Source organism: Dipodomys merriami, unplaced genomic scaffold (genome assembly GCF_024711535.1).
Source record: "Dipodomys merriami isolate MVZ:Mamm:240054 unplaced genomic scaffold, mDipMer1.0.p SCAF_11, whole genome shotgun sequence".
Taxonomy (NCBI): domain Eukaryota; kingdom Metazoa; phylum Chordata; class Mammalia; order Rodentia; family Heteromyidae; genus Dipodomys; species Dipodomys merriami.
The window spans coordinates 8,620,149-8,764,327 of NW_027202382.1; the positions used below are offsets into that span (position 1 = coordinate 8,620,149).

Genomic DNA, 144,179 nt, shown 5'->3' on the forward strand with positions numbered 1-144,179 from the left:
CTCCAATACTGGTATAAATAACAATAATAAGAACACAACCATCTCTAAATTTTTCCCTCTATAACATAATAAAGTTGGATTTGGTGTTCTGTGTGCAGAGCCATATATTTCAAATCTGCACATTATTAAGAGTGAAAGAGAATGCTCTTGGAATTAGTCCCTGACACCAGACATGAACCTGGGCTGTCCTTAGCAAACCAGGGCTTGATCCTTATAGATCCCAGACCCCATCATCTCTGTCCCCTTTCAGTTGACTAGTGCTGTTGCTATATCACATCACCCCAGAGAATATGTTCTACTTGACACAAAGAAGCAGCAGCAGTCAATCTAAGGAGTAACTTAATTTCCTCTCATTTCATAATTCCTTGGCTGCATATTAGAAGCCCATAAAATTCAACAGCCCATAAAAATAGACAGCTTGATTTTTATAAAACCCTTTTTTACCATAACTGCTCAATAGTAACACCCTTTACTTTCATCCCACCAAAGTATAAAGGGAGTTTTAAAAAATGTAATGCATGGATTTGTTTGAAAATTTTTTGAGAAAATGTGAAAACACCTTGAGGTAATATAGCAAATGGAAATTATTTACCCATGACTATGATTTGCAACTTGAGATCTTTGTTGTAATTCGTCCTGAATTTTCCTCTATGTATTTTTGGTTAACACAAAAAGGAGAGTATTATAAAGTTCAGGTAATGAATTGCTGCTTCACTCATTTAAAAAAAAAAGAATTACATGAGTGGGATTTTTAAAATACTAATGGCAATTTCAAAAATTATTCAAAAATTATTTAAGATATGTCCAACCTTGATTTATTTTTACCACATGTGAATAATAAACCAATAGCTCTGTGTGTGTGTCCAAAATACTTTATGTACATGCATGAATATGAAGGTGAGAATGATCAAAGGAGTGATTGATTAAGATACATGGTGTGCATAAATGGACATGTTAAAATGCATAGCTATTGATATCAGAAAATAAAATCAATTAAAATAATCAGTAAAGATTACTGAAACTGATTCTGAGCTACCTCCCTTGAGTTTTTGGTACAGGAGGTGTGATATAGAACCTGAGAATATACATTTCTAATGCATTGCTAGGTAATGATAATGATAGCAATGGTCAGATCCACACTTCCAAAACCCCTGTTTAGAGCATCCATCCATACACACAAAATTAGAATGTGTCACAAGAAAGAGTAATAGCATGGTGAGGAAGAGAGACTGGGCTCTTTATGCCAAAAGCAGTAGAGATTGGCACAGAAAGCAGCACACTGACTGTGGAATATTACTGAATTTTTACCTGCCTGATCTACCATACAAATCAATTTATTTGGAAGAAATATCCTTGCCTGCCATTACATGTATGCAATTGGGTACCAGCATATGCACACATGCATATGCTGTACCAGCTATGAGAGGATTCCTGTCCTTAGGCTATAAGGTCAACACATTCCTCATTCAGAATGAACTACTCATTGCAAAGCAAGTTTGTGCTCGAGATAGTAAATGCAAACAAAGTACTGTAGAAAGACAATGAGCAATGCTAGGTGCTACCATAAAATTTTTGAACCCTGCTTCCAGGATACGGTCCACAATTACTTTAAGAAGATATAGAATGGTATTCAATATATGTCATGTTTCTCTGTTCTTCAGACCATGGAGACATGGGTTACAAACGCTGAAGCTTTCTTAGTAAGAATGTTCTGATGATTTTTTTTTTACTTCTATCTAGTTTTTCCCTTCTTGGGTAGAGAGAAAAGGTAAGGGAAGCTATATATTTTTAATATTAGACACTGGCAAATGTGTAGTCTTGATTCTCTTCACAGAACAGACACACCATTGAGAGGAAATCTTAAGTAGCAATGAGTCATCATGCCTGGGAAAGCATTCCTTTGTATTGACAGTAGGGTAGAACATTTTCACCAGCATATGCACACATGCACAGATGTAACTTACATACATATACACATAGATGCCGAATGATGTACTTTTTGTCCTTCTGAGAACCTCCTTAAAAGTTGAGAATGACCTAACCAAGGATCTTGCTTCTGTTTCCTCTGTCAGAATGTGCCTTCATCTATTTCATGCTTCTGAGGACATATAAGTAGAAAAGCACATCTGCCAACATAGTCTGTACCCATCTGACAAGTATTCTGGTTCACTCAGGAACCCTTTCTAGAAGGCTCCATTTGTGTGCGAATCCTCCAAACCTATTTTAAGACCAATGTTATTAATAGTCCTCATTAGGCCATTGTAATGGACACTGTTTTCTTTCATAGCATGAAATCTTCAAAATGGTTTAGATGAAAGAAAAAAAATGAAGTAGCATGGAAATGGCTTGAATCTTTTATTATTTTTTTTAAGGGAGGATATTAAAATGTTCACCCTGAAGCTTTATCAAATGTTTAGGGCCTTCTTTGTACCTCTGTTCAGTAGTTATAAATTTGAGTGCTCCATGCTGCTACCACCATAGGTATTTTTTCAGTAACTTTACATGAAGAAGAGGGATTTTTTTTTAGTTTCGTTGTCATGGTAACCCGATATTCAGGTTGAAAAGCTTTATTGAATGTTTTCGGTATTTCTCCATCACAGCCTTCATTTAATAGATTTTGATGTTCAAATGTTTAAATATACTACTTCATCTCTGATAGCGTTGTTTGGCACTACAAAAAATGCACAACATATAGTGTTTAAATGTTTCAGTACCTCAAGGAAATAAAATTGTTAAATACGGTTTTGTTTTGTTTTGTTTTGTTTTTGCTTTTCCTCTACCCCTCTAGGTACACAGATTTTTCTCTTGTGAAAAGCAAAGTAAGATATACAGATACATTCTCAGATATAAGGAAAATAGATGACCTCTTATTTGTATCTCAACACAGAAACACAATGTGGTTCTGAAATAATTTTTCTCATGTTATTTTCTTTATTCCAAAGGATGGAGATACTACCAAGGGCAAAGGCCCTGGGGATCTGAGGGGATGGATGAGAATCCTGTGAGAAAAGTACAGGGCATGCAAATGGAACTCCTGTTGGCCCTTCCCTCCTTTCCTTGCCCAACCTTTCTGAATACAATTTTCTAAGGGATGCATTTGTCCCATCAAGGGCAATTAAGATTTTCAAGGTCAAAAGAACTCAGTTGTAAAATAAGATGTGCTTCTATTCAACAAAATATCTTTGAAGGAATGAAGAACAGTACCTAAGTATTTTGACCAAGAACCCCAAGGGTAGATTAACCACCACACGTATGGGAAACTGATACATCCCAACATATCCCCAGTAGGTTTCTGTTGCTCCAAATGTGAATGGTATCAGCCAAAAAAAATGTTTTCTGAGTGGACTGGCAAAGTCACAAGTTAATTATCACATCTTCCCTTCCTCCAACACATTTAAAGAGATAGGTCTTTCAAAACGAGATTAGAGCTCATGCAAGAAAAACAATGCAGACCGTATGGCAACAGAGCCTCTGTGTACTGGGAAAATCTGCTCCTTCAGGAAGCTGACAGCAGTAAGTAAAACAGGCAGGTCTCTGAGAAAGTCTCCTCTGGGAAAGAGGAGAGAGGTGTGGTCCAATTTCCCCTGAAATTCTACCCTGAGGGCTGGTCTGTGGAAGCAAATTTATCAGGTGCAGATGTGGATGTGAGTAAGGGTGAGAGAGAAAGTCAAGGCTCTTCAGGTGAATACTGCTGTTCTTCCTATTCACATATTTTAACTTGTAATTTAAGCCTTTTTATTTTCCAGTATAGTAACTACAGTAATAGCAGCCTGGGGAATAATTTTCAATCACACATAATGCTGAAATTTTAAAGAAAAAGAAAACATCTATTTTATGGTTATACCTTTTGGATTATGATCCACACAGACCTTCATATTTCTCTTCTAGCCTAAAACAGCTCAAAATCATTACTTGCTTCATTGAAATATTTAGAGTTTGGGACTACCTCCTATTCTGTATTGAACTCTGGTGAGTTCAGCTGTGATACGCAAAGGGTGCATGTTGTCTCTCATATGAGGAAGTTAGATCTCAATTATAAACATATGTGGAAACATATACAGGCTCATATACATAGAAACACAAATGAATTGACTGGAGTACAGTATACTCAGTGATGGATTCCAGTGGTGTAATTCCTCAGAATGACAAATGCACAGCTTAACAAAATGAATGCCAGGAAGCTGTATCATGCTTTGTAAGGAATGGTGTATTAAGGGGAGGGGGTAAGACAGACAAATAGAGAGGGGAAGGGAGGTGAATACAGTCATTATATTCATTGTACATATGTGTAAATGGAACCAGGTAATGCAATGGGATACTTAGTATTGGGAGAGATGCAGGAGAACAATGGAAGGGGTAACAGGTGATTGGCGAGAGTTGACCTCCTTTGTACAATTAATATCCCAGTATGTGCAAGTTTATTATGTCCTCAATCAGTATTATTCAACACCTACCATGTCTAACTCTATAATAGATTAACTCTGCCCACCAAGATTATTTTGTTACCACAACTTGAGTGTCAATGACTCATATCAGGAAAAAAAAGAAATAGCTAGTGTTTTATTTGTGTTAGAATTTGTAAGCCACAGGGAATGATACTTCCAGATCTCACTTTCCACTTCCCCTCAGCATCTCCCTCACAGCTGGATGTCTTACTTCGAGGACTCTGGAAAGTCTGAGGAAGGAGGAAAAGATGCTGTCCGGATGATCCTGGACATCTGCCGCTTCTGCACATTCACTTTGCTCAGAAAGGACTCTTCCCCACAGGGTCCACTCCATCCATAACTGACCTCTCAGGTGCTGAATGCCTCATGACAAAGTCAAACATCTTTCTTATCAACACTATCCCATTTGCATATAGGGCCAGTTGTCCCGAAGTTCATGAGTTTTATCTAAATATTGATGATAAATTCTCTCTTGTAGCATCTTTTGTGCATATTTAAAAAGAAGTACCACTTTGGGTACGTAGTCACTGCTCAGAGAATAGTATCTCCTATGACAATCTTCCTGATCATCTAAAAGTGGACAGTTAGCTGAATGAGTACCTAATAAAACTAGTTATGTGATAATCCTAGGAAGGTATCATGTTGTTATAACTGAAAATAATTTACAGAAGAAATCCATTAGAAATCTAATCTCAAGTGTGAATATGAACATAAAATCTTCCCAAACTAGAGGAGAAGCTCTGGTATAGTCGAGATTTCTCTCTCTCTCTTTCTGTGTGTGTGTGTGTGTGTGTGTGTGTGTGTGTGTGTGTGTGTGTGTGTGCGTGTGTGTGTGTAGGTGTGTGTATGCAGGGCTTTAACTTAGGTGAGGGCCTCTCATTCTTAATTGTTTTTTTTTAATTAAGGCTGGTATTCTACCATTTGAGTCACCGCTCAAGTTAGAGATTAATTTAACTTTGAAGTCTTATGTGTAAGTCAGTTGTAGACTTTTTTAAACACAGAGTGATTTGGGGGCAATCCAATACAACAGTGATACTAACAAGACAATATGTTGGAAATTAACTGTACCACCTTGGCTGGGGGGGAAGAGGAGGAGAGGGAGAAAAATGAGGGATGGGTTAACAAGTTCAACAAGAAATGTATTCAACACCTTACATATGTAACTGTAACCCCTCTGTCATCACCTTAACAAAAAAATAAATAATTAAAAAAAGAATAACCATATATCTGAGGGGAAAATGAGCAAGTCCCTTATGAAGGCAAATCCTAAAACAATACTAATTATTCTATTAGAACAATAGCTATTGTCATGCAAAACTACATGAATTCTATTCTCTTAACAAATTTTAATAGGCATGATAGAGCATGGTTAACTATAGTCACAATATTGAAGTGCAGATCTCTAGAAATTTGCTCATTGCATGTCACTGAAACATTATAATCTGAACAGCAAATCCCTACCCTACTCCAGCCCCTGACAATCACTATTCTACCATAAGTTTCTACAAAGGTGACTATTAACCTTCTTCCCAATATGGTAAAATTATCAAGTATGTATCCTTCTGTGATTAATTTCACTCTGTCTTGTAGGTTTGTTCATGTTGTTATACACGATAAAATTTTCCTTTTTCTGGCTGAGTAATGTTCCGTTATATATGTACACACATTTTCTCTACCTGTTCATCCATCAATGAATATTTAGATTGCCTCCATACTTTTTTTCAATTTATTGTAATGGTGATGAACAGGGGGTTACAGGTACAAAAGTAAGTAATGAGTAAATTTCTTTTTATACGCTCTTACCACCTCCCTCATTTTCTCCTGTGCTACAGCAGATAGGACCGTGCTATTATCTCTTCAAAATTATGACTTCAGAACCAGGTACCATTGCCTCACTATTGCAAGCCTGGTCACTCAGGAGACTGAGAGTTGAGGACCATAGCTCAAAGCCAGCCCAGATTTAGAAGAGACCATGAGATTCCTGTCTCCAATTATTCACCAAAAACCTAGAAGTGAAGCTGTGAATCAAGTGAATAGAGTACTAGCCTTGAGAAAAATATCTAAGAACAGTACCCAGGCCCCTGGTTTAACACACAGACACACACAGACACAGACACACACAGACACACAGAGACACACACACACACACACACACACACACACACACACACACACACATCTTGAATTCTTTTTTTTTTTTTTGCCTAGTTCTGGCCTGGGTGCTGTCTCTGAGACTCTTGGCACTCAAGACTAGTGCTCTATTTCTTGAGCCACAGAACCACCTCCAACTTTTTCTGAGTAGTTTATTGGAGATAAGAAGTTCACAGACTTTTCTGCCTAGGCTGGCTTCAAACCGCAATCCTCAGATCTCAGCCTCCTGAGTAGCTAGGATTACAAGCATGAACCACCAGCACCTATCTTCTTTATTTTTTTTAATATATAGGATTTCTGGGGTATATTTTTCATGAGGAATCCATTGAATTTTACTACAAAATCTCTTTTATAGATTTGTAAGTCAAGACTCATAGCTAGAATAAATGTTCTGAGACAAGAATGTGTTCTCAAAAGTAATCGATAAGTTTTACTTCTTGAGTCCTTCCTGTGGGTCCATGATATGTATATTACCCACATAACTTTTAATTCTCACAGCCCTGGAACAATGAGAATCTATGAAGAAAAATGGCATCGAAGTTATTTAAAACTACAGGGTAAAAGGAGAATTGTAGAAAGAATAACAAGGAGAAATAAAACCAAAATGCAACCACAGGACTTTCTAGATTTTTTCTTTAATGAGAGATCATTAAAATTAAGCCATCTTGCAATTAATTGAAGTTGTGTCTTACCAATTTACATTACAAATTGACTCTTCCTTTTCATTACTGACTTCTTGGAACCTAATAATCATGATATATCCTGAGAATTATTTCAGTATCGTTCATGAAATTATCCAACACCCCTGACTCTTAAACTTCATCTACCACAGTAAAACTCACTTACAAGCCACAGGATCCTTCTCCTGTCTCTACCACAGATGTCCATCCATCATCAATCTTTACTGAGGACAGAGAAAAATATTTAGCATTCTAGGATGTTTCACAGCTACTTCCATAGGATTCATTCAAATGCCAATTTTAGCTAGAAACCATGAACTCAAATACTAACTCTTCCAAACCAGAAGGAGAAAAACATATTCAACTTTTGCAGGTAGAGTCCCAAAAGTAGCTTTCACAAAAATAACCTAATTTCTGAACTTACAATTGACTAGTGAGCATCCCACTTTAGATACAATTATGAAAAAAACCTGGCATTAGACTAGCTCTGACAGCCTGGGACAAAATGTGGGCTTCAGAGAATAGGTATTTACACAGCCCATGCCAGTCACCCAGTACTAGCCATTTCAACCACCTGCTCCAGTCAGGCCCAGGATCCAAAGTACAGCAAAACCCTTAAATATGTATTTTAATGTTTTCGTTTCTTTCATGCATGTATTTCTAATGCATTTATAAGATTATTTCTTTGTTGCTTTGTATGTCCCTCCCCCACAGTGTAACCCCCGTTTTCACTATATTTGATGTCAGTATAACATGTGGAGTAGATGGGGACAAACAAGTCGTTTAAGGATTCAGGTGGACCTGTTGCAACAATGAGAAGTACAAAATGTCATGTCAAAACCAGCTTTACAATGCCGGTGTGGGGGGGGGGAGGGGGGTATAATTGGGTGGGGGGAGGGGGGTAAAATTGGGTGGGGGGAGGGGGGAGGCGGGGAAGGGAAGTGAAGGGTAAACAAAGGAGGAGGCTGCAATGCTTGGTAAGAAATGTATCCATTATCCTGCCCATGTAATTGTAGCCCCTTTGTACAGTATGTTCTCAAATAAAATAAAATACAATTTAAAAAAAAAAAAAAAAAAAAAAAAAAAAAAAAAAAAGAAAGATACTGAGGACAGTCCGATGAAAGTCAATAGCCAGGGGAACCCAGAGTGACAGCACAAAATGTCACCTTCCTGCCGAGGGCTATTTTAATACTGAAAAAGACAGAGTGAACCACTTTAAAATGGGATCACAAATTGGTTCAAATGTAAAAGAGAGAGCTAATTTATTCTTTTTTAATCAAGCATTTCATATATTTCCCCAAGAAATTTAGCAATCAACTCTAGATGTTGTTATCATAGATGACAAAAGTCTCTGAATTCGGAATCTAATTGCTCAGTATTACACTCTGGCTATTATTTGATCTAATAATAATCACTGGATGTGAGGAAAGAAAGATCACCACCCAGGAATACAGTCAGCAAAGTTGCTAAGTAGTTTCATGGCTGCCCCCTTTTTTTGTCAACATTTACTGATAGGAAAAAAGGCATTATATTTAAACCCAGGAGCTGTAAATTCACATTTTGATTCAACTTATTAGATCTTGGAAATATGAAACAAGACTTCATCTCTCAATTCTTTTACTATAAAGTATGACAACAATAACATTGATTACACAAAATATTTGATGTCAGGCATATATAAGCTACAAAATACAAATAGAACAGAAAATTGTGATCAAAACCTATATTATTTACACTATGTAATAAATTGTACTAAAAGGTAGTACCTAATTAAAATAAGCAGTTATTAACTAATACATTCTAGAGACCAGAAATCTTGGTGTGTGTGGGGGGGAGGGGGCTAGGGGACCTGGATCAACATGTGTCACAGTGGCTAGTCAAGCTATTGGCTAGAGTCACAAGTATCTCCAGGTATGGTGGCATGTGTCTATGATCCCAGCTATGTAGGAGATCTTAGGTAGGATAACCATGACCTGAAGTTAACCCCTTGCAAAAGCATGAAAGGTTAAGGCATGGCTCAAGTGGTAGAGAACCTGACTAGCAAGTGTGAAACCCTCAGTTCAATGTAGTATGACCAAAAAGTAATCCCAATATATTTAAGGATAGTATTGTACCTTTTTATAACACAATATACAGTAATAAACTAAAACCAGGGTAACTCCTTTTATAGTACTGGTATTAGTGGTACTGAGGTTTCAACTGTACTGCCACTTGAGCCTCACTCCCAGCCATTTCCTCTTGCCTCTCTTTTGCTCTTTTTTGTTGTTGTTCAACCTGGCCCGCCTCTGTGTTTCTCCTACTTGCATTTTCCACCTCGCTGAGATTAGTGTGTATACTGGGCCACTGGCTTAACAGTTAAGTAAATGATCTGAAGCTATAAAACTCTTATAAGAGGGAAAGGTCCTTGGCAATGTTCTTGACAATAATTTTTGCATATGACACCAAAAGCCTAGGCCAGGAAACCAAAATTATGCAAATAGGACTATGTGAAACGAAAACATGTCTATACAACAAAGCAAATCCTAACCATTATGAGAAAGCAAATTACAGAATAGGAGAAAAACACAAACTAAACTCAGTGTTTCAAGATGAATTCATTATGGAGACCTAAATAATAACATATGAATATAGTCAACAATGATTTATTGCATACCAGAATATCACTGAATAAGTATAGTATTATTTACATCAGAACCAAACCAAATATGGGAGGTGATATTTATGTAAGTTAGTTGGATTAGGGTAATCATTTCACAATGTACAGTTACATCAAATCATATTGCATGTATTAACTATATAAAACATATTTTTAATCAGATCTCATTAAAACTGGATAAATAAATAAGTGCCCAAGCAAACTGATTACTGTAATAACTTCAAGTCCATTTAGAATTTATCTACAGAATATATATATATATATATATATATATATCCATAAACACAATAGTATTCTGGTATGCTACATAGAGTTTTTAAAGCCTTCATTTAACTTAGAAGCTTTGTTAATTGTTTGCTTTATAATTTTCCCAGGAAGTATGATTTCAGAACTAGTTAACAAGTAATGTATGTTTCTCATTTTTGTACATTTTGTATAGAAAATTTGATATTTTGGAGAATTTATGAACATAGATTGTGCTTTTGTCTTGTGACATGACTTCTTGAACTTCTCAGAAGTTCAACACTAATGCAGTTCACACTTTAGAAATAACTTCTTTTACATCTTCTTATTTAATCTTAGTTAAGTCATAACTTTGCTTCTAGGCTCTATGTACTTCATGTCTCCAAGTATCCAATTCTGAGTCCATGAGTTTCATATTTTAACTTTCACCTAGGAAACTAAATGGGAAAATATTTAGTACACAAGGTAGAAATACCATTGCCTTTACTTTTATCAATTGTTCTCCCTCTGATTTAGATCCATGAGCCTTCACTCCACTAGTTCTGTTTAATGATTCTCCATGAAGAAGTTCCAACAATGCAGAGCCTTACTTAGGATCAGTAGTGAACCTGGCTAAATGGATCAGCGTTTCACAACCAACCATTAGATGTTCATTCATTCCTGCCAAGTGTTTCAACTCACAGAAACCAGGTAAGTTTTCTGTACTCTCTACTTACATCTTGCCTTTTACTTCTCAGCCTTTGGATAAGAATTTCATTTTTATCTTGTCCCTCTGCATTTTTGTTGGTGGTGGCGGTGGTGGTCATGGGGACTGGGTGCTGTCCCTCAGCTGTCCAGCTCAAGGTTAACGTTCTAGCGCTTGAGCCACAGAGCCACTTCAGGTTTTCTGGTGGTTTACTGGAGATAAGAGTCTCATGGACTTTCCTGCCGGGCTGACTTTGAACCTGCTCCCTTTCAAAAGTTTCAGCATTGAGAAGGTACTTACTTAATAGAAGGGTGATTAGACAAGTTTCGTAGTCAGGATAATTCTGACATATTGAATTATGAACTGGAGCCTCAAGTATCTGGCAGAGTGATTTTCCTTTTTAAAATTCATGACATCATACTCCATTGCTTCAAGTTTGGATCAACATGAGAAATCTCTTTCTTTGGAGGAATTAATTGGACTATTGGCACTATGGGGAAAAGAAACCTTCCAAACCTTCTTATTATGAGGAAATTAGTATCTTGGACATGATATTTAATTCCATCAAAGAAACAACATCCTTTGGTAAATGAAATAAACTCTCCTTCCAAAATTATTAAAACTAGCTCCAAATTCTGCTTCTATTGTTGAGTCAAATGCTAGTATGGAATGGATTTTCATTGATATAGATGACCCTGTGAACAAATGAGCCTCATAGATTAATTACTGACTTTGTACATAGGAAAATTCAAGTTTTTAAACTATGTGTGAGGTGAAATTCAGTTTTTAGTAGATAAAAAGTGATGAAAGAAACTGGCAGACTTGTTAAAATATAATAAGATGCAGAATGCTAGGTTGTCAGTCAAAAATGCCTTTTGGTTATCAACAGTTAAAACATTTACTTGCCTATCACAAAAGGGATTTTGATTGTTCTTGTTCTGTTGAGTTGATCTAGACACGTCTATTTAAAGGGTGAAGGTTAGCAATATATCCTCCGTAAGTTCAGATCAGCTATGTTGTCCATCATTTCATTAGCCTGGCCAAAACTGTGCTACAATGTGGGGAGGGGTGGTTTGAGATCTGAACTCCCTATGTATTAAACCTATAATAAACCATTATGTTCTTTGTTATAAAGAAAAGCTGTACTTTCTTAAATCTTTCAGAGGAGGTATGGGTTTTTTTTCAAATACAAAGCAAATACTTTATTTCAAAATGTTGTGTAAGAATGTACTTAAAGAATTCCAGCTGATGAAATTTAAAATGCTAAACAAAACCAGTCTAAGAATAAATATGCTTTGGCTTTTTTCCCATAGCATTTTTTATTGGATTGAAAATTGGACATATTTTCCTTCACTTTAGAATATTGCCTCTTGATGTTTTGTTCCATTAAGAGAATCAACAGGTTGTGACTGTCATGGGAACACCATAGTAACACTATGCCTTCTGAGCTCACACAAGTCATTTCCAGTCAATGATAAGAGTCCTTGGATCTGTAATACAGTGTTTGCTATGAATAACCATTATTACAAAGGTTAACATTGCTTTTTGTTTTTGCAAGTCAATCTTACTGAAGTATAAACTATACATAGAGAAAAGTGCACCCTTGAAGTCAAGCTCTCAATGAACTTTAATAAACATAATCAAAACACACAACATCTCTCTTGCCTGAAAAAGTTGTCTTATGCACTTAAAATCAGTTCCTCACACTCACCATCACAAATACTAATGATCTCCTCCTTGAAATACGGATCACACAAAGCAGGCTTTATAATCTATGATTTCTTTTACTGAGCATAGTGTCCGTGTGACTCACCCATGCTCTCCAGTGTGTTGGTAATTCATTTTTTGTTGCTGTTGGTCCTGGGACTTGAACTCAGGGCCTGAGAGCCGCCCCTGAGCTCTTTTGCTCAAGGCTAACACTCTACCACTTTGAACTACAGTACTAGTTTCAGTTTTCTGGTGGTTAATTGGAGAAAAGTCTCATGGACTTTGAACCATGGTCCCCAGATCTCAGCCTCCTGAATAGCTAGGACTACAGGCATGAGCTACTAGCACTTGGCCTAATTAATTTCTTTTTATCATCAGATAACATTACATTGTTTGGGTATATCACAATGTACTATTGACTTGCTAATTAACATTTAGGGTATTTTTAGTTTGGAATTATTGTGAACAAAGGTGTGATGAATGTTCACCTGTTCGGCTATATGGATAAATATTCTAGTTTTTCTTAGATAAATATTTTATTAAATTCTTACTGGTGATTTCATGCTATGGGAACTGGTGTTGTTTTTCCAATTTTTCATTGTTAATATACAGAAATGAGTTGTTCTTATATATTTCCATTTCTTGTGATCTTGGTAAACTCATTTATTCTAGTACCTTTTTGGTTGATTCTTATGACTTCATACATAAACAATTATATTATTGGCAAAAGGCAGATTGGTTTTTACTCTCTTTCCAATCTGTTTGATTTTTTTTCTTTTAGTGTTGCATTGGCTGCAACTCCTTTTTAAGGTTTAATAGAAATTATAAGGAGGGTTATTCTTGCTTTATTTTTTATGATCCAGAAGAAATATTCAGTGTTCTTCAAAGCTCCTTCCCAGTTTCTGAGAATTTTCTGGTTGATAGGCAAGAATAAATAAACCTGTGTTGACTTTTTTTTTCCTATGCAATGTTTCCAAATACCTTTAAAGGACACTAAATTGTGCTTTTAAACTCTGAGAGGAAAAAAAATAGCTCTCAAAATAACTAGGGTGGTAGTTTTAAAGGATAGAATTTTGTCAAGTTGAAATGTTCAAGCTCAGTGTGATTACATAAATACCAATACCAGAAAGAAGAATGAATTTAAGAAGGGCTTAAACCAAGTTTGACTGAAACATTAGAAATACAACAAAAAATGACACAGACATGCTTGGAAAGAACTTTATAAAGAAGACATAAACCTTAAGTCTAAGCGTACTTGTTGGCATTTTTGAAAGTGTAGTCATGTAGCAGACCTGTTTAAGCTGACAAAACAAAGCTTAGTCTTTTGTACACAGTCAGAAAAAAAGACAATTGCTTCCTCTGATTAATTGGCATCACTTGCTTCAATACTGATTAAGCTTCCCATACATTGAGAAACAAAGGAAACCAAAGGCGTTCTGGAAACAAATATGCAAAACCGAAATGCAAATGAAGTGAGGCAGAAAATTTAGAGGACTTTTGTAACTAAGAGAACTACAGTGTAGTATTATTTTTAAATGGACTTCGTCCGTAGCCAGCACACTATCTCTTAAAATTGAAAGAAAAATCAATTCAACTATATTGTTTTGCTCCTACATAAGATTTTATATTTCATGCCAGGGACATTATCCCATCTGACCTTCATGACCAATATTGAGACAAAGAGTGTGATTAGCATTTGGCAGATGAAGAAACTGAAATCAATGAAGGAAATAAAATTATGAAATCATTTGTACTTATGCTATAACAACCATAAAAACATGGCCACCGTTTATTGACAATCTGTTGGATAGGAGGAATTATGTTGAGTACTTCAGTATAATACCTAATTCAATTGTAATTAGAATTTTGCAGGACACATATCATATTACTTATGAGGAATATTGAGGATGAAACAGGTTTAATAATTTGTCCTAACTCACCTAGCTTATACGTTAAAGACTAGAAGTTCAAGGTCATGTTTGTCTGATCATAAAACCTATGCATTAAAATGAAAAGAAAATCTGACTTGGCTTTATTAGTATTTAGTTAATTAATAATTCCCTCAATCCATTATCTTAAAATTGAATATGTATGCATTTTCAAATACTTATTTACATACATTATACACACATAGCCACATAATTCAAGTAGTATATACTTGATTTATATATGTTTTTCCTTTTAAGGGCTACTCCCTAAATGGAGTAATAAGTTAATGGATGGATTGAGTATTTTTCACTTTTATCATCAAAGGCCATTTGTCATTTGTTACATAAACTTATGTAAATAAGTTTATATTTGCTAACGTATGCTTAAATTTTTACAAGCTCTGACTTTCACATCAGGGAGGTAGGATAAACAAGTTATATTATTTTCTAAAAAGTCGAGTAAGTAATAAATTCTTGATGCAGCAAAAGCATTTTAAGAAGAAATCGAACTCCATTTTTACCACTGCTGTACCACTCATAGTTAAGTACTAATATGAATAGGTAACATATTCTAACACTGAAGGATTCTATAACATGAAAAATATTGGGCAATGCATTTGAACAAAGCATAACCTTTGTCCTTGAGTGGCCTAATGAATGTGATATGCATAAATGAACAACTTCAAGTCAACACAGGATGAATACAGGGTTAAGAGACTTCAGGGTGTGCTCCTTCTGGCCTACAAGTGTCACCCTACCCTCAGGGATACTCCAATCCCTGGTGTGATTGTATTTGCAAATGAGGCTTCTGAGAGGCAAACAGAAGGAGAGGGTGGAGCTTTCAAGATAAGATCTGTGCCCTGGGAAAGTCCTGGGAAGTTCACTTCGACTTTCTTTCTGTAATAGGAAGATGGCCACTCAGAAAGCCTGCTCTCACTACAGCTCTGTCATGCTGGAACTCTGATGTCAGGCTTCCAGGCTTCTGAGCCTTTAAATTTCTGTTATAAATAAAATTCTGGTGTTTAAACGTTTTATTTTACACGGTTACTATTTTAAGAGCCCCAACCTACTGAGTAAAACAGTATGTTTCAGGAACTTGGAAGAAAACCACAAAACAGTGAGCAGAAAAACAAGCAGGTGCTGCAGATAGGATAGTGGAATCAAGCATGGAAAGGGCAAGCAGAGGTGACAAAAGAAAGGAAAGTGAAACATGGCACTACACAGAAACCTTCCAGAGCCATTCTCTGCCACACCTCCTTCACATACTCATAAAGAGAGAGAAGGCACATTGAGTTTGGAGAACAAGTTTTATTACCACCAGACTCTTTTTCAATCTATGTTCATTCAAGGTAAATTGAACGTACTCCATTTCTATGTTATTTACTGTATCTAAAACCCTCATACCCTCAAGCTATAGATTCTAATTAGAAGATACAGGTTATTATTCAATATTTTCCTTAATTATATTAAGGGCAGAACGTTCTTTTCAGGCAAAATAAATATCACACAAGAATCTTGAAAATAGGGATATTCTTTTGCAAGTTCCTAAGAATTTCCTGTGGAGAGCTTCATAATAATAAAAACCTAACAAACCTAACTCTCAGATGGGCCAAATACTCAATTTTAGCTGAATTTTAAAACCAAAAATAAACCAAACATATGTGCATAAAGATACTGCTTATCATTGTTTAGTAAATTGGCAGAAATATGTATTAAACTGCCACCGGCCCTCTGAACCATCTAGTCCCCCATTGAGAGAAGTTCTGCTATAAGATGAATTGTCTGATTGTCTTTTTTTAATGTCATGAAAATCTCTTCCATTTAAAATAAACACTCTTACTCTTCAAAAAGATCCTAATATAACACATTGCCTCATTGTAAATACACTTCCTCTTTGCATTTACAAGTTAGTACTTGCCAGCCCATAAGTCTTGGTTTAAGATTCACCCATGATAGGGTAAAGTATAGACTCAAGCCCAGGATTACTTGTGTGTTGATCTCAGCTCCACCGTTTCTCATGCCCTGTGTGATCTTAAGCTAATTATTATTCTCTCTGAGCCAGCTTCCCTTCGCTACTAGCAAGTGGGAGAGTTCAAGGTATCTACATACAGGATTACTATGAAGCTTGATTGAAGAATGATTGATCCAGGAAGAGAACTAGAATAAATACTAAGCTGATGATGGTGATGATGATGGTCACACAGAAAAGAATAGCAAGTAAAATCAACACAATGATTAATACTAGAAAAGCTAATAGCACTTACTTGGCAGCACTGGTTTAAGCCAACAGAGAAGTCCATCCTAGGCATGAAAAAGGAAGAATTCTTCAGATCATTCCAGTATTCGGGAGAAATGAATTGCCTACAAGCAAAAATAAAAGAAGACTAATAAAGAAAAGAGCTGCAAATTTTTCCCTTTGACAGAAAGCCTTTGCTTCTGTTAAAATTTTAATGTCCATGAAATGTTAAAAATAACTTGGTAATAAAAAGTGCTTATAATTATTTATGTATAAATATACCTGTATAGCCAAATTTTCTGTAAGAAAAAAGAATTAACTTTAAAATTATGAAAATAACTATGTTTAACTACAATATATATAAATATCACCATAAAATATCAATATTCTGACAAGAAATTTTGAGCTAGGTCCTACCTTTGCAGATAAAAATCTATCTCTTGAGATAAGGTGGTATACAATGGACTTTTAAAACATAGTACAGAACAACAACCTATTATCAGAGCATGAGAATTATTTTTAACAGGCACTAGTATTCGTGGAAAATTCCTTAGATGCTAATGTACTTAATTATTTTGAAATTTGATTATGATAGCAAAGGTACAATCATACTATCATAATACCACAAATATGAATTATTTTACTCCTTCCTTTTTTGCCAGTCTTGGGACTTGAACTCTGGGCCTGAGCACTGTTCCTGAGCTCCTTGTGCTTCTTGAACCACAGGCTAGCTTGGAACCATGATCCTCAGATCTCAGCCTCCTGAATAGCTAGGATTACAGGCGTGAGCCACCAACACACAGCTTACTCCTTCCATTTTTATCCAACTTGTAACTATGATAGATAGATAGATAGATAGATAGATAGATAGATAGATAGATAGATAGATAGATAGATAGATAGATAGATAGATAGATAGATAGATAGATAGATATCTACTATACATGTGTGTATGTGTGCGTGTATACATATAAATATCAGGTCGTAAACTGCCTCAGGGGAAAAAAATGATAAAATAGTCTCAGCCCTTAAGAATTTAATGGTCAGGCTTGGAAGGTCTCAGTGGTAGAGTGCTTGCCTTGCATGTATGAGGCCCTGCGTTTGATTCCTCAGCACCACATAAACTGAAAAATCCAAAGTGGTGCTATGTCTCAAATGGTACAGCATTAGCCTTGAGCTGAAGAGCTACAGGACAGCACCCGACCCAGAGTTCAAGTCCCATGACCAACAAAAAATAAAAAAGAATTTAATGGTCAAATGGTAGCTAATATTTGCAGGTAAATAGTATTGGTAATATTAGTATTGGCTAATGACTTTAGGGTCCTAACATTGTGGTTTCATTCCATCCCCTTTTCATTTTCATTCTTGCTGCATCTATCCTGAACAACTTCATCTATCTAGAGAGGGATGTAGATGGCAAAGTCAATAAGTCAACAGATGTGAAAGCATACATGGTTATATATGCATTATAATTTACAGGTACAGTCATGGGCATTAATGCTTTGACTCTACCTGAAGGTGGGTAGGTACTATTATTGCCACCATCCCAGATTTACTTTTCAGATAGCAAGTTTAAAGGTTAAGAGACTTGCTTCAAAGGCAGATTATCTGTAAAAACTAAAACCCAGATATTTAAGAGATGCTATAATATTCATGAGAGTGTATGTGTCATACAAGATATAATACTAAGTAATTATTAAATGATATCTCACTTTAAAAATGTTAATGAGGTTCTTCTTGTTATTCTCTTTTTTTCTCATATGAATAATAGAACAAAGTGGTTAAGACCACACAGCTAACTGCTTAATGCAGTTTCCAGGCTGAGTGACTTCAGAGTCACAACTCCCTACCGTCTGTTGGGTGATTCTTTCATGACGTTTTCTTTATCTTATACTCCTTCTGATTGTTTCTCACTGGGATATGACATGGCAAATCATAAATCATTCCTAAAAGCTGAGCAAAACAAAGGCCAATCAACCAAATATTCATATTTCATGCTTTTTTATGAAATCTTCAATGGTTCCCACTAACTGACTAAACATACCAACCCAATATACTCTGTTTGGTGAGTCAGACTTTTCCTAAGGAGAAAAGAAAGAGCTTTAGTAAATATATGTTTACTGATCCTGTTGTCCCCCTTCCTTTAAGTATACGGGTTTGTTTTGCTTTGTCTTATTTTGATTGGCTCAGCCCTAACTATCTACAGAAATTGCAAGAATACCCCCATCCTGTCCATCCTTTTGCTCGTCAGTCTTTGCTCAAACCATGTTTAAACTTAACATAATTTGGCTTCCCAGTGGTTTTATTCTCCAACATTATTCTTATAGTGTGAGTAAATCCTCAAGTTTATATATGACTTAAGATTTGGGTACATACTAGGTGTTGAAAACTTCCTTTGTTAATGAAATAACAGCATATTCAGATATTTTTGTTTCAGTGACAAACCTAAAGGAGCTTTCATTTCAAATGATCACTTTTTGGAAATAAATTTGTCTTAAAATAAATAAGCTTCACTTAAACATATTTCACATGTCTTCAAATGTGAAAGAACTTACAAAGTCAGAGCCAGGAATAAAAGTAAGAACTCCCAAACATCTTATAAAACTCGATGTAAGTAGGGCAAATGGAATGACACAATGTGATTTCTTGGCACTATTTTGAAAGAAATGACTAAAATCAAATGTTGAGACTGATTTTGTTGATCAAGTCAGGCAAAGGTAAATTAATATGATCATTCCAATCTCAACTGCATGGTATGTCCTACATGTGACTCAGATGCCATTTCCAATTGAGTTATTTTTCCACTTTTTGCTACTCATCTTTGAATGGCAGTAAGCAAGAAGAAAAGAAGTAAAACTTTATTGGGTTGAAAGAAAGCACAAAGAAAGCTCTGATTTGTGTTTTGTGTATGGATCTGATCACCTTTTGTATGAGATTGACACTTTTAGTAGCAAATGCACCCAGAAATGCATATTTATTTTGTACCACATACACATTTTTAATGTAAATAATCATTAATAATGTTGCAATTTCAAATTAGGCCTCTGATTCTTATTTGTTTTCTTCCTATGTTCTTCCTGTTTAATTACTTGTTCTAGAGACCTTTTTTTCTTTTTGTGTAGGTCTCCTTTGTGGTTCCCTAGAGGTCCAATAATTAGAGCCTAGAGTACTTCTACACTAAACAGGAAACTAAGAAAACTAGCCTGGTTTCAAGTTTTGTCAAAATTTGAAACTTGGAACTCGGTCTATAAAAGTTTCTTTTTTTGAGGTAGACAAACCTTTCAGCAAGTTTTGTGAAAATCTGGGATGAATTCAAAGTCAGCCTGAGCCAATTAATTTTTTGGCAGGGAACACTGTAACATATGACAGTTATGTCTATGTGAGATGACTTTATATAAAAATCGGTGACTTTGGATGGACTTGGCCCCGGATATCTTGTCTCTTTTCTTACCTAAAGGTACAAAATGAGATTCAAGGCTAGTAGGATCCTACCCTTTTAGGTTCTTTGCGGGAAGATTTGTCTGCCACTATTTTACTTTCCAGACAATACTTCTTTACTAAGTATTGAATATTTTTCTCAGTTTGGGTTAACATTGGAATCTTCCATTTTTAGGGGAGCATATCAATTAATGAATTAAACCAAAATAAAAAGAATAACTCTATAACTACAATGTGCTATGAGGGCAGGCATTTCTGTTCTCTTACCAGCATTTAACACAGTACCTGATACATAGTGAATGTTTATTAAATATTTTTTTGATAAATAAATAGGCAACCACATCTCCAAGGAGTACCACAGCAGAAAACAGAGATTTTTTTCCTACTAAGTTGTTTGTACTTCTTCCTTCAAACATTCGATTTATCAGAGAATCATATAACCAAGCAAAGAAGCCTGTGCCACACCTGTGCCTGTTTTTTTATACACAGTGTTGCTAGTGGCACATGATTGCAGAAAGAGTTCTTAGAGTGATTATAGAATTCCTACTTTGGAAAACAATTGTTAAACTTATTTTTTCTTTTTGTCTATTTTGAAAGTTTGAAAGAGATTAAATAAAGCTTCACAATATGCATTAACAACTTAGGTTCAGGGAAGAGATACGCTTTTCCAATATCATACATTTAATTAGGGAAAAATAGATTTGTGGGACCAGGTCATATGGCTCTTGATCAGGTACTATTTTACCATACCATAGGTGAAATTTTTCTCTCCTCATATTTCTTTCTGGCATATCAAATGTAACACAAACATGAATTTGTTTTCATCTATCATTACAGTGGATCTTGGAGGTCCTGAATAGAACTACACCACAGATAGGGCTTCATCCCTTCAAAACAAAAACTCACTCCCTTATACAAAATTATCACTGCTAGCTCACTTCTATAAATGTAGGTCCTCTCCTCAAAACTGGTAGCTAACCTATATTCATCTAAGCACCAAGACAAAGATGGGTATTCATGCTCCCTATCCACAACTCTGATTTTGTTCAGAACTAGAAGCACCAAGACTTCACTTCACTATTCACAAGTGTGTCCTTTGAAATGCCTAGAACTTAAAACAATAACTATTAAAAGTAGATTTTTTTAGTTGTCATTGTTGCTGATTTTGTTTTCTTTCCCTTTTGTCTTGTTTGTTTGTATTTGGGAGGGCAAAGGAGAACACATAAAAAGTGGAGCAGGGATGAGCAAATACAAAAGTGACACTCTACATGAATAATGAACTGGATATCTTGGGGTAGGGATGGGAGGTAAAACTCAGGAGAGTGTGACAGAAGTGGAGACATGGTTCATAAAGAATTGCACTCATTACTCATTCCTGACTCATGTAACTGTAACCCCTCTGTATATCAACTCTACAATAACAATAAAAATACAATTAAATTAATAAAATGTCAAAAAAACATACATATATCCAATTACAGTTGGTTCTTCATACCCATGTACCCCATGGTTGAAGATGTAATCATTAGGAATCAAAACTACTAGAAGAAAAAATTGAATCTCTACTGAACATGCACAGGCCTTTTTTTTCTTCTCACTACCTCCTGAAAATACAGTGTAAAAACAAAGTACATAGCATTCACATCAAGTATTAGAAGTAATCTAGATGTAATTTAAAATATATTTATAACCAAGTAATATAAAGTTTGAATATTTTCAAGGATTTGAATCTGTGACAAGTTTTGGAGTCAATCTGAAAGGATGGCTCTAATGATTCTAGATTTTCCTTGTGATATCAGTGAGACTTAAGATTTGGTCCCTTTGCCTCTCTCTCAGCCTCTGTCCTTATGTAGCATCCCTAACTCTAAATTTAACTGATTTTGAGTTTTTTTTAAGTCCTTGACCCAACTATGTCAAGACAATGCAATTTGAATGTCAATCTATTGGCTAATAAGTAGTGCTACTAAATAATTAATGATACACTTCTATTTTGGTACCTGGTTTAATCCTCAGAAATGCAACTTTGAAAAAATAAAACTATTCCTTGGAAAACCAAGGGGAAAAATACAGAAACAAATTGATTGGAGCCATGAAAGTAACTGAAAAACATCTCCATAACACCTGGTATTTTCTTTTTTATGTCATAGTCAAATATTTCCAGATTCCATTAACCATCTCAACATATCAACATCTCTACAAATACTACCCACCCAATTAGTCACCATAATTTTATCAATGTAGTATATACTGCATACTGCATATTCTGTGTCTTGAGATTATATATGCATTTTTATGACACTAAGTCTGGAGAAGGTTAATAATTATCAATCACCTACTTGCATGATATTTACAGTATGCTAGGGAGGATACAACAGTGAATAAGACTCATATCCTCTTTATGTATTATAGATTCCAATTTCTTTCTACCTCATTCTTCTTTTTCTTTCTTTCTGAGACTTCAATTTTATGGATATTAAATATCTAACATTTTCTGCCCACATATTTCTAAGGCACTATTCATTGTTCTTGTCCTTTTTCTCTCTGGTGTTTATTCCACTGCTTTCTGTTGGTCTATCGTAAAGTATACTTACTCTGTTTTCCTTGCAGTTATTGTGTATTTAACAGGTAGGCTATCCTGGTTTTTTTGAAATTTTTTATTATTATAAAAATATTGCACAGAGGGGTTACAGTGACATGAATAGGGTAATGAGTGCATTTCACAGCGAGCATTGTTACCTCCTCCCTTATTTTCCCCACCATCACTTCCCTCCCCACCTTCCCAACTCCTCCCACCCCCCCACCCCGACATTGTAAAGTTCATTTTTAATATAGTGTCCTGTACATCTCGTAGTCACAATGGGTCAGTCTGCATCCTCATTTAAGCGTTCTGCAACATCCCTTCCCCTCCCCAAATTACGAAAATATAAATACAAGGAGCAGAGCACCAGCATCAAATCCAGTGAAAACAGGGATTATACCATGGGGGAAGAACATACAATAGACACAAAAGAATCACATAGTGTACTGTAACTACATTAAAAGCACTAGCAAGAAAGGAAAAAAACCAAAAACCTCTTGTGTCCCTGTCTTGGGGCACATTTTGCTTAACATTATCTCATGTGGTCATAAGTACATAGCCTTTGACCTACTCTGCTTGTCCTAGACATGTACTAGTCACTGCAAACCATGGAAACCAAGGGACTTATGTTTCTTTGGGCCTGGCTTACTTCACTTAATATGATTTTTTCCTAATAAAAGAGGCAATGTCATTCTTTCTGATGGAGGCATAGAATTCCTATGTGTGTGTGTGTGTGTGTGTGTGTGTGTGTGTGTGTGTGTGTGTGTGTGTGTGTGTGTGTGTTTCACATTTTCTTAATCCATTCATCTACTGAGGGGCCTCTGGGTAGGTTCCATAGCTTAGCTATGGTAAATAATGCTGCAATCAACATAGTTGTGCTGGTAGCTTTAGTGTAGCCTTGTTGGTGATCATTTGGGTAAATGCCCAAAAGTGAGATTGCTGGGTCATAGGGGAGGCTCTATGTGGAGTCTTTTGAGGAATTTCATATTTCTTTCCACAGTGGTTGAACAAATTTACACTCCCACCAACAATGCAGTAGGTTTCCCTTTTGGCCACATTCCCTCCAGCATCTGTTATTATTTCTTGATTATAACCATTCTAACTGGGGTGAGGTGGAATCTCAGCATTGTCTTGATTTGTATTTCTTTTATGGCTAGAGAGGTAGAGCCTGTTTGTTTAGTGTTTGTTCCTCTGATAAGATTCTTCATCACTTTTCTACATTATATATGTTTCCCTTAAAGTCCTAAACTATTTGTAAGGGCTAATTTAAAATTCTGCTAATTACATTATCTGAGTTTTTACAAAATCAATTTTATTGTTTTTTCTTGAATATAATTCACATTTGTATCTTCAAATTTACTTTTATATACTAAACATTATGAACAATCATTGTAGAAACTACATACTGCTATATTAATGTGGTGAGTGATGTTTTTCTTTCGAATCAGGTAATTTGGCTGAATTCAAATTCCAAATGCTGTGTTTTTGCAGAGGGCATTATCTGTCATGCTGCATGGATCATTCAACTTCCTTATGCTGAATGTTTTGCTGGGCATTGCGTATTTTATACCAACCTTCCCAGCCAAGTTACCCAATGTTATTACAGGGCTAAACAAACATTTTAGTGGATTTTATATACAGAGTTCAAAAGTGAACTTGTCTGAATATCTTCTTTTCAGAAAGTCTCCTTAATTTTATAGTTATTTTTCAGACCAAAATTCTGTTCTCTAACACCACTAATTAGTAAGACAGAGGCTTTATGCCTTTAGAGCCTTGGGTAAGTTTAGGCATGACCTCAAACATATTGCTTCAAAATAACAAATCTTATCACCTTTCAAGGGAAGCATTCTCTGTGATATTTGACTGCTTTGAAGGTCAATACCTTTTAAGGTCATTGATGCCTTCCAGTTGATGAGAATAAGTGATACATATACAAATATATGCATATATAATATTATATATTCATTGTTTCCTCTTGTTGGACAACAGAAATTGCAATATGTTTGAGTATTTGGGAAAACTGAAGAAAATAGACCAAAGATGTGTCTCAGAAGGTTGTTAGTAATTTAGAAGGTGCGTATTTTAAAAGAGAAATTTCCAAAAGCAAAATTTCCAAGCAAATGTGTTCTATTAACATTCTGTTATCTGTTAAAGGCAGGCATGTATGAAATCAGACACATACTGACCTTCAAAAGAGCTCCCTAGGCCTCCACATTTGGTAAGGAACATGTCATAATGCACTTAGGGCTAACGAAGCCTTTGAAGAACATTCCAGTTGTATTCTCAGGGCACTAATCAATAGATTATCCATTAAGACCAGATCTATCTATACTATATGATCTCAGTGTTACACGAACTCACAGTCCTTTAGATTTGGGAAAGTTACACAGAATTTCAGCTTGAACAAGTTTGTTTTCCCTCAGTGGTATGAGAGGATTTGTTCTCCATAAATAACAGAATTAATTCATTTTTCTAACATATGAGACTAATCCACTAATCTTATTAGAGAGGATTTTTCACTAATAATGTCCTCAATATGATACCTTCCATACAAATATTATATAATACGGAATTATAAATAAATGTTCCATTTTGGATAGGCTGTTGCAGAAACAGTCAGTTTTATCATTAGGAAAAGATTTTATTTCTGTGGAAAAACCTCCCACCTACTGCAAGCTAACACACTTAATTGAAGAGATCCGGATTGAATGGCTTATCCTTGTGTCATGTCACTTGAACTTTTGACTAAGTGTCATTCTCCTAACACTGTCATGGAGTCCTAGCTAATCATGAGAATAGAGGTGCTAATCAAAAGGAATTACATAGCAATTATATTTTTATTTAGAATTTTTAAGTGTGCATTTCTATTTTTGGTAGCAACCCAATCATAATTTCTCCTTTTGTATTTATCTAAAGAGGTTCATTTAACTCTTTGTTATCCAGGGGAAAAAACTAGATTTATTTCTTTCTTCTTTCTGGCATCCTTTAGTAAGTCTACATGTGTTAGAACTCTACATTCAAAGCTGTAATGACCAAATATATTAGAGAAATAAAACCTCTGTGTATGTGTGTGTATGGGTGTGTGTTTGTGTGTGTGTGTGTGTGTGTGTGTGTGTGTGTGTGTGTGTGTGTGTGTATAAAACATACGTAAGGGACACATAACTGGCCTTAATACTGGCATTGATGAACATTATCTAAAAATGTAATGGTCTCCAATAGACGTGAATTCAATGAAATAGTGTTCTTAAAAGGTCACAGTATCTATCTATCTATATGAATTTGCTCATTAGACAAGGATGCTAACAAGATCTAAACCTGCAAGCAGGAAAGCCAGGAGAGCCAATGATATAGTTACAGCCCAGGCACAAAGACTAAAACACCAAAAGAACCAATATTGAAATTTATATTCAAAGGCAGCAAATAAGCATCTCAGCTCCAAGCAGTTAGGCAGGAGTTCCCTCTTACTCATGGAGGCATGGAAGGTCTATGTTTTTGTTATTACAGTTTCATCCAATTGAATGAGGCTCATCCAACTTAAGCAAAGGAGAAGAATCTGCCTTACTCAATCAATTATTCAAAGCATTCGTTATATTCTCAGCCACAAATGGCCTCCTAAACATTTCTGATCGATCAAATACTTGGTCAATTCATGGTGTAGTCAAGTTAATACTTAAAACTATCCATAGTATCAGATGAATTTGAAGTGGCTAAATTATTTTGGAAATTTACCTTCACTACACATGGCCTTGAATAGAGCACAAGAATGTGTTCTAGCTTCAGTTACCACAATAAGGAAAAATTTACTAATTGTATGTTTTGCCAAAGTGCAAATATAATGAGTTAGTTTATGCCTGATACACACAATTTATTTCCTTTCTACTTTTTTGGGAAATTTACTTTTTTATGTGCCAATATATCAAAATAAAGAGCTTCAAAAGGCTAAAGTGAGATCAAGTATGGTGGCATACACCTGTAATCCCAGCTACTGAAGAGGCAGATATAGATAGATCACAAGTTGAGGTAAGCCAGGCAAAAATGGCATTAGGATCCCTTTGTTAAAAACCAAGCTAGGACTGGGTGCTGGTGGTTCACACCTGTAATCTTAGCTACCCAGGAGGCTGAGATCTGAGGAGAGTAGTTCAAAGCCAGCCTGGGCAGGGAAGTCCTAGAGACTCTTATCTCTTATTAACCCCCAGAAAACCAGAAGTGGTACTGTGGCACAAGTGGAAGAGAGTTCATTTTGAGCTGAAGAGCTCAAACACAATGCCCAGGCCCAGAGTTCAAACCCCAAAACCGGAAAAAAAAATCCCTCAAGCTAGGGTCACGATGTCTCAAACCTGTCATCACAGCTATTTGAGGAGGCCGAAACAGGAGGAAAAAGACATAGGGCTGGCCTGAGGAGAAAAAAGAGAGACCTCATTTTACAAATATATTAAAGGGAAAAGAGCTGGGTTGTGGCTTGAGAGGCAGGGCACTTGTCTAGCAAGCATAAGGTTCTCAGTTCTAACCCTGATATCTAAAGAAAGCTATAATGAAATATCCTTTAGAAACACAGTTGGCATTAGTGAACATTAACCTAAAAATGCCCCTGACAGAACTGTCTTCAATATTGTTTTAAACATGCCATTTTCACTCACTTAACTCTACCAAAAAGCCATCATCATTGTCAAAACAGCTTTGCCTGAAAAACAAATTCCACTCTCAGTCAAAATGCCTGGGTTCTAGCTCCAATTCAATCATTTAGTTAGCCACGTAAGCATGAATACAGCAGGCTATTTCTCTGTTCCTCAATATCCAGAGCAATCAAATTGGAAGATCTAATTATTACCAAAAAGAAAAATGGCAAATCTACATTATAATCTTTGCTCAGTTTAGTATCAATTGCTTTTGTAGCTAAGATGTTCAAAGACGAACAACATGTAAGTCCCTTACCTCAAAGGATTCATACCTTGTCAAAAAGAAAAATGAATCTCCAACTTTCCCCAATACAAGGAGGACTGTGGCAGATATTCTAACCAAGACTCAAAGCAAAAACCATAAAAAGGACACAGGCAAGAATACTTAATTTCCTCCAAGGTAATAGAAGACATAGCATTTTATGTGAGCAGAAATTCGAAGCATTATCCAACCCAATGAGCTAAATTTTATGTTTGCAAAGACATTTCCTTTTCCCTCTAGTAACACAGCTAGTCTCTATTCCTCAGATCTCATTCAATTAGGACTGGCTGGATAACTGATTTCCAACCAAAACTGTTTCCAGATTCAATTCTACAAGATCTTCATACAATACTCCTCACTCATTTTTTCCCAAATTCAGATACTTCAGCCAAAATACTGGAGTCATGAGAGATGGCAAGAGCATTTAGAAGGGGTGCTGATATTCAGAATATTATGTGAGTCAGAGTTCTCTTCTTATCAATTTTCCTTAGACTGTGACATGAGCATGAAATAAACCTCAAATCACTCAATTTCATATTGTTAAGTAACTTGAGCAGTTAGTAACCTGAGCAGAAGTAATTGCATAACAAGAAGTAATTGCATGACAAAATTTAGATTACAACAAAATGGTGATAGGAATGAAATCATTTTAGAGGCCAAAGTAAAGCAATTCATATATGCGAAAGCAAAACATGAACAGGGAATAACACCAGAACACTTAAAGGGAAACTCAGAGAAATAAGTGGATACAAGAATCACTCAAAGAATATATAATATGACGACAGAGAAGCCAGTTTCTAAGGCAAGAAGCATTCTGATGATTAAACACTGGCAATTTAATTTACTCATGTATTCAATACAAATTCACCTACTGCATACCAGAAAATGTTCTAATAACACAACAGTATAAACAACAAACTCTTTGCCTAATCCTGGTGATTATGTATCATTGAGAACAAAAAAAGCAGTAACCAAAATAGTAAGTTGTACAGATTACTGCATGGTGATAAACAATTTGTACCCCATCAAAGCAAGGAAAGAGTACAGGGACAATCAGGTTTAGGAGTTTCTATTTTAAAACTAGTTGTCAGGAAAGGTGTCTTTAAAAGACATTATATAAACAAAATAAGGAAGAGAATAAGTCATATGGCTATCTGATGAACAAATATTCCAGAGTAGATGCATGGATCAAGAAAATGTGGTATATATACACAATGGAATTCTATGCCTCCATCAGAAAGAATGACATTGCCCCATTTGTTAGGAAATGGAAAGACTTGGAAAAAATTACGTTAAGTGAAGCAAGCCAGGCCCAAAGAAACATAGGTCCCATGGTTTCCCTTATTTGCAATATCTAGTATATGTCTGAGTCAAGCAGAAAAGGTCAGATAAGGTGATGTCAGGGAAATGAACCCTAAGATATGTATTCAAATGTTTTTTTTTCTTTCATGCGATTGTTTCTAACACATTTATAAGATGATTTCTTTGTTGCTTTGTATGTCCCTCCCCCACAGTATAACCCCTGCTTTCACTGTATTTGAGGTCGGTATAATTTGTGGAGGGGAAAGGGAAAAACAAATCGTTTAAATAGGGATACAGGTGGACCCATTGCAACAATGGGATGTACAGTTTGAAAACGAACTTTACAAAAAAAAAGAAAACGAACTTTACAACTTTGGTGGGGGGGAGGGGGAGCAGGGAGGATTGGGTGGGGGAGCAGGGGGAGGATGGGAAGGGATGGGAAGGGGAAACAAAGGAGGAGGCTACAATGCTTGATTAGAAATGTACTCATTATCTTGCCCATGTAATTTTAACCCCTCTGTACAGTATTTTCACAATAAAAAATCAATTAAAAAAAGAAATGTACACATTATCTTGCCCATGTAATTGTAACCCCTATGTACAGTATTTTCACAATAAAAAAAGGAGAGAAAAAGAAAAAAAGAAAAAAAAACAAACAATCATAAATGCAAAGGAGAGAATAAACCTGTCCATTAAGCCTTCAGGAGAGGCATATATAGATCAGACTCAAGGCTGACCCAGCTGTGTGAAGGCTTTTAGTAGTTTAAAGGTAAAAGCAGGGAATGAAACTCTATTACTCTATTAAAATTGTCTGGGAGAAAGCTAGGCGCTAATGGCTCATGCCTGTAATACTAACTACTCAGGAGGCTGAGATCTAAGGATCACAGATCAAAGCCTGCCCAGACTGGAAAGCCCACGAGACTCCAATCTCCAATTAACTATCAAAAAAGCTAGAAGTGGATCTGTGGCTCAAATGATAGAGTGCTACTTTTGAAGGGAAATAAAACCTACAATAGCTCATGCCTATAATCCTAGCTACTTAGGAAGCTGAAATCCAGAGGACTAACCTATGGTAAAAACAAAAAAAAAAGTCAGAGACTCCAACACAGCAAACTGCTGTGTTGGGGGGCTGTGGCTCACTGGTAAAGCATCCACCAAGCAATTAAATTGAGCAAGCACAAGGGCTTGAGTTCAAATCCTGTTTGGTACTGGAAAATGTGTATGTGTGTATATACAAGCAATTGAAATCTTATACATACTAAAGAGATAATAGATTGTAACAATTGAACAAACAGTTCCTTCAATTACAAGTGCAAAACATAGATACTAGTCTCAAAGTTTTCCAGCTGCACTTGTGAAACAGATCACAAGCTCCAAAGGGCATCCCCACATATACATGTCCCATCCTTCCTGCTCTTCTTACAATATGCTGTTGAGAGGCCTTCATGGGGAGGCCTCTGAGATCTTGAGAAAAGGTTTCAAATTACATTAACCAATAGACTGTGCAAAGTAATCATCTTGAATGACATTCCTAGTTTCCATAAATCAGTATCTCTCTTGGCACTTTTGTCACCCTCTTGTAAAGAAGGCGAATCACATGTTCAGCCTCCATAGCTCTCAGTCAAAAATCAGCTCAACTGCTAGACATGTGAGAAAATCAGCATTCAGATGACCCAGCTTTCAACCAACCATGGTGCAACACTGATATCCCACTGTGTTCCTGTCTGTATTCCTACCTACAAGAACTCTGGGCTTCTTTAGCCTTCTTCATTTTGTGATAGTTATACATCACAGATCAAATAGTTATATCATCACAGTTTGCTCCAAATACTTCTAACCACGTAAGATAAAGCAGTGTCTGCCTCCTCCCCTATTAATACAAGAGAGATCTTTAGCAGAACTCATAAGCAGAGGTCCCAGATGTCTGTGGAAAAGATACACAAAACAGAAATAATTTTTAAATAATGCTTGCAAACTACACTTGGGTAGGAATGGGGCAGAGAAAGACAAACTAATGAGAAGTTCTACTTGTAAACCACCAAGCAGGTAATAAGTCTTCAAGCCAGCCTTCCCATGGCAACTTTTTGCTCAAGCTCAGGCATGAAATATTTAGAACTGCTAGAACTCCAGTAGGCAGGCTTTTATCCCTGCAAAAGAGCTTGTAGCCAGCAGCTGCCTGCTGGCACTGCGTGCAGGAGCGCACCACTTGTTCAACGCCAGAGTTTCCTCTTTGACTGACTGACATCTAACCCATCTCCAAAGGCTCCCTTGCCTTTATAACTGACACCTCCCAGGAAAAGCGGGTTGTAATTGCCTCTTATTTAGGAATGGGAGGCTGGTTGTGGGTATTTGCTTTGGAGTGCCAAAGACCTTCCACTAGGCAAGCATCACAGGCTCCGTGAGAGGAGCAATTCAGCTCAGCAGGAGGGACAAAGGCAATGGAAATAAAAGAAGGCTGATGTGTGGCTGTCCAATCTCCCAGGGTTATCATTTCATCTTGGCTGGTTACAGGGACTTGCTTAAAATATGTCACAACAGATTTTAGGACACATTTTTTTTAATCCTCCATATATTCTTGCCCCACTGCAGTCCCCTCTGAAGATATAAAAAGTAGGGATTAACTGTGTCACAAGCATGAGCTTGGCTGATGACAAGAAAAACATCAACTCCCCATTTCCAGGGGAATGGAGGTAAAGGTACATGCAGGATATGACTCTGTTTGAAATGGCCTGAGCTGGAAGAAGTTGTCAAAATAGGCTATTTCCCAGACAAATGGGGAGGGAGGGGAATAGCCCAAAGGGCTTCTGTTTAACCAGAGTACAGATTTTCATAGAGCAAAAGCTCACGTACATCAGCTTATCAACACTGGGCAGGGGGGAGGGGAATCCATATACTAATTGTACTAATGACTTCCAAACTTCTACAAGAGGTTTTATTACTGATGTTACAATGTTATTATTTTAATTCATGATTAGCAGAGGATACAGATTGGGAACCTACTGATTTTATATAATTCCATTAAAAAATGACACCATGTTGATATGTTTTAGACTGGTGCTGCATTAGCATAAGCATGTGACATGCTGAAATATAGAGAAAGGGTTATAAATAACTATTTCAGAGAACTCTAAGGTCAGAAAAGGCCAAGTAAAAAGTGATCATTCTAGAAGCATCCAGGGAGAAGACCCTTCCCCCCCCCCCCACAGGCAGAGAAACTCCAAATGGCTAACTCATTTGCTGAGCCTGCTAAAATTATGAAATCACCAAAGTATGTGGAACATGCCAAGTTGACATGGCAAGTTTTATAGACTACAAAAGCCAGACATAAAGGGACATATATTAAGGAAATCCAGAAGTCTACTGGCTAAAACAATGTACTCTATAGAGTCAGATATTCTGTGTTTTTATTTAAGCTGTGCAATTTACCTAGAGTAAATTATTAATCTTAACCCCTCATTTGTACAGTGAACTACCCAATAACAACATCCAGTAGCTTTGGAAACTTGAAAGTTCATACTGAATGGATGCAAAGCAAAGAAATGCTGGCACATTATAAGAAATGAAGAAATGCTTTCTATAAGCAATGTTTATAGGAACTATGACCCATAGTTTTACAGGGATAGACAGATGATAGATAGACAGACAGATAGACAGATAGATAGATTTGATATGAGACATGAGGTAGATTTTATAAATGTAAAATTAATTGCCAACCCATAGAATTACTCCAAGGTGGTACATATACCAACCCACATCAGCATCACATGGGAGCTTGTTAGAAAAGAATGCAATATCAGTCTCCACCTTAGGCCTATAGACTAGAATCTAACTACTAGATTACCCAGTGACTCATAGACATTCACAATTTGAGGAAGGTTTGACAACTTATGCCAGAGGTATCAACATATTGAGGCCAGATGTATGCATTATAAGCAATTGTATGTCATGCTCAGCCTCTACCCAGTAGATGCCAGTAGTCTACTTTCCCGTCCTCCTTCTTCCACTGGAAAAGTAAAGGTATCACCACACATTGCCAGGCCTTACCCACAAAGTATAAAATCAAGCACTGGTCCATATGAAACAATTCTTTACTCAATCATATTCTACCAGTATTCCTCATTGTAGCCTTAGAGTAATAATTTTATACATTTAGTTAATTTGATTATAAAAAGCTAGACAAGAGGTACCATTTCTCTTTCCTCTACCTCCCTAGTGTTGGGTTCCATGCTGGCCAAGGGTACCAGCTTCTCCTTCACCTGTTCCAGAGACCCTTACTCCTTGAGATTACTTTCTGAAAGAAATGCCTTTTGAAAAGCCTATGGTCCAAGTTTGCTTTCATGAAAACCCAAGCTAACGCACTCCTGTAAAATCTAGAACATAGGTACTTTATGTGGCATTGAGGAATAAAGCAATATTGTTAACTCTACATGATCTGTGCTTATTGAAGGGAGAGGTATGTATTAAATATGTCTACTTCTCAGTTAACCAAGAAAATAGCATATGGGTTGCTTGATAATTATTAATGAAACTAATATAAAATCTCTTGACTTATAGCCCTTTCTCCTCAAATGATTCCTTTGTTGATTTTACTAGTTAAATTTTATGGACTGGTAAGAAAGAGCAATGCCTGACGTATTTTCTTTGAAATCATAACTACTTCGTTACTATTGGGTATACAACAGCATGAAGGCATGAGAAATTTCTCAGCTGGAAACAAGAGGGAAAACTTTTCTGATATTTCCCAAGACATGATTTTTGCCTCCTCTTCCCTTTGAGTAAAAAGACTAAGAAACTAATTTCTGGATCATTTTCCTCTGAACTTTCCAGCTATGACATGTCCTTGTTCCCTGGTGTTTCTTGAACTCATCCTGAGATTTGTCTTGCTGTGTTAGTATACCACAATCATAACTGTTCTTTAGTGATAAGTATTAGAGCTCTATTACTGGAAGTTAGTAAAACCCCCTATATTCTAATTTTAGAATGGTTCGTATCACAAAGGGACAGAATAGGGAGGAGTTTAGGATAATACCAGTTGTGGGTTTAAAATTTTTTAATGTACTATACATAAAACATATATTCAGGGACCACTTGCTCACCCTTATAATCTAACTCCTCAGTTGCTCATGCTTATAATCTAACTACTCAGGAGGCTAAATTCTGAGGATTGCAGTTCAAAGCCAACAAGGCAGACAAAACTGGGAGATTTAACCAGCAAAAGCCAGTACTGGGTCTGTGGCTGAAGTGGTATAGAGTGTAAACTGTGAATAACAACAACAAAATGGATCTAGATTGTGAAGCCCTGAGTTCAAGCCCCAGTGGCAGCACACACAAAAAAGAAAATGTGTAGAAACCATCTAATAGCTATAAACATCTTATTTCTAACAAATATTTTCTTACCATCTTGTTCTTTTACAAGGAATTTCACTTAAATAATCTCTAAGGAAAATAGTCTCAAAGTTGTATTTCTGGTGTTGGCCACCATCATTCATTGGGATTACAATTTCTGTGGTTGTTTTAATATATTTGTAGGGGGAGCTCCTAGAAGAGGCATTTATCATAAATGAACATAGCTCCAGTCACAGAAACGATGCTGATACAAGATGGTGAGGCAGCTGACAAACATTGATTCTATGTAAAGGATGGCTGCAGCCATTTCCCCTACTGCATTTTATCCACAGAAGCATTCTGTCACAGCTGTCACGTTTCCCCCACCTTCGCAAGTAAATGATCACAAGGATTCGTAAAAACTGACTTTAAACCCTGGCTCACAGGGGCTGTATCTCAGAAAAAGGTTCTTGGGAGATGTAAGGTTAAGCTGATGGATCACTTGGACTAAAGCACGGTGGTGTCTGATAGCGTTATTAACATCTCAAGGACAGGGAAAGAGCCTAAAAAGTGAGAAGGCTGCAAAAATATGCCAACAACTGGAGACTCAGTCCAGAACAAAACGCATGTGGCCTTAGAAAGAATGGAAGTCTGGGTGTTATGGTTTGAATAGGAGATGTCCCTTGCCAAATGCTCGTGTATTTTATCCCCAGCTGGTGGTGCTTTTGAGAGATTATTGGCTCATGAGGGTGTGAAATTTATCTGTGTATTAATCTATTGATGAGTTTCTAGCTTAATTGCCTAAGAGATGGTAGGCCTATTTGGAGTAAGTGGTCACTGGGATCCATCCTTTGAAAGATAGATCTTGTCTACAGCTCCTCTCCCTTCTTAGTTCCCTCTCGTTCTTTTCCTTCCTCCCTTCACCCTTTTCTCCAGTCACCATAAGGTGAATAGCCCCTTTCCACCTCTGCCTTGCCACAGGCCAAAAAGCAATGGAGCCAGCAAACCCTGGAGTCAGTGCAAATCATTCCTCCCTTAAGTGGTTTTTCAGGTACTTTGTCACAGGGGCAAGATCTAATACGTTGGGTAATTGGGTGAAGATGTTCAAAAAAAAAAAAAAAAAAAAAAAAAAAAAAGAACAAGCACTAGTCACTCTCAAAAGAAAGTGTAGTCTACATGGGTAAATTATAATGTCTCTAATCCTATTGCTGGTTTATAGGGATATTTCATCAGCATAATGTCTCTAATCCTATTGCTGGTTTATAGAGATATTTCATCAGCTCCTGAGTAAAAATGAAAAGTCATAATAATATCTATCTATAGAAATTCTCATAAAAATAAATATACTCAGCATCAAGAACTGACCCTTTATGATATGATTGTCTTTCTTACGTTTTTGGATCTATTAGATAGGGTAAAGAAGCACTGGCAGTTCTTTTAAAGAGTGCTTCTCTGCTTCAATATAGTAAAGCTTTGTTCTGCATTCTCATCACAGTACTTAATCGGAGAAAGAAAAAGATTGATGACTATGGATCAGTCTCTCTCTATCTCCTTAAATTTTATTGATGCTTAAAATCTCAAAGTGCAGGAAGTGTTCTTTTGTTGAAAAAAATTTATATACTTCTTTTTCAAGCTACAGGTTTCATTGTATTCTTAAGTTATAGGAAACTTTTACATTTCCAGAATAGCTTGAAACTCTTTCCTGCTCTTCTCTTTCTAAGCTGTTTCTTCAACTTCTCCTAAAAATAAAAATAAATCATAGGAGAGGAGACAAGAAGGACAGAAATGGTGACAAAGAGCCAATTGGTTGCTTTGTACATTTCAACCCCAAGTCTTAGTATTTTGTACATGTTAATGAACTTCCTAGATCCGGATAAAAGCATCCTGGTGGAGAATTCAATGAAGATGTGAACTCATTAAGTAACCATGGTCTAAAGAGCAAATAAAAAGGCAGGAATAATGAGAACACAGGAAAAAGAAGAGGAATATCTGAGAATGGTACTGCTTAAATCAATAGGTTCTCAGCTTAAGTACTCACTCCTTTCAGCTCTAACTAACACACACAGAATAGATGCAGGTTAAATGGAAAAGCTTTTCCACAGCAGGCATAGCTCTCTCTCACAGACCTGGCAGTCTAAATTAAAGCATATTGTAGTCAGGATTCCTGACTCGAAGTTCTAGCACCAAAGTGGAAAACTGATTGCATTTGTGCATTAGCAGCAAGCATTTGTCTCTGGCCTGACATTTTCCCCATACATTGAATCTGTTCTTTAATAGAAAAAAAGTATATTGCTATTCTTTTTCTTCTGTTTATTGTTGATGGCTGGATTTTTGTATATGAACATTATTGGTGCATCCAATATAACCCAAGCAGTGTTCCTGGGAATGTTGAAAGGTGCTATCTCTATTTTAAAGTAAAGAAATAAAACCCCTTTGATAACTATGTCAAGATAATAAATAAATCACAACAAAGAAAGAAAATCATAGAAATGTTATTGAAATCATGCATAACAGAAGTTAACTAAATGAGGAGCATCCTGGAGGTGTTACATTTGATCTCTTTATAAAACAGATCTTGGAACCACTTCATGATGTATGGGCCACTAGAAGGCAATTTTCTCACTGGAGGAATGAGATTTTCATTACTATTGTGATATGAGCTTCTTTGCTTCCCACCCCATCTCCATCTTTATCTATCTCTGTAACTATCTCTGATTGGGAATCCTCTCAGTCCAATAACAACATACAAGGTTTCATTTACTCTAACATTTATAAAGAAAGCAGGGATGAGAATAGATGAAAACACCACAACATTGTTCATCTTAGAATAATACATAACAAATACAAATTGCACATTATAGAAGTTTTGACATTCATTTCTGTATTAGTTAGAAACTAATTTGGTTGTGACAACAAGCAAGAAACAATAGCAGTTGGAGAAGACAGTTTATTTCTCTTTACACATCAAAAGTAGGCAGGTGGACCTCTATCCTTTTCCTGGGCCATCCTCCATACCTGGCTCCATCTTGTAATCCAATATGGCTGCTCCAGCTCCCCACTAACACACCCTCATCCTCATCAGAAAGTGGAAAATCAATCTCCTTTTCCAAGCACAACAGGAACTTCGTACCCTTTGTCCTGAGTCCCACCTCACTAACCAAATATTAGTCACATTATCACATATAATCATCAGAACAGTCAGGGAAATCGGATTTTAATCAAGTAGCCAAGTTCTGAGCTAACCTTCGATTACAAAGGATTGGATGTTCTTCTATACCTGTCAGTTTACACACTTGTTCACACACTCTCTCTCACACACACCCATATAAACATATACACATACAGTAGCAAACATCCTTAGCAGGTGTTGCTATGGAAATTGTTCCAGTTTCAATATCGTGTTGATGTTCTATTGTGCTAAAAGATGAGATTGTGTAAAAGATGAAAATGAATATAAATCACTTGCTAATATTTCTTTATTTTCTGCTTGCATAAAGTACTCTTCCTTTGTCATCTGTGCTACTATCTTTTCTTTACTTACCTATCCCTGCTGTGTCAACTTCGGTCCTATTCCCAGAAAACAGAAAATGATAGCTTTCAAAGACAAGAAATGCACATACTTGATCTGACCAAAGAAGACATTTTTCATAAAAGTTTCTGGACTTTTTAAATTAGTAATTGTTACTACTGCATTTGTCTACAAATTATACCAAACTCTACAGAAATGTAGGGACCTGACTAGTTTCTTAAATTTTGTCTTACTATAATATCTTAAAGAAAGAGCCCAGAGAGACGCACAAGAGCATCCAAAGGCTAACTCAAGTCTGTTCTTCTGTTGTGACCTGCAACAAGACCCTTCACTTCTTTGTAAACCTGTTTCTCCCCCCCCCCCTTATAAATCAGAAAAGAGTCTTTAGGAGACTTAAATTCATTTTAGAAAATTACCAAGTTTGGAGAGTAAGTTTGGCCAAGAAGAAAAGCATTTGGGCATTGCTCTTTTTTTCGTTTGTATGTTGGTCATGGGGCTTGAACTCTGGGCCTAGGCATTGTCCCTCAGCTCTTCAGCTCAAAGCTAGAGCTCTGCCACTTGAGCTACCATGCCACTTCTTTTGTCATTGCTCTTTTAGACAGAAATGGTACAGTATGGAAGATCTGTAGTCACTCAAGCAACAGGTGACAATATTGGCAAATTTAGAAGACATAGAGAAAATATCCATTGTACATTTCATAGAGCATTTTTAGATTCATAGCAAAATTAAGTGGAAAGTACCAAGTTCCTATATCCCCCTCCACACTCACAGCTTCTCTGACTTCCAACATGGTTCATATTTTATCACTGATAAACCTAGACTAACACATCACCATCACCCAAAGTCCTCCATTTTCTCTGGTGTACACTGCTGTAATATTGTACATTCTATGGGTTATGACAAATGTATAATGGCATTTATCACTTATTTATATTTCACTAAAATTCTCCTGCTCTTATTCTCTCTTTCCTCAGCATCTCCAGCAACCACTGAGCTTCTTACTACTATATCCATAGCTCTGCCTTTTATACAATGGTGTAGAATTGTAATCATGTAGCACAGAGCTTTAAAAATTGGCTCTTTTCCCTACGTTTCCTTCACATCTTTTCATAGCTTAAAAGCTTATTTCTTTTGAACATTGAATAACACCCATTGTCCAGATATTCCATAGTTTGTGGATACCTTGCTTAATTTCTAGTTTCAGCAATTACAAAGGAGGCAACTTTAAATATCCATGTGCAGATTTTTGTGTGGACGTGGGTGCAATTCATTTAGGTAATTACCAAGAAAAATGATTATTAAATTTTACAGTAAGATGTTGTGTTTCATAAAATACTTTGACATTATCTCTTTTCATGGCTGTGCCATTATGCTGGTCATCCAGCATTGAACAAGAGTTCATGTTGCTCCACACTCTTGCAGCATTTGATGGTATTAGTATCTTGGATCTTCCCAATATAATACATACAAAATGATATCTCATTGTTTTAATTGGCAATTCTCAGATGACATAGGACATTTAGCATCTCTCAGACATTACTTGGTATATATCTTCTTTAATATTTCTCTTGTACATTTTGAAATGTGGTTGCTCATTTTCTAATTATTGATTTATGAGTTCTTTGTGAATGTTGGATAATTACCTTTTAGACTATTAGATATGTCTTTTGAAAAATATTTTCTGACAGTCTAACCTGTGACTTTTTTTTTTTTATTGCAGGGCTTGAACTCTGTGCCTGGGCACTGTCCCTCAGCTCTTCAGCTCAAGGCAAGCACTCTACCACTTGAGCCACCACACCACTTCCAGTTTTCTGAGTGGCTTATTGGAGATAAGAGCCTCATGGACCCTATCCTTGTCTGGCGAATCTCAACCCCCAGACTTGCCTCAAAACCCCTGCATAGCCAATGCTATTCCTACCAATGTAATCCTGTTTAAACAACCTTTACAGAGGAGGAAAAAGGATAACTAACTGGGAGGTGGGTCTGCCATTAAAACAAAAAAAAAGGGAGGAGAATCTGTGGGGAACACAAGCAGCAAAGATGGCACTGAGAGAGAGTAGAGTGGGCAGAGCCCAATTTACCTTGAAAGCTTAGGTGCGTGACAGGGTGTGAGCTTGACAGTAATTGGTTCCTCTTCCTCCCCTACCATGCCACCCATCCTTTTTGGCTTTAAAAAGGGCTGCTCTCTGTTAATAAATGAGTTTTATGCCTGCTTGAAAAAAAAAAAAGAGTCTCATGGACTTTTCTGCCCAGGATGGCTTTGAACCATGATCCTCAGATCTCAGCCTCCTGAGTAGCTAGGATTACAGGCGTGAGCCACCAGTGCCTGGCTTAACCTGTGACTTTCGTTGTCATTCTCTCAATCTTATCTTTTTCAGAGTAGAAATTTTTAATGATAAGCAAATCCAACCTACCATTTCTTTCATAGATGATGCCTTTGGTGTAACATCTAAAAGGTCATTGGCAAACCCAAAGTCATCTAGATTTTTCCCTGTAATGATATCTTCTATGAGTTTTATAGTTTTGCATTTAGTTCTATGGTCCATTTTGATTTAATTTATTTTTTATTTTTTTTTTTTTTGCAGTATTCAGGATTGTATTCAGGGCCTTACACTTGCTTGGCTGGTTCTCTACCACTTAAGCCCCGACTCTAGCCTTGGGCTAGGCTAGGCTACATTCCTTCTACTCTGGGCTTCCTCACATCCCTGGAAATGACAGGCACCAGCCACTGTGTTGAGCCATTGTATTTGCCCTCAGCTGGGATTAACAGACATGCATTACCTTGCCTGGTATTGGTTGAGATGAAATCTCACAAACTTTTATGCCTGAGCTGGCCTCAAATTATGATCCTCAAACCTGTTTCCAAAGTAGCTAGGATAACACAAACTATGTTTTGAGAAGCAGCCCATTTTAATTTTTAAGAAGTTGATAATGTCTATGTCTGGATCCCCTCTTTTTGCTTATATAGCTCAGGAATAACCAGATGGAAGACACACATAAAGCAATGTATGGGAGCTGAAGTGGCCAGAAGCTTCTGTTCCCAGACAGGGGCATGCCACCTTCCCAGTACATCAATGCAGTCATCAGTCCAAAAGGTCCAGTCTGCATTTTTAAATTGTACATCTTTCTTTCTCCTATATCAAAAGGATAGAAACTGTGAATGGTGGAGAATTTTTCCTGGTGCCTGACACATTTTTTATAATTAAGGCCAGGTATGATAGCATATATACTCTAATTATGAGTACTCAGGAAACAGAGATTGGGAGGATTACTGTTCAAAGTCATCCTGGCCAAAAGTTAGCAACACCTCTATCTAAATTAATAAACCTATCATGATGGGTCATCTCTGTAATCCCAACAACAATTTGGGAGGTATAGGTAGGAGAATGCCCATAGAAAACTGGCCCTGGAGAAAAATGTGAGCTCTACTGGAAAAATAAGAAAGAAAGAAAGAAAGAAAGAAAGAAAGAAAGAAAGAAAGAAAGAAAGAAAGAAAGAAAGAAAGAAAGAAAGAAAGAAAGAAAGAAAGAGAAAGAAAGAAAGAAAGAAAGAGAAAGAAAGAAAGAGAGAAAGAAAGAGAGAGAGAGAGAAAGAGAGAGAGAAAGAGAGAAGGAAAGAAGGAAGGAAGGAAGGAAGGAAGGAAGGAAGGAAGGAAGGAAGGAAGGAAGGAAGGAAGGAAGGAAGGAAGGAAGGAAAGGAAGCTGGATATATGGCTCAAGTGGTAGAACACTTACCTAGTAAGTGTAAGGTCCTAAATGCTAGGTCTGCTAGGGAGAACAGCCCTGCCCTGTTTCCTCTTCACCTCCTTGAAACCAGTAATCACCTGACTGTCAATCACCTGGTTGCCCCTCCTTGCTTCCTCTTCACCTTCTTGAAACCAGTAAAAATCTGACTGTCAACCAGCTGGTTTCAGGTAGGTGAATTGGAAGAGGGGAGGAGCTGTTCTCCCAGGCAGACCTAACCCGAAGTCCACACCCTGGAGCTATACATAAAAAAAAAAAATATATATATATATATATATATATATATTTAAAATAAGACATATTAATAAATAGTAGTTAAATTGAATTTAAACTATAAAAACAGCAACAGGAAAGGTTAAAAATGCTAAGCTCAGAACAGCAATGTGAAACGATACCATTGCTTCAACCACAGTGTTAACTATCACTAGCAAAAGGACAGAAAAAGTTAAAACAGTGCAAAATTATAAAGTAAAGATGAGGAAAAAAGAAATAAGCCAGATAAGAAGAACTATAAAGCAGAAATATTTACATGTAATCAACATGTAAATTCTAGCTATTTACATGTTGATTATATGTAAATAAGGATGCTTTATTCTTGATGACTTTGTGAAACAATTATTTTTATTTATTCATGCAGCAACTTTTGTCAGAGATTTTGGGTAGCTTGTCCAGCCTGCTATAGTTAGGAATATAATTCTAATGTTATCAGTATAATTCCAGACTTAATTGATTCTAAAAGACAAAAAAAGAAAGAGGAAGAAAAGAAATAAAGCAGCCTAGTTCAGAGGAAGAGTGATTATCTGACTGGATAGGAAAAACAGAAAAGGAAAGAAAACTCCATGACCTTGAAGTAGGTGAAGAGCAATTGATGGATTTTGACAAATTCTTCATAGAAGGCAGTCAAGAAAATGCATGAGAAGGGAATAAACCAAAGACAAAGGGGAAAGGAGGAAAGATTAAAAAAAAAAACTCTTCCATTTCTTGGCACTCATTTCAGCAAGTATTGTTTTATAGGATCTTAGCACATAGCTATTGAGCTCTTCTGGACTCTTCGTCTTGTATGTAAGTTTATCTGATTTGGGAAGGGGAAGGGGAAGTACAGAAATGGTGGGACAAAGGGTGAACAATTCTGCAGTGAAACCTACTAGACACTATGTTGGAAATGAACTATGTAGCTTTGTGGAGAAGGAAGTTGGGGGGAGAAACACTGAGGGAGAAGGAGGGAAAGAGTGACACTGTACAAAAGGAAATGTACTCATTACTGGACTCATGTAACAGGGAATCCCTCTGCACTTCATCTTTACAATAAAATTTAAAAAAAGAAAAAAAACATGAGAAAGACAAATAGAGGTCAAAGACAGAAAAGATTTGCAAATGAAGAAAGAGATAAAGGGGTAAACTGAGCCTCAGTATGCAGTATGCATGAAGATCCCTGAAATGAAAGTCTATAATTACAATGAAGTAACTTCACCTCGTGGAAGAACAAATCAATTCTTCTGGAATTAAAGACAAGCATTTCAGGAAAAGGAGATGGAATTAAAATCACAATATTGCTAGATTTTGGATGGAAACAGTGACATGTAGGCCATTCCATGAACATGCCCATAAAACATACAAATGGGGGGCCCATTCCCCTGTGCATACATAAAACCTGGGGATTTTAGGCTGAGCGCATTAACCCCTCCACCACTGGAATCACTTCGGAATCTCTATCATCCTCATGGTTTTATGTCTAACAATGACTTAGGGTTGACAAAAGTTGAGCTGGAGTTAAACAGACCTGTTCTTAATTCTCATCCAGCATTTAACTTGGGGACTTTTAGGAAAAAAATATCTTAGACTGGCTTTCAGAATCTGATTTCTCATGCATCAAACATCTTTCTGGCTGGGTTCTGCCAAAATTAAATAAGATAGTGTATGTCAATTTGATCATGTGATCAACAAACTACTATTAGCCTGCCCCATGTAGGAACTAAAAGGACATAATTTTTCATGGGAAGGCACTGTAACTGAAAGGAGAGATCACTGTGTTCAAGATAGGTTGACTTGTGAAATTAAAGGATGCTGGCAGATATCCTTTAAGGCCTCTGAAACATGGAACCCTAGTCATTCAGAGTACCCAAGCAAGACTCCCAGGAAGAGGAAGGAGTACTGAATGGGCCTTACAAAGGGAAAGGGAAAGCAGACTAAGTGGGAAACCAACCTAAACCTATCCCTCTCCCACCCACACTCCCTATCAACATATTCTAATAATAGTCCCAGCACACTGATTGCAAATCAAAACTCCGATTAGAAAATTCTGGCTTCTCCCTCAGTGCAGGCAGAACTGCATAACTGCATTTAAGGCTACCAAATATATGTATGTGTGTGTGTGTGTGTGTGTGTGTGTGTGTGTGTGTATATATATATATATATATATATATATACACACATATATATATATACATATATATATATATACTGACTGTATAATACAACAGTTCTGTATGTATATATATTATTGACTGTATAATACAACAGGTCAGTGATATATTCACAATGTGACTTGTCTCATTTCCACTTGGTTTTCAAAGGAACAGTACACAGGAGCAAGCTGCTAGGTTTATATTTTTTGGCAGTGGGTGATATGTACCCCTGTCTGTCCCCTTCTTATTTTTTTTTCTACTTGCTGTACTCACAGACTTGCAGGAACTCACTGAATAAATTGTCTCTTCCTCACAGCAGCCAATGTTAAGAGGTCCCTGGTGCTAACTGAAGTGTTTACAATGGAACATTAACTCTTTCAAGTACTCAGTGGATTCTTTAGGGACCTAGGGTGTTAAAAACAAGAGAAAAAAATGGTTGTACAACTTTCTGTTCCCTCAGAAAGGTAAACTTCTCTTACACATATCACTTTTAAAAGTAGTTTACTTTTTCTTGTCACCACCCTATCTCTTATCTTGGGTTTCTGACTGGCATATAGTCTTGGAATTTTTGAGATGTTGAATTCTATCTTCTCAAAGCACCAGGCCCATGATTTCCAGCTTCTTCTTACACATGCAACTCTTGTCAATCTATGGAGCAACATTGTCTATGTGGTCTTTCCAGAAGTAGTTCCAATTTATCTTTTTGACTTCAACTCTTACTAACATTTTACATAAATCCCAAGCCATTATACTGAATGGTCAGTGGTAGAGACCAGAGTGTAAACAGAGAATATATTTATTCTTTTGCACCATTTATTCTCTGCCACATCAGACTTTTTTTTCTCTACTCTTATATGAAATCACAAGTGGGTCCCATAGCTAATAGCTAATTCAGTCATTCCTGACTGATAAACTATCCTCTAGCTTCCTTCAGTAATAACTGAAGCTCTATTATTATTATTATTATTATTATTATTATTATTATTATTATTATTATCTTTATGTGGTTGTATAAAGAGTTGCCATTTAACAAAGGAATTTTTTAACACAAAACACATCTTAATTAATGTCACTCCTTTCAATATTCTCACCTACCCCTCCCAATCTACCCCTTCCTTAACTTTTCTTAACTTTGTAGATGTACAATTGAATTCTTAACTGCATTCTCCCTCCTTCTCAACATGCATCTACCTCTCTCCCTTTGACTCCACCTCATCCCTTTCAAGTACCCATCTCCTGGTGTTTAAAAGTCTTATGCATGCTGATCATCAGTCTTTCAGTTCCTTCCTTCAATCAAAAGCCGCTCTTCTCACACCAGGCCAGGCCCATGACTTCAAGCTTAGAAGCCTGTAGTAAATGAAGAGTGATGTGGACAACTTCCATTTGCTCTGTTAGCTGCCCTTCTCCCATCCAACACTAGCTATGGCCTCTGACTCCCCTAGAGCTGTCTGAGTTTGTGAGGGACTCAAGAGACTGCACGGCTGATGCAGGGCAGGTGAGCTCTGAAGACAATGGAACAACTAAGACTGGCTCTTTCTACTGCAGAGGCTTTTCAGGCTTCTAGAGAGTAACTTCTCTCAAGTGCCTGATGATGACATCAACCATATCTTTCACATCTGACTGCTTAAGACTCTTCCTTTCTACTGAAGATTTGAGAAGTTCATATCAACCAGTATCCAGAGTATAGAAACTTTTCCTACAAGCATTCTTGCACAAAGTCATCATTTAAAAGTAAAAAAAATGCACTTGGCCCACTCATTTGTCCATTAAGCAAAAGAAATTCAGTATGGGTCACCTCAGTATAAGTCATCTCAGTACTGGGGGCAGCCCTCTTAACTTTTCCTCTCTTGCCTCATACTGAAGCCATAGGAAACACACATCAAGGAAACCATATGGTCCCCTTAAAGTTAAAAGTTAAAGTTAGAGGTGTCTAGCTTGCCTAGAGATCAAAATGATCATTCCTTTTTTTTTCTCCCTGATGAACGGGCATGATAAATGGAAAGCTCAAAGACGATTACAATGGAGAAAATTCTTCATCCAACTATTTTGCTTCTCTTTCAAGTTTCAGATCTTTCTCTTTGATGGGTGGCCACTAGTAGAACTGCTTTCATCATTTCTTAGCACAGTCTGTGGAGGTTCATGTCAACTCCATTTAGCACGTTGGTGACTTGTCCCTTATTGTAATGTTCTAGGTCTTTGGAGTCTCAAAATAAAAAAGGGGGAGGGAGGGCAAAAGGGTAAAAAAGTACAGCAGTGGAGCTCACTGGATATTGATGAAAAACTATCCGACTTGGGAGTGGAGACAGGAGGAAGGGGCTAGGAGAGAGCGAGGAAACTGAAGACACTGTACAAAAGGAAATGTACTCATTACCCGACTCATGTAACTGTAATCCCTCTGTATGCCACCTCTATAAAAACAATAAAGTAAATTGACGAATAAAAAAGAACCCAAAATGCCATTTCAATATCTTGCCATGGTAGGATGGCTTGACATTGGCATAATACTTTTCATGTTTTACTTCCTTCTTATTCAGATTATTTTGTGATCTTTCTAAAATCTTCATACCATTCTTAAAGACTCACTTCAGAAGATAACACATTTTATACCTTGCCTTTAGCATTCTATCCCTCTTAGCCTAGTGATTTCTAGGAGTCTAATGACATTTTTAGGTGCTTTACCTTGTTTCTGGACCATATGTGTTTTTTTGTGTTTTGTTTTTGTTTTTGTTTTTTACCATATGGTTTTTGAAGAGTTTTTCCAACACATTATCTTTGTGAACACCAAGCTATGTGCTCAAAACTTTTTTCAACTTCTTAAAAGGCTCAACTTACCAGCAGGTGTTGACATTCTAGCTATTGAGGAGGCTGAGATCTGAGCATCATGGCTCAAACTTTCCTGCCTGGTCTGGTAAGACTCTTATCTCCAATTAACACCTCCACACACACACACACACACACACACACACACACACACACACACACACAGACTTTTGCTCACAAACAGGAAGTGGCACTGTGGCTCCAAGTGGTAGAGTGCTAGTCCTGATAGCCCAGAGCAAAAGAGCTCAGGGACAGTGCCCAATCCCTGAGTTCCAGCCCCATTACCGCCCCCCCTCAGCCTGCCCCCAAAATAGCCAGAAGTAGAGCTGTGGCTCATGTTAGAGCCCTGGCCTGAAGCTCCAGGTAGGTACCCATGTCCTAAATTCAATCCCCAGGGCCAGCACACGTGCACACACACACATTTTTTAAAAAGTTTAATTTACTATAAGATCTAGCAACTCTGTTCCTTGTTAGTGGCTTAATAGAATGTCCCTAACCAACTTGCACATGAATGCTCATAGAAACATCATTCATGGGAGCCCCAAACAGGAAAAAATCCAATTGTTCATTGACTTGTGAATGGATAAATAAAACATAGAATATCTAGATGGAATTAGATGGAATGTTTTTCTCAACCACAAGCAAGAAACAAAGCACTGATAGCTGCTACTACACACACACACACACACACACACACACACACACACACACACACACACACACACACACACACACACACACACACACACACACACACACACATATATACAGCTCACAGGCATTACGTAAAGTAGATGCACAAATGATGACCTTATTGTGTAATGTAATGTACAATGCAAAATTCCATTAACATAACTTCCATTGATTAAAAATGTCTAGAAATACCAAATTTATAGAAAGTAAATGACTATATAGATATATCATTTACTTTGCCTGGCTGGGGGTTAGAACTGGAGATTAACTATAAATTGTCATACTAAGTACAGCTGCTTCACACCTGTTATCCTTGCTGCTCAGGAGGCTGAGATCTGAGGACTATGATTTGAAGCCAGCCCTGGCAGACAAATCTGAGAAAAACACTTATCTCCAACTAACCAGCAAAAAGCTAGAAGTAGAGTGGCTCAAGTAGTAGAGCACCATTCTTGAGAGAAAAAGCTAAGGGAATCTGTGAAGTTCTGAGTTCAAGCCCCAGTACTAGCACACACCAAAAAAAAAAATGACCTGAGGAATCAGATGTTGAAAATGTTCTCCTGGATTAAGGTACAACTTCAGGGAATTTACAAAAAGTCATTGCACTATATACATAAATGAATGAATGTAAATTATCTCAGTAAAGACACTTTTTTTTTTACAAAATGGCTTGCTCAGTGTGATTTGGGGCATATTTCTTTGATGTCCGCTTCTTATAGATGTTAATACTGCTGAAGCCAGATACAGTTCAAAACGAAGGTGAGCCGGGCCTCTGGACCATGCCGAGCTCACAAAGTCATAAACAAACATATTGCTTCCATATCAAAAGTCAGGATTCTTAAAATTTCGATGTGAGGTTAGATCACAGTGAGATTGAGTGCAGCTGCAATGCACCAGTGGTTTTCTGGCAGTGAGCAGAGATGTTGTTTCCCCGAGTGTCTAGTTTAATAAGAAAGAGTGACTTGAGCACTGGGCATTAAAATTTCCTCATAACCTGAAAAAATCTTGTCTTTGTGGGATTTTTAAATCCTAAATTGGATCTTCGTAGCAGAGTAATTTAGAAATCAATCAGCTTCATGAGCAGCAAATGAAAAATGTGGGGAATCAATGCTCCCTCTAGATATTTAAAATAAAATCATACTTTAAAAATGATCCATACCACAGGCTACTGTTAAAATATATTTTTTATGTAAGAGAATGAATATAATTCATTCATCACTGCAGATGAGATTTGAAAGTTCCACACAAGGCTTAAATCTTCTGATTTTAAAGAATAAATGTAACAATTGTAATTATCTGAATTTATTATATCTTAAGATATTTTGATTATTTCCATTGTTAAGCATCTATAGAAATTTGTCTAAATAGTCCAGGCTTTGGTGACTCAATTCTAGCTACTTCAGAGGTTAAACTCCAAAGAATGGCAATTCAAAACCAACCCAGGCAAGACAGTCTGAAAGACTCCATTTCCAAAATCATCAGCCAAAAGCAAGTCTATAAGCATGAACCAAGTGGTAAAGCACCAACCAAAATACTCAATGAATTTTTATTGTGACTCTATTGATGAGCTCACATAACATCAATAATTGTTGATTCTTCAGAACTCCCAAGGTTTAAACAATTTATTCAGAGGCAGCAAACAGACATCAAAAAATTAACAAAATTTGTTTTTATTCTAACAACTCCAAAAACTGTCCATTGAGTAATAATTACATATTCAAAACAGACAAAAATATACCAAAATCCTCAGAAACTCATAACCACTTCATTTCACAATCACTTATGGAAAGACCACAATAGCTGCTAGGTTAATGTTTTGTAACTCCAACAAACACCATGATTCACATCTCAGGTTTCAACCAATTTCAGAAAAGAAGAATGTATAGCAGGAATATCGACCAGGAAGTGAATCTTTCTACTTAATTATGCCAACCCAAAGGTAAATCCACCAGTAGACATCCCATCTAGGCATTAGCACTCTAGTCTAATAAATAGTTATGGAGTGTCTGCTGCGTGCCAGGCACTGCAATGAGCCTGGTAACACTATAGGAGATACTACCCTGGAATGTCAATCAATGAAAATAACTGCAGGTTGAAAACACTAGGAGAATTTTCCCAGATATCTAACTAAGGGATTACAATGTAGAATATATAAAGAACTAAAAAAAAATAAGTTAAATAAGAACAAATTACCCACTCAATAAATGGGCAGTAGCACTAAACAAACATTTTTTCAAAGAAGAAGGAAAACTAGCCAATGAACTGTTCAATATCCTCAATCAGCAGGGAATTGGGAACCAAACTACACTACACTTATAGCGTACCTCAACCTAGACAGAATGATGATAACTAACAAAACAAACAACAACAAATGCTGGCAAAGATGCTGGTAGGAATGTAAGTTACTCCAGCAACTGTGGAAACCAGTATGGAGAATACATAAATTAAAAGATGAAACTACCATATGAAACAGCCATACTACTTCTAGGCATATATCCAAAAAATTGTATATACCCATGAGTACTATGGCACTATTATTCATATACCCCAAGTATGAAGCCAGCCCAGGTGTTCATTATCACATATATAGATTTTTTTATTCTATATAGATGAACAATAGAGCATTCTTCATCCAAAAATTTAGAAGAATCAAATATGTTTCATAGAAAATGGATGGAACTGGAAAACATCATGTTAAATGAAATAAGTCAGCACCACAAAGGCAAATATTTCCATTGTGGAAACTAGAAAATAAGGATAAAAGTCATGAAAAAGAGTTAAAAGGCATTACGTATTGCAATGAAACCTCTTTGCCTCTTAAGGATGGCACTCCACCACTTGAGCCACATCTTCACTTGTGGCCTTTTGTTCTGATTAGTTAGAGATAAGATTCAGATTTGTCTGCCTGAGCTAGCTTCAAATCATGATCTTTAGATCTCAGCCTCCTAAGTGGTTAAGATTACAGGTATGAGTCACTAGTGCTGAGATATAGGTTTTTCTGTTTTGTTTTTTTTTTTGGCCGGTCGTGGGGCCTGAACTCTGGGCCTGGCTGCTGTCCCTCAGCTCTTCAGCTCAAGGCTAGCACACTACCACTTGAGCCACAGCACCACTTCTGGCTTTTTCTGCTTACGTGATGCTGAGAAATCGAACCCAGGGCCTTATGCATGCAAGGGAAGCGCTCTACCACTGAGCCACCGTCCCAGCCCCCATAACTATTATTTTCAAATGTGAATGTTTACGCCAGTTTGATAAAATGTATTTGGATAGTATAATTTTAAGTACATATCTAATTTTTATTCACTAAAACAATTCTATAACAAATCCTTCATTAGTGGAATGCTGGCTCAAAAAAAAAATCAATAACAGTAAATCCCAAACTTTCTATCACCAACTATTCAGTCAAGCATATACCACATCAAAAAGCTGGGGAGATGGACTGAAAAAGAAGATAAGTGTATTTGGACCAGAGCCAAATGTGGCTTTGATGATTACAAAGCAACTAATTTTGTGAAATATATTCAATACCACTGGTAGTACTTGTCATGGTCAATTTTTTATGTTTTTTGGCTCTTCAACATTCAGCATTAAAGAGTTTTCCATCACTTTCTAAACATATAATTTAAACACACAAGCAGACAGTAAAAAGACTCACGGGGGCTCACAAAGCATGGTGTTGAATCTGTTTGGCCAGTTACAGAGAGAAAGCAAAGTTAACATGGTAATCACAAACACAAACAATTCTTTCACATTTGACTATCTTGAAACATTCAGTTTAGGCATCTAGTATATCTGATTATGTATCAGCTTTTATTGATTATTTGGAGAATATTCTAGAAAGGGGATAAATGAGTTCTCATGTTAGCTTCACTTTGTCTCAAAAAGTCATTGACTTAAAAATGCAAATAAAAAAAGACTATGCCATTTAAAAAAAAAGATTGACTTGTCTCAAGACTTGAGACATTCAATTTATAGATAGAAACTTTTAGAGGTACTAGGGATCTGGTCAGTAGATCCTGAAGCCAGTCAATAGCAAAACAGAATGAGAACTCAACTTAGTATGTATGCATTTTCCACATTCCAATATTTCCCAATCATAGTCTCCAAGTCTACAAGCTTTTTATTATCATTTTTTTCGGTCTTGAAAACCTGAAGTCTTACTACTGTGTCAATATTGTAAATTGTCACTTAAAAATAAATAAATAAAAAAGGGCTAGGCATAATGGTGGTACATATCTGTAATCACAGCTACTTGTTTGATGCAGATGGCAGGATCCTGTCCTGAAACTGACTGAGGCAAAAGCACTAGATCCTACCTAAAAACACAAACTAGAAGCAAAAAGGCTCAATTGGTAGGACACTTGCCTAGAAAGCACTGGGCCTTGAGTTCAAATCCCACTATCACTAAGAGAAAACTTAATAAAATAATTATCTTTATAGCTGAGATATTCATTCACCATAAGAACAATTAGTGAGTATAAAGCAAACAAAGACCATTTTTCAGGCTTCAGTTTGGGATACCATTGGGATACCATTCCATCCTTCCTACAAGTATAAATCATTAGGTGTTGTACACCATGAGTTAGGGTCCACTGAGCCAAAATTTCTCTTCTGCACAGAGACTTCCACTAATGCCCGTTTCTTTGTTACACTACACAGAGGTTTAATATATAGGCTCATACAGTTACATACAGAAGAATAATCAGCCCAGTTGCAGATTTGAAAAGCTCTTCCACTCAATTCAATAAGTACTATGTTCTTTCCACCATGTGAAAACTACTTTCTTTGCATTGCAAAATTCATGAAGAAAACAATTAACCAAATCTCCAGCATGAGGGTACTTTCAGCCTGGAAGGGCTTTAATATGACCCTGGCTATCATAAGTATTTAATTGTAATTAAGATAGTAGAAATTGATAACCAAACATCCAAATCATTTAGTGTGATTTTTTTCTATTTCCTCTCTTTTCTAGGATCAGTGAATGATATGATACCTACAATAGAGATTTCAAATATTTTCACATTTTAATATTCTACATAAAAATTACTTTTTTAATTTTTCTTAGCGATAACTATGTCTGAAAAGTCCTAGGCAGAAAGTCAATGCTTATTTAATTAACAGATAATTGAAAGTGATAGAGCATTTGGGTCTGGAAGTTGATTTTTTTTCTAACTTTAAGGAGAATTAATAGAGGTGTACTTCTAGTATGTTTTGGGTTCCAGGTTTCAGAGATTGATGGAAAGGAAGTACTAGAAATGGAACATGAGATGGTTATTTCTCAGAGGAATATGTACTCTCATGTTACTCAGTCAATTCACACAAGCCAGCCCTGAAGAGAGTTCTTCCTACCACCTCCTGGAAATAGCTGTTACTCAGGGGAAACTATCAGGGCTCTCTCTTCTCTAAAGCTTTTCAGGACACTGAGCTTTCTGAGCTTGCAGTCTTTTAAACATGATCACTGCTGCCTCTCTAATAACAATGTTATTACAAAGAGAAGGCAGGAAGTGTTAATGCAAGAACTGGGCAGTGATGCAGGTGGAACACCTCAAGTTCTCAAATGACATGTGTTTGACTTTGTTGTGTTCAACAGACTGAAAAAAGCCTGAGCTGTAACAAAGTTGGAATCCAGGTTTTTATCTCTAAAGCATCTGGCTAAGAAAAATATAAATTTAACTTAATAATCATATTCATTTTAAGCAAGTGATAAAAAAAAGAGTGGGTTAGGGAGAGTGGAGAGCAATTGGGGGAAAAAAAACACAGAACACAATAGACTCAGTTAAAGTTCAATGTCTCTTTGTTTCCCTACTACAGTTTTCAATTTTATAGGACATTTATCACTAAAGCTTTACATTTAATGAATATCATTATATAGATAAAATTAATTTCATACATCAAGGATGCAATAATGAAGGGCTGCACTTCAAACATGACTTTGAATTTACCTAAGGTAAATCCATTATTTTATCCTCCAATTACTACATAATTGACTTTTTAGCCATGGTATAATTGATATCCTCATAAAAGATTTTCCATTAACCAATTTTGAAAATAAAGCCATTGTAATACTTCTACACAAGATTTGATTTTCTCACTTTCCAGTTATAAAATATCTTTGCCTTTGGAGCACCTCTATTTCATGAACTGTGACAAAGCGAAAGGGTTTTATGTGAACATCCTCTTGGTTAACCTTTGCCTGCCACTGGATTCCATTATTCTCCCCCTGAAAAATTACATCAAATGTTTGCATTTGAGAAGTCAATTTCCCCCACAGATTGGAGGGGAGAGTGGGAGGAATTTACATCAGGGAATTGAAGGGTAGCGTAGGCTGCTTGGAGAATACTCTGGATATTATCAGTAGAAATAGGAAATTGCTTTCAACCTACAGATTACTGAGTCATCAGAAACACCAACTAAGAGGGTCAATTGTGATTATGATGTGAGTTATCTCTGCCAGTTAGAAATAAGAATGTTCCCATTTATTTTTACACAATTGAGGGCTTGGTTTATTTTGAATGCTGGAAAAGGTGCCTGGCTATCAACCACATCTACTCCTGATGAATCCTAATCTAATTCTCCGCCAAAAACAATGTGGGCTTTGCAAATCTTTCAGATGACTCCTTGAAGGCAGGACTTGTATGCCATGACATTTGACTTTCAAATGGTGGCAATCCAGAGTAACTTGATCAGACGGTAGAGGCTTATACGAACTTTGTACCTATCTAATAAAACTCTGCTGCACTTGAGGGTCACCAGAAGGGAGATACCAGGCTGTTTTCTAAGTTACCACCAAAAAGACAGATACCTGGCCCTTTAGTTCTAAGCAAGAGCTCAACATGGAAAGAAAAACTTCAGCTCTCATATTAAATTTGAGTTATGATGCCATAGAGAAGCTGGTATTTCCAGGAAGAGTTATAACAGTAGCAAAAAAGGGCCGTTTGCTTCCAACTTTGAAAGAGTGACAGCCCACCAGGGTCTCCGTATGGCCCACCTACCTGCAACCCTCAGCTTTTTGTACAAAGTAGCAGCTTCTTACACCATTGTGTGTCACTTCACTCGAAAAAAGCACAGCCTTTAGGAGGTTTCTTGGTGTAACATTAGCAGTTAATCAGATAATTGCTAAACCTTTTGCCAATAGCCTGCAGCTATTCATTGTTCTGAATAATAAGTGGATTATTAATTTCTTCATCCCAGCCCTGAGCTCCACTCTGACTCCCTTTGCAGCACCTTGAGTCCCCGCTGTGTCAGCAACCCTGGTCAGATGCTAGGTTTTCCAGCCTTCATGTAAACCAAGATGTAAAGTGTTGCCTATAGATCTCACAGGTAAATAACCTTTGGGTATTTAGAATGCAAAGATTGGGCAATCTTTTTGTGTTTGTTTTTTTTTAAGAAGTCTGCTTTCAATGGTTCCCAGGGTATAAAATTGGATCATGGTAGAAAAGAATGGTTAAAGATGTTCATTTCTACACCAAAATCATGGTTGCTGTACACAAAACAGACAGCCCACTGTCTAGAATGTCCTTGTTACAGGAAGTTTGACTCTTTATTCCTTGTATAAATCTCTTAATTGAGCATGCAGTAATTTTAACTACTACAATTAATGCTTCTGGGAAAGCAAATTTAAAATCCTCAGATATTCCTGCCTTATAGAAGGAATGAATATACCCATCATAACTGAAATATAAGCAAGAATGATACAAATGTAAAAATAGAATATATTTGGAAAGACATATGGCCAGGGCCACAAAAGCCAAGGTAATAAATTAATGACTAAATGTGAGACTGGGGAAGAAAGGATAGATTCATAAACTATTGGAATCAGCAGAATAGGGATATGAGTAAAATAAAGACTCTCCAGAGCTTTTCAGTATTAACTCTTATAAAATTAAGCCCCAAACTGCATTCTCTAAAAATATTACAATTAGAATAATATTTCCCAAGTTAGACCCCAAAAAAGGACTGGAAACAAATTTGTACATAAAAAATGATAATCAGGACTCAAGCAACTAATTTGCAGCTGTGTACAGTTGTGAGATATCTCAAAATCAATTAAATTGCCCTTGTTTTTATCATGGTTTACATATGAAGGGTCCCTAAAGAAGCTCATATGTTAAATACTTATATAATTGTGGCCCACTAGGTTTCTGGATTGTGATTGCATGATAATGGCTTTGAGCTACTCAATAGATTAGTCTTGAGAAATTCATAATGTGGGTAGCATTACTGGCTGATTACGGAAACTAGGAAGAAGGACCTGGTAGAGGTAGTAAGTCATTGGGGCTGGACCTGGAAAGGCTTATCTTGTTTCTGGTCCCCTCCTGTCCTGGTCTCTGCTTCCTGGCCACCTTGAGCTCAGCAGCCCTCTCTATCACATATCACTATCACCATAATATTCTGCCTTGCCTCTGGCCAAATCAATAGAGCCTGCTGAGCTTGGACTGAAACCCTGTGGCCAAAATAAATCTCTCCTCCTTTGAATGATCATAGTTGAGTGATGGAAATTCTAATGTGGTACCTAAGATACACACCCAAGGGAAAATAGCATCTCTAGAGTTGCTGAGACAGAGCCCTGGATCAATTTCTGGCTCCAATTCAGGGACTACTAAAGTTGTGGGTTCTACTATGCACTTTGATGCTCCATGATGTGGCTCCTGACACTTCTGCACCAAAATCAGTGCTCAGCCTTCCTGATCATTATCTTGCCAAGTTAGCATCCATCCATCTGCATCCCTTACCTACTTCTAGCTTAATTCACTTCACTAGGCTGCTGGAGTTACCTTTCTAAATGGAAACCTGACCTTGATATTCTTCTTTGGAAAGACTTTAGGTAGATCTTTATTCTATATTGAATCTACTCTGTAGGCCTGGTCAACTCTTAGTCTAGTAATCACAACCCTGCCCAGCATTTTACTTTCCTAAAACCTGCAGCCTTCACACCATTCAGACTGGCCTTCACGTGAGCTTCTGATCCAGTATGACAGTTCAGTGAACATTCCTAGTCTATTTCTTTGTGCCTTTGGTGACACTGTGCCTCTGCCTGGGCTGCCTTTTACAGATGGAAATCAAACAGACATGGGCAAATACTAGCATTGCCCTGAGAAACAACTGCACAGAATATAACTGGACACGGAAGAGAGAGCGGCTTCTTCCATTTGTCATGCTTAGAAAAGATCTCATGTGGTGTTTTCTTTAAACACTCAAGAGGTTTTAATGGTGGCTATGTGCATGATAGATGGATGAGACTTAGAATTTAGTTCGTCTTTAAACAGTATAATAATAGAAGAGTTGTGACAGACACGACATGGTCCACAAAGCCAAAAATATTTACTATCTGCTCCTTTGTAGAAAAAAAAACTTTCCAATCCTTTCTAGATTGTAAATTCCTAGAGGTGAGATAACTCTATGCTGTTATTTTTAGAACTTAGCAGTAATAGATGTTTAGCAAATGTTAGCTGAATACATGAATAAACACGGCATGTTTTCTGGGTAAAAGGCAAGGAAGGACTAACAGAAAAAAATTAAAGAGAATATATATTCAAATTTCTAAAAATATGTACTTATATTAACTTTGTGAATTTTCTTAATATGGAAAGCCACCTAACCAATTCACCCTTCCCCTGGCTCTGTATGGCTAAAGCTTTGTCTAGCAGTGTTAGCATTTTTACACAAAGGGTCAAACAAAATGTCTCAATTTAACAAAGAGGTAATGTTCCCAAACTTCCTATATCTACTTTCATAATCAACAATGCCAACATTGAGCCCAAAGCTCTCTAGGACCAAGAACCCCAGGAGAAAACATCCACATCATACACGACACACTCTGCCTTTCCTCCATACCTAATCATTTATCTGAATGTTCTTAATGCAATAGTCCCCCTCCCATAGCCTAGAGCATGAATTTATCAAAAGAAAATTGGTTCCTAAATGTAAAATTCAATACCTCAAACTTCACTAGGCAGACTAAAGAGAGACAGAGAGTTGATTTAATATTGCATTCAGCCATCACAGCTTCAATCCGTCTGCCATCATTTACCCAAAGGCCTTCAGGGCAGCAGAAGTGACGAACAAAATTTTATTCCCCTGATGAATTTTTCAGGGCCACCCTTAATACTGGAGCTTTCAAGATGAGAAATGACTACATTTGACTGGTCCTCAAAGAATCTCCTCACCAATCTGGCAGCATCTGTGGAAAGACAGAGCTAAAAGGGACTTTCAACTTGGCACAAGCCATTCCATCAACAAAATGTATTGAGTCAGAGGTATAAGTTAGGCATCCCAAGATAGAAAAGAAAATACAACAAGCAGTCCTCACTCCTGGGTAGCTTATATAAGAAATGGAAAAAGCAGAAGAAAATTCAGTGGAAGTTTCATAGCCAGTGGGTGGAGAGATTCTGAAGAGGGGTCCAGTGTTATGCAGAACATTCCCTACAAAGAAGTAGAGTTTAAAGGGTCCTTTGAAAATGGCCTGGGTTGGCAGAGAAGAACACATGAGAGGAACTAGAAACTGATGAGCCTAGTCTGAAATCTATGGCAGGAAATAATGAGAGATAAAAGTGGCAAGATTTGGGCAGACAATTAATTGCTAGCAGGCCTTGAAGCATGTACTAAGAAGCACAGACTTCATAATAAGAATGTCTTACACTTACAACAATGTTACTTGGCAAATCATTTTCACATGCATCATTTCTTCACAGTAATCTTCCTTCTCTAGATTGAAATCATCCTTTTCCCCTTCATCTTCCCTGCCTGGCCTCATCTTCAAAAATCACCCACCTAATCTTCAAATATATGCTGAAATATCACTTCTGAGAAAAACTTTCCTAGCTCGGAAACCAGATCAGGTCTCCATTTCCTCATCACTTACTCTCAAAAAGATCTGTAAGACTCCCAAGAGAGGCAATCCAGGGAGCATAGGATCGTTCCCAAGTTTTTCAACTCACTTCAGTCTTTCATTCTACAATATTTAGGGAACTACTGTCACAATCTAAGATACAATTCTGGCAAACATCTGCATTCCACTCAGTGGGACAGAGGAAAGGGTCAAAAGCAAAGAGCAAAGGAGATTCACTGAATCATCCTAGGGAAGGCTGCAGGAAATTGCCACGTGTATTTTCACATTTATCCTGTTGATCAGAATTAAATCATATGGCCACATGTCACTACCATAAAAAGTTTGACAAATGTTGTTTTATCATGGTAACATATTCCCTTAATGTGAAAGATGAAAGATGAGGATTTAAAAAAACTAGAGGACAATCATTAGTCTCTCTACAAGCACAACACTTGATAATAGATTTCATAAATTATAAGTCCGTATTTCTGCATTGTCTGATCTGTCTATTTCTTTCATCAGATGATATACTCTGTGAAACAAAGGATAAATTTGGCTTACTTCCACCAACATCTTTGGCTTCTAACATGGTATCTATTGTAAGTACAAAAAAAAAGGTTTGTTGAGTGAATGTAGGTTTTCATTTATTATTTTAACTGGACACACCTGTAAAGTTCTTTGTGTTAGATTAATACATGTAATAAAAACAGTGAAATCAAAATATTTAACTTTTCTCTCAGACATTTAAAATGTTTTAATTAACATAATTGAATATATTTTTAGGTTAAAATGTCTAAAGATAGAGCTTCCCTATTGTCTGGTAATTCCATACCTAGGTATATCTCCAATGGAACACAAGCAAGGCCACACCAACGCTGCCAGCACAACCATGGTAATGGCAGTATTGTTTACCATAGCTAAGATGTGGCATCAACCCAGATGCCCCTTGGTGGATGAATGGATCAAGAAAATTCTATTCTTTCATCAAAAAGAATGATATTGAACCATTCATAAGGAAATTGGAAGACTTGGAAAAAATATATTAAATGAAGTAAGTCAGACCCAAAGAAACATAGGTTACATGGTTTCCCTCATTTGTCATAACTAGAATGTGCCTATAAATCTACAAGTAAACACACTGGATGATAAAAGACAAAAAGCTACATGTGCTTTACAACTTTGGTGGTGGGGGATGGGAAGGGATGGAAAGGGGAAACAAAGGAAGAGGCAACAATGCTTGATAAGAAATATACTCATGGGCTGGGAAGGTGGCTCAGTGGTAGAGCGCTTGCCTTGCAGGCCTGAGGCCCTGAGTTCGATTCCTCAGCACCACATAAGCAAAAACAAAAAAGCCGGAAGTGGCCCTGTGGCTCAAGTGGTAGAGCGCTAGCCTTGAGCTGAAGAGCTGAGGGACAGTGCCCAGGCCCAGAGTTCAGGCCCCACGACTGGACCCCCAAAAAAAAAATAAAAAAAAAAAGAAATATACTCATTACCTTGCCCATGTAATTGTAACCCCTCTGTATAGTATTTTCACAATAAAAAAAACTGCATGTGGACATGATAAATTATACAGGACTCTAGAGATTCACATAGTGAGACCAAAGGAGGATATTTATAGGAAAGTATCACAAAGGCTCAATAGCCATGTGCATATGATCATACAAAATGATATTTATCAAAATTAACTCTAAGAAATGGAAACAAGAGGTCCCCTCTTTGTTGCTATTTTTCTGTGCCTTTTGCCTTGTAAGTTTATTTGTGTGGGTGGAGTATAAAATCACAGAAATGGAGGGTGAACAAATGAAGCAGTGACACTCACCAGACACTAGGTTGAAAATGAACTATATAACTTATGGGTACAGATGGGAGGGAAAAACTGGGAGAGCACAAGGAACAGGCTAACATTGTTCAAAAAGGAATGTACTCATTACCTAACTCAGGTAACTGTAACCCCTCTGTAAATCATCTTTTCAATAACAATACAAAAGTGATTTTTTTTGGTCAGGGTTTTGTTTTGTTTTGTTTTGTTTCGGTCATGGGACCTGAACTCTGGGCCTGGGTGCTGTCCCTCAGCTCTTCAGCTCAAGGCTAGGGCTCTACCACTTGAGCCACAGCACCACTTCTGGCTTTTTCTGCTTATGTGGTGCTAAGGAATTGAACCCAGGGCCTCATGCATGCAAGGCAAGCACTCTACCACTGAGCCACCTTCCCAGCACCCAGAAGTGATTTTTAATACATCTAGTCTGATCAAATCAGGACAATAACAAATGTTTAAGCTGCTTATCATTATTTTGTGTGTGGAAACTTATTAAAAGATATAGACAGGTCAAATAGCCATAAAAAGAAGACCTAATAACATGCTACCTATAAAAAATCTTCTTCACCAGTAAAGATACACACTGACTGAAAACAAAAGGATGGGAAAGGATATTCCTTGCAAACAAGACCCAAAGGGAACAGACATAGCTACACTTACATCAGATCAAAAAACAATAGGCTTTCCTCTGCCAATTGCACAGAAAAATGATATTGAGCCCCTTTTATTCTTTAGAATATATGAGAGCATACTGGATATGTGAAAAGAATGGATTAAATAAGATCTCTTTTTTTTGGTGGAAAAGACTTCTGACTTTTAACTTGGTGTTATTTTTCAGAAACTACACTGCCTCTTTTTATTTTACTTTATTTTATATTGTAAAGGTGATGTGTACAGAGGGGTTACAGTTACATAAAAAAGGAAATGAGTACAATTCTTGTCAAACATTTACCCCCTCCTTCATTTTCTCCCAGTATGCCACCCCCTAGACTCCCTTCCTCTCAAGTTGTAATAGTCATTTCCAACATAGTGTCTTGTGAGTATTACTGTTGTATTGGTTTACCCTTTACCCTTTGTCTCACCTTCCTATCCCCAAATAAGATAGATTTATACACACTACAAATGACACCAAAATAAAAATTGGTGACGACCATTTGGTGACAACCAAAGGAAAACTAAAAAAAAAATGAAAGAAAAAAAGAAATAACTTGCGTACAGTACACTAAAATAAAAACTTCTTGTTTCCATATCTTGTAGTTCATTTTGATTAGCATCATTTTTTAACTGTATTTTTTTTTTGTCTTTTCTTTTTTGGTACTGGGGATTGAACCCAGGACGTTGCACTTGCTAGGCAAGCGCTTTGCCACTGAGCTACATCCCAGCCCAATTAGCATCATTTTTAAGGTCACATAGCTATTGAGCTATTGTGAGCCTCTTCTAGAACTATCCTAAACATATACTAAGTATTACAAATGAGAGAAACTAGGCAGCCTATGTTTCTTTGGGTCTGGCTTACTTCACTTAATATTATTTTTCCCAAGTCGTTTTATTTCCTTATGAATGGGACAATGTCAGTCTTTCTGATAGAAGCATAAAATTTCATTGTGTATATATACCATGTTTTCTTGATCCATTCATCCACTGAGGAGCATCTGGGTTGATTCCATGTCTTTGCTCTGGTAAACAATGTTATAATGAACATATAGTTGTGCTGGTAACTTTAGTGTGCCCTTGCTTGTGGTCACTTGGGTAAATGTCTATGAGTAGGATTTCTGGGTCCCAGGGAAGCTCTATGATTTGCCTTTTGAGGAACATCCATAATTCCTTCCAGAGTGGCTTTACAATTTACATTCTCATGAAGAGTGTAGTAGCATTCCCTTTGGCTACATCTCTGCCAGCATATGTTTTAGTTTTCTTGACAATTGACCATTCCAATCTCAATGTTGTTTTGATCTGCATTTCTTTTATGTACTCCCTTTTTAGATCATGTATGATTGACCAGATGCAAAGTGTTACATTTCCAGAAATTTCTGCAGCTGAATGAGGGAATAGGCCTTTCAACAATGATTGTTCTTTGGAGGTTAACAAATTAGTTGTGTTGAGGTACAAAATGGGATATTTAGATCAACTCTTAGAATATTCCAAGTCATGCTATTCAACAAAAATGAGCACACAAATTACCAGCTCCTCTGGGACACAGCAAAGGCAGTATTCAGAGGCAAGTTTATAGCTCTGAGCTCCTACATCAACAAATTGGAGAGATCTGAAACCAACAATTTAATGACACATCTAAACCTCCTTGAAAAAGAGCAGCAAGATGAACCCAAATCCAATAGATGGAAAGAAATAATTAAAATTAAATGAGAATCAAGTGAATTAGAATCCAGAAAAACTATAGAAAGAATCAACAAAACAAAGAGTTGGTTCTTCGAAAAACTTAACAAAATTGACAGACCCTGAGCAAATCTTATCAGAAAAAGAAGAGAACACACCCAAATAAATAAACTCAGAGATGAGAATGGAAACATTACCATGGAAACAACCAAGATTCAGAACATTATAAGGGAATACTTCTCAAAACATTATGCTAATAAGTTTGAGAACTTGACAGAACTGGACCTTTTCCTAGCAAATATTGACATGCCAAAACTAAACCAAGATGAATTAAACCATCTTAACAGGCCCATATCAAGCATTGAAATAGAAACAGCAATAAGAGACCTCCCAGCTAAGAAAAGTCCAGGACCAGATGGTTTTATGGCAGAATTCTACAAGGCCTTCAAAGCAGGGCTCACACCAATACTCCTCCAACTCTTCAATGAAATTGAAAGAGAAAGTTCACTACCGAACACATTCTATGAAGCCATCATAACCCTCATCCCAAAACCAGGCAGGGACTCATCAAAGAAAGAGAACTATACACCCATTTCTTTGATGAACATTGATGCAAAACTTCTCAACAAAATTTTGGCCAATCGACTTCAACAATTCATCCAAAAAATCATACACCACGATCAAACAGGATTCATTTCAGGGATGCAAAGCTGGTTTAATACAAGCAAATCAATTAATATTATTCATCTCATCAACAGGAGCAAGAATAAGAACCACATGGTTATCTCAATAGATGCAGAAAAAGCATTCGACAAGATCCAACACCCCTTTATGATGAAGGCTTTGGAAAAATTAGGAATCCATGGACATTCCTCAATACAATATAGGCTATATATGACAAACCTACAGCCAGCATTATACTTAATGGTGAAAAACTAAAGCCATTTCCTCTTAACTCAGGAACAAGACAAGGATGTCCACTCTCTCCACTTCTCTTCAATCTAGTATTAGACTGCCTAGCTACAGCAATAAAACAAGATGCAAACATAAAGGGGATCCAAATAGGGAAAGAAGAAATAAAACTCTCCCTCTTTGCAGATGACATGATCTGGTATTTAAAGAATCCCATAGACTCCACTCCCAAATTACTCAAGCTGATTCAAAACTTTGGCAAAGTAGCAGGGTATAAAATTAACCCCCCAAAATCAATGGCTTTTCTGTATGCCAACAATGAGAAAAGTGTGGCTGAAATTAGGAAAGCAACTCCATTTGTAATAGCCCCACAAAAAATAAAATACCTAGGAATTAACTTAACCAAAGAAGTGAAGGACCTCCATGATGAAAACTTTAAAAACTTGAAAAAGGAAATCAAAACAGAACTTAGAAAATGGCAAAACCTCCCATGCTCCTGTATTGGAAAGATTAACATCATGAAAATGGCAATACTTCCCAAGGCTATCTACAAATTCAATGCGATACCCATCAAAATTCCAACATCATTCTTCAAGGAAATAGAAGAGGCAATCCAAAAATTCATATGGAACAATAAAAGACCCCAAATAGCAAAAATGGTCCTCAATGGAAAGAACACTGCTGGAGGCCTATAAAGCCATAGTAATCAAAACAGCTTGGTACTGGCACAAGAACAGACCTCAGGACGAATGGAATAGAATTGAAAACCCAGAAATGAACCTACAGACCTATAGCCATCTAAACTTCGATAAGGGAGCTAAAACAATAGAATGGAAGAAAGACATCCTCTTCAGTAAAGGGTGCTGGCAAAATTGGTTAACTACTTGTAGAAAACTAAAGCTAGATCCTTATATATCACCCTGCACCAGAATCAACTCCAAATGGATCAAAGACCTCGGAGTCAAAGCAGACACTCTGAAAACATTACAGGATGGAATAGGAGGGACCCTAGGTCTCCTTGGCACAGGCCGAAATTTTCTGAATAGAGACCCGGAAACACAACAAATCAAAGAAAGGTTGGACAAATGGGATTGCATGAAATTACAGAGCTTCTGCATGGCAAAGGACATAGCTAGCAAGATCAATAGAAAGCCCACGGATTGGGAGAAGATCTTCACTAGCCATATAACAGACAAGGGTCTCATATCTAAAATATACTTGGAACTCAAAAAATTAAATCCCCCAACAACAAATCCTCAAAGAAACAACTGCCCAATAAATAAGTGGGCTAAAGACTTAAAGAGAAACGTCTCTGAAGAAGAAAGAAGGATGGCCAATAGACACATGAAGAAATGCTCAACCTCCCTAGCCATAAAAGAAATGCAAATCAAAACAACATTGAGATACCACCTCACCCCAGTTAGAATGGCAAAAATCAAGAACTCTAATAACAACAGATGCTGGAGGGGATGTGGACAGAAGGGAACTCTACTGCATTGTTGGTGGGAATGTAAACTTGTTCAATCACTTTGGAAAGCAGTATGGAGGTTCCTCAAAAGACTTCCTCTATGACCCAGCAATCCCACTTTTGGGCATTTACCCAAATGTTTACAAACAAGACCACACTAAAGCTACCAGCACAACTATGTTTATTGCAGCATTATTTACCATAGCTAAGATATGGAACCAACCCAGATGCTCCTCAGTAGATGAATGGATCAAGAAAATGTGGTATATATATACAATGGAATTCTATGCTTCCATCAGAAATAATGACATTGGCCCATTTGTTAGGAAATGGAAAGGCTTGGAAAAAATTATATTAAGTGAAGTAAGCCAGGCCCAAAGAAACATAGGTCCCATGGTTTCCCTTATTTGCAATATCTAGTATATGTCTGAGCCAAGCAGAAAAGGTCAGATAAGTGGATGTTAGGTGAAATGAACCCCAAGATAAGGATTCAAATGTTTTTTTTCTTTCTTGCGATTGTTTTTAACATTTTTATAAGATGATTTCTTTGTTGCTTCTTTGTTGCTTTGTATGTCCCTCCCCCACAGTATAATCCCTGCTTTCATGGTATTTGATGTTGGTGTAATTAGTGGAGGGGAAGGGCAAAAACAAATCGTTTAAATAGGGATACAGTTGGACCCATTGCAACAATGAGAAGTATAAGACATTATGTTGACAAACAAACTTTACAACTTTGGGGAGGGCAGGGATGGGAAGGGATGGGAAGGGAAGGGAAGGGAAGGGGAAACAAAGGAGGAGGGCACAATGCTTAATAAGAAATGTACTCATTACCTTGCCCATGTAATTGTAACCTCTCTGTACGGTATTTTCACAATAAAAAATTTTTTAAATGTACTCATTACTTTACTTATATAACTGTAACCCCTCAGTGTATCACCTTTATAATAAAATAAAATAAAATTTTTTAAAGCAGAAAAAAAGAAGAAAATCTCCAGTCTCATTTTCTTCCTGTTCTCAGAGACATGAGGGTTATCCATAGTACAAATTCAATAGGTTTGGAGTTTTCTTGTACCAAAACTAAACCTGTCAACATTTTGAATCAGTTGTGGGTATTATTTCTTCTAGATTTTCCAAAGCAACTGTATCTAGTGCTGATTGTTTTATAACAGTTAGCTGAGAAACTTTCTTTAGAAGACTTGAAAAACTCTAATAACTGTTAAGAAATTGAACCAAACAATTCTAAGGCTACAAAGGAATGTTTCAGGAAAACACATACTTGATTTTTTTGGACCCATATATCATCTTTAGGCAATTATCAAATGTCTGATATCTATGTATGTTTATAGAATTTCCACCATTATCACAGATTTTTTTGTTCACCAATTTGCCTGGGAAAGTGGTGAGCTTCTAAAGTTAGACAATGTAATTCTTTCTTTATCAAGGTATTACAACACAACATTGACAAGTTCACCAAATGAAGCGTTCCTCTTGAAACCCTCAAGACTGTGGGCAAACACTTCTTAATTTCCTGTTTCCTCTAATCAACCAAAAACAGTCCAGTACTATGACCACCTTTTTGAAAAATCATTAAATATCCAGTAGATAAATAGTAACTTAGAACATGAATATAAGAGGATAAATTAAAGTCTGCACACTGAGGAAGTATCTATTTTTCTCAGTGAACACAGCCAAAGGAAATGTTGAGATGTATTGGGCACCAAATGAAATAAAAGAACAGCGCTTTAAGCAAACACCTGTCAGAAAAGGGAGGTAGCAGAAGATACCTTTCACAACTCCTGTGGCAGTGTATTGAAACAGAAAAGTACTAAGGGAAGATGGTATAGGAAGATTAAATATGATCTTGAACAGTGATATCCCCAGAGATCTTAGGCTTTTTATTCTTGCAGACCTAAAAATTGTCAAGATTTTGAGTAAATCACAAAGCAATTGTCAGGGAGAACATCTGCAGCTGCTCGAACAACTATTTTAAGGTGAGGGAAGCTGGCAGGCCTAGTACTACAGTGGGAAGTCACTGCAATGAATAAAAATGGAGAACATAAAACACTGATGAGAAGTAAGAACTGCAGCACTGGAGGCAATCTGGCCTCTGTGCTTACATTTACATAGAAGGCTGTGTATGGGATCGTCGCATTACATGTCTTTACCACTTCGATGTACGATAGTATTGCTTTTGAGGATAGCAGGAAGAAAATGATAGTTTCTAACACAAATACCAGCTTTAACTTCCTCATAATTTCTCAAATGGTACAGAGTTGAAATTTGGGGGGATGCAACTTCTAAATAGTATGTATCTGGGACAAGCAGAAAAGGTCAAAAGTTACGTACATATGCCCAGATAAGATGATGTTAAGTGAAATGCACCCCAACAAGTGTTTTTTTTTTCTTGCTTGCTATTGTTTCTAATGTATTTATAATGTTTCTTTGTATGTTCCTCCCCCATGGTATAATTCCTGTTTTCACTGTATTTGATGCCAGTGCCCTACATCTTGTATATCTTCTCTAATTCGGGGAGGGGAAGGGAAAAAGACAAAATGCTTAAATAGGGATACAGTTTAACCCATTGTAACAAAATAAGATGTACAAGACACTATGTTGAAAAAAACAAACTTTACAATTTAGGCTGGGGGTGGGGAGTGTAGTTGTGGAGGTAGAAGAAAAGCGATGGTAGGGAAAAAACAAAGGAGGAGGTAACAATGCTTGATAGGAAATGGGAAATGTTTTCATTACCTTGCTCATGCAACTGTAACCCCTCAGTACAGTATTTTTACAATAAAAAAACGTACAAAAAATAAATGACTGACAGAAAAAAAAAGAAAAGGCAGAACTGAAAAGTGATGACACCACAAGCAATGGAAAGAAATGCACTGAAACAGTTCTGCACTGAGCTCTGCCTTCTTACATTACACTTCAGACGCAATTCTCAGAAACCAGAGAGAGAACATTCAGTCTCCCCATGGATGCAATGGACATCATTTGTAGTCATAAACATTTGGCAAAGCAGAAGTTAGTCATTTCACTATCACATTAATTCACATATCCAGATGGGATTACACACTGTGGGATTCCTTCAGAAGCTATCTTATCTCTAAATATTACAAGCAAGATGTTTAGCTGTCTCTTGATGTTTACTAACCTTTTGCAGCTTTCATTTCTAACATAAATTCCTATGAAAATTGTAATTCAGTTTGGGCTTATTTTAAGTTGAGATTGGAGATGTCTTTAATACAAAACAACAACAAGAAAAACAACCATGTTCTTCAAGGACATTCTCACTATAACTGTATAATGAGGGAAATAATACGGTTCTGAAAAATCATTATGACTTGCCCAGTATTTTAGTGGAATCAGAGCAAGTCCAGAATATTACACAGTTCCATAGGACTGTATTTATATGACTGCTTTATTAATTTAGCAAATATTTGCTGAATGCTCAGTAAACACTCCAGTCACTGGAGAGAGACCATTAAATGAGAGTCTTCTGATCTTTCTCAAGACACTTAAGAGTCTATCAGGCCTTAAGCAATCACAGTAAGTGACTATTTTCTTTTTAGCAACTTTTGGGGGTACTATATAGATGTACATATATGTTACAAAATTTGACTGATTGTGACATATGTATGTGCCAGTGCAAACATCTTTACACTCGACATAGTGAAAACATCCATCAGCCTGAAGTTTTCCACACCAGTTTGCAAGCTTTCCCTCATCTTCCACATGACTCTTCTCTAGGCAACTATTGACCTATCTTCTGTTACTCTGGTTAAGTTCACATCTTAAAATTCATCCATATTATATATCTATTAACAGTATTTTATATAAATTTATGCATGGAATATTATTGCATGAATAATGTTTGCTCCTCAATTTTCCTTCAGTGGACATTTAAGCTGCCTTCTGGTTTGAACAACAAATAAAACTTCTATGAAGAAGCCTGGGTTTAAATTAGATCTGGGGTGTAAGTAGACATGAGAAAAAAAGGAAGCTCAATCCACAGGGAATATGAAGATCGCTAAAGTTTGGGATAAATCTGACTCTTCATAAAAGAACTACAAGGATTTGGTTTTGTTCACCCTCTCTTTAGCAGATACATGATAGGCTGATCTAAAAAATACCAAGAATTTTGTTTCTTTGTACCAGTACTGGGATTTGAACTCATAGCCTAAATGCTGTCCACTAATGCTGGCTGGCACTCTACCACTGGAGCCACAGCTCCACTTCTGGCATTTGGATGGCTAATTAAAGCTCAGAGTCTCACGAATTTTCCTGAACATAACCATGATCTTCGGATCTATTTCCTGTGTTATCTAGAATTATAGGTGTGAGCCACCAGCTACTGGCACAAAGAAAGTTTAATCAACACATTTTGGAAAGTCCTACCAGAGGTGTTCATGTCCAGAGAAACTTGAGGCATTTCCCCACATGCCCAGGAAAATAACTGTCTCTACTCATATTTACCTGTCTCTTGATTATAAGATACTGATCAGCTGTATCTAGGCTGACATTATCAGGAAACAGACTTACACATGTTGAAACCTCACCCTCCCATCATAGTAAATATTAGAAATTAGTAAATATTCATGAAATGAAGGAAAAGATGGTAAATGGAATAAGGAAGATAGGAAATTCATAAATAAGGGACAAATTAGTGAAACTTAAGGTATACTAAATATTTTTTAATCTAACTTACTCATTTGGGCTATGAACACCTGTACAATCTGACAGATGCCATAAACATTGACATAATACTGAAAAAAACCATTATGTCTATGATCTGGAAATGGGAGGAAAGTCACTTGGGTAAAAGGGCCTCTTTGGTAGGATGGCACTTTGTTCACACTTCTATGAACACACACTTTTCTCTTTACCTATAGTAAATCAAATACCTTAGTAGAGTCATACTAACTAGTAAGCTCCAAAATGTCAAATACTAATGACTCTTGAGTTCACAGGTACTGAGAATATCAGTGCCTATTGATATTCAACCACAGTTAGGTTTCAGCTATTCATTACAAATAACCAGGTGCTTGGTCGTGATGCTCAAAGAAAAAAATGACTAAGATCATTGATATTCACCTATCTCCTTATTGAAAACTATACTCATGATAGAATTCCTTCCATAATCTCCAGGGTAAAGATATTAAAACAGACTTTCTGGTAATTACATTATAAAAATAAATGACATACTCAAGAAAACTAGGATTATCATATTGGCTTTTTAAATTGTCCTGTTAGGTTCTTTCCACTGTTACAACTAACACTCACAATTGTGAGTTTCCTTTCCATTCTGGTCAACCATCTCTATTTGTCTGTACAATATTATCCAATACGTCTGACTGGCACTGAGCAGAATCTGATATCTAGATATCAGCCTTTTAGGAAGACATATTTGTGTTCTCCACGGTTTAATCCTATCATTGACCAACATTGGGTGTACTGTGGAGAAAATTCTCTAATATCTTACGCTTATTCTATTGGAGTTATACTCCATCTGCTCTGTATTATATCACTTTGTTTTTTATCTTAAGAACAGGACTCTAGATTTATCTTAATTGCTTTTAAGAGGGATATATACATTGTTCAAGAACTGATGTTTGGAAAAATGTGAAATCTCCAATATTTTTATTTATTATCATCATACCATCTACTTCTACATAATAGAGAAAAATAGAAAACTAGTGAAAAAAATCTATTGAAGAGAAACCATCCATATAGATAAAAATATCAGATGTACATTATTTCTTTCCAATTTCTTTTTCTCAATTTACCAAATAAATATTTATCCTCTGCTTAGTTTTACCTGTGTAGACACAAATTGTTCAAGAATGCTGTGTGTGTTTGTTTAACTGGAGATAAGAGTCTCATATACTTGCCTGCTCAGGCTAGCTTTGAACCTAGACATTTAGATTTCAACCTCTTGAGGAGCTAAGATTACAGGTGTGAGCCACTAACACCCTACTAGAAAGCTGATTTAAAATAATGCAGTTGTGCACAGATTGGTTTGTATCAACTAGCATGCACTGAGTTGCTGTAGAGCAAAGCTGGGGTTCCTAGACCATACCTAGCTTCCAGACTGAAAGTACCCTCTTTAAGTCTTCATCCTTTCAGCCCTTTATATTGTTTTTGTTTTATGTTCTTGTTCTCATATCACATTTTCTGTTTTCCTGGAAAAAGGTTGAAGAAAATCATAGAATGCAAATGAAATCCATTAGTTGTAACACTTTATTAATAGCATTTAACTTCGCTATTAAACTATTAACATATAATAAAAAAGCTACAATATTACATTCATGGAGTAAATGTATTCCAGTGAGGAATAATAAACCATTCACAATTTAGTAGGAGCTCAATTTAGCTCAAATTATATTGTTAACAATATGCCTAGTTTACTCACATGAAATTTAAAAAACCACTCTCAAGAATTAACATAAAACACCTTCTGCTGTTTATGTACACTATAATTCATAGATAGAATGAGCAATTAAAATTGCCAAAATTAACACTTCAGCCAGACTCCAGAGTAACTATCACTGAATCAGTCTTACAAAATGTGTGCCAGCCAGTCTGTTTTATTTGTATGTTTTCCCATGCTAGGGCCCTGGAAATTCAGTCTTAATCCTGCGTGCATAGCAAATAGACAACTGTAGAGGCAGACATGGCAGACTTCAAATCCTACTGCTGTCTTATCTTGATCTTGAAACCAAGATCAGGCCATTGAATTCATCTTGAATCACCTCGTCCTATTCATGTACCTGAATATAAGTTACAAATGATGTATCTAGCCAATTTTATCTTTGAGTTTAGCTGTGACCCCTGACAGCTTGCTTGATGAGCCAGACTAATATTCTGGATGCTTCCTCTAAAAGAAAAGGCATCCTTAGTTTTGGTAAGCCTGATACAAATTAAAAAAAAAAAAAACCTTCCAAAAGTAATGAAGTAAACCCTACAACCGGTTTATAGATTTGTAGGAACAGCTTCAACCTAACCCCCTCCACCATCAAACAGATAACCTAAAACACAATTACATAGGAAACTTTGCCCAGTAAACACTAAACACTTTCAGACATAATTGTCTAACCCAGACCACCCAACTCTCTCACTAGTCATGGCTGCTTCCACTAGACTTCCGGGACTTCCTGGTTGAAACAAATATTCCCTAATCACCAAAACTTCTGTTCTTCAGCCTGAAACTCAGGAGGTTATTGGCAGCCAGAGAATCATTTGGAGTCTCACATGGCTGCCGAAGGCTCCCCAGGCTCTTATGATGTAGCTGCAAGAGAAAGAGAGCTGCCAGCTGAGCCCAGGCCCAGCATGTCTTAGCCTCTACCAGCAGCCAAATAACCCTGGAGCTTCATGATTCCTCCTAGAGAAATTCTCCCAGAAAATTTAGAAAGAAAGTGCTCACACTGTCTATTTTCCTTAGGAATGCATTAACTCCGAGATTTTCCGATGTTTATGTATAGCAAAAGGAGGATAGTGTCAAGGAAACAAAGAAATGAGTGGTAGCAGAGAGACAAACTATGTCTTCCTGGCCAGCATTATCAATCACAGTGTGAACTGCCCTCTTCCTCAGTCATAGGTATCCTTGCCTAGGGTTGAGATGATCCCAGCAGAGGGGTTAGTTGGTGTTCATATTCCTTTCTCCACTTCTGACCTAACTGAGCGTCACAGCTCAGATGCTAAAGAGACTGCAGAGTTCCTTCTTGAAGATCAAACATATTTTTCAGTCAACCTGCCATCAATTTTTCAACTGCATTGTGGCCAGTTCCTACCTCTAACGAGGAAAGAAGAGAAGAGAAAAGCTGTGACTATCTCTTTCGTTAGCGAATGCCAGCCATATTGCTAACGGTTCTATATTCAGTGGATCAGCGGATAAGAATTTGTTTAAGGTCACAGTTAACTAAGTGAATGGACCAGAATTTGAACTAAACTCTACTAATGGCAGAGCTATGTGGTTTGAAGTAAATATGTCTTCAATTTCCTATTACATGAAATAAGTAACTCAAATACAAATTGAACAGTTTCAAGTGATAACTTTTAACTTTTTTCTTTATAAGTAATAAAGAGAAAAAAACTATATAGAAGTACCTCTAAGCCTACATATTTGTAAATATCTTGTGCTTCAGCAATTTTTCAAACCTAACTTATACCAATGATATATTATGCCCTGTTTTTTTATCTACAAAGAAGACAAATAGTTAGAAAAACATTTTGACCCCTCACCAAAAAGCAAATATGACCTCTATTCCAGACCAGAAACCTCAGTCTGGACTTTGAATACTGATTGGAAAACATGTTTTTCAAGAATTAGCTCAAAGCAGCAGGTTTGTAGCTCATATGACACGAGATGATCAATGACCACATTAGCTGCTAATCTAAGGCATAAAACATGCATGAGGCATTAGCATGGAAATCTAACACGTTCCCACCCCAGGTGGCACTAGATTTCTAATCTGTTGTCCCATCTAATAGGAATAAACTGAAATAGCTTATTTAGAGGTTCATTTACAAAGTTAATAATTAGAGTGATTTACTCAAAAGGCAGAGGAGGAGGAAGAAGGAAAAGAGACAGATGGGTGTGGGTTGAAATGAGAGAAAAAATAAAAGTCATCTTAACTTCTTGCCATAAGGTCCTTGCTTATAATTTTGCCTTGAAGGATATCTCTTACTCTTCTGGGATAAAATGAAGATTAGGGAGAAACAAAAGCATGACCTTCAGAAAGTGAGTCTTGATTGGAGGCCAAGCATACTCTGTTGTTTTAGAACCCTGTGCAAGTTGTTTAATTCCCAATTTCCCATCCTGAATGTTAGAATAATACCTTCATTGCCAGGAACAACAAAGTAATAAAAATCAAAATGGCAGATACAGTGCCTAGTACTTGGAGGTACTTGAATTCCTCTCAGTGTACTTAACAGAAAGTTGTAAGACACAAACATAAGTCCTACTTCCTGGCTCTGAAAGGACAGTATCTGATCCCATCACAAATTTTGACACTATAATTTTTGTGCCTACACCCAGTGCTGCAACAATAGTTGGATGGATGGTTTAACTTAGCATTTCATGGAATATTAGACAAATGAAATCCAGCTAATTGCAAACAGGTATGTAGTACATCATCCTCTCAAGAGACTCAAGCTTCTCTGTACTATTTTAATTACTTGGGTCCAGACTTATCCTTATTAGTCATAGATCTAATTTTTTAAAGTCGTAGGTAGATCAACAGTCCAATGGAAGCCAATACATCTAAAATAAAATTGAAATTACAAAGTAAGTATAAATACCTTAAAAGGCCTTCTGTTGAACGTTTGGATCCCAGCTTGTGGCAATATGGGGAAGTCTTAAAACTTTTAGGAGATAGAGTCTGGTGAGAGGATGTTGAGTCCCTTTCAAAGAGACAATGGGAATTTGTTCGATGGTAACCACTTTGTACAGTTACGTAAAGATAATAAAAATATGATTTTTTTTAAAAAGGGATAATGAGCCAGGCACCAGGATCTGAAGATTGTGATTCAAAGCCAATCCAGGCAGGAAAATCCATGAGATTCTTACCTCTAATTAACTATCAAAAATCCAGAAGTGCCAGTATGACTGGAATAGTAGAGCACTAGCCTTGAGCACAAGGCCCTGAGTTTGAGCCAGTGAACTAGCACATAAAAAGGGGGAGTTAATGGGACCTCAGCCTTCTTTCTCATTTTCAACCTTCTATTTCTTGCTCACTCTTGCTCTTGCTCTTCTTGCCTGTTGTCATGAGGGGAGCAGCTCTTTTTTACCCCAGGGCCCCTGCCATGAGATTCTGCTTCACCATAGACCCAATGCAACAGAACCAAGAGACCATAAACCTAAAGCTGTAAATGAAAATAACTGTTTTCACCCTATATGTCGATTATCTACTCCATTGTCACAGTTATAGAAAACTGACTAGCATACATACATTTAGAGAAAAGAAAATTAAGACTCTAAAATAGAATTCCACAGTCTCTATATTTTTTGTCTTTCTGTCAGAAAAGCATGACACTAATCCTTTGTCCCTGAGAGTTTATTGTGATTCCTTTAGTAAGAAGCAAAAAGGATTTCAAAAAAGTTCTTGCTCTCACCCAATGCTTCTAATGCTCAAGGAAACAGAGAGTGACAAGCAATGATAGTGAAATCTGTCCATTAAGGGAAGCTCTTACTCACTGCTGTTATACATGTTTTAACAATGCATAGACCAATATTATCAAGGAGTAATGTGTACAAAGTACTTTTGAGGTGTTTTGAGGACACCCTAAAATTATTAAATCATTCTCCTTCCTCCAAAGAGTTCCAAGTCTAGTTGGGAAGGTAGAAAAAGTATGAAATAGTATTGAAAGATTTAAATAGCACTAACAGAATGGGACTCTCAGAGCAACATAAGATTAATTCCCAAATAAGTGGTACAATTTGTACCTGCCATAGGAGGTCAGGAAAGGAAAGACTTCTGAAGAGGAAAGATAGAGAGGGCATATGAATTGAGTTTCTAAGTATTTACTAATTCAGCAAACATTTAACAAGAGCCATCATGTGTCAGACACTGTAAGATTTGCTGGTACTTTAGAGATTAGAAAACCAGAGTGGTATGAAACTCAGTGTCCTAAGAGGAAACAGGCATTTGGATGGATAACTGAAGAATAATCATGAGAGAGATGTGCCTAGGATACTGTGCTCCCAAGAGAAGGGCATCCACTATCCTTCTGTGGCAGAAGCAAGACACCACAATTCCCACCAGCAAAGGACCTGCCCAAACTAAATTGCAAAGAAGATAGAAATTAGCATGAAAATTAAAAATAAAGATGAAAAGAAATCAGTTAAATAAAGATGTAGGAAGTCAGAAATTCAAGAACCGAAACAATTAAAATTTAAGGAGGTAAGAGATAGAAAAGTTGGGATCATATTCAGGAAAGAAACTTCTTTGGAAATGAAGTATTTGGATAAAAAAACTGGGAAGAGAAATGACTGGGAACAGTTCTTTGTTTCTGTTGTGTAACAGGATTCCAGAAAATGCCTAGCTATCTATGAGCTTCCTCAAAGGAATACAATATATTATATCATCCTTAAATGTACTTCAACAAAAAAATGCAATGTTTGCTGTGTGAAATATATATACATATATGTTTATGTGGGCATGTCTATGTGCTTTTGTGTGTGTATATGTATGTATATATCTATATATCCACAGTCACATATGCATAGGTGTATATATTTCTACATATACATGTGCATGTACACATGAACACAGAACTAAGTGACAGAGCAAAAGCTAACCCTGTTTCATATTCATATTCATAAAAGATCACAAAATTAAAGTTTTCGTGTGCTTGCCTGAAAGGCAAACTTCTGTCCAGTCTAGGAGATATTAGAAAGATAAGGACTTTCATTTTTGGTTTTGAACAGAGATTATAAAATAGCCATTGGTAAGGAATTCAAAAAATGCTCCCAAAGAAGTCATAGATTTTGACAGAAAGTGTTATGAAAAAGTTTATTGTCTATGAATATATATACATAAAGATGCATAAAATATATCTTGAGCCTTCCCTTTATTCAATAGGTCAATGAAGTAATTGATCAAGAGGCATTAGAGCAGCATGATTAAATGCATTATCTCTGAAGTTAGCCTGCCTGGTATTTAGTGCTGGCTCCTTTTCCCTATTTCTATGAGTACTTTCCAGTAATCACAAACAACCTAGTTGCTCCAACCTTCAGTGATATCATCTATAAAATGATTATAGACCGCACCACACATGATTGCAATGAAGATTAAATGATGTAATTCACATAAACCACTAACATGTTGGATCTTATGACATGAAAACCCAGTAGCATTCTCAGAACTATTACACCTATACCAGAAATTATCCCAAAATGCAGAAAGGAGAGGCTTGGAAAGTATGAATATGATGAGATGGGGCTGACTAGTCTTTGTGATGTCAGCTATAAATTCACTAGCATAATAAACATCTTTTGTAAAGAACCATCCATTTCTCAAAACAGAGAACCATTTGTCATATTGCCTTCCATTTATTCCTGTCATTTTGACTTGCTTCATCTATAAAAATAAACCTTAGAAAAACAAATCCATGCATTGTTTATAAAATGTAGGAACCCAGTCTGCAAATTTGCTGAAAATTAGGGCATTCATACAACCCCAGACTTGAGTAAAAGAATGCTAGCCATAATGATTAATCCCCAAATGAATCAAAGAAACTACTTTTTAAAATTTCATCTTTTCTCTCTCTCCTCTCTCTGTCTCTCTCTCTGTCTCTCTGTCAGACCCTCCCCTTTCCTCTGTCTCCGATCTACCCTCTTTCTCTGTTTCTGTGTGTGTGTGTCTCTCTCTCATCTCCTCTCACTTATATCTTTCTTCTGGAAGATAATTTTTTAAAAGACTCTTTGCCAAGATTTTGAATTGCTTGCATTAATAAGATCAAAGGAATGCAAAAATGTGTCCAAAAATCCAAATGCAAAGGCAGACATTTCAGAGTTTGTAATATTTAGAGTTAAATTATAAAAAGCAAATATTCTGGAGGCAAAGAAAGAGCCTAATGATGAAACTCAAATTTGTATTGAAACTCTGTGTTTTGTACATGTAAGTATGGATTTGTTTTTTAATTGGTAGAAGAACACATTTGGGATAATATTTTTTAAAAAACTTGTTGATATAAATACCCGTGTGAAAAATAAAAAAAAAACAAACTTGTTTCCATGTCTGACTTGTTTTTCTGTCCTGGAATAAGAGAACTATTTCTCCCTTGTGTATAAGATGGTAGGAACTCAGATCTTCAAGCACTAAGAATGTTTTTTGAATTCTAAAACTAAGATGAGCTAAGCCTGGTGGCTCACACTTAAATCCTAGCTACTCAAGAGGCTGAGATCTGAGGATCCTGGCAGAACAGTTGAAGAGACTCATATCTTGAATTGATATGCAAAAAAGCTAGAAATGGATGTATGGTTCAAGTGGTAGAATACCATTCTTAAGCAAAAACAGCCAAGAAACACACACACACACACACACACACACACACACACACACACACACACACACACACACACACACACAAAACAACAACAACAAAAACCACCTAAGATGATGTTTTAAAATGTGATTAAGTTTAAAAATAATAATGGGTTTTGTTCTACAATTGAAACCAAAGGTCTAACTTCTCCCATTGTCCTTATATTTTCCTGTAAATAAAATCTTGTAAACCTAAGAGTCTCTTTTTTGGCTTAGGTTTATAAAACCTTTATATGATTCCTCTAGGGTTGACAATCCTCATGTTAAACCCTTTTACCAAAGGTTTACAAATTGAAATGGCTCTCAGGGGAATTTTTTTCTGCCCAGTTAGTTCTGTTACTGCAGTCTTTGAAGTCAGAGATTATTGAGATAAAACTGATTAGAAAAAGCCAAGCCCCTCTAACTTCCCACACCAAATTGGTCAGCAAAGCAGAAATCAAAGGGCTTGCAGAGCTTTCTGGTTTTATGTTATTAAAGAACTGACACTGGTAAACAAAAGCCTTGTTTACTCTATATCTGTTCTCAGAAAACAATGCCTCCAAGCAACTTTCCCCACAACACACACAGAGCACCAAGTCTTGATCAGAGTCTAGATTAAATGTACTACTTCCCTTATTGACTCCAGGACAAAGTCACTTCCTACAGATTCAACAAAGCACAGTTTGGCAACTACATGGGATAACAAGAGAATTAAACAAAAACTGAAGACCCTGGCCTTATGAAGGAAACACAAAGAAATTTATATGTGGGGGGGGAGGTGTGGGTGTGTGTGGGTGTGTATTCATATATATGAACATACATATATGTTTATAAATGTGTATACACACACACACACACACACACACAAACCCTCCATGCCCTTCCCAGAATCTGAAGTTTTATGGTGCCTCTAATCTTTTTTTAAAATATATTTTTATTGTAAAGATACTGTACGGAGGGGTTACAGTTACATGAGTAAGGTACTGAGTACATTTCCTATGGAGCATTGTTACCTCCTCCTTTGTTTTTCCTCTACCATCCCTTCCCTCCCCACCTCTACAACTCCTCCTTCCCCCACCAAAGTTGTAAAGTTCATTTTCAATATAGTGTCGTGTACATCTCATTGTTACAATGAGTCAAGCTATATCCCTAAGCATTTTTCCCTTTCCCCCAAATTAGAAAAATGTATATAAAAGATGCAGGAAACCGAAATCAAGTACAGTGAAAACAGGGGTTATACTGTGGGGAAGGAACATACCAAAGAAACAAAAAAAAAAATCACATAGTACATTATACATATGTTAAAAAACAATAGCAAGAAAAAAAACCACTTGTGTCTCTATCTTGGGGTTCATTTAGCTTAACATCATCTTATATGGTCATATGTTCATAGCTTTTGACCTTTTCTGCTTTCCTAGACATATACTAGTTATTGCAAATAAGGGAAACCATGGGACCTATGTTTCTTTGGGCCTGGCTTACTTCACTTAATATAATGTTTTCCAAGTCTTTCCATTTCCTGACAAATGAGGTGATATCATTCTTTCTATACATATATATGTATATATATGGCATGTATGTATGTATGTATTATGTATGTATGTAGACCACACTTTCTTGATCCATTCATCTACTGAGGGGCATCTGAGTTGATTCCATATCTTAGCCATGGTAAATAATGCTGCGATAAACATAGTTGTACTGGTAGCTTTAGTATGGCTTTGTGATCATTTGGGTAAATGCCCAAAAGCGAGATTGCTGGGTCATAGGAGCTGTATGTGTAGTCTTTTGAGTAATCTCCATACTGCTTTCCAGAGTGGTTGAACACATTTACACTCCCACCAACAATGCAGGATTCCCTTTTGGCCACATCCCTTCCAGCATCTGTTGCTATTAGAGTTCTTGATTATAGTCATTCTAACTGGGATGAGGTAGAATCTTCATGTTGTTTTTATTTTCATTTCTTTTATGGCTAGAGAAGTTGGGCATATTTTCATGTGCGTATTGACCATTCTTATTTCCTCTTCAGAGAGGTTTCTCTTTAAGTTACCCCACTTATTTATTGGGTAGTTGTTTCTTTGAGGATTTGTTGTTGGGGGATTTAATTTTTTATTATTGTTATTTTTATTGTGAAAATACTGTACAGAGGGGTTACAATTACATGGGCAAGATAATGAGTACATTTCTTATCAAGCATTGTAGCCTCCTCCTTTGGGGATTTAAATTTTTGAGTTCTAAGTCCATTTTAGATATGAGACCCTTGTCCATCATATGGTGCCTCTCATCTTAAAATACCAATTCAGACTTAAGGTTTCTTTCCTAGTTCCAGGGAGATAGCATTATACATGGTAAGCCCAACATTTTACTTTTGTTCTTGCTATTTTTCCAACTATAGGAAAAAATATTTAAGTAGCTCCCTCATATATGTGTGGCATGGTCTAAAGGTTCCATATGAATTGATGAACACTGGCAACATTTTTATCTTTCTCATGCTCTTTTTGTATATATTCTTATTATAAAAATACTATACAGAGGGGTTACAGTTACATGAGTAAGGTAATGAGTATATTTCTTATCGAGCATTGTTATCCCCTCCTTTGTTTTTCCTTTACCATCACTTCCTTCCCACCTCCCCAACTCCTTATTATCTTGGAGTTGTCATACAAAGAGGTTACAATTCAACATGTCAGTTTTTTAGTACAATGCATCTCGTTCATCATCATCACCTTCACCATTCACCCCCATCTCTCCCAACCTCACCATCCCCTCAATTTACCTAGTTCCCTTTATGTACATTAACCATTATGACTGCATTTACCCACCCTTCCTCTCTCATTGTCTGCGAGCCTTCCCTTGACCTCATTGCTCACTATAACACATGTGCAGCTACCTGGTATTCCTGGATTGTTTGAAAGTTACACTAACAGGATCCTCCCCTGCATCTACTATTCTTCAGTTAATATGTTTGTGTATATATGCCAATGTGTTTGCATATATACTGATAATTTAGCTCTAACTTCCACATATGAGAAAAAACATGTACCTTTTCTCTCTGTCTCTGTCTGTCTGTCTGTCTGTCTGTCTGTCTGTCTGTCTGTCTGTCTGTCTCTCTCTCTCTCTCTCTCTCTGAACCTGACTTACTTCACTTAACATAACTGTTTCCAGGTCCATCCATCTCCCTGCATTTCTTTTGAGAGCAGTAGCTGCTAATCTGTGAGATGAGTACACAAATGTTTATATACATATTGCAAGAACTCTGGCTCAAACCTCCTTGAGCGGTGGATCCTGCCCAGGGTTTAAATACCTACACTGACAGAACTCACGACTCCTAAGGCAGTCCATTTCTTTTGTTAGACAACTCATCGTGTACATCAGCTAAAACCCACTCACACTGAGCCACAATCTGCCTCCACCTACCACCTGGCACTTAGTTCCTCGGCTCCTGTTATCCGGGCCCAGGGAACCATCTGCATCTTTGGTCCTTACTTTTCCATGGTAAACAAACCCAGTTTCTTGAATTATTTCTCCTAATGTGGATTCCAGCCCCCGACCACTTACAGATGCTCCATTTCATTTTTAATGACATTTGTGTAATGTGGTGTGCACAGCCAGAGAGAATCAGACATGTGTGCCTAGCACAGTAGGTAGCTGATTACCCATGGCCTGGACAGGGTGCTTTTATTTTGTTTTGCTGAATACTAAGTCATTGGAAGACACAAGCAGCTGCTGATGGAACTTATTTGGGTTAGAAAAGAGTCTCCTTGTTTATGATGTGTGGCAGTGTGCCTAATGAGGGAAACTTTAAAAAGAGAGAGAGAGAGAGAAGGTGAGAACTAAAAATACCAGCCACTTCTAAATCTAGCAACGGCACCAGCAAAGAGAATCTGAGAAAATCTTTATGAAAATATTATTTGAATGACACTAGTTACATAATCATACAGCAAAAAAAGTTACTATCTTCCTGGAAGGAAGTATAAAAGAATATTGTTTTCTATAGCTTAGCCAAGTCTGTTTCTCTCCAAATCCCTCAGAGTTAGAGTCTCCAATAGAGGGAGGGAAATGAGCAAGGTAATTTACATAAAGAGCTGGGGGAAAGGGGCTTTTTGAGAAGGAAAGAATCAATACTCCAAAAGATGTTGACTACGAGGGACTAATGACAGGAAAATAGGAACATGCTCCTGAAACAAAATAGCCTAGGGGTAGGAAGCAGTAACAGTAGAAGGCTGCTTTCTCCTTACCATCCTAGAAGAGACTAAAAGACAGAACATCATCATTGTTCCTGTGCCCCATCCCAGGAACATAGTCTAAAGCAGGAGTTTTGTGAGTAAATCTAAGGAATTGTCATTTTTCTGAGGGTACATTAATTTTACAAGGAGAGGTTTATTGTGATATTATGTACATTCATACATACATACATACATACGTACATGTATAATACAATGAACCTGTATCAGACTGCCTTTCCCTGCATCTCTCTCCTTCATCCCTCAGGTTTGATGGTGTGTTTTCAAACATGTATGTAAAATACTGCAACCATACTTACCCTCCATGGCTCATCCCTCCCTCTGGTACCTGCCCCTCGACATAGATTATTTTACTTTGATTTATTTTAGTATGTACTGGGCTTCACCATAGTAATTTACACCACACCATGATAACTTACTCATGGAAACCTCATCTATTGCTCTCCACATCTCTATTACCCCCACCCAGCATTGTTCAATCACTGTCAGTGAATTTTCTTATGCTGTCTTTATCCATAGATAAGATGTATTATGGTATTAGAAGTTCAAATCAATTTTCCATGGAAGTCTCTTTCCTAAGTATAGTACTAACAGATTAGGCTCATCATCTCCAAGAACCATGAGCATAAATGGATGAAGCAGAAGTTTCAGCCATAACCTTGCCACTTTGAGGAGAACCCTCAGAAATCATTTTTCCAAAAAGGACTTCTCCACCTATTCCCAGCATAGAGTGAAGAGCTGAAAACATGAGTTCATATAGATTTAGGTTTGTAAGCCAGTTCTACTGTTCCCCAGCTGTGTGACCTTAAACATTTTTTAGGTATCTGAATCGCCCCACCTATATGGTAAAAATAATGTATCTAAAATACTGCTCTAAAATCTTAATAAAATGGTGGGTTCAAATTTTTAATATACAGTTTGGAATCAGATTTTTAAATGTTACTTTATATAACTCCTAGGCTGTCTAATGCAAAATATGGCATATTTGTAGAAAAGTACATAAAATGTAAATGATAGTTAAATAACTTGAAGGTAAATATCAGCATTCAGCTTTGCCTACTCTTATAATCTTAGAAAAGTTCTTTGCTTCTTTTTAGAATTCTTGCCTTTTCATCATTGCACAGTGCTCTCCAAAATTTTCAAGCTTGCTTTTAATTTTCTTGAAAACACTAAACTTAGTGACTTTAAAACTTTTGATGATTCTGCTGATCTCATTTTTATCGGCTTCTCTCTCCATGTGCCAAGGTCAACATTTATGATGTGATGGACAGGACATTTTTAGAAATAATTTCCACCCTCCAATAATATTACCTTCCCCCCCAAAAAAATATGTTTTGTTTCTTAAATCATGTGCCAGAAATCACCTTGTATTCATAGAGATTAAGCATTTCAAGTGACACAAGGCTGATCTGCCTGCCTGCACAGACACCCTTAACCAAGAAGTGGGGCTCTCTCAGTCCCTCTTTTGACAGACCCGTCACTCTAATTTTTGTTGTTTGTCTCACAGGACTGTCAAAAATATCACTCAGTATTTTGATCCGCAATCAACAAAGGTAAACAAATTGAATACTGGCTTCACTTCTGCAGCCATCTGTGTGTCCACATGTTGACTTCATAATCCTTCTATATGACACTGGCCGGTTAGCTCAGTCGGTTAGAGCGTGGTGCTAATAATCCTTCTATATACCACCTCTGTGCCTTCAAGTACATGTGCCATATAACATTGCAGTCAATAATAGGCACCTATACAATGGCATACACATACCACAGAGTCAAGGCATGTAATATGCTACATAACAGTTTGGGTGCACATATTCTGTGATATTTTGAACAAGAACAGGATTATCTTACAAGTTATCCTTCCTTAAGCCACAGATGGCTGAGTATGTGTCCTTTAATGTTGTGCAACCATTTTTGTGATCTTTGTTGAAAATCCTGGTTAGAATCACCTATTACTAGAAGTGAATGTCTTTCATCTTAATATAATTTTTTAATTACCTATGATAAATAAACCTAGCACCTAAATAGAATTAGTACTTTATTTGTACCTCTCTGGATATTTATGGCTTCTAACCCTGTATTATAATAATTTTTAATATACTCTTTCATTAGACTTTCAGGTCTTCTATGACACAAGTCATTACTATTAAGTGAATGAACAGACCTAAATGCCTTTCATTTGCATAAAGTAGATATTTCTGGAGCACATCCTCTAAATTATCTTGAATTATATAATGAATCATCTCAGCAAAAATAAAAAGTAGAATAGAGTCCCAAATGCTAATTGGAATTTGCATTAACAACCTTTTCTAGACTTCATATAATAAACAGTTGCATACCTGCAGCCATAAATATCAGTATTAGGATGCAGCAAATGAAAGCTTGAAAATGAAAACTGGTTGCAGTTTTGATATTGATCTGCATATTTTATTCCATATCAGCACACGTGACTTAAATTGTGTAGTCATTGCTCTCATTAAATTCATAAATTCCCTCTGGAATTCATGGCAGCCATCTGGCTAAATATTGGCTTCTTCCATTTGAAACTCAATTGCACTGAAGTCACTGAATCTCTCAATCAATTACAAAGTATCTGAGCTCTTAAGCTTTACATTGATTGACCACCATTTTTCTAATGGAGTCACAGCCTCTGTAATTACCTATTTGACAGGAGAGGTGCCTGCTTCTGAAGGCTATATATCCAAGCTCTTCATTTACCTAAAATGTTAGTTGGCAGCCCTTATAAATGCATCAGCTACAAAATGTGATTAGAGTTAATATAAGTGCAACAAAATGATGTTCTCATCTCATCTCTCCTTATTGCATATGGTTGCCACATATTACCCAATAACATGGATTGCATTTTCAAAGTCACTTTAGTGTACGTTTTTATTTTGTAATTCATCAGGAGTCAAAATTTATGCATTTGCACACACCTTCATATCAAGAAGCATACAAAAAATACTTCTTGATTGAAAAAGCTAGAATACCTTTTCCCAAATACATTCTGGCCCTCACAACATGAAACATATTTGATCATGGCTTTTTAATAGGCACAGGGAAAAAGTAATTAGGAGCCTTTTTCTTAATTTACCAGAGGTGATAGAACACGGCTGTTGGATTCAGATACACAATTCAGATTCCAAGTCAATTAAGCCACTGATTGCCTTCGTAGTATAGGTTAAATTTTTTAATCTTTCTGAGTCTGTCTCTTTATTACACTGAGATATCAATATCACTTTACTTTACTAATTATACTAAGATAATAATTTACCATAGTACTTTTTGTAAGGTTAAAATAATAAAAACAAGGCATCTGGCATCATACTTATAAATTATTAAGCTTTTATATTATTAAAGTTTGGTTAGCTAAAAGCTGCAACTACCTCAAAATCTCAGTGGTTTACAAAAGCAATCACTAGTTTCTCAGGAATCTCCAAGTTGTCTGTGGCTCCTCTGAATGAAGCTGCACTTAACCCTAGTATGCAGGTTGAGTTCACTACCACTCCATGAGGCTTGTATCCAAGACTCAGAATATAGCAATGACTTCTGTGCTGGACATATTCTTCTCATTGTGGATAAAAGTGCAAAAAACATGAAGAAAAGTGGACTTCACCATCTTTGCCCACTTCCCATTGATTATGGCAAACCGTTCTAAATCAATGTGACAATGATGCGCATTTTACCCACTGGGAATATAGACCCAGAACAGGAGAGAAGGAGCAGCTGTAAAAAAAAAACACATTCCACTAATAGGAGTCATAATTAGTGGGTGGCCTGCCATGTTTTGTTCTGTGATAATGTCCTGAGATATCATAGCAAATCATAGAACGTTCCTACTTACCAAATCCAGGAGACTAAGCCTTCTTATTAGATGATTTGGATGCTTCCTTTTAAGTTACTCCGATTATTCATCTAACAGTCATGAATAATTGAAAAAAAAGATTGATTAAAAGTCAGTACTTCTACAAAGATGCTTCAAAAATAAAACATATACATATTCAATTTTTTATTTCATATACATACATCCCATAGGAGTCTGATCAGAGTCTGAATGCTTATTGAACTCTAAAAATAACCCAGCCAGGCACTGGTGGCTCATACCTGTAACCCTAGCTTCTTAGAAGGCTGAGATCTGAGGATCATGGTTCAAAGCCAGCCCTGGCAGAAAAGTCTGTGCAACTCTTATCTCCAATTAACCACAGAAAACCAGAAAGAAGTGGTGCTGTGGCTCAAAGTAGTAGAGTCCTAGCTTTGTGCAAAAGACCTCAGAGAAAGTATTCAGGCCCTAAGTTAAAAACCCCATGACCAACAAAACAAAGAAAAAATCTCCAGTTGGATGTTGTAGGAAGAAAAGGGAAGTCATATTTATCCTTGGAATAGAGAGTCTTTTTAAAAACTTTCATTTTAACTGTTAATTATTACTTTGTTAATAACTACCACATGTTTTTGAAGCATGTATGAGCCAAAGGGAAAAGAGTGAGTGAGATGGGCAGAGGAATAATTAAGAAACTTCTTGAAAATGCGTGTGGAGAGTCCCCAGGAACAGGTTATTAACAACTTTTGAGCAGACTTTAAGAAGTTCAACCTATCCCACTTCGAACTCCCTGAGGAAATCATACTGAACTGAGTAGTACGCCCCCTCCCATCGCTATGGTACTGCAGGGAGGCTTTATCAGACAAATAGCTGTTCATGGGTGGCTTTCTTGCATCAGCCTCAGCAGACTGTGCTGTAGCTTTACCCAGTTCTCTATAAAAAGCCAGCATCTATGAGTCCAATTTCTCTCAAGAGGAAGGAGGACTGAGACTCAGTTGGTAACTGAACTGAAAAATCAGCGTGTGGTATATATCCTTTGGCAACTGAATAATTAATGTATAATAATCATGACAATCATTTTTACTCTTATTTTATTGTTCTTTTGGCCTTTCAGCTACCCTGAAGGAGGTAATATTTGACTTGAGCCTGAAAAAATGGACAAGATTTCAATAGTTTAATTTGCAAAGGAAGAGGGACATCTAAAATGAGTTCATACAAACAGAAATGGCCTTAAGTAACTAGTACATAGTATGGTGAAGAGAGGGAGAGGAAAGGATAGAAATGTAAGTTGAACAAAATAATTTAGGGCCCAGAGATGGTCGCTCATGCCTCTCATAGTGGCTTCTCAGGATTCTAAGATCTGAGGATCGTGGTTCAAAGACAGCCAAGACACAAAGTCCAGGAGACTCTTATTTCCAATTTAATCAGCAAAAAAACTGGAATTGGAGGGGTGGCTCAAGTGGCAGGCATAAGCCTTGAACAAAAATAAAATAAAATAAGGCAAGTGATAAGCCCTAATTTCAAGCCCCAGTACTGGCCCAATGAATCAATAAACAAAGAAAAAAATAGATAAGTTTGGAGATTTTGAAAAATCCCAGCAATGAAATAAAAGTCCTTATGACCTACTCTGCAAATAATGCTGAAAGAACAGGAGAATAAAGAGACAAAGAAGAAAACAAACACAATGTGTTTTCTTGCCATTCCCCACAGCTCTGGTAGGGCTCACACTGAGTGTGTTGTACATCTAAAGTAGTTTGCTAAGAAGATCCACCAACTTTCCTTCACCCTTCCCTGTGAGTCTTACTATGACTCATGAGATTTACCACAGACTTGTTTGATTTTTGAATACTGTCTTTGCCACTTACACGCTGTGTAACCTCAAGCAAGTTCTTTAAGCCCCCTAGGCTTTCATATGCCCATGGAAGTACTGCTGGGTTGTGAGGACACAGAAAGGATGATGCTTGCAAAGATCTAATAAAAGGTCTTGCACTTAGCAAATATTTGATGCCCACTAGCTATTATTAAATGAGAAACAGACATCAATCAAGTTCAACTTTAATCCATGTGGTCCATAGCTTATCACCTCTCTTTGACTCTCATTAACTGTCTCTTCCAGGTTTATGCCTTGTTGCACACAATCATAATAAACAGCAGGCCTCTAGACACTTTCCCCCCAGCTAGCACCAATTTATACACAACATTTACCTAGGCCATACTCCTCCATCTTGTCCACAAAATTACCCCAAAATTATTTGCCAAATGCTTAACAATAAAAAATATGGAACATTTTATGTTTTAAATATCAGGAAATAAAACCACATGATATGGCTTGCTCTGATAAGCCTTCATCATATCTAGAGATCAGGGCTTTTCTTTTTAATTCTTCCCAAATCTCTTAATATTCTCTTTAAGTCGTTTGTTAGAAATCACCTAAAATGTTATAATCTGCATTTCTACTTCCTACATTCCTCAGAGCTGAACTGCATTAATGTTCTATACAATATCCTCAATCAGAAATCTGTAGTACAAAGCCATAGTAATCAAAACAGCTTGGTACTGGCACAAGAACAGACCTGAGGGCCAATGGAATAGAACTAAAGACCCAGAAATGAACCCATAGACCTTTAACCACCTTATCTTTGAGAAGGGAGCTAAAAAAAATAGAATGGAAGAAAGACAGCCTCTTCAGTAAATGGTGCTGACAAAATTGGTTAATCACCTATAGAAAACTAAAGCTAGATCCTTATATATCACCCTGCACCAGAATCAACTCCAAATGGATCAAAGACCTTGAAGTCAAAGCAGACACCCTGAAACATTACAGGAAAAATTTGGAGAAACTCTGGGGCTCCTTGGCACAGGCAGAAATTTTTTTAATAAAGACCCAGAAACACAATAAATCAAAGAAAAGTTGGACAAATGGCATTACATGAATCTGCAGAGCTTCTGCATGGCAAAGGATGTAGCTAGCAAGATCAATAGAAAGCCCACAGATTGGGAGAAGAGCTTTGCTAGCCATACAACAGACAAGGGTCTCATATCTAAAATATACTTAAGGGACTGGGAAGGTGGCTCAGTGGTAGAGTGCTTGCCTTGCATGCCTGAGGCCCTGGGTTCCATTCCTTAGCACCCCATAAGCAAAACGAAAAAGCTGGAAGTGGTGCTGTGTCTCAAGTGGTAGAGTGCTAGCCTTGAGCTGAAGAGCTTAGGGACAGCGCCCAGGCCCAGAGTTCAGGCGCCACGACTGGACCCAAAAAATAAAAATAAAAATAAAATAAAATATACTTAGAATGCAAAAATTTAAATCCTCCAAAAACAAATCCTCAAAGAAACAACTGCCTGATTAATAAGTGGGCTAAAGACTTAAAGAGAGACTTCTCTAAAGAAGAAATAAGAATGTCCAATAGACACATGAAAAAATGCCCAACTTCTGTAGCCATAAAAGAAATGAAAATCAAAACAACATTGAGATTCCACCTTACCCCAGTTAGAATGGCTATAATCAAGAACTCTAATAGCAACAGATGCTGGAGGGGATGTGGCCAAGAGGAAACCCTACTGCATTGTTGGTGGGAGTGTAAACTTGTTCAACCATTTTGAAAAGTAGTATGGAGGTTCCTCAAAAGACTCCATGTGGAGCTTCCCCCTATGACCCAACAATCCCACTTTTGGGCATTTACCCAAATGATCACAAATAAGACCATACTAAAGCTGCCAGCCCAACTATGTTTATTGCAGCATTATTCATCATAGCTAAGATATGGAACCAACCCAGATGCCACTTAGTAGATGAATGGTTCAAGAAAATGTCAGATATATATATATAGTATGTATGTATGTATTTATATATATATATATATATATATATATATAATGGAATGCTATGCCTTCATCAGAAAGAATGATATCACCCCATTTGTTAGGAAATGGAAAGACTTTGAAAAATTATACTAAGTGAAGTAATCCAGGCCCAAAGAAACATAGGTCCTAATAACTAGTATATGTCTAGGACAAGCAGAAAAGGTCAAAAGTTATGTACATATGACCATATAAGATGATGTTAAGCGAAATGAACCCCAAGATAGAGATACAAGTGGTTTTTTCTTTCTTGCTGTTGATTTTAATGTACTTATAATGTACTGTGTGATATTTTTTCTTTTGTATGTTCTTCCCCCATGGTATAACCCCTGTTACATTTGTTTCTTTTGTATGTTCTTCCCCTAGGGTAAAACTCCTATTATACTATATTTCTTTTTTGTGTATGTTCTTTTCCCATGGTATAACTCCTGTTATACTATATTTTATTCCAGTGCCCTGCATTTTCTATATATACATTTTTCTAATTTGGAGAGGAGAAGGGAAATAACAAAAGGATACTGGTTGACCCATTATAGCAATACAATCTAAAAGACACTATGTTGAACATGAACTTTTCAACTTCAGGGGGTGGGAGGAAGGAGTTGGGGAGGTGGAGAGGGAAGGGATGGTAGTGGAAAAACAAAGGAGGGGGTAACAAGGCTGGATAGGAAATGTACTCATTACCTTACTCATGTAACTGTAACTCTCTGTATAGTATCTTTACAATAAAGTATATATATACATATATAGTAAAAAAGAAATCTGTAGTAATTATTTCTATACTAAATACAGAGACAACTGTAGAAACCTTAAAGGGATTTGATTTAGCTCATCAGTAAAATAAATGTACTAAGAGGGTCAACTCCAGCAGCCTTGCAATTGACTTGACTTGTTTGTTTTTCCTAAAAGTATAGGTCTATCTTTATGGTACAGACATCTATCTGATCAAAAACATGAAATGTGGTTTTAATGGTGTTGCTTGGGAGTTGTTTATACTTATCTATCAGTAAGGTACCCTGGAGGCCTCTGACTTCAGCTCTGGTCACATAGTAATAAGATACCCATAAAATATCCACACAGCTGACAGGACATTAGCTCTCCATCAGACTTTATCTTGGACTTTCTGGCTCTGAGGTTTTACATGCACATGTTTTGTCTATATTGATTTATTAAATGTATGCAACACACATAGGTAGGAACTATACTCTTCAATCCCATTTTACAAGGCACAGAGGTGTTAACTAAATTTCTCAAGGACACATAATTTTGAAGTGGAAAAGATGATATACTAGCTCCAGAAACCATGCTTTAGAATCTATCCTGAAAATATTGGCTAATTATTCAGATCCTATTAAAAATCACTAATCACTCAATTATACACCTGAATGAAAAATTCCTGGCCCCCTTTTATTTAAGTTTGCTCTTTAATATTAGAAATTCATGTATTAAGGCCTTAAATTCTGCCAGTCCACACAATGCCTCTCCAAAAGAAATAAGACCAAGAACAAACTCCAGACACACTGTAGTAATGGAGTTGTCAAATCTGAGAGGGGTTTTCCTGTGTGACACAAACAGAAGCAGGTGGTCCAATGCAGTGTTATCATATTGGTAGCATTTTATTGAGAGTAAAAACCATTTGCTGAAACGAGAATAATAAAAACGAGGCGTTTCTTTCCTCTAGTCTCCAGACTGAGACAAAAGAAATAAGTTCACAAGAATACACATGATGTAACAATGTAAATTTTAAAAAGAAATAAAGTCCCATAACTGTGGGAGCCTCTCTATGCAGAGGAGAGCTGAGAGTTCAGCAGTGACCCAAAGATACAAAGTGCTAATTCTAAAAAGAACCAGGATACTCCAGGAAGGTCTGGATCTATTTCTCACTCTACTGAACAGGCTTATCTTGCCCAGAAAGAATAACAGCACTGTGTAATTTAATTATTTTTACAGCTCCTTTTTAAATGTGAAATAAAACTATTTCTAGAAAAAAAAAGAAAAAAGAAAAAACTATTATCCTGTAGAGTAGGTGATTCCAAACCAATAATTGATTTTCTGCTTCTCAAATTCTTATATCAAAAAGCCAAATTTATATGGAGTTGAGGAAAGGACCAAAGAAATCTGCAACACAAACCAGCATCTTTAACAAAAAAATATAAAGGAGGACCTCCCACATTTCAATGCTTTCTTCTTTCCTGGCTCTTTTTTCTGCTGTCAGGACAGTAAATCATTTAACATCAACATCTTGTAGAAAAGAAGAGAGGAGAGTGCAAATAAATACATATCTGAATTTATGTTTTGACTTCCTTGAACTATTCCAAAATAAAAAAAATTGGAACATTAAATCATTTAAATAAAATTAAGCATATACCTAGGCCCCCAGCTAAGATGTATATAGTACATTATACCAGAAATGGAATGGAATCTTATAGGATGAGCAGGGCTGAAGCCAGGGGCCTGCTGATCTCCATGTGCACAGCAGACAGAAGATATACTTGATTCCCACAGAGTAACAGGAAACCACAGAATACCTCATTACAAAGAAGGGAGAATGAATCACTGACTGAATTCAGGGGTAAAGCAGGATTACTTACTGGAGATTGGAGATGCTGATAGAAGTTTCAAGGGCTTTCAGGTGGTTGAAAAACCACTGTGCAAAAAAAAAAAAAAAAGCACATGAAGTAAACACACATGCAAAAAAATAACAGACCCAAGCTTCGTGTGTGTGTTTGTGTGTGTGCGCGTGTGTGCGCGTGCGCGTGTGTGTGTGTGTGTGTGTGTGTGTGTGTGTGTGTGTGTGTGTGTGTGTGTGTGTGTGTGTGTGTGTGTGTGTACGCCTAGGTACTGCCCCTTAGTTGTTTTTTGTTTTGTTTTGTTTTTTGGGTTTTGTTGTTGTTGTTGTTGTTTTTGCCCAAGGCTGATGATCTACCATTTGAGATATACCTCTAATTCTAGTTTTCTGGTGGTTAGTTGGAAGTAAAAATCTCACAGACTTTTCCCAGGCTGGCTTCCAGCTACGATCCTCGGATCCCAACCTCTATAGTGACTAGGATAACAGGAATGAGCCACCAGCAGCCAACTCCAAGCCAAACATGCATCTTTTTAAAGGCCCAAATCAAACCAGAACCATCAATATGACAATGGAATACTGAAGGACTTTCATTCAAAGGATAGAGACTTAGGAGTGGAAAAATAGAAAACTTTACTCAGAGCACAGAGAAAGCCTCAAACTTAGGAAAAAGAAAGACAAATCAGCTCCAATTTGTTGGAAATAATGGTGAAATTTCAAATCACTTTAACATAAATTATGTTTAACATCATCCTGTACGCAAAGGCAAGACTCCAATACATAAAAATTACAAAAGTCATGAGCTGAAAATACAGATATAAATCAAGAACCGACAGAATGAAAATTATATCATTTGAAATTCTACTATTAATATGGAAATTTTAATAACTTAATGAAGGAAATAACTTTCAGATACTTATACTCCCCATGAAGTGCGGTAACAACTGCAAAGCTTCAGACATTCTAAAAGCCCTAAAGCAACTTCTGTACTAGAAGGATAAAGAATTATACTTTACCAAAGACAGTTATAGCAAAGAGATAGATAAAGTGAAACCACAGATCTGCTCAACTAATCAAAAAATAAGCAGAGAAAGAGAAAAAAGAGACCAGGAAAGAACAGAAATGATCACATTGGATAGAAACATAAGATCCAGTTCCATGATACTAATAACAATATTCAAATATGTTATATTTTAAATGAAGCCACATAAAACAAAGGAAGATAATACTTAAAATATTTTAAGTTATATTTTAAACTCAGTTCAGTGAGCATATTTAAAAAAATAGACCTGTTAAAGGCTAGGTATGGTGACGCATACCTATAATCTCAGCACTCAGCAGGCAGAGGCAGAAGAATCATAAGCTATAAGCTCCAAGCCAGCTTGGTCTATATAGTAAGACACTGTCCCAAATTAATTAATTAACCTGTTTTTAAATGGACAAAGGATTTGAACAGATATTTCTCAAAAAGAAGGCATAAATGTCCAATAAGCATATTAGCAAATGTTTAGCAGCATCACTAATCATCAGATCAATTCAAATTTAAATCACAGAGAGGCATCATCTCACATGGCTATTATAGAAAGAAGGCAGGCGGGCAGGCAAGCAAGAAAGAATGCAAGAAGGAAAGAATGCAAGAAGGAAAGAATGCAAGAAGGAAAGAAAGAAAGAAGGAAAGAAAGAAAGAAAGAAAGAAGGAAAGAAAGAAAGAAAGAAAGAAAGAAAGAAAGAAAGAAAGAAAGAAAGAAAGAAAGAAAGGAAGGAAGAAAGGAAGGAAGGAAGGAAGGAAGGAAGGAAGGAAGGAAGGAAGGAAGGAAGGAAGGAAGGAAGGAAAGACAGAGAAAGAAGGAAAGAAGGAAAGAAAGAAAGAAAGAAAGAAAGAAGGAAGGAAGGAAGGAAGGAAGGAAGGGAGGAAGGAAGGGAGGAAGGAAGGGAGGAAGGAAAGAAAGAAAAAGAAAGAAAGAAAGAAAGAAAGAAAGAAAGAAAGAAAGAAAGAAAGAAAGAAAGAAAGAAAGAAAGAAAGACAGACAGAGAAAGAAAGAAAGAAAGAAAGAAAGAAAGAAAGAAAGAAAGAAAGAAAGAAAGAAAGAAAGAAAGAAAGAAAGAAAGAAAGAAAGAAAGAAAGAAAGAGAAAGAATGAGGAAAGTAGTTGCTTGGCAGAAATCAGGAGAATTGTAGTTTGAGTCTGGCCAAGACAGAAAGTTAGTGAGACTCCCTCTCAAAAAGTAAGCCAGAATCTAGGCATCAGTGGCTCATACTCTTACCTACTCAGGAGTATAAGATCTGAGGATTGTGGTCCAAAGCTATCCTGGATAGGCAAGGCTATAAGACTCACCTCCAATTAGCCACTAAAAAGCAAGTAGTAGTACCGTGGTTCAAGTGGTAGACCTCTAGCCTTGAGAACAAAAGCTCAGAGACAACTGATAGATTGTATTGAACTCAAATATACAGAAGTGCATGAATATAGGAGGAAGCATGGCCCTACTCATTACACAGCACTACACTGCCTCAGCCGACAGAGGTGGTGTGGAGACATTCTGGCCTAAGGTAATTCCAGCTGTTTTTGTTATATTTTGGAAGTACAAAAGTAAAGTTCGTGATTAAACATTAATTCTCAACCTTCCCCCCTGGGAAGCTCTTTTAAGCACATGGTATGACTGATTATTTTTAAGTTTTAACTAAGCAAGTCAGCTAGTTCACAGGATCTGAATCTTTAGATTTAACTACCATGACAGATTTCCATGCTTACATTAAAATATGGACAAGTCCCTGCTTTTCTGTGACACTATCTTTTCTTTTTCCCCCAGCAGCAGTAGGGACAAGCTGGCACCAATTTCCCATTATCCTCCTCCTGAAGGGCATGCATAACTCACTTAATTGCTTCACACTACAGTACACTGCTATTTAGAACCAGTCTCCCTTTCTTTCCATTGTAACAGCATGGAAATAAATCAGCAATTTTCATACATTAGGAAACATAAGCACGCCAAAGCCTAATTCATACTTACGTGATTAATAAACCAAAGCACTTAGATGAAATATACTGCATGACACAAACCCCATTCCATTAGAACGGTCATTTGGGTGTGAGCTATCACCTGGGATTGTCCCTCTGCTAGGCCTCGTAACACAGCCCTACTACGGAAACTTGGAAGTTCCTGTGGGTGAGAGCTCTCCTTTCGATTGGAAAATGGAGGGGAAAAAATGGGGAGTCCACTATCCTGCTTTTGTAAGTGATATTGGCTATTCATGAGCTACGAGCAGCCAGCATGACTCTGAGCACATATATTTTTTGCATCTTGTTTATTAATGGACAGAAAAGCTAGCCTGAAAATGAAATTGATTTTATTCACTTAGGATTTTATACTCCATTGCACAACCACAACCCAGCAAATTCTTCATTAAGAGAGATAATTACTTTAATGAAGATTAAATATAATTTTAAATTCACATTTGTCTTTATCTACCTAATGCAGGTCTGAATTATCCCTCTCCCCCCACCAAAAAAAATGTTCAGAAATAAATAGGTACCCCTTCAAAAAAAATACTACTTCATCTCTTCAAGCAGAAAAAGGTCTGAACTGGCAACCATTCCTGAGTTTCTTCTTCTTTTCCTCTTTTTCTCTATCTATATTCAGATATTCTGCTTTTTAATTTTGAGAAGTTGACAGAGGCTTCGGGATAGTAACAATTAATATTGGAGACATTCAATTAACTTTAAAAAGCTGTATCTATGAGAGGTACATAGGGAGACAAATATTAGGACTAAAGAATTGTCGGATTGAATTTAGAAATATCCTACTTCCTTAAGACAAAGCATTTCTACTCCACATGTCAAGGACAGGAAGCTAAATGATATTGAATGGATTAGTGTTAGTCATAAATCATGTGGTTTTTGAATTGTTCATCATTAATAGCATTTGAGCATTCTTGTGGAAAGAGCATGTGCCAAGGAGAAAGAAAAATACAAGTTTTGACTCCTGGACTCTCATCTAATCAAATGCCAGGTCTTAATTTCAAGATGCACTGCAACCATATGAAAATAGCAAAAAGAACCTAAAGGAAAATCTGCCACTCAGCAGGGATCAGGGAGGAGAAGAAGAAACAGGTTCTGTTGGGGAAGTAGGTACTGGAGAGAGGGTATTGGGATACTGAGAGTTAAAGAGAATGTATATGGTTAAAATAGATAGTTGGCGAGTATGGTAAGTATGAAAAAAGAGCAATTAAACTTGTTGAAAATGTGTTAGGAAGAAAGAGGAGAGTGGGGGAGAGTGATAAAGGTGGGAAGACTGAGTGGAGTACCTGGTATACATGGGTGGGAATGTCATACTAATTTTAAAAGGTTCCCTATTACATCTGAATCTGGGGCTCATCATTCGTAAGATGGGGCTGAAATTCTACTCTTAAGATCAGAGAAGAGAGCATCTGGCACAGTGTGAGCATGCAACAAATGAACTAAGTCCCAATTCTCTCATTAATTCTCTTAGAAAGCCTCAAACACTACATTACAGCCCATTCCTCCCTAGGCAAGGACAACACTTGATTCTGCAGAAGTGACCAGTAGTTTTGCCCCAGACTCTTCCAGTTACTGATGTAAGAGGTAGGTTGGGCCAAAGGAGCAACACAAAGACTTGTCAGACTCTCTAGCAGATGTAGGCACAGCTCTTAATGTTTGGACATTCATGTCCCATAGAGAAAAGGAAAGTGAACCTTACTTGGAATATATAACTGGCTCCCAAATGCAACATTGTCAACAATAGCTCTTATTCGCTGAACAGTGACTCATGGTGTATTACATATGTTACTTTATTTCATTGGGGTTACATTATAATTCATCATCCAAATCAAGGGCACTTTCAGAGTAAAAGGGATGATTTCTACAAATAATTATATCAAGACAATAGGCATACGTCTTGTGCAAATGGCTCTGCACAAACCAAATCTATACTCATTTTATATTTAATTCACTCAATCGCTCTATGAGATATAGAACTCCCTCCTCATTTTGCAGAAGGAAATTGATTCATAGAGGTTAAAAGCACTGAGTCCAAGGACATGCAAAGTGGCAAATGGCAGACCCATGGGTTGAAATCTCTGCAAGATGCCAAAGGTTCTTTCTTCTAACAGATTCCCTCCTTGAAACCCTTTATTCAAGTTATCAACTATCAAATGGCAGTATTCATTTTGTTTTGAAAGCCAGCCTTTATTGAGTGAATAGCACATTTCAAGCTCTGGGTCATGACTTCCAAATGCTATAGCAAAACAGGAGAATAAAAGGGTGAAATTGAAGTGATATGATGCCAAAATTACTTCAAAATATAAGGCAATTGTATCCTAATGAGTATCCAGTTCATTTTTGAGTGTTCAGTGCAGCCTTAATGCTGAAGCCCTGAGCTAATATTTATTCCAGTATAAAGAATGGCAGTCAATAGAGCCAGACATCAGTAAACCTGTTTCCCCAAGTGCTGGTCTAGATTCTCATGCACCCAGTGAATTTTGTGATTTGAGCAGATTCACTACTGATTTTAGTGATCTACAATCATGAATAAATATGATTTGCTTGTATAACAATCCATAATCTTTTCTTTTTCCACAGAACTTAATAGACACACCAATGTTGAGATGATTGACAGCCTTCTCCATGGTGTTTCTGTAAATGAATCATGGATAACAAACCTCTTTACCTTTTGTCCTAGGCTGACAATCACTGTTTGTATTTTCCATGTCTCTTTGCACACCAAGAAAGAGGCTCAGCCTAGCCTCCCACCCACTGGCATACACACAATAGAATTTAGATTCTGGCAGAGAAATAATAACTCAAATCAGTCACAAATTCCAAGCATCCTTTATCACAACCACGAAGGGATGACCATCCTTACAGATAAACTAAGCAACCCCTGACCCTACAAGTTCTTCAATTATCCTGCTACTTCAATTATCCTGCAAAAGAGCCCAGCTTGGGATCTCAGAAGAAATGTTGAATCAAATTTAATTCTACTTCTCTGAAGTTGTATTCTCTCAACTGTTACTCAAACACAAGTCTTAAACTTCTCAACTATAAAAAAAAAATTGCTTCTCCAACCTTAGGAAGCAGGGCTATCACCTGAGGTTCTACCGTTCATTAAAAACTCATGTCTGGGCCCTACCCTGGGATGTTTTGATTTGTTAGGTTTGGTGCACAGAAAGAGAATTTTTATTACTAAGTTTCCAAGTGATGATCATGCAGGAAAGATGGCAATGATGGACCACATTCTGAAGATCGCTAACAGTACATAGCCACACAAAACTCACAGTTTCTGTAAAGATGTGAAGAGATCAACAAAGATGCTGGCTCATTATAAATTATAGTCATTGCTGACTCAGAATCAGCCAGTCAAAGTCCAAGAGTCCTAGTAGGAATAAAGCCTCGGAACAGGTAATCATTTATAACAAACAAAGTACAAGATTTAATTATAACACCAATCTTACTATCATTCATTCTAAAATGTAGTTAAAAAATGGGGTACCAGTCTCATTTTGTGCACTTTCCCCAACCCTCCCAATTCACTGTTCCATTAGAAAATGTGATTTTTGGTTCCCAAAGACTATTTGTCCTTTAGCCTCAGCTGCATCTCCTCGGTATCCAAACCTCACTTTTAAATCTTGATTAGAACTTTAAAAACAAAACACAATCTCCTCATTACAACAATACAAAGGAAACAGAGGAAGTCATATTTACTTTTCTGAAAACCAGAATCTTCCCTCATAGCCACTGACAATCCTATGATCAGCCAGAGTCCTTCACTTTGTCCTTGTGTACAGCAACTTGGTGATCAGAGAACTCGCCTTCCCTCCCCTCCCTTCCCCCCCTTCATTCCAGCTTTCTCTTTTTGCAACATTATTTAATCTCTCTGTTGCAGCTTCTTGGGATTAGCTACAGCATCTATTAATAGTTTTACTTCTGTTTACAGTTCCAAGGGAGAGAAAAATCGCTCGTTCCATTTCTCCAATCTTAAAGATACGTCTTCTTGCAGTGGGAGCAAGATGTACAAGCCCTGTGAATAACCTATTTCCACAATCATTCCACTGTAAAGATGCTAATGTACTTCTATGCAGAATGGATCCATTTAATAGGCAGAACAAGTTGGATATAACCTCTTTAATTGCTTTCAGCACACCGATTATCATCCTGTGTCACCTATTGTAGAATGCAAAAATGTTAACAAAAGCACTTACTAAAGACATTATTGGGAATTAAAAAACAAAGAACCATCAGTTGTCACTAAATATGCCTTTCATGTTCCCAAATGAAATGCATTTGTGCACTCAAGATACAGGATAGAGATGTGCAGGCCTGCCATTGTCAGATGCAAACATCTTCATTAGATTTTGATCCAGCTGCTGCAAGATCTATAAAAAGAGCTATCTAAGCTGGCAACTCATTATTGGTTATTTCAGAGAAACTTCGGAAAAGCATTCCTAAACCTACACTGATCTTTTCTGACAACTTCCCCAGCCTGGCAGTTTGTTCGCGAAGAGTGACAATGTAAGCCTCAGCCAAGTCAGAGTGGTACCTCAAAGGAAGCAGCCTGTCCGTGGCTGTTAAAAAGCCACAATTGCTGAGCCACCCTGTATTCCCAGACACCCTGAGCTGTAAATCTCTCTCATCCCCCAATCCTCCTGTTCTGACCTAACTGCTTTTCTTTAACAGCATATAAATGAAAGTGGCCAAACCTAAGTCTTTATAGACCAAAACGGAAAGATTAATATGTACAATGTCTCATAACATCCTTTCTCCATTGTAATAAATCTTTTCATGCATATTGGCAGTCAGCTCATTTTTACACAATGTTTTCTACAGACTGGCTGTTTTAGGAGATGGGGAAAGACTAGGCAAGGGAACACACAAGAAGGAAGAAGGAAATAAACAAAAAAAAGAAAAATTTTATAAAAAGGAGAGGAAATAGGGCTCTGGAGATGGTTTATAGAGGCTATAGGAAGGAAACTACAAATGTTAAATGACTTGGAATTCTTACATTCTGTTTGAACAAGACAGCCTACAAAGACTTGAATTGCATTTATATTAATCTTGGCCCCTGCTATCTTGACCTGGAGACATTTTCAGTCAGGTCCAGGTCTCCAGAGGCCCCTGATGGACAGACACAAGACAAACAACTCACAAAAGACAACTGTCAGAAATGTCACTGTCATTTATGAAGTACTCTTCCCTGCCCTCTCATACATACATACACACACACATATACACACACAATCTATCCATATGTATATATAAATATATATATGTGTGTGTGTGTGTGTGTGTGTGTGTGTGTGTGTGTGTGTGTGTGTGTGTGTGTGAGTGATATAAAGGAACACAAAATTGCAGTTATTATTACAGGGACCACTAACTAACTAAGTCTGCTTCAAAGATTGCTAGCTTTAATTTCCTCACTACATTATCTACCTATATGATAGTCAAAAGAAAATTGAAATGTTCACAATACTGATGCAATATTATACCCATTATTTTAATTAGGTACAAGAGTTCATTTGGGTATCATTCTGTTGTACTTACATTGTTATTAAAACTATTACCCAAATCTTAATGATCTTAAGGCCCATATATTCCCTCCAGAGCCCCTTCCAAACATGACTTTCACCACAGTTCTCCAGCCATCTTCTTCCTGCCTGCCATTGACTTGCTTAGTACTGTCAGTGGGCTGAGCAGCCAAAGCTGAAGCCCAAACTCACTCAAACAGAAGTTGGATTGTGAGTTTGGAATCAAGAGCCAGATAATCTTTCTAAACATAAGTCTATCATAAGGCTCCTCTGCGTAACACCTTTCAGTGGCTCCCTATCACCCAGTGGCTCCCTATCACCCTTCAGCTAAAATCACATCCCTGCTGTGTGGCTACACAAGTATTAAACTGCTCTATGACTCAATTTCCTCATTTATAAAATAATAATCAGAAAGGGAAATACACTCAGCACCAAGCTAATAAATGCCCAGTGTTCCTATTGATGCTATCTTACTATCTTACCAACCCACCTCCCTTTCCAGTTGCACCCTTACTTTATCTGGCAGCCATACTCAACAATGCATTTGGAAACTCTCCCATGACCTTTCTTGCCTCTATTCCCTGTCCTATGTTGTTTCTCTTCGGGTCATTCTCTTCATCCTCCAGCTCCTGGCTAGCATTACTCTTATTAATTTATAAACTGTCTGTTTAAATGGATATTATTTAGAAGGATTTCTTTAACCCCAATTCTGGATTTGCATCCTTCACTGCATACATGCATCATATACCTCCAATCCTACTACATGCATGATTCTCTATATAGCATCTTGTTTGACTGAAACCTCCCTAAAGGCACCCCTAAATCCACTAAGATTGGATATTTAGATATTAGATATTTGCTCATCAATGTATTTTCTCAGTGGTAGGCATAGTACTACAGTCAGCACCGACTGGATCCCAATATGGCTAAAAAAAGAAAATTTAGCAGATGGCAATGACAAAAGATTACATGCATGGGAATCCCCAATGTTGCTCTACATGTTTTCATGCTAGGTTCCAACCTCCTAGTCCAGGGAGCATTGCTGTAACCATGGGAGGGAGAAAAGCAATATAGTAGTATATCAAGGCCTCCCTTGAAGGTTCTTTTCAGAAGCAGCACATCAAATTTCTCTTCACATTCTATTGGCCAGGCTAAGTCACGTGGTAAAGCCTGGTAGCAATCAAGTGGAGAAGGCTCCTATGGAAAGGTACCATGAGAGGAAGACTAAAATACTAAGTAAACAGCAATATATGCTGCAGCAAACCTCAACAAATGTTAGCCTCGGGAATCGGTCTCTGCTTCAAGTTGGCAAACACTGCATACCCATTGAAATCTTGCCAGAGACTTCTCTGAGAGACTCAAGGAGATCACTGTTTTTGGAAACTTTTGACTGTTCTGTCTCTCAGTCACAGAGCCATATTCCCAGCCATAGACATTCGTTGCATCTGTATGCAGCCACTCTTTACAAACAACACCTGTACACAACTCTCAAATATCAGCAATTAGGTCCACCAAAGACAAAACCAAAATAGGATTGGATAGCCAATTTTTGTAAAATATGAATATGGTAATAAAGACTATGTCCAGGTTTATGAAATATACACTAACAAAAGAAAGTTCTGAGACTGTCTTTTTTGGGGGGGGAGGGAGATCCAGTCGTGGGGCCTGAACTCTGGGTCTGGACGCTGTCCCTCAGCTCTTCGGCTCAAGGCTAGTGCTCTACCACTTGAGCCACAGCGCCACTTCTGGCTTTTTTCTTTTTGCTTATGTGGTGTTGAGGAATTGAACCCAGGGCCTCATGCATGCAAGGCAAGCAATCTACCACCGAGCCACCTTCCCAGCCCACAAAAGAAACTTCTGAATCACTTTTTCTGACTTCTCAGATGAGAGCCAGACAGCTGAAAGAACTTGCCAAATTCAAACAGCTAAGAAAGACCAGGACCATAATATGGATCTCCTGTTTCAAGCTCAACATACTGCTTTTTCATAAGGAGCCTAGAACAGATGTAGTTGGAAAAGATTGCCTTTTTAACAGACGAGGAAAAATCTCTCTCACTTTCTTTCTTTCTTTGCTTCTTTCTCTCTTTCCTTCTTCCTTCATCCCTTTTTCTCTCTTTCTCCCTCTCTCTGTCTTACACACATAGACACATACACTGAGTAAATTGACTTTCACAAAACTCTCCACATTACTAATCTTGTTTCACTTGACCATCCCAATCCTAGGAAAGCCCCTAGAAGAATATCTGCTCTTAACTAAATCTGCATAGGAAATAATCATTAAACTAAATTAGATTGAATTGATATAACACAAAATGTAGAGATGTCCTTTTCCCCTATTCCATATCCTCCATTTCCCTGGCCCTTGGAGCTCTAGACTTTTTCCAATTGGCAAGTTACATCCTAAAAGCTATAACTTATAATATCTTTATTCCTAAGTTCTTTCATATTTATAGCTGCCTTCCTCCTTTGAGCAGAAACAAATTAATATCTAGAAATTTGTCATCTCATGACATTTACAGAACAATCTAGGATCTGGAAAGCAAAAACACCAATGATACAAAACCCCCAAAAGGTTATTAGACAGAGAACTTTATTCCCTCTGAGCTAAGCAGGTCAGCTGAAAAATGACATAACCCAGATGCTCCTAAGCCACAGCAACAAAGGCCATTAAGTGTCTGCCTTCTGACAACTAAGTGATATGTAGAAGAAATAAGAATTAAATTTGGAGACAGAATACAGATTCTGGCTGCGCTCCAGACCTAAGGGATATTAAATAAGAAAGAAACAATAGCTCTGTCAAGTCTAATTGTTTAAAACATAAAACTCTTTCCATATGTCTTGAGGTGAATAGAGTTGCAGAATATTGGGATAAGCCATGAAGCCACACAAACAAAGCAAAGCACATGCCATTCGGATTGAAAATCCTGTCTCCAGGGAATTTAGCTCTGCTTTCTTTTTCATCTTTTTATGCTCCTCTCAGGCACTTAGACATTTGAAAATGCCTCTTTTAAAAAAAAAGCACATTATAAAGCCTCTCTACTATATTATAGACTGTGTTACAGAAAAAAACTAGACTTTTGCTACAAAAGAATATGGTCCAAATTCTAATACTTTTTTTGTTGTTTGATCTAAGCCTCCATTTTCCAATCTCAACATGATCATCTTAACAGCATGTAAATGAAACAATTGCTATAAAATGTACTGGCACTTTAAGTATTCATCATAATGTATCTTTCCTCCTTTCTCCTTTAAATACACAGAGATATACTTACTGCATAAGTCAAGGGTGATATGAAAGACAGCTTTTCATAATTTGTCAATAAATGCCTGCATATCATCCCTTCAATTAATAGCACAGGTTTACCAGGTACTAATTACAGGCAAAATTTCATGGAAAGGACTGTAAAGATTAAAAATCTTTCACACAATGTAAGAAATTAGGGTACCTATTAAACTCATTTTCATCAGTCACAAGAGTACATGCTCAATATTATTTGATCTGTTAAGTGATGTCTTCACATGATCAGTATGAAAAACTAATAAAAAGAAACAACTTAGACTGAACTTTAATCTAAAATTAGTGGTTTTCTATTTCATACTAGGTTGGTTGGAAAATTCTTGTTTCCAACAAGTTTTGTGTTACAACTGTACATCTATATTTATCTGTATCTTTCATGTTCTTGCACATGCATGCTGTTGGATGGCAGAAAAAACACTATGCCAGAGGCTCAGGCTTTGCCTTTCCCATAGGGAATCTCTATCTCTACTTTATAAAGGGAATTCCTTGAATAGAGGATCTCTAAAGGCATTACTGTGTATTTAATTGTGACTTGTGACTTTCTACCAATGTGTATTTATATGTGCATTTGTGCAGGATATGTTCATTTCCCAGAATACTAGCCCATGGCAATTTCATGGAGATGGATTTCATCATATGAATATAATCTTACATTTATATATCAAAGTGTCTTGAGTGAAAGTCTCAAAGGCTTTTCAAATATATCTATTTCAGTGTCTCCTAGAATAGTCCAGAGCAGATTCTTGGTTAATATCAATGAACTTCTCTTTAACTGTTTCCCCTAAAATATCCTGTATAGCCAGTTAGATGCAGTGTTGGGAGGCTTAATTGACCTCATAATGCATTGCCTATGACAACAATTAAAACCAATCAATCTCATTTCAAGAATATTAAAGAAATGACACAGTTCTAAAAGACCTGAACAATATTATAATGCTAGTGATGGTGACCTACCATTTCTCCCACCTTATTAAAATAATGTAAAGTCATCAAGACTAAAACTAGAATGGAGAGATGTCAGATGGTTGCGTCTTCAGGAATCCTTTTTTTTAACTTTCTCACATTGAAAAATCATAAAATGAAGCCCAACAAATTTCATGTTTCCAATCCTTCCAAATTTTTTTGTATGTCAGAATATTTTAATTTCTGATCCATTACTTATAAAAACTAATACCTATATAAAAAATCTTTTACATACTTATCACAACAAAAATGGCAAACATACATCCTTTTTTCTTTCCATAACCATTATAAATCCAAGACAGAACTCTGCCTGAGAGAAGGAAAAATGCAGAATAAGGGGAATGATATTTTCCATCATAAAAATTTTAATGTGGAGAAGAAAAAGGGCAATTACTAGTCAATTCCGCCATGGGGAATGTATAACTCATAAAGATTTCTGGATAAAATGCAGAGGAAAAGAGGAAAAAGAATTGGCATAAAAATTTTCTGTATAATTTATCCAATTCTTTAGGAACTGTAAACTTCTATATGACTAATATTGGGTTCTTGCTATAGTAATAGTCACTGACCTCTTTAATAAATGGGCCACCCAAGACCTGCTGATTTCCATTTGTATTTATAACAGGCTGATGTTCAGAAAAACATTGCATTACCTGTGGAACATGTAGCCCTCTCTTGGGTAAAAGACTTTACTTATGTACTGCAATTTTACATGAAAGAGAATCGTGACTCTGCAATTCCACTAGCTAATTAGCCCCCATGCCACATCTAGGATGATGTGAGAGGAAAAGGAGCTATTATGCTGAGAAATGAAGCCAGAGAACGTCTGTTAGACAATTGACTGGATAAACGTAAAACATCTGTGTCCAGAGAAGGACATCTTACCTTCAACAAATCCACAGCCATAAAAGCATCCTTTTCATGTGTTGGATTCTGTAGGATTAGAAGTAACCAGGCCCATTCAGACTGGCTACCTCAGTACATGAATGCTAAGAATTCACAATTTCAGAATATATATTGAGGACTTGCCTTATACCAGCTAATAATGTCCCATGAACTATCCCATTTTATCCTTAAAAACCCTTATCACAGAGAGCTTTATTATCATGTATTATTTCAAAGAGATCATAAGACAGTGATCTGAAACACAAAAATTAACAATAAATATGAAAAGGCTTAGAATACAAAACCCATCAGCCCAGTTCCTGTGTCTGAGTGCTCTACCATAGTGGAAAACTTTTTCTTGGGTAGAGGAAAGATCTGACTTAATACCAAGCATCCTTTATGCCTAACATAACTCTAGTTCTGCAAACGTTCTCTTTTGCTTTTACTTCCTTTTCAAAAGAAAACAAAAAAAACTAATTTCTCATGATATTCTCTGAAATGGGGTGAATTACCTAAGGATTTCATTCATTCACATTTACCTGTCCTTGGGTTTCTTTTTTAATTTTTAATTATTTTTTATTGTGAAAATACTGTACAGAGGGGTTACAATTACATGGCAAGATAATGAGTGCATTTCTTATCAAGCATTGTAGCCTCCTCCTTTGTTTCCCCTTCCCATCCCTTTCCATCCTCCCCCCACCCCCCCACCCAATCCTCCCCGCCCCCCCCACCAAAGTTGTAAAGTTCGTTTTTGACATAACAACTTGTACATCTCATTGTTGCAACGGGTCCACCTGTATCCTTATTTAAACGACTTGTTTTTCCCCTTCCCTGTCCTTGGGTTTCTATAACTCTATAAAGCCAATTTGTCTTAGAGAAGAGAACAATGCTACAACACAGCCCAACAGATGCCAGGAAAGGAAGGCATATTTTTAGATGTGAAAGATCTCCTTAAGTCATGAATACATTTACTTCCTATCAGGTCATAAAAATATAAGCTCAGCCAGGCACCAGTGGCTCACACTTATAATCCCAGCTACTCAGGAGATTGAGATCTGAGGTGTGATTCAAAGCCAGCCCAGGTAGGAAAGTCCATGAAACTCTTATCTCTAATAAAACCACAGGGAAACCGGAAGTAGTGCTGTGACTCAAGTGGTAGAGCGCTAGCCTTGAGCTGAAGAGCTGAGGGACAGCGCCCAGGCCCAGAGTTCAAGCCCCATGACCAACAAAAATAAATAAATAAAATAAAAGCTCATGTTTATACAGCATTTTACTCAAAATGCCATTCCATCTCTACAGATACAAAGGATGGTAGATATTGCATCCCCCATGTTACAGATGAGGAAAATGAAGTTCATACAATTCCTGTAACTTCTCGAATGCACATGGGTGAGAAGGAGTAGAGCCAATGTTGAAATCACCTCTTTGAGATTCCTGGGACAACTCACAGCTCTGCAGCTGTCAACTTCCTTCAGAGCAGGAAAATTTATCAGAAAGAGGATTCCAAGGGATATGAAGCTATGTGAAAGGACACGGTACATAGTTACCCCTATGAGAACCAGTTCTTAAACTAAACATCCAGGTAGTTGTTAAACATTTGGTAACTTGACATGAGCCATAATGGATTCATTATATTACAAATGTAAGCAAACATTACTATTGAGGGATTTTTTTTAATGAAATTGGTTTACTAGAATGCCACTGAGAATGGGAAGAATCTGAAAAACAACAACAACAAAACAAACAAACAGGTGGAGAAAAGCAGAAATGTTCGGGAAAAGAGAATACCGAGATCTGGAGTAGAGGGAAAAAAATCTATTTACAATATCGGTAATATAGTATAGTTTAAGAAGAGAGAAATAAGGTAGAAAAGGGCATGCAACAAATGTGGGGCCAAATTATAGATGTTGTAAAATTGGGAGTTTCAACTTGAAAGTGAACAAAATAAAGAGCAAATATATTGTGCACTTGTAATAATGCATTCCCTTAGTTTAAATCATGTCCAAGTTGGACTTCTCTATTTAATTGGTAAGACATTTTAATCAGCACATGACAATTACTCATGGGGTAGAGTGAGGAATTTTAATACATACGTACAACATGTAATGATCAGATCAGGATAATTGGCATATCCATCACCTCAGACACTTATCATTTCTCTGCATTGGGAACATTCAAAACCCTCTCTCTTAACTGCGTTGAAATATTCAACTATTCATTGTCAATCATAATTATCTTACTACTCTATAAGACATTACAGATTGCTCCTCCAGCTAACTTCTTCCCATACTCACTTCTCATCTTCTTCCCATCCTTTCTTCCTACACCCTTTCCAGGCTCTGGCAAGCTCTACTCTATGCTCTACTTCTTCAGACCAACTTTAGCTTCCACTTAAACGTGAAAATACATTTCTACATTGTTAAGTTCCCCTCCCACTTCCTTTGGGAGGAAGCCATTATATGTAGCTCATAATATGTGGAAGTAAATCTCTGCTTCTTGTGGGCAAAGTATCTAAATAAATTATTGAGGCATTTATATATAGTATATTTTTCTATTTTCTCCATGTATTTATATATGCAATCATCTTATTATGTCACTGTGAACTTACAAATACAAGTATTTTACATTAGGTACTATAGTGCAACACAACTTGATTTTGTTGTTTGGGCTTTAACTATAGGTTGTTTTCCCAGTTCATTCTTGTATCTTTTCAATACATCCACATCTTTGAAGGTATCTGAACACTTTCTTACTTTCTGGTACCTCAAATTGTTCCCGGCTTACCTTGTGTATTTTCTGCATCTGCCCCAAAAGTAGCTATTTATCTAAGGTTTGGTGAGTTCATTTGTTGGAGAATGGCATAAGAAATTGAAATTTCAGTTCTAGTTATGCTTACAGGTAGTGGGGTATCACTACTTCTAGGCCCTCTCCACTGACAGAATGTCTTATTGGGCTCAGGCTACTGTAGCTCTCATATACTAGGTGGCTCAGCAAATATATATTGCTCACAATTGTGATAAATCTAAGATGAATATTGGATTCTGGTGAGAACCCACTTCCAGGCTTATAGATAGCTGACTTCTTATATGGCAGACAAGAGGGAGAAGGAGGAAGATCTCCCACATCTCTTCTTAGAAGGACAATAATCTCATCATAAGGGCTCTACCTTCCTCTGATTACCTCCCAACTACTATCACATTGGAGATTCAGAATAAAACAAGGATTTGAGGGAGGGGAGACAGATAACTACTCAATCCACAACATAGAGCAAGGTAACATTTACACAAGTATACACAAGTATACTAACTCATGACTATAAATATAAATATATGTATTTCTTTCTTCTTTTTTTTTGAAAGTCCTGGGCCAGGACCTGGGTGATGTCCTTAAGCTCTACCACTTGAGCCACTGTACCACTTCCATCTCTTTCTGGCCTGACTTGGAACCATGATCCTTAGATCTCAGCTGCCTAAGTAGCTAGGATTACTGGCATCAGCCACCAGTGCCCAGCTAAGTACTAAGAATTCTTGTGCCCACAATTGTCAATCATTTGTTTAGTTATTGGATTACAATAAAGAGTAGATATGAGTATTTGCATACATGTATGAACATATGTATGATTGCATGTGTGATTTTATAACAGTATTTCTATGGGTAAATAACTTTCTCAATTATCAATTAAGCTACTTATGCCTAGATCTACCTTGGTTCTATTTGATATATTCCAGTCATGTACAAAGTCACATAGATCAGCCTATCCCTCTCCCCTTCAGAAATACTGTTGGAGACATTGTAGTGGAGTTATATTTTTGTAGTGGAGTTATATATCCTGCATTCCAGATTGGGATGCTCTGACATTCTATATTATTTGTTTAAAGTTTGTGTACATTATGGCTTACTCTGTGCCCAAATATCTATGTATTTTTGACAAATGCAGAGTGTCATTCATCCATCACTACATTCTCATGCACAATGTTTCTGGCTGGACATAATTTTGTGTTCTTGCATCATGCACTTGTTTTAGTAAATGCTATGTCTTCCTCATGCCTGCTTTGCTCAATCTGATTGTCATTAAGCCTTCCAGAAGTAGACAAATAACAAATATTAACTTTACAATAGCATCTGTAACAGATTATTCATGTGTACCTTTCTTGAGGTATGCAACATTCTAATGTGCCCTTTCGCACATGGAGTAATGGGTGGCTGTCCTCCAAGAAAAACACCAAATAAATCATCTAAATGAGATTAGAGGATGAACTGAAATCTCCAGCTCACCTTTATGTTATCTAATAAAGAAGAAAAAGGCCAGACCTGAGTGGTTAATACCTGTAATCCTGAGTACTCAGGAGGCTGAACTCTAGGGATCACACAGTTCAAAGCTAACCCAGGCAGGAAAGTACATGAGACTGTTATTTCCAATTAATCACCAAAAAGCTAGAAGTGGAGCTGTGGTGCAAATGGTAGAGTGCTAGCTTTGTGCAAAATAGTTCAGGGACAGCATCCAAACCCTGAGTTCAAGCCCTAGGATCAACACAGAAAAACAAAGGAAAAGAAAGAGAAGGGAAGGAAAGGGAAAAAGAAAGAGAAAAGAAAAAAATATTAAAGGTGCAACAAAAATAAATCACCTAAATATATTTTTATCCTCAGCTTAATTCATATTGTTCTTTGGTGGTGGTGGTTGTGGGGCTTAAACTCAAGGCCTGGGTACTGTCTCTGAGGTCTCTTGGTTGGGTTCACCCACTTTGAGCTACACTACACCCCTGGTGTTTGCATGGTTAATTGGAGATAAGAATCTCATAGGGACTTTTCTTCCTGGGCTGGCTTTGAATCTCAATACTCAGTCTCCTGAATAGCTAGGATTGCAGGTGTGAACCACCATTGCCTGGCTTATTGTTCTTATTTGTAAGGAAATTTATACTTGAAATATTTTAAAATTCAGGGCTGGGATGTAGCTCAGTGGCAAAGCGGTTGCCTAGCAAGTGCAGCGTCCTGGGTTCGATCCCCAGTACCAAAAAAGAAAAGACAAAAACAATATTTTAAAATTCATTGAAGCCAAAGTCTGGTTTATATACTTACAAAGAAAACACTTGATTATAAAAATTATTGTCATCTCTCTGTTGGTGTGATTTACCTAGACAAGAGCTACTAATGGTAAGTGATATGACCTTAAGGTCAAAGTTCCCAGACTCATTATACAAACAATAATAGAAAGAAAATTACAGCAATCCCTGGACAGGGACTCACATTCCCTGCAAGTACAGACACCATACAAACTAGTTGAAGAGTACATAACCTTGAACTTGGGAAAGAGAATCATCAGGAATCAATACTGAATATTTAAAGTTAACAACATTTGGGAGGAAGACTTATATCATAATAAAGTCCCAAATCCAGGAGGACAAAAATGTTTCTGAGAAAGTGCTTTTCATCATTCCTCACTTAGGAATCACTAGTATGTAAGATTTTTTTTGCAATGTTGAGTTACTCTTTTTGTGAATCAGGGAAATATTTGTTCTACTAAGCCATGCTCTCCCTGAAGTCCATCTTTCTAAATCTCCATTTCCAATGAAGATAATCTTCCCCTTAACCATGTACTGCACAAACCTAAGCACTGGACAGTGTGCTGTTTGAAGAAAAGATGAAGGCTTAGAGATTTTTTTTAAAAAGGTTTTTCTACTGATAAAGGGAAAGCAGTAAATCTGTCCTAATGTGAGCTCCTCTTTGACAAACTCTTGAAAGAGCCATTTGTACCTCTTCATTTAGACTCTCCACTGATGATCAGAAATGAGAAAACAATTCTCACTTCCTGCTTGTGATGCTACAGGGGCTCCAGAGAACCAACAAAGGACAGTGGAATATGTTCTAGTGACTTGACCATAATAACTGAGCATCTTGGGCTGGAAGAAAAGGCAATGTTGATCTCCTGGGCATGTTTAGCTTTGCTTTTTTAATTGCTAAATGCTAGCCTGGGAATCCTGCCTAAAATGGTAATAAGTTGCATTTATACCACACCTTTCATCCAGAAAGTACACGCTTCCTTCAGTTCTGAAACACAGCCATCCTGGAGCTGAGAAGCAGTAACTGTTTTAATGTTGCACATTTATTCAATGCCATAATTATACAAGGCAGAAGAAATTGTTTGAAGCAGAACCAAAATATTGCAGTAACAAAGACTCTATGCAGCAGGTTTTGAAATTTTCTGAGATATGGTCTGTTTTTTTGCCTTCTTTTGCCCATAGAATATTTATATGCCCTTTGGAAGAGTTATTCCTTAGAGATCTACTTTTGAGCTCCTGTTCAGGTACAAAATAAATTTTGAAAAGACAAGTTGGGGAGCAAGAATTGGTATTAAACAATTTTGGGGACATCTATGGACATCAAGAATAGTGAACACTATAAAGGATTCTATTATTAATTCACATTTTAAAGACAATACAGTACCCATCCCAAAGAATGTATAGAGAATAAAAGATGGAAAATCCCATCCAGGAATTCCTGAGCGGGTATCTCAAGGCTGGATCCTCCTCTGTTAGCTAGAAAAAAAAGGCAACAATGAGATGTACAAGTCGTTATGTTGAAAATGAACTTTACAACTTTGGTGCGGGGGGGGGGGAGGACTAGGTGGGGGGGCAGGGGGAGGATGGGAAGGGATGAGAAGGGGAAACAAAGGACGAGGCTACAATGCTTGATAAGAAATGTACTCATTATCTTGCCCATGTAATTGTAACCCCTCTGTTCAGTATTTTCACAATAAAATTTTTTTTAATTTTAAAAATTTTAAAAAAAATAAAAATAAAAATAAAAAGATGATATCACTTCTAGAATACAAACTGGTAAGCAACCAAGCCATTCTTGGTCAACATTCATATAGTATTTGGAGATAATAGATCCTCAATATATGTTAAATAAATAAGAGACTTGGTGTCTTCTCCTGAAAAAACAATAAGGATCAAGGCATACAAGGTTTTCAGCTCAACCTTAAGTAGAGGTCAGTTTGTGTTTTACTTAAATTGCAAGAGGAAAGGAAAATAGTAACAGGAGACCAACTTGAAATGTTGGGGTGGAGGGGTCATGCAACCTGTGAATATGGTGTATTTCTCATGGCATTGCCACCACTGATATAGTTTATCAGTACAATCCACAGAAAATTCTGCTAAGATATCAGTCATTTACATTACCCCCTAACTGAAGTTATGATGTCTGTCCTTCTAGGAGAAGGAGTTTTGAGTTGAGAAGAAGAAAGGCAAACTGTCAGCAAATAACATACATAATCATGAGGATTAGGCTAGATTTCAAGCCTTGTCAATCTTTGCGCGATGCCTGAGATTTCCAAGCTCCTCCAACTTTCTAGGAGTCAGCTTCTGTACACAAAGTGAGAAGTAAAGCTAAGTCAGGCAATCTCTAGAATGGTCCTAAACTCAGTCCTCTTTCATTTCACAGCCCTAGAACCTAAAGCTGAACTCCAGATGAATCTCTTCTGATTTGGTTTTCTTAAATGACCACAACATAACATAGGCACAGAGAGTTCATTAAATAGCATCTATGAGAGTCTTAGAAAACCACATGGGGTCTAAAATGATGACTAGTCTGGACTAAATATCCTAAAGCAGAATGTGTATCAGCCTCCTGGTTTTACGCTTGAGGCAATTGACTCTCAGGTTAATTGACTAGTCTGTAAGTGTCCTGCCAGAAAGAGAAAAACCCAAATCTAGAACAAGCTATTGCAAATCTCAGGAATCCCACTTAACATGTCTTAAATCAATTCTCCTTGCATCTGTATAGTTGGATGCAGCTAAGAGACATTTATGGAGCTGATTAAAGATTTTTTTTCTTTATGTCAAATCTCCCAATTTCTGTGAAATCACTACAAATACTAAAGGAAAGGTATGCAAAAGAAGGAATCTTCCTGAATCTCATTAAAGCTATCTACACTACCCTCACCAGAATCATGATTTATCTAAGGCAGCCAGAGTCTAGAATTGTAGTGCTATCTCATAAAATGCATAATTTGAGTCAGTTCTGACAAGTGTCAGTATCTTTCGTCAAGCCCAGCTTTCTACTTGCAGAGAGTTAATAAATTGGATTCTAACAGTCTGCAGAATATAAAAAAAATATTCCAAAAATTTACAGTATATTTTAGAGTGAGTTGGAACATATCAGCAACCATTGCAGATGCATTTACACAATTTTTAGAGTAGCACATTTCATCATAAATGGCTCCGTGATTCAGGATGACATTAATAATGGAAAGAACAACCTTTAAAATAAAGTAAATGCATTTGGAGCAGTTACTGAGGTGATGTCTGTCTCAAAAAAAAAACAGTTAATAACTTGTAAGTTGATATGATATATTCCTTAGCCTAGGCTGTCGGGAAAGATTTATCTTTTCTGTTAAATTTCAGGCAGGAAAAAAATTAAAATAAAATTTGATATCTCTGGGGCAAACTGCCTTCCTCCATTTCCTTTCCCTTTTAATTTCTATTATTAACAACTTTAGAATTGTTTCTTTGACCTTACATGATATTTCAAAAGGTGGTTTAGATACCAGATGACAAGCCAAAACGAAGTTGTAAATAAAATATGCCTACGTGTGTACCCATATACATCTAAAGATGTTAATCAGAAAGGACATAAATCGTGAATATGTTTTCCCTTCCTACAGATGAAAGTTACAACCACGCATCCAATGCATTTTAGTTCTATTACTGTTCTTTACAGCTGCTGTCTCAAACCGTTTCAGAGGCCATGAGTTAGTGAGAATTTTCCTGCTTAGAAACCAGAAAGTCAACATTTATTCCTCTCGACTCCCAAGGCACTTCTTTATGAATATATGTCTAGTAAATAGAAATGTAAAGGGGTAGGAAACCACCTTTCCTCATTCCCCTTTTCTCCTTGTCTCTCTTTTCTTATTTCCCATTCTTTCCTCTCATTTCTCTTCCTTCTCCCTTTTCTTCTCTTCTGCCTCCTCTGATTGCTCTCTCCTCTCTGTTACCTCTATCTTCCCTTCCTTGAACACATTTTTTTTCTTTCCTCCAAGCTGTCAGGGTAACTGGTCAGGAAGAGATGAAAGAAATGAAGAGAATGGGGAACATTTGGGACTCTCTAATCCAAAAGTAAATTAACAGCACAAAAAAAGAAGTTCAAAGTGTTTCTAACAGAGCTCCCAGAAGAGGAAAAATATTATTTTCTTTCATTAATATAGTTACCAACCAATAAATTTGGAGCATCTCAAGGTAAATTCCACATTGGCCAACAAAAACTATGCACAAAACATTATTAAATAACCTTGACCCTGCTTGCTTCCCACATACTGCTCATTAGTGGGGAAAGGATTTTTTAAAAAATGTAAGAATCCTCTGGGTACTGCTCTGAGGTAATTTTATAAATGCCACAGTCATGTTTTAATACAATAGCAAGATAACACATTTACAAGGCAACATTTCCCAGATCTCATCAGAATGGAGATGGAATGCTTCAAATTCTAGAAGGTTACTAAAAAGACATCCAAAATTATACAACATTTTCTAAAGATATTCTTCTAATGGTTAATACAGAAAATGAAAAAAAGAAAATAGTAAGTTAATAAAAATACAGCTCATTTCCATCTTAGTGCTAAAAATTAATATTGAAATTCAAAAAGAATCTACCCTTTTCCTGTGTCCTTTTTCCTATATAGATGCAAACCAATGTCTGACATTCCCTCCATTCAGGTCAGCCAAGAACTAAGAGCAGAACTGTCAAATCCACATGGTTTTCCGCAACCAGAGGAAAAGAAAAGCTCTTCTATAAACCACAACTTTAAAAAAGATGACTCAATTGGGGGAAGTAAAGTGACTTTTTTCCCTTTAATATAGATTTGCAGCAACTTGTAAGTGCCACCCCCCACACACACACAAAAAAAAAGAAGAAAAAGAAAAAAAGATGTATGGTCAATAAAAGGCCCAATTATTTTTCGTCTACTCAGTCTACCCCTCTTTCAAGCAACAGTTTAAGATTCAATCCTATAAAACATCATAAACATCATCAATACTAAATACATATAGAGGCCTCTCACCGTAACTCTCCACTTTACTCAAGTTCAAGTCTGTTCTAATTATAGCACATCAGACACCCTGTGACAGGGCCAGCCTGCCCCACCCACATGCCCTATACCCCACCAGCATCTCCCAAACAGCCCCTGACTTGGTGAATTTGCACACTCCATACCCACTGTCTAAAAAGTTTGTTTTTCACTCTGTAGCCGCCTAAATCCGTCACAACCATTAACCTTCTCCCTGCTCCCCTCTCCCCCCCCCACACACATCCTCTGAGGATAACTCCCTGATTTTAGAGTTGAAGTCACATGATTGTTTTGGATATCAAAGTCATGCTGCTCTTAAGAAAGCACTTACAATTGCATTTTCCAACAACGTACTTGGAAAATGACGAACATAGCAAGGCTCTCACTGAAGGAGCATTAGTCACACCAGGGCTACAAATTCACCAAAGGAAACCATATAGAGCTATATTTGGGGTTACAATGCAGCGTGTAAGAAAGGTTCCAAGAAGGTGTGATTGAAAATGGTTTGGAATCTAGAGCAGACAACATGATTAGAGAGGGCCTTTTGGATATTCAAAGGATGCCTGTCTATAAGAATCACCCAGAAAGCAGTTGTCTTGGGGTCACTTAGGTTTAAAGGTTTTTTCCTGCAAACATGATAAACTCTACAGCAGGAAAACAAGTGAAAATACTTACTTTAATTAAACTCTAGCTCTCTGTATTGAATCATTTATCGGTTTATGTGACATCTTTGGGGGAAATATTAAACTTAAACTTGTTCAAGAGAAACAGGGATAAAAATAAACAGCCTTACAATGCAGTTTAGTTAAGAGTGTTTCCATGACTAAGAGAATTCACGACAGAGTTGGACAGTACCACGATGCCTTAGCCATCAATTAATTAACTCTTAGTGGCTCATCAATCCTAGTTATTCCAGATTTAACCAGGAGTAATGGGAATAAATTAAGGAAAAATTTAGGCTAAATATCAGGAACATTTTCTTAATCATTAAATCCATTAGTCCATAGGATTTAAATTTGGATATTTAATGTGAAAAATAGAGCCACAGAATAGTAAGTATAATACCAAGAATGAAAAAAATAAAGAGTCATAGGTTTAAAAAGTTCTCTGTGATCATTGGTCCTACATCTATTTTTGGAAAGAATAATTATTTAGATGCCCATTTACATCACTGTTTATTTTTAAAATTCCAAAATTTCAGAAGACACACTTAAAAAAACAATAACAAATTAAATTTCTCCAAGGCCAGAAAATTCTGCTGAAGAAATCTCATTAAAGTCCAAAAAACTTACATGTCCTTTTCTCATATCTACTGAGAAAACCAGAAAGTAAGAGAATCTTCTTTGAATTCTGTTCTAGAACATACCCTTCCCAAAATAGTCAGACAAAATGTAGGATGATGGTCACTATATTCTAACTCTAGGTTCACTATATTAATAAAAATCCTTGGAAAACCCTAAGGAAGAGAAAACTTGTTTTCAACAACAGAGGAGGAGTGGGGGAGGAGTCCTTGACTTAATTTTCCAAATGGAAATAATTTAAAATGCTAGATAAAAAATATTTTAGCATGCTAATAAACTAGCAACTTATTCTTGGGAATCAGAACTTAGAAAACTAGCCAGGGATGTAGAGCCCTGAGCAACATTTGCTGCACATGAACTTGTGCTTCAGTGCTGCAGCTGCTGAAAGATCCAAAGGAAAGACAAATATCCAGGCCCTGACCAATGACAGGCAGGGCCACAAAAGGCTCCTCTGCATGAGGCCACAACCCCAAATGAACTTGAACTGAGTGTAAAGGCAAACGAGAAATAAGCCTACATAAAGAGCGTGCAGGAATAGTTGTTGACCTCAATAGCTAAGTCAGGAAAATTCCCATTACGGATTGTAAACACATAAGGCAATCTTCACTCAGTATCACTGACTACATTTACATCATTGAAGTGATATAAGAAATTATAATCCAACACTTCTCTTAAAGTGATCTGTAGCTAAAAGTACCCCCAGGGTAAATGAAAGTGCTCAGTGGAAGAGCACACCCCAAACTTGTTCACAAAGGATTTCTATAGGTGAGGCTCTTTTTTGGGGGGGAGGGAGGGTCAGGTCGTGGGGCCTGAACTCTGGGCCTGGGCGCTGTCCCTCAGCTCTTCAGCTCAAGGCTAGCGCTCTACCACTTGAGCCACAGCGCCACTTCGGGCTTTTTGCTTTTTGCTTATGTGGTGCTGAGGAATCGAACCCAGGGCCTCATGCATGCAAGGCAAGCGCTCTACCACTGAGCCACCTTCCCAGCCCCTAGGTGACGCTCTTTAAAAAAGTAAACTCATGGGTTGGGAAGGTGGCTCAGTGGTAGAGTGCTTGCCTTACATGCATGAGGCCCTGGGTTTGATTCCTCAGCACCACATAAGCAGAAAAGTCTGAAAGTAGGGCTATGGCTCAAGTGGTAGAGTGCTAGCCTTAAGCTGAAGAGCTGAGGGACAGTGCCCAGACCCAAAGTTCAGGCCCCATGACCAACCTCCCCCCCCAAAAAGAAACAATTTAATTTTGTAAAAATTTCAGAAACAATAGACATGGGATGAAAACATCTTCAGATCCTTTTGTAATAGCCAGAAAGGACAAAAGCAGCAAATTCAGATGATTAAAATCTTCAATTCCTGGTGTTACCAAATGTAAATATTAATGTATCTGATATCTATATATTTACATTTTTGTATTGTCTTTACATAGTTGTAAGGGCTTCAATTCAACATGTCTATTTATGAATACAATGCATCTGGGAACAATGTCACCCAAATTTTTTAAATGAGAAAACATTAAAATATGAGAAGACTATAGAAAACAGATGTAGAAAAAAAATTTCCAGGAATTTACATTAAAAAAAAAAAAAAACCTCAGTGTTTCATGGATATGGTAGTCAGCCTCCATGATGGCACCTATAGTTCCTCAGCTTTCAGTCCTACTAACAAAATGCCCCAGTAAAGCCCACATGATGAACCAACTGCTTACCTTATGGCCAGAAAACAAAAGAGCAGTGGGAGGGGGCTGGGTTTCAAAAGTGTTTTCCTTTCTGATGGGAATATAGAATTCATATACATGTGTGTGTATATATATATATATGCATATATCACATTTTCTTGATTCATTCCATGTACTAAGGGACAACTTATGCTGCCATAAACATAGTTGTGCTGGTAGCTTTAGTATGACCTTGTTTGTGATCACTTGGGTAATGCCCAGAAATGGGATTGCTGGGTCATAGGGGAGTTCCATATGTAGTCTTTCCAGGAACCTCCATACTGCTTTTGGAGTGGTTGAACAAGTTTACACTCCCACCAACAGTGCGGGTTCCCTTTTGGCCACACCCCCTCCAGCATCTGTTGTTATTAGGTTCCTTGATTATAGCCATTCTAACTGGGGTGAGATGGCTATGCTTCCATCAGAAAGAATGACATTGTTCCATTTGTTAGGAAATGGAAAGTCTTGGGGAAAAAATCATATTAAGTGAAGTAAGACAGACCCAAAGAAATATAGGTCCCATGATTTCCCTTATTTTCAATAATTAGTACACAAATAGGATAATCTTATCAGATAAGCAGAAAAGCTCAAAGGCTAAGTACATATGAAAATATATGATGATGCTAAGCAAAATGAACCCCCAAGATAGCGACACAAGAGGTTTTTCTCTGTTGTTGTTGTTAATGTACTATGTGATTTTTTTTGTTTCTTTTGTATGTTCCTCCCTGCTATGGTATATCCCCTGTTGTCAACTGTATTTGATTTTGGTGCCCTGCATCTTGTATACACATTTGTCTAATTTTGGGGAAGGGAAGAGGAATAACAAAACACTGAAACAAGGACACGGGATGACCCATCGCAACAATGATGACCCACTGTGCTGGAAATGAACTTCACAACTTCAGAGGTGGGGGAGGGAAGGGACAATGGGAGAAAAACAAAGGAGGGGTAACAATTCTTGATAGGAAATGTACTCACTACCTTATTCATGTATCTGTAACCCCTCTGTACAGCATTTTTACAATAAAATAAATTTTTAAGTGTTTCCCACACATTCTCTACCTCCTCATAGACCCTCCCTTTCCCCAGAGCCCTTGCTTTAACACATGGGTCTTTGGGGGCCACTCTATCCCAAATGCAGCAGCCCCTAATAATAGCCAGCCCCTGATATTCACAATGCTGCGTGTGTTAACAATATGGCTCAAATAAGCAATATACTCTTGTGATTAGGTTGTAAAAGATACCAGGTCTTGCTTCCGTCTTGTCCTTTTCCTCTTCCTGCTCTTCTTTCTCTGCCTCTTCTTCCTTATTTTTCTGCTATTTCCATACCTCCTCCTCTCCTTTCTCTTCCTCCTTCTTCACCTACTCCTCCTCCTCCTTCCTCCTTCCTCCCTCCTCTTTTATTCCCTCCTTTTTCCTTCCTCATTCTGGTAGAAGCCAAAGTGAAGAACTGAAGCCTCCTGCCAACAACTACATTAGTGAACTTGGCAGTGGATCTTTTAGCACTGACTGATGTCCACATCACTGGCTTACAGCTTGCCTATAGCTCATAGCTCAATCCACACAGCTAAGGAATCCTTGGATATCTGACTCGTGGGAAATATAGGAGGTAAAATATTGCTGTTTAGCCAGGCTCTAGTGGCTCATGCTTGTAATCCTAGATACTCAGGTGGCTGAGATCTGAGGATTGTGGTTTGAAGCCAGCCTAGGTAGAAATGTCCCCGTGAGACTCTGACCTCCAATAAACCACTCAAAAACTGGAAGTGGCGCTGTGGCTCAAGACAAAGAATCTCAGGGACAGCACCCAAGGTGCTGAGTTCAAACTCCACAATCAACACACACACATATTTCTATTTGTTGCTGATAAATTTTAGAGTAATTACCTACACAATACAAGATTAACTCAGGATGTGTCTGGGTCATCTAACTACAAGTCCCTCAGGTATTAGTACTAAAAATCATTAACTTTACTACAAGAAGATAAAACAGAAGCAATTTTGTCACAACCACAGAATGAACCTGGAAATAATGCCACTTACTATTCCCAAGAGATGTGCAAATGGGGAAGTGTCTTTTAAGAGAGAATGGATCAAAACATGCCATGGTCTTCACCTTGAAAATAAGAAAAAGAAAAATGATTTGATCCATGGAGATTATCCTCAGTGCATAGCAATTACTCTTGTCCAAATGGTGGGTCCTGGGAAATCTATTTCTAACTTTTTTTGAATTTTCCTCAACTATTAATTGATTATCTACTGAATCCTCAATAGAAGTATAGTTTTAGAGTTCAATACTCAATATCACAGCTCAACATACCAGCTCTCATGGACCTTTAAATTTCATATAAACAAAGTTAAAATAACTCTATACCAAAAAGTAACCAATTCTATTAAGAAAAATTAATCAGAAAAGATAAGCATAAGAAAATAGGAGCCAGCACTGGTGGCTTATACTTATAATCCTAACTACTCAGGAGGCTGAGATCTGAGGATCTTGGTTAAAAGCCTGCCAAGGCAGGAAAGTCCATGGGACCCTTATCTCCAATAAACCACCAGAAAACTGGAAGTGACACTGTGGCTCAAGTAGTAGAGTTCTAGCATTGAGCTGAGGGACAGCGCCCAGGCCCAGAGTTCAAGCCCCATGACTGACAAAAAAGAAAGAAAAGAAAAAAAGAAAGGAAAATAGGGAAAGGAAAGTATAAGGAAAAGAAGGGATGGAGGGTGCTAATATAGATAAGATCTCCAATAAATGAATATCAGTATTATTTCCATAAAAAGAAAATCCTCCTTTGTGTGCCTTTAAAAAAAATACATACATCCCAGACAAAACAGTCAGCAATTGAAACCCTTATTTTACCTTCATTATTCTCATATCCCATTATTCTTTTCCCCTGTGAAATCCTCTAGCATTCAACACTATGGTTCCCACCTCTGTGTCAGCCTCTTCTTGTCTGAATTTTCCCACCAGGCCACCAATTCCCAGCCTATCATAGGACTAGCATCAAAGCATATTTCTCCTTGAATGTGAAAATCTTTGGGGATATAACAAAATTTCTCTTTTTTATTCAACTTGTCAAGGACTTATTGGTCATATTTTAATCACTAAGAACACTTAAAATCAGTTGTAACACATAAATAGGAATACAATTAAGTCAGAAAAAAATCAATTAGAATATGGTTTGGTACTTAGCTTTTACCGGCCCATGAATTCAGCTTTTCTCACAGTGGACTCTACATTAAGCTTTTTTATTATAGGAGTATAAGAGTTGGGTAACATCCAACAGAGTACTGACTTGTCTCCATTGTAAAGAATCTGGGATCCAGAAAGTTTACTAGTAATAGTTGCTCATTTAAAGGAGGTCTATATGCCAGGAAGAAGTATGCCAGGCAATGATTTTAGCTCTTTGGTTAGTCAAAGCTTTCTAAAGAAATAGAATCAGTAAGTTATGCTATGTATAGAAAGGTAGAACGGAGGGAAGGAGAGAACCCACAGAGGGGAAATTTTAAGATATTAGCTCATAATGAATTGGTCATGCCCAACGGCATACTGAAAATTCAAGGAAGAGTTGAAACTGAAATCTTGAATCTAAAATCTGTACACTGGAAACTCAGGCAAGCTTCTATGGCCCAATTTGGAGGCAGAATTGCTCTTTGGGGGGTAAATTTCAGACTTTTTTCTTAAAGCTTTCACCTGATTGAATAAGCCCCATCTACTCACATAGTAGGCAATAATCTGCTTTAATGAACACCTAAAAAGTATCTCCCTGAGCCGTGCATAAGTGGCTCATGCCTATAATCCTAGCTACTCAGGAGGCTGAGATCTGAAGATCGTGGTTGAAAGCCAGCCCAGGCAGGAAGGTCCATGAGACTTTTATCTCCAATTAACCACCAGAAAACCAGAAGTGGCACTGTGGCTCAAGTGGTAGAGCGCTAGCCTTGAGCGCTAGCCTTGAGCTGAAGAGTTCAAGGACAGCACCCAGGTCCAGAGTTCAAGCTTCATGACCAACAAAAAAAAAGTATCTCCTTGACAACATCTACAATTATTTTTTGGAATGCTAAGAATTGAACCCAGAGCCTCATGCATGATAGACAAGCAACCTGCCACTGAGCTACACCTCAGCCAACATCTGGGTAGATTCAAAATCCTTATTTCATGATCCCATGTCCATTTACCAAGTAACTAAATATCAAAAGCATGGTGTGAAAATCCTTATTATTAAAATCATCAGTGACCAACTCTAGTCAAGTTGCCGCAGCAGAGACAGATCATGCAGATAGGGTTAATGTACCATAGGATTCGGGGACAAGATGCACTGAAGGTACAAATGAATGCAGTCTAATGTGCCTTTGAAATTGTCAAAACACAAAGCTTGATATTTCTGAGGGTACTTTTCAGATGTTCACACTTTCAATAAAAAGCAGATTACCGGGAAATATGTGAACATGTGTATAAAACATGTATATAAAAACATCTATTTCTATTTAGAAATACTCTGGCATCAATTTCTTATTTTCTCCACTAGATGCCCTCCCAAAAATCTGATTTCCAGAACATTTTTAAGTCAAGTCCCTTACATCCTAACAGTATAGATTTCCTGTAAAAAAAAAAAAAAATATGGAAGTAAGAGAGCCATGTGCTGGTGGCTTATGAATGTAAATGCTGGCTACACAGGAGGTTGAGATCTGAAGATCACAGTTCAAAGCCAGCCCAGGCAGAAAAGTCTTGAGACTCTTATCTCCACTTAACCAGCAAAAAAAGCCAGAAGTGGAGCTGTGGCTCAAGTAGTAGTAGAGTGCTAGCCTGAGCAATAAAGCTCAGGGACAGCACCTAAGCCGTGAGTTCAAGCCCCAGGACAAGCCCAAAAGGAAAGGAAAGTGAGGGGGGACAAGAGGAAAGGATAAAGTTAAAAGAGAATGACAAAAAAAAGAGAAAAGGAAGAGAAATTTCAAGACAAAAGTAGAAAGAAAAAGAAGACTTTTATTCCTGCAGTGTCCTTTCATGGATCTTGTCTGTCTTGGGTTATGGGTGCTTTGTCTTTCTGCTGTCCATTTCCTATTTTAATTTAGTGCTCAAGCTTTTCTGATTGAATTAATGGTCAGGGCATTTTGGAAGAGCCCTTGCTCAGCAATACGTGTCTGTCACTTGCAGGGACATTCATTCCCATATGCCATGTCCTCTCCTGAGTTTCACATTTCATCCACTGCACTGAAGTTGGCCTTTAGTTCACAGGCCTCCTTTTGTGACACCTGTTGTATTAATAACTAGGAAAGAGTTCAGCCCAGGGCCAGGCTCCCACTCAGCATCAATCTGATGCACAAGTAATCAGGCAGCAAAAGTTATCTTTGCAGTTTTCATATTCCTGATATTAACTCCCAAGTAGAATAACTATGTGGAAATACACTTCATCTATCCATAGAAATAAAGTGACAATTCTTTATTGAAACAATTACCCTGTGCTAAGTTAAATGGAAAAGAATACTTATTTAAAATAAAAACTAGCAGAACATGGCAATCGACTTGAAATATGGAATGGACTTCTGCCTTGACTTCCAAGCTGCAAGGTATTTCATAAAGATAAAAAAGGAACTTTCTTTTAGTCCTGCTTTATTTTAATCTGTACAGTATCATACAACAGAAAGGCGACAGCTTTGAAATCGCATTCATTGGAATTTAAATCTTGATTATGCCATTCAGGCATGCAACCTTTGAGAGAAATGTCTTCACCTCCCAGAGTTGTTTGCTTACCAGTGAAATGAGGATTACACTATTTACCAACTTTTCACTTCAGGATTGTGGAGAGATGGAAATTTTACTTCTTCTAACTTATCAGATTTATTTGTGTGGGGGGGGTACATGTGTGTGTGTATGTGAACGTGTGTACATATGATGGGGCTTGTTTGAGTGTTGTCTCTTGATTCGTTGCTCAGGCTGGTGCTCTACCACTTAAGCCAAAGATCCATTTCCAACCTATTGGTGTTTAATTGGAGATAAAAGTCTCACAGAGCTGGGCGCCGGTGGCTCACTCCTGTAATCCTAGCTACTCAGGAAGCTGAGAGCTGAGGATCGCGGTTCAAAGCCAGCCCAGGCAGGAAAGACCGTGAGACTCCTATCTCCAATAAACCACTAGAAAACCAGAAGTGGTACTGTAGCTCAAGTGTAGAGTACTTGCCTTGAGCTGAAGAGCTGAGAGACAGTGCCCAGGCCCAGAGTTCAAGCCCCATGACTGACAAAAAAAAAAAAAAAGAGTCTCAGACTTCCCTGCCCAGAAGAGCTTTGAATAGTAATCCTCAGATCTCAGCCTCCTGAGTATAAACATGAGCCACCAACACCTTGGACAGATTTATTTTCACTGAATTATTTAAACACTACACGTCCTTCCAACATTCATATAACACTTTGTTCTCTTGACTTGATTTACTTTGATACTGATTGCCAAACCAAACAGAACCTTACCTACAGCTTGGGAAAATCAGCTTCCTATACGCCTCAAATAGTGGAGAAATGAATTCTTAAATAAGTGAGGGAATTAAAAGGCATTGTTCTAAATGAATCCCCCCTCTTAGCCAGGAGTGCTTTTCTACATACGCAGAGGCTTATAGATGTGTCTAAACTGCTGTTGTTGAACTTAAGGAACCCTGCGGTGGAAAACAGTTCCTAGACGTTTCGATACAGGCAAATGCCATTTGGATTTATAAATAGAGAAAGAATGTGTATTTTTGAACTGCAGAATGCTAAGCTTGATGTGAATTGGGGGCAAGATTCTAGAACAATTTTTCTAAACAATGCCTTGTAAGTACTTAGAAAAGGAAGTGGTAAACTCAGACTAAGAACCGCCAAGAATAGTTCTGTCAAACTAAGCTCACTTCCTACCAACAAGAGTTACTATACTGAAAGATAGGAGACAGAGTCAAAATTGGGAATCTAGACTTCATAAAAGCTTTTGACATCATGTGCTCTAGTGACACCCTTGAAGGCAAGACAGAGATGATACTAGATAGAGACTTACAATCCAAAAAAGATTAATTAATGAGTCCAAGTAAATGCAACACAATATTTCAGTTTAATTAACACTCTTTTCCTTATGTCAAGGGCTAATGATTTGATGGTCCACATACAGAAAATGAAGGAAACCAAAAACAGCAGGAGCAATCTTCAAAGGACCCCTTTCTCTGATTTTGCTTTCAAAAATTATCCATGTAAATCTGCAAAGATGTCAGACAAATACAGTGCCTAAAATAAAATAAAATAAATATTTGTTTCTGAACTCCACTTATGAAGAGAAACTCTGAACTACACTTCAAGCACAGTAATCAGGATAATGTAGAAACATCAAAAGATCAGATGGAGAAGAGAGAATGAAATATTGGAAAGACAAAGCTTAGAGCTACTTCAAGCCCTCCTACACTGCAGGAATGGGACAGAGCATGAACTCCAGATAGATAGGTGGAACATAACACATTTCTCTGTTAAGTGGAGAGCCACAGAGTAGACTGAATTACCAATATAGAGTGAGTGATGGAAGCCATATTCTGTAGTCCCATAGCTTTTCTTTCCTAATTCAAAACTTTCTAATCTCCCAAAGAAAAGATCCTACAATTTATCTTGCAATCTCTGCCATAATATAATTATAAGCAACTGAGGTTTTATCTTTCAATTTATTTTAAGTCAAGAAATATTTTAAACATACTCTTTTTATTATTATTGTGAAAATACCATAGAGAGGGGTTACAATTACATGGGCAAGGTAATGAGTGCATTTCTTATCAAGCATTGTTGCCTCCTCCTTTGTTTCCCCTTACCATCCCTTCACATCTCCCCCAACCCTCCCTCTTCCCTCCCTACCCCCTCCCCCACGCCAAAGTTGTAAAGTTCATTTTCGGCATAACATCTTGTACATCTCATTGTTGCAATGGGTCCACCTGTATCCCTATTTAAACAATTTTTTTTCTCTTCACCTCCACAAATTATACCAACATCAAATACAGTGAAAGCAGGGGTTATACCATGGGGGAGGGACATACAAAGCAACAAAGAAATATCTTACAAATATGTTAGAAACAATAGCCAGAAAGAAAAAGCATTTGAATCCTTATCTTGGGTTCATTTCGCTTAATATCAACTTATCTGACCATTTCTGCTTGTCTCAGACATATACTAGTTATTGCAAATAAGGGAAACCATGAGACCTATGTTACTTTGGGCCTGGCTTACTTCACTTAATATAATTTTTTCCAAGTCTTTCCATTTCCTAACAAATGGGGCAATGTCATTCTTTCTGATAGAGGCATAGAATTCCATTGTGTATATATACCACATTTTCTTGATCCACTCATCTAGTGAGGGGCATCTGAGTTGCTTCCATATCTTAGCTATGGTAAATAATGCTGCAATAAACATAGTTGTGCTGGTAACTTTAGTTCTTGTTTGTGATCATTTGTGTAAATGCCCAAAAGTGGGATTGCTGGGTCATAGGGGAGCTCTATGGGGAGGAACCTCCATACTACTTTCCAAAGTGGTTGAACAAGTTTACATTCCCACCAACAATACAGTAGGGTTCCCTTCTGTCCACATCCCCTCTAGCATCTGTTGTTATTAGAGTTCTTGATTATAGCAATCCAAACTGGGGTGAGGTGGTATCTCAATTTTGTTTTGATTTGCATTTCTTTAAAGCACAGGGGTCATGAGAACCAACACCCACATTTCCTTTACTTGTATTCATAGAATATAAACATTTTTGCCCCAGGCTTCATAGTATTTTTGTGAGACCAATCATGAACAACGCAATTCTATTTTCTTCTTCTCTACACAGTGACAGCAATAGCTTAACAATGATACATGCATGCTTCCTCTGTCCACATAGTTTACCCCATAACATGTGCTACCCATAAATAATTAATATTATTGTAATGAGTCAAATATGAAATGTTCTGTCTGGTGGGGGAATTTTCTGTAGTCTTCATGAGAGAGATGATTAGCCAAGTGCCATATGAAAAGATACCCAGACATTACAGGCTACAGAGGGACATTGCAAGTAAAGCAAGCAACCACCTCAAACTCACCAAACCAAAAGAAGAAACATACCCAGAAACACAATACAAACCTTATATAGCTTTAAGAAAGAGGTCAAGAAATCAACAAAGATCTGATGATGAAAGGCTATGTCTCTGAGAAAACTACTTAAACAGTTAAACAGTGACAATAATGTGATTTATAGGCCTGTTAGAGAAATTAATCCATTAATGAAATGGTTGGAATGGGCAAGTAAAACAAGAAAGTTGAGTCAAGTTGGCAAGTATTTTAAAGGCCCAAAGACAGAGGGAGCTTAAAATAAATCAGAATGAGGACAGGTTTTAGATATCCTTAATATTGTCTTGTGCACAAGGGTATTTTTAAATTTTTTTACTTTCTTTTTTATTATTATATTTTATTATCTTTAACTAGTTGTACAAACATGTTACTATCCATCATGTGGGTTTATGAATATAATGCATCTTAATCAAATCACCCTTTTTATCTTTCTCCCCCATCTTTCCACCCTACCAGTACCCTCAATTTTCCTATCCAATATATATCATATGAAACTAGGAAAGATTATATTTTTAATGATGAAAGAGATTTAAAAACTCTAACACAGTACTTAGTGACCAACTAGCTATGTAAATATATTTTATGTTTAACATGTAACATGGGATGAATAACATGAGATATAATATAGTGTATGTCTACAAACATTTTCGTAGTAATGCTATGCAACAAATACTTCCTAGGTTTTCTTTTTTTTGGGGGGGAGGGTCCGGTCGTGGGCCTGAACTCTGGGCCTGGGCGCTGTCCCTTAGCTCTTCAGCTCAAGGCTAGCGCTCTACCACTTGAGCCACAGCATCACTTCCGGGTTTTTTTTCTGCTTATGTGGTGCTGAGGAATCTAACCCAGGGCCTCAGGCATGCAAGGCAAGTGCTCTACCACTGAGCCACCTTCCCAGCCCCACTTCCTAGGTTTTCAAAGAATTCTTTATAAAACACCTTACCAGTAGTGTTATGCAATTGATTATTGTCTTAATATATGCATATATATTCTTGTCAGGAAATAAAGAATTTCAAACGTTAGTTAAAATAGATTACTTAAGCAATCATTTAATTACTCCAGTCCTAATTTCCTTTTGTTCTGTTTGCCTTCATTCCCATGGAAAAATGATATGGGCCAAGAAGTCTTTCCATGGAGTTAAGAATGGAAAAGAGCTAGTGCTGGTGGCTCCACTTACAGTCTTCTCTACTCAAGATGCTGAGATCTGAGAATTGTAATTCAAAGTCAGCCCACGCAGAAGAGTCCATGAGTTCCATCTTCAATTAACCAGGAAAATGCTGGACTGGAAGCACAACTCAAGTAGCAGAACAAAAGCTGGGCCAGAGTTCAAGTCCTGGTATAGGATTTAAATAATTAATTAAATAAATAGTAACAATTAGGCCTTTATCTCCCAGAAATATCTCAGGAGAACATTCCTACATATTGGGTACTAGGTAGGACACAGATGTTTTCCCATTCATGAACCAAACTGAATCTGTAGGAATGCTAAACAGAATTGAGTCATTTGGTCAATCTATTTAGCTTCCAAAAGAAATTGTTCTTGCTCTCATTCTTGTTCTTAATGATGTTATTTTGCATTGTATAGCTCTACAGTAATTAGTTATTTGCCTAAATCCTACCTTTAAGCCATTTGAATTTGTTCTGGATAGACAAAGTGTAAGTAAGTAACATTTGTTAAAAGTAGAAGCTCTTTTTTCTTTTTTTTCTTTTACTTCTTTTACAGTTTAGAGACAAATAAAACAATGGGAGATCTTAACAGATGACTTCATTATCAAGAGGTATCAATTATGCAAATGAGTCTGATGGCAAGTAGAGCATCTTTTTCTTACAAAGTTGTTACTTTTTCTGGGACAATGGTTTTCAAACTCGAGTGCAAATCAGAATCACCCAGAGGGCTTGTTACAAAACAGATGGAAGATTCATCCCTAGAGTTTGTGATTTAGTAGGTCTTGGGATGGGTCCTGAGAATTTGCATGTTTAATAAGCTCCCATGCGGTCAGGATGCTGCTGAGAAGGGATCATATACAAAGCGCTGCCCTGGGAAGAACATTCCTACCCCTGAGACTGAGTTCAATGGTGCTTTTAGAAACCCCCTTCCCTTCTGTTTATCCATCTCGGAGGATTATAACTCTGAAGTATGATGGCTAACTGACAGTTCTCGCTCTTTTATGAGATGATGAGCTGCCTGAAACAAGCACATATCTGATTTACAACTCTGAACCCCAGTGCACAGCACCAAACCTCACTGGCAGAGAGTGGTTAGATGGGTAATAACTTAGTGTTGAATGATAGTTGATTGATCATTAAATATATGCAAATGTGTGTTGTGTGTACACATCTAAATTTGTAATTTGAAGTATGCAGTTCAGTAAGAAGAAAAAAGTGCTGTATTTTCAAGGGAAAAGCACATTTAAAAAACAAAGATACAATGAACCAAAGGAAAAACATAAAAAACTGGAACCTAAGATTGGTTTTAGCAACTATAGTATATGATGGAAGTAAAATATTTGAGAAAGATCACAGTAATAAAAATGTACACATGGTTTCAACTTTGTCCAATGTACTCTTTGGCCTACAAATGCCTTTTAATACTCTACCCTGTATAGCTGGTAAAACTAAAGAGTCACCCCAATTCACCTACAATATAGCCAAGGGCACATCAGAAATTAGACAGAGTACCCACATCTTCATAAGAAAAAGAATTTTAAGAAGAAAAAAGTGGAAAAGACCTAGTAGGTCATTCAGCCCAAGTCTCTGGAGTACTGGAAGATTAAATAAAATAGCACAGAAAAAATTATGGAAATATACCCAAGGAAACTTAAGACTCTCTGATCCTTTAATTTTTAGCACTTCATGAAGTTCAAGGATTTATTGTCAACTTACTGCTTAAAGCATCATTTATCAAGAGAAAAACCTTCCCTATAGTCCACATTAGAAATGGAAATAAGAAAGGCAAAGTAAAAAAAACCTGATTTTTTTAGTATTAAATGGCTCTTTTTCTTGTGTTCATGAATTTCTGGTTTGTAACTGTACTTATCCAAAATATTAAAATGACCTCCAGGCCAACCCCTTTACTTAAGAGTGAAGAGGAGAGAGAAAATGACTGCAAGTTGACCATTACAGAAATTACTTGCCAGGCATTTTTCTCTGATAGCTGCAGTTTCACTCATATTATCATCCTTTTCTGTTGACAAGTTTCAAAGATTTTAATCTTGGATTGGAAATGTTACCGTATCAGAAAGGGCTATATAGTCAGGAGCTGTGCTGTCGTAGAATGTAGAATCAGACTGAGAATACTTGTACTGAGAAATCTACCGTTGCTAGGAAAGGCATTTAAATGCTTAGTCTACTTGCTCATAAATCACTTTCAATGTGACCAAGTTCTTAGAGAACATATTGAAAGCTTTCTTATTTCTTATATTATAGTAGTACCATTTGCATTGCTGAACTCAGGGTTATGTTGGCAATTCCAGATAAACTTTAGCTTGGAGGGTTTATAGCTCTGTGATTACATTTCACCTGGCTTTGAATCCAAAAGTAAAATTTTGGTGAGATTTTTTTTAACCTAGAACATACCTGATATTTTAAGAAGTGGTCAGATTCACAACTTGGGTTTACAAATTGAAGTTAGTGGCATAAAGCAGGTGAAACTAGCGTGACCTTAGGAGTCAGGGATGTGTTTACCTACATAGATAGATTGGTTTCTCTGTTTCAGAAACACATGTAAAAGTACTTAATTTTTTTCTACTTACTAACTTTAATGGAGATGGCTGCTGCCGTTTCTTGTTTTCTTTCTTTTGTTTTATTTATTCTGTTGTTGTTCTTGTCATTGTATGGACTGTTTGTCTGCTCCCGTGTAATCCAAATGAGTTAAAGTCATTTGGATTTCTCTTTCTTTGGGCAAGCACACTCTTGGTGCTTTGGCTTTAGTCTTCTACAAAGCCAACACCAGTGTCCTGTCTCTTTGCTACCTACCATTGGGGGGTTCTCTAGGGATGACACATGACGGAAGCAATTAGATAGGATTGAAAAGAAAGATGAATTGCCGTCTACAGACAGGTGGCCTTTAAATTGAGAATGAAATTTAGTGAGAGAGAAGAAAGGCAGTAACTCTTCAGAAGCAGAAATTGAAGGACATTTAGAAGAACAAAAAGGAAATGGATCAAAATGGATGGATACAGGGTTGGCAAGATGAACCTCAGTTTCTTGTAGTCTAGAACAATAGAATGGGAGGGGCCAATGGAGCTGAGAGCTAGGAGGAGAAGGTCATCTTTTAAAGCTTTCTACTTTGCAGGGAAATCTATGTAAAAGACAATGCATATACCTGCTTTGATAAGAAATTAGTCACTAATAAGAAACCTAAATATTTTTGTATACATCCTATATAAAGGGATACATCTTCCATAAAGGAGAAAATTGTTGCTCATAAGGACTCTCACCTTTGAGTGACTCCTATACAGTAGCGGTAGGACCTTAATCGAATTGCAATTTTTGCAAGTTAATGCCAAGGCAAGGATTTGAGGAATAGCTAAGACCTGAAAAGACAAAGCCATCTGAGAACCACAAGATGCCCCCAAGAACTCCAGTGGATCTAGAGGCTGTACTAGTAGAAGACAGTTTTCCTGGAAACATCCACCAGCAACATGTGCAGTTGCTGGCATTGTATGCCAGGTATAGGAGGGGAAGATATCATCCTCCACAAAGACCTCTACATTAATGATTTCAACAGACCTCCAATGTTACTGGATTTATACAATGGAAAGCTCACTCAGGGTATGATGCATACTACTTGAGGTGTAGTGAGATAGATCATTAAGGGACTGGTAGGAGTCTTGTAGAAATCCAGGAGAGATAAGAAAGGTAATGTATGCATATGCACATGGAAACAAAATGAAAGTGCAAAGGACATATGATTTCACAGGGAAAAGAACTGACAGATGAATGGCTGGATGTGGGATGAAGGTAAGGGAAAAGCTCCACTTAAGATACTGCAATGTCAGGGTTGTCAATTAGGGCAACTACACAAAGTAAGACTGTTCAGATGAAATATGGTGCATTTCACAAGAGATACCTGAACTGGTAATTTTTTTAAAAAAATGAATGAATAAATAAGACTGAAATAAAATGGAAGAGTTCATGGAGAAAGTATAATGCCAAAATGAACACAGAATCACAACAATCCTGTTAATACACAGATCCAGCAACAATAAGAGTGTAGTTCCAAGCTAAGCTAAGAATCTCAAGAGGGATTCAATTTGGAATGTGTGGAGATGAGAACTGACCACAGACAGACCAAGAGATGAAGAAAGTATCAGATCAGAGTTGCATCAGAGGGATGATGTCTAAGGAAAACAGAAACATTTTGCTTGCTCATATTGTTAAATGTCACAACATATAAGTGAAATTTTATTTATGATATATCGATACAATTTCTCTCTGACCTAGAAAAGATCAATAATTTACTTTCATCGTGGGAATGAAGAAGGTAATAAGATTCAAGGTAAAAATTCCATCTTGCCAGCTCACCCCCATTTGGGAAGATAAGATCTGAAGATTATGGTTTAAAGCTAGTCCAAGTAGAAAAGCCCATGAGGCTCTTATCTACAATTAACCACCAAAAAGTCAAAAGAGGGGCTGTGGCTCAGGTGATAGACACTAGTCTTGAGCAAAAAAGCTAAGTGATAGCACTCACACCCTGAGATCAAGTCTCATTACTGGTACTAAAGAAAAAAGCCATTTTGCCACCCTAAGAAGTACAGAAGAGTATTCTGAAAAGAAATGAGACGTTTCTGTGTCCAGAAAGGTTCAGATTCTTTGATGGGCTCTTCCACTAAGAACACCTAGATTCTATAAAACTGGAAATAATTAAGAGAGATTACAGAAATCTCTGGAGCCAAGGCATAAATATGGCCCCTGACATGGAGACACAAGGCACTAAAGATGATGTTTGCTGTAGAGTAAGTTGAGCATAGAAAGGTATTCCTTGTATTGCTATTCCTTATATTCTAAGTTTAAAAATATGCATTATGTTCCTGGGTTAATTTCCATGTATCCCTACAGTTACCTTCTTAGTTTTTTTTCTGGTCAGCTCTGCACCCTGAGGTGTTATCCTGTGGGGACTGCATTGCATGAATTGAATGACTGCCTTCCAGTGTTGTTTGTTTTTTCATTTGGCCTTGCCAGAAGACAGATGAGGAGTTAGAGAAGGCAGGGAGTAAGGCATAGATTCTCTCTGGGTCTTTTCTTGCCAGGTTTCCCTGGCTTGGCCAAGTTCCTCTGTCAAAGACTACCACCCTTGTCATTAAGACCCATTCCTAAAACTACCTAATTATAATAGATCCACCTGAAGATCCATCCATCTTCAGACTGGTGTGGTAGAGGGTTGCAGAATGAATGGCCCCAGCATGTTGCAGTCCCAATGAGCTCCAGAACCTTCTATTGCTATCTCCTCATTCTACTCACACATTTATAGGTAGTCTTCACTAACTCTCCTTAGTGACTGCACAGCAGAGGACTGTGCATTCTTTCTTCCCCTTGACCAATATGCAGTATTTAATAGAGACAAATATTTTTAGAAAGTGACCAGAGAGTGATTTAAAAAGTAACCAATTCTGTGGAGATGAAATTGGTTTAGGGTTAAGAATGAGATTAATGGGCATTGCAATTAGCAGGTAACTGATAACATTGTTAGGGAAGTTTTTGCATGGGGTAAGTCTAGAAGAAAAAATGAAGTCATTACATGTAGGTGGTTTCTTCAAGAAGAGTGGAGGTGAAACAAAAATCAAAGATAGGCCTAAGCCCAGTGTCAGTGGACCATGACTTGAATCTAGCTATTCAGGAGGCTGAGATCTGAGGATCACAATTTGAAGTCAGCCTGGGCAGAAAAACATCCATGAGACTCTTACCTCCAATCAACCATCAAAAAAGCCAGAAGTGGAGCTGTGGCTCAAGTGGAACAGCAAACAGCACTAGCCTTGAATAAAAATGCTCAGAGACAGCAACCAGGCCCTGAGTTCAAGCCCAAGTGCTGAAAAAAAAAAAACAAAGATGAGTCAGTGCTTTGGGAGTGCACAGCCAGTGTGTAGGTATGTGTGTGAGAGAGGGGATGGAGAGAAAGAGAAACAGAGAGAGACAGAGAAGAGAAATTACAAATTGAAGTTTCAAAAACAAAAATATAATATTGATTAGTAGAAGTCCAGAACCAAGTAGCAGGCAGAATAGGAAACAAATGGTGAAGAAGTAAGAATTTCTCCCCCCAAGAGAAAGTTGCAACACTAAGAAAATAAAAAGCAAACAAACAAGTGAGGTGCATGGTGGCTGGAAGTGTCAAGTAAATGCAAGGATGCTTTTCTTCAGTACTTTTGAAGTAGGAACAGTAATTCTTTCTGCCCAAACATGGGGCTGTGGGGTTGGAGGCTCTTCAGAAGAGCTCCCGTGGGCCTTGGAAGAGGTTTGCTTTAGATCATCCTTCTTTGATGCACTATAGCCAATGATCTTTCGATGAGAAGAGTTAAACAGCCAACATACATGCTCTCTTAGAGTTCTTGGAAGGATCTCGATGATATCCTGTTGATTTCATCTATCACAGAGCTATAGATAGAACTCCAAATTGGATTACCTCTTACAAATATGACTCAAAATTACAAATATCCATCATGCATCTGAATGAAGGAAATACAGCAATAGCAAAAAAAAAAAAAGAAGGAACAAATGAGAGATTGTAATAAGAAAGAGAAACCTAAAAACCAGAAAGTAATATTGATCCAAATTATTCATCTCAGGAAGCCACCAGTAGTTTAATAGGAAAACAGAGCCAACTAGGTATTCCTTCATTAACACAAACATGAGATTAATACAGGCAATTCTCCTTTCTCGTGTACGACAGCGCACAGAATACTATTTGCCTGTCTCCTGCCATCCAATTAGAATAGCCTTATCCATTGCCCTGCCAACCTTCTCAAGTAAGAGAAGAGCTCCGGCACCACTTTGTACTTGACTGTTGTTCTTTACAGAGACTGACCAAAATAGAAAAATCCATCCACTTGTGGCAGTGTCAACAGTGTGAATAACTTAGAAATAAGAATAAGACCATGACATTCAAGCTATCCAAATTAGAAGGAATGTGAGTCTTAAAAGTAACAGTAATGGCACTGCGCTAAGATATATAATGGTTTCTATTTATCATGCACAGTCCTTCCACTGAAAATATCTCTACCGAGCCTAATTCCAATAAGGCAATGGTACAATTCTGCACAACTCCATGGAGGTCATGCCTTTGTCCCTAACACAGGGACTCTTACAGAAGAAGAATCCAGTCCATGCTAAAGGAGATGAGAAAAAATGGTGAATATTTTTGACAAACAAGCTGGTGACGTTAAGTAGCAAAAGTTGTCCAGTCTGGCACATTCACCTTGTCTTAAAACTATTAACTAATAACATAATTCCACAATACTGGTAACTCATTGTGTTAATTCGCTTCTCTTCATGTGTTTCAAAAATCAATTCAATCTAGTTACTCAGGAGGCTGAGATCTGAGGATCGCGGTTCAAAGCCAGACTCTTATCTCCAATAAACCACAAAAAAAAAACTGGAAGTGGCTCTGTGGCTCAAGTGGTAGAGTGCTTGCCTTGAACTGAAGAGCTGAGAGACAGCACCTAGGCCCAGAGTTCAAGCCCCACAACCGACCAAAAAAAATCCATTCAAGCTTCATCTTTTTCTTTCTTTTTTTGTTTTTGTGCTGATCCTGGAACTTGAACTCAGGGCTTGGGCTGAGTTTAAATATGCTTACTTTAACTATGATTGACTTCATTCTAATGGCTGTGTATGAAATAAAATGTGTTGTCCTCATTGTGTTTTGATAAAATAGAGGTTCAGAGATAATCTCTCAAGTAATGGAGGTAAAATTTAACTCGAAGATGTTTAATATAAGCTTGAGAAGGAGAATTTACTACAAAATCCTTAGAAGAAACCAACCCCATGAAGAACTAGCTGACCCCTTCTCAAGAGGAAGTTCTATATCCCTAGGGTCAGCTGAGAAAGCTGTTCTCATTGTCACCCAGGAGACTTAATAAAGATTTTTTTGTCACCAAGACAATCTCTGCAGATGAGACTGGAAGATCTAAGAAACTTGAGAAAATAAAAATACCCAGCATTAATTTCCACAATTCATCCATCGTTAATCTTTTTAATGGATTTTATAAGAATTACATTACACATAACTCTAACTGAAATCTAGCTTAGATTTACAGAAGTTAAATTTCCATAAAATATAAAATGTGAATAATTTAGATTACATCCAACTGTATAATAAATATACATCCCAGACAGGAAGAGATCTATAACCTCATTTTCCTCTTGACATCCGCAGAACAGCTTTCCTTGGCAAAAAGTTTGCTGACTCTAGTGATTCAGCCAGAGTCCTAACAAAGCAAAGTACAGTTTCCTTCAGTGAAAATGTTTTTTCTTACAGAATACAGTTTAGAGAACTGGCCTTGGAGTCAGGTTATCTGGTTTTAAACACTACTTCTGTCACTTACAATCTTTGTGACCTCAAACAATTTATGAAGCCTCTCTGGTTCTCAGTTTCTTTATAAATTGATCTAGGATTGTTATGGGAATCAAATTAAAAATGTATATAAATCGATTTGATTATTTCTTGGCACATTGTAAGCACTTGATAAATGCTGGCTATTATAATATATTAGCACAGCTTGAAAGCATGGTCCCATAATAATTATCCTTGGAATGAGAGACTATTATACAGAGAACCCTGGTAATCCTAAAATATTTTCCCGATTTTTTAATAGAACCAGCCCTCACCGTAATTTCTTTTTAAAAATTGTTTTAAAAGGTAATTCTGATCAGCCAGGTGCTAGTGGCTTATGCCTGTAATCCTGCTACTCAGGAGGCTAAGATCTGAGGATCATGGTTCAAAGCCAGCCAGGGAAGGCCAGTCCACAAGACTCTTATCTCCAATTAATCACCAGGAAAGCCAGAAGTAGAGCTGTGGTTCAAGTGGTAGAGCTCTCACTTTGAGGATAAAAACTCAGGCCCAGCATCCAGGCTCTAAGTTCAAGTCCCAGGACCTGCATACATGTGTGTGCATGCACATACATGCACATGCACATGCACGTGCACGCACACACACACACACACACACACACACACACACACACACACACACACACACACACACACACACACACACACACACACCTTTCCACTAATTGGGTGCTTACTGTATAATAAGTATTATTTCCTAACTCTCCGAACCATCTTGTAACTCCACATTTTAATTTCACAACCGAGGAAATGAGTCTCCAGGAAGCTGTCCTAACAAGTTGGGTGTTGAGAGGCAGAAGCTGGCTCAGGTGAGTCTCACCACACAAGGCAGCTTGTCTTCCAAGTCATCACACTGCCTGTGTTAAGTACTACTCCATGCCTCTGCCAGGCCTGCCCTGCTGTCATGTCAGTACCTTTCCTAGAGCCCATTCCTCCAGACAGTCTCATGGCAGACAGGCACCTGAACTTGGCCTGTCTCCCTTACAGCCCTTCTTCCTTTCTTGATAAGATAATAAATTTATTTTAGTGAAGGTATTAACAGACATGAATAACTTAATAGTCCTCCTAGAATAAGAAGAATGGCAGCTAACCAGGAATATTCCCAATGCTCACCATGTGTGATCTCAGTTTCCACAAAATAGTTCCACAAATGATAGATCTACACTAACTCCATTTCTTGAAAGTCAAAGATATGGGCTGGCAGTATGCATATTGTCTGGAACTCACTGACTCAAAAGAAACAAAAGCAAACTATAAAGAGTATGTTCCTTTAAATGTGAGGCATAGGCCAAAACTTGGGCACATAGACAGGAACAAAAGACATTTTGGGGGCTGACAGGGATGAGTTGGCTAATGTTTATAGCCTAAGCAGTCAGCTGTTAAGGCAGCTTTTCAGTTAAGGTTTTAACAGCACTACCATTCAAGCTTCCATTTGGTTATTTCCTTTAAATCTCAGCCATGAACCCAAACAATGGGCTCTCAGAATATACATTCTTCTTTTAAATGAGGGTACTCAAATCAGCAGTACAAACTGAGTGACTTTCCTAAGAGCCTAAGGATATTGTTCACAGGATTCTGTCTGTAAACAACAGCTACTGTCTGGGCTCTTGGAGGTACTTGAAAAGATTCCTTTAATGATCCTTAATGCTTTATTTGTACAAGATGTAGCACTTACTTGAAATAAACTTATATGGCTATTTTAATATGGAATAAATTTTGCATTATTAATTGAGGTTTAATGTAGTAGGACAAGAGCTGACGTAAATCTGTGAAACCTAGGGAGACCTGTTGCGCACCCCACAATGATCGGTGGTATGAACTTAACCTTCATTTCTTCATCTGCCTCTCTCTCACAAGATGTTGAGAGAATCCAAAGGAGGCAACATATCCCTCAGAGCTTTATAAACTGTAAAGCACCATGGAAATGTAAAGGATTAACTTGCTGGGCTGGGAAGTTGGCTCAGTGGTAGAGTGTTTGCCTCGCATCCATGAGGCCCTGGGTTCAATTCCTCAGCACCACATAAGCAGAATAAAGCCGAAGTGGTGCTGTGGCTCAAGTAGTAGAGCACTTGCCTTGAGCTGAAGAGCTGAGGGACAGTGCCCAGGCCCAGAGTTCAGGCCCCAAGACACACACACACACACACACACACACACACACACACACACACACACACACACACACACACACACACACACACACACACACACACACACACACACACACACACACACACACACACACACACACACACACACACACACACACACACACACACACACACACACACACAGATTAAGTTGTTACTATCATAGTAGACAGCATAGACTTCCTAGCAAAGGATAGCAAGAAGTCACAGAGCCATGCGTACGGAGAGGGAAGGGAGGAATGCACAGATTTTATTAATTCATTTAGGCTCTGTGCCAGTTGAATTCTAGCTCTAGACTATTTCCTGTAATTATGATTCAGCCGTGCCAGAAACAAATATAGCTATCAAGTTCAGCCACTTGCCCAGAGAACAAATTAGTTCATAAAATGTAGTGAATTTTATCTCCAAATTGAAATTTTGGCCTAAGTCAGTGACAGACAGTAAGTCATTTCAGTTTTTCTCCATGAAGCAATTTCAGTTAGCTGACATTTTCAGGAGAAAAGTAACCATTAAGAGTAAGGTAATGTAATTAGGAGAAAAACATATTCCTATAGAGCGCCCTAACAAGAGTCTATTTATGACATTAAGATTGGCATCCATTTTTACAACTATATGAAAGAATTACCACGTTTTATAAGCATATATTTTTATTTTTTAGAGCAGAGATCCAGAATTCTGTCCATCTCTATAGTTTTTACTTTGTTTTGTTTTGTTGTCAGTACTGGGATTTGAACTTGGAGCTTCTCTCTCACCAGCCAGGCAAAGTTACTGAGGAGCCATTCCTCTAGCCCTGATTTCCCCTAGTTATTTTTGAAATACAGCCTTTCTTCTTGCCCAAGAGCATGCCTTTTATATGTTCTTAATAATGTAGCTAAAAGGTGTGTGTCATTGTATCCTGCTTTTTGTTGAAAAAGATTCTGGTAAACTTCTGCCCAGTCTAGCCTTGATAATCCCAACAATCTCAGCCTCTCAAGTAGCTAGGACTAGTAAGCATAAACCACTGATGCTCAGCTTCTCCATATTCAATAAGAATCTTAAGTATTGCTTAAGAGGACTTCAGAATCACTACTGGACATCATAGCTTTTTTAACGGACACTAGTCTGCTGTCCAGAACAGGACAAAGAGTGAAGAAATGAATGAAGCAAACCTGTGAGTTCCATGCTAAACACAGATAGCCATATCTCTCATTCAGGGTGCAGCTGATACATAAAATCAGTCATGTTTTATGCTATATATATATATATATATATATATATATATATATATTTATTTATTTATATATATATATATATATACATATATATCTCCAATTTTCCAGGTGTTTCCATATTTTAAGAGATGCCAAATGCTGGAATCTGTAAGTATAGGAAATGCCCTGATTCTTATATGTTACCTCAACCTTTAAGCTACTCTGATGATTTAAAAAACAAAACAACATATTTTAAAGGTATAGCTAACCAGTAAGAAGCTACTCTGTTCCTTCTTTTCAAAACTAGAATTCCCTGAAATTTATTGATTAGACATCAGTATTTGAATGTATGTATGAATGAATGAATAGCATGCTAACTCTTCTGGACCACTGATCTTATCCCTCTTCTAAAGCAAAGATCTAACCTAACACTTGAAGTAATTAAACATGATCAGCCTTTTGTTTTCGACATAAGGAAGTGCCCAATAAGACAACTACATACTTGCTCATTGTGGACACGTCCTTCCCTTAACATTAACATTTTATTTTGTTTCGGGTGCCGTTGTCTACCTATCTTTCATGGTGCAGCTCATTGCATTTTTAAAAGATTTTTTTCCCCAGGAGCTAATTGAGCTTTATCTATGTGAGTGAGCTAGAATCTGTCACTGACAGCCTGCAGAAGGCCATTTCTTCAATTGCTTGAAAGAACTAAGGAGTCAGCCATGACAAACTACAGCTCAGAATACCTGGCAGCAAGCCCATTAGAGCTGCTGTGCCAAGATGCACTAATAAATTACTTAGAGAACACGGACTCACTTTATTTCCATCATGAAACTTGCCACCCTAAAAAACCAAAGGAAAAGATTTTATTTTTTTTTTCCTCTATGATACTTTGTCAGGCCCTTTTGGAAATAGAATGCATTATTTTTTTTTTACAAAATGTAATTGCTGAAGAATTCATTCTAGTCTATGCAAACAGCTTTTGTTTGTTTCTTATAAGATTTCTAGAGAAACAAACCTTAGGGTTCCTTTATACTCTGTTTCTGTCTGTCAAGACGCAACTGTTAACACAGTAGCAACTGCAGGAATTTAAAAAAAAAAATCAAACAGCATTTCTTCCCAGGCCCATTTTATAAAAAGGATCCTTTGGCCTTCATTTTCTTTGCAACCTAAGAGATAATTCACTTTTTTATTAAAGAGTGCAGCAAGAGTATTCCCTTTTATCAGAATGTCCTTATCAACCATGAATCTAAGTGATTAAGAATAAAACCTGAATGGTAGCTGTCAGTCTCTAGAGGATTTGTTCTAGTTAGCTTGGATCAAAATTTCCATAGATGGAGAAGGTCAGATAGAGTAGAGGTCTGGAGTTGATAAGCTCCTCTCAAATTAGCCTCAAATAAATTCCCAAATTGAGTCTCTCAGCTACTCTTATCCCAGTGTTGGTGCTTGTTTCTGATTAAATAACCTAGTACCATATTGCAGAGTTTTTGATAGTCTGTGGATAGTCCAAATTGATAAAGCCTTTGTCTGCTATGACCAGTAGTTGGAAATATTCTGTTTTCCAGTCCAGAGAAGAATATTTTGAAGGATAAAATGAATTAGAAAAGAACTGGTTCCCCAAAGTAGGGTGCTACTGATGAATGACTGGAAGTGAGATGTGAATAATCAAGTGATCGATTTAAGCCCAATAAATTAGTCTTGAGGCTCCCCCCCCCCAAAAAAAGAATATGATTTTCAAACACTTCTGAAGCCTGGTCTAAAGGAAAACTTTTTTTTTTTTTTTGGTCATGGGGCTTGAACTCTGGGCCTGGGCATTCTTCCTCAGCTCTTCAGCTCAAGGCTAGGGCTCTACCACTTGAGCCACAGCACCACTTCTGGTTTTCTGGTGGTTTATTGAAAAGTCTCACGGACTTTCCTGCCCACACTGGCTTTGAATCATGATCATCAGATCTCAGCCTCCTGAGTAGATAGAATTACAGGTGTGAGCCACCCTTGCCCAGCTTTATTTTACTCAAGTATTTCTAAGCAATGAAATCCTTATAAAAATAAGTGTGAAGATTCTCAAAAGATCTTTGACAAGGAGAAGATACTCATTTGAAATTAACACATTTTATAAGGAGAAGGGAAATAACAAAATGCTGAAATAAGGATACAGGTTGACCCATTGTAACAATGAGACATACAAGACACTATGTTGAAAATGAACTTTACAGCTTCGTTGTGGGGGGGGGAAGTTGGAGAGGTGGGGAGGGAAGGGATGGTAGGGGAAAAACAAAGGAGGGGGTGACAATGCTCGATAGGAAGTGTACTCATTACCTTACTTGTGTAACTGTAACCCCTTTGTACAGTATCTTTACAATAAAAATATATATTAAAATTTTTTAAAAGAATTGCAAACACACCCTCAGCATTATCAGCTCACCTGGTGAAAACATTAGCAAGTTGTCAGCAATGGTAGGCTACAGAAAGACTTGCACAGCAAACTCAGTTTAAGCATCTTCCCAGCTTATTCATCACTAGTCATTCATTTGATGTAATCCCCCAAGAAAATCATCTTGACAACAAAAGAAACAGCTGTTCAGCTAACAGCCTGAATCACTCGGACAGGAGGGGAAGATGCCACAGGGGATCCTGAGCTCACAGCTCCCACTGACCCAACCCTATACATAACGTTATGGAATGGCTGCCCCAAATGCACAACTTGCCAGCACTGAAGTTACTATTAGCAAACCCGGACTCTCTTCTGAGCTGGCTGACATTGGGGCTGGGAAAAAGGAATTGAGTAAACAGCATTCTGCTACTCATTTTTTTAAACAGACTCAAAGTTCAGAATCTGTGCCCTTTATCATATATTTCCATCATGTACAGACTTTTCCGATTACTTTTTGCTGCACCTGTGCAGGGGAGATCAACCGACTCTCTAGACAAGGTTATTCCCATATATTTGCAACAAAATAGAGATCTTCACTCCTTGCCACCTGGGTTGTCAGTTTCTTCACTTGGATAACCCTCCCCTAGGAAATGTCTACTTTCCTGCACTGAATGCAATCAGAACAGTCATTTCAGTGTTCCTCATTTCTCT

At 37.2% G+C, this 144,179-nt stretch overlaps 1 long non-coding RNA gene across 1 annotated transcript; it reads right to left on the reverse strand.

Moving 5' to 3' along the window:
* Window positions 1-16,765: 16,765 nt before the first annotated feature.
* LOC138816001 (uncharacterized) lies at window positions 16,766-86,017 on the reverse strand. Its single transcript, XR_011368536.1, has 3 exons — window positions 85,969-86,017; window positions 44,264-44,395; window positions 16,766-16,856 (listed from the first exon to the last, which is right to left on the reverse strand). It is a non-coding gene; the product is annotated as an uncharacterized lncRNA (long non-coding RNA).
* Window positions 86,018-144,179: the final 58,162 nt, after the last annotated feature.